The sequence below is a fragment of the Lepidochelys olivacea genome (genome assembly GCF_965140295.1).
Source record: "Lepidochelys olivacea isolate rLepOli2 genome assembly, chromosome: 9".
NCBI lineage: Eukaryota > Metazoa > Chordata > Testudines > Cheloniidae > Lepidochelys > Lepidochelys olivacea.
Window position 1 is genome coordinate 84,255,526 of NC_140419.1, and position 140,088 is coordinate 84,395,613.

Consider the following 140,088-nt stretch of genomic DNA (forward strand, 5'->3'; position numbering starts at 1 on the left):
GTATCAGGCTGGAGCGAATACTGGTTCTGCTTAATTTTTTAGCATTTTAAAAAGGAAATGTATATTGCATAAAAAGCTTGTAATGGAGTCCCAAGCAGGTGTGTGCATTTTATTGTACTTCATCTTTTCAGTGCAGTGTGTGTGGTTTCTAGGGCTATAAAGTGATTTAAAAAATGAATTGCCATTCATCCAACGATTAATTGCACTGTTAAACAATAATAGAATACCATTTATTTAAATATTTTTGGATGTTTTATACCTTTTCAAATATATTGATTTCAATTACAACAGAATACAAAGAATACAGTGCTCAATTTATATTTATTTTTGATTACAAGTATTTGCATTGTAAAGAAACCAAACAAAATAGTATTTTTCAATTCACCTAATACAAGTCCTGGAGTGCAATCTCTTTATCATGAAAGTTGAACTTACAAATGTAGAATTATGTACAAAAACAACTGCATTCAAAAACAAAACAATGTAAAATTTTAGAGCCTGCAAGTCCACTCAGGCCCACTTCAGCCAATCGCTCAGACAAACAGGTTTGGTGACAATTTGTAGGAGATAATGCTGCCCGCTTCTTGTTTACAACGTCACCTGAAAGTGAGAACAGGCGTTCGCATGGCACTGTTGTAGCTGGCACCGTGAATTATTTACATTTGAAATGTGCTAAAAATTCATGTGTCCCTTCATGCTTCAACCACCATACCAAGGGACATGTGTCCATGCTGATGACAGGTTCTGCTTTATAACAATCCAAAGCAGAGCGTACCGACGCATGTTCCTTTCCATCATCTGAGACAGATGCCACCAGCAGAAGGTTGATTTTCTTTTTCGGTGCTTTGGGTTCTGTAGTTTCCGTATCTGAGTGTCGATCTTTTAAGACTTCTGAAAGCATGCTCCACACCTTATCCCTCTCATATTTTGGACAGCACTTCAGATTCTTAAACCTTGGGTCGAGTGCTGTAGCTATTTTTAGAAATCTGACATTGGTAGCGTCTTTGCGTTTTGTCAAATCAGCTGTGACAGTGCTCTTAAAACGAACATGTGCTGGGTCATCATCCGAGACTGCTCGAACATGAAATATATGCAGAATGTGGGTAACACAGACCAGGGGACGTACAATTCTCCACCAAGGAGTTCAGTCCCAAATTTAATTAATGCCTTATTTTTTTAACGAGTATCATCAGCATGGAAGCATGTCATCTGGAATGGTGGCCGAAGAATGAAGGGGCATATGAATGTTTAGCATATCTGGCATATAAATTCCTTGCAACGCGGCTACAAAAGTGCCATGCGAATGCCTGTTCTCACTTTCAGGTGACATTGTAAACAAGATGTGGGCAGCATTATCTCCTACAAATTTTAACCAAACTTGTTTGTCTGAGCGATTGGCTGAAGTAGGACTGAGTGGACTTGTAGGTGCTCAAGTTTTACATTGTTTTATTTTTGAATGCATTTATTTTTTGTACATAATTCTACATTTGTAAGTTCCATACTCATGATAAAGAAATTGCACTACAGCATTTGTATTAAGTGAATTGAAAAATACTATTTCTTTTGTTTTTTACAGTGCAAATATTTGTAATATAAAAATAAATATAAAGTGAGCACTGTACACTTTGTATTCTGTGTTGTAATTGAAATCGATATATTTGAAAATGTAGAAAACATCCAAAAATATTTAATACATTTCAATTGGTATTCTATTGTTTAACCGTGCGATTAATCGCGATTAATTTACTTAATCATGATTAATTTTTTTGAGTTAATCACGTGAATTAACTGCGATTAATTGACAGCCCTAGTGGTTTCATGTGTGCAGAAAGCTATGATCCAAAGAAGCTATTCTAGATCCTATCCCCTGCCTCAGAATTGTCCACATGCAGCCTCATTTAACTCAAGATCAGTACAATGAGAGGCATTATGAGTCAATTGGCTGGTTGGGTTATATCTCTCTGTCTTTGCACTTTGTATTGGCCCATCACCATCATACCTGAGTGCCTTAGAGACAATGGACCATTTGGAATTATTGGTTTATTATCTATCAAGGCACTCAAGCATCACAGCATACCGTATTCTGTTCTTCTAGCCTTTATTTTTCTCATTCTATGCCTCATGTTTTAAATGAAAATATTTAATGCTTATATAATGATTCCTACCTTCAGAGCACTCTTTCAAACATTAATTAATTAATCCTCACAACAGCCATTTGATGTAGGTAAGACATTTATTAGCCCCATTTGATAGATGGGAAAACTGTGGCATAGAGACATTAAGGGCTGGATCAGGCTGGAGAAGAAGCAGGCAAGGAGAAGGCTCAAGAAGTTTCAACCTCCTCTTGCATCCTGTGCAGGGACCAACCAAACCCCGCCTGCGGATCACAGGTCCTGCTCTTTCCTACTGTCTCCATGAGCACTAGTTTCCTGAAAGGAGACAGTGTGAGAATGAAGCTGTGCCCTTATCTCCACCACTCCTCACCAGTGGTCTAGCTGAGCATATAATGGGGGAGGCTCACTGCAACCTTGCCAAGGGTTTGGCTGAATCAAACAGAGTCTGATTGCAACGTAGCTCAAACCCTTCCAAGGCACAAATCAGCACATGGGAAATTGTTTAAATCCACACACCAAACCGGTGGCAGAGTCAGGATTAGAACACAGGAATGCCAGGTGTCCACACCAAGGCTTAATCCAGAGTCATGGTGCCTCCGTGTAGAAAAGGACCAGGAACCAGATTCTGCAATGCCATTCATATGATTTGTTTGTTTCCATTCCGGGGGGAAATTAAAACTGGTCCCTGCAGTGTGCTATAGTTTTAAGAGGCAAAGGGAATGACAAATGACAGCCACATTCATATTAGGGAATAACCTTTTGTCATTGGGTACAGTAATGTAGTCTACAGAAGTTATAGCAAAGCAAACAAGCAAACCATTTAGGTCATTTGTTAAAGCACTGCCTCTTCCCTCTCTGGGCAGATGCCACTGGAAAAAAGTATTGACCAAAGCGACTTTATCTGTGTCCAGTTTGTTTTGTCTATAAAATTAGTTTTCATGTGACTGTGATACCAGTGGGATGTGCCAGATTGGCTGGAAATAGAAGCCAGTTATTATCTCCAGAACCGGCACCGTGCAGGCAGCTCTACCTTTATTTGGAGAGACCTCCTCTAGGGGGTGAGAAGATTGTTTTATTTCCAGGGTTGGGACATACTGAGACTGCAATGATCATGTTGGTTTTCTGGTGTAGACACCTGACAGAGATCACCAAGTCTTTCCTCAGAGCAGCCAGTGGATTGTAATGGCTCTTGGTTATTTTGGCCTCAAATGACAGAAATCTGACATGTTTGGCTGTTGTGAAGTTTCTGCTGCATTGGAATAAAAATAGTTTGGGATTTACCCAGAACCACATCTGTTGGGGTGATTTGGATCAAATGACTCCACTCTGTAACCTTCTGTAATTTAAGGGAATTTGGACTCATGATTCTGGATTAGGTCCGGATATTAATAAACCAGCGATGTTGGTTAGGATACAGGAAATATAGCTCACCATTCAAAATGCTAAACTTTTATTTAGTTTAAGGTTAATCAGATCAACTATCAGCAAAACCTCAGATCCCACTTGGACATATGCATCGATGACACAGAAACACTAGGGTGAGATTTCTAAAGATTGCTGTGGAAATATGTATTATAATTTTACGCACAGCTACCCATATTTTAGCTATTCCCTTAGATTACCTGTAAGAGCTGCCACATGGCTCAGACCAGTGGTTCATGTACTCCAGTACCCCATCTCTAAGAGTGGCCAGTGCCAGATGAGATGGTTTAGCAAAAGGTGCAAGAAACCCCACAGTGAACAGTTATGGAAAAGTTTACTTACAGAGATGTTCTTACTCCTGTTAGTTAGTGGTCAGTTTATGCTAGGTACTCAGCATGAGGGTTTATATCCTGTATGCACCTAAAAAATAGCTTAGTCGTGGATGTTCTGTAACACAGAAAAATGATATGGGGCAAAAAAAGATGCAGATCCATTGAGCACAATTCTCTTTTCACTTACACTGGTGTAAATCAGGATGAACTAGTGTAAAAACATCAGAGAAGAATCAGGCTCCTCTGCCTATTGTCAACTCTGCCTTTCTTTTCCTTACTTTCTTGACACAAAAGTCCAAACTGGTTGCACATTATAGGATTGCAGCCATTCCCCCCCCTGCAACTGAAACCCTATAAGACTGCTACATAACCCTAAGTGCATTTTTTTTTCCAAATTGGGGCTAGATGATTAGTGCTTTCCAGATGATTAGATCATATGAAGTCAATGGGAGCTTTGCCTAAAAATGCAGAAGGCAATGACTTCAAGATTTGTCCCATTAACTCCACCCCACCCCTGCTATTAATGTAACCAGAACTGGAATGAATCTGTTCTTTTTGTTTATAATACAGATTAAACTTTAAACTGAGAATGGATCATCAGGGTGAAAAACACTGAGGCAAAGTTACCATTTCAGGGGTGCACAAGGCACTAGGACCTAGGAGAAGTCTCATCCACCCTGGCAGGAATTTCTTGCTTGGAGCTCAGACAACAAAGGCAGAGTGAGACTGGTTTTCTTTCTCTCAGCATCTCCACCCTACGAGCTGAAAACCGGTGAGTAGCGCTTTAGAGTGATTTCCATGCAGAAAGTAACAGATGTCACATACAAAGGGAAAAGAGAAACCTCTTTCTTTTTGTACATTACAGCATCTGCAGTTTCCAAAAAACCTTAAAACCTCTGATTCATGTTTAAAGTTGCTTGCATATTTCATTGTTTTATGCATGACATTAAAATACATATCTCACAATCTGCACTGCTGAAAAAATATGTGCAACTCGCTGTTTATGTAAAAACTGCCTGCAAAACCCGCTACTGCTTTGCTACATGTTAGAGACAATAAGATCTTCCCTGGGTCATGGTGAAATTGTAAAATACTGAAAAAGGGACTGGCTCCCAAAAATCTGATGGGTGGGAGAATGATAGCAACAGTTTTTCCTAGGGTTTGTACCTGATTGCTGAGCCATTGGATTTTAATCCCATTCCTGTTTTGTATGAACACACTGTTACCATATGTGAGTTGCATATTAATAGTTTTGCCCAGAGTGACAGCTTTGCAAGGTTTCCCATTTTATAGGGTTGGGGTTTGTTCTTTTGGTACTAAGTTCAGTTTAAAGAGAACACAAAAATCACTGATCATTGGGTTTGATCTCCAATTCAGCGCAATCTCTGTATTTTGCCCATAAAACTGCCTCTCTCTTTCCCACTGTAATACATTACAGATCAGAACAATGAAAGGTGTGCTTGCCGTGGTGTGATGTGAATACTTTGACAGGGACAATTTCCACAATTAAATCACTTCCTTAAGGGTAGGGGGAATAAAACAACAAACAAAAAGACCCAATTTTTTTTCTTCCTATTACCAGAAACAAACCTAGGAAGAGTTCATGAATTGACAATTGTTTATCGAACTCTCATTTCAATGAAAAAATTTTCAGTCATTTCTTCTTGGAAATGTAGGATGGTGTCAGAAAGTGATTGATGGGCTGGGAGGGGGCAGCTGGGTGGGGGGAGTTTAGTATCTGGTTGCTAGCCTTTATTGAACAGACTGTCACAAAGAAACTGGCTACTCCCATGTAACCGTTCTTTCGTAAATACCAGTTTATTCTCATTTTAAACATTCAGATACTCTTGCTCCTTATGCAAATCTACAGATTGAAACCTACCTCATTGGGATCTGCTTGTTCTCTGCTGCCAGGGAAAGTCTCCCAAGGCTCGGGAGGTTTAATTAATTGCCAGCCTTTGTTGTTTGGGTGGGATTTTTGTTTTTTTGTTTGTAATTTTCATGCATCAGCCCAAAGTCTCAATTCACTACACTTCAAAACTGCACAGAACTTAAATGTGCTAAAACCAGGCTGCTATTTAAAAACACATTTCCCTCCCTGCAATGGGTGGATCATTTCCAAAAATGCCCCTACCTCCTCCAGCCCCAGAATTGATATGAAGCTAGATCAGGGTAGGACATGGGTCACTTTGAATATAAACTGCTTCTGTTCATTCAAAGAAAAGCCAAGGTCTAGTGGGTATGTAATTTCTGTCTGGATTTGGGGCTCGATCAGTCTAATATCTCATATGCATTCCTTCCTCCCCATTCCCCTCCACTCAGCTTCAGATCTTTAGGGTTCACCAAACTATGGAACTTGATTTTGGACACTTTGACGAAAGAGATAAGACGTCCAGAAACATGCGAGGCTCACGTATGAATGGATTGCCCAGCCCCACTCACAGTGCTCACTGTAGCTTCTACCGAACCAGGACCTTACAGGCACTGAGTAATGAGAAGAAAGCAAAGAAGGTGCGTTTCTATCGCAATGGGGACCGCTACTTCAAGGGGATTGTGTATGCCGTGTCCTCCGACCGCTTCCGAAGCTTTGATGCTTTGCTGGCTGACCTGACCCGTTCTCTGTCTGATAACATTAACCTGCCTCAGGGAGTTCGCTACATCTACACCATCGATGGGACCAGAAAGATTGGGAGCATGGATGAACTGGAAGAAGGTAATTAGCATGATATGCTGATGGCTTTATGGTGCAGTGAGGAGGGGTTTGGGGAGGGGAAATTAATCTGCACCATTCAGATGTGACTCTAAGGTCACATTTCTTTGGCATTCAATAGATGATACTGTCATGTCCGCTGTATTGTGTATCTATTGAATGCCTACCCAGAGCTTTGGGGAGGTGACTGTAGGCAGTTTTATTGCTCTAAAAAAATAAAATAAAAAATACAAATAAAAAGATGAGGCAATTGGATATAAAATTTGTGTGTGTCTGTCTGAAGGGAGTGTACCTGCCTGTCTGCTTGAGAGGTGTGGAGGACGGTGGGGGAGTCTCTGGAGGGATGATTCGGTAAATATGTACATAGGGATAGGCATGTCTGTAGGGGTGTGTCTGAGTGGGGGGAGCTGGGTCTGTAGGGGCATGTCTGTGCATTGGGGGGATGTGTGCCGTGTGTCTCTAGGGGCGAGCCTCTGCATTGAGGAGGATGTATGCAGTGTGTCTGTGCAGTGGCAAAATGTGAGCAGTGTGTCTGTGTGTTGGGGAGGCATGTCTGCGCAGTGTATGTAGGGGCGTGTGTGTGCAATGGGAAGGATGTACGCAGTGTCTGTAGGGGCGTGTCTGTGGGTTGGCAGTGTGTGTGCGCAGTATCTAGGGGCATGTCTGTAAATTAGGTGGGTGTGCGCACGTTGGGGCGGATGTGCGCAGTGTCTGTAGGAGCGTGTCTGCACAGTGGGGGGAGGATGTATGCGGTGTCTGTAGAGGCGTGTCTGCTCAGTGGGGGGATGTGTACAGTGTCTGTAAGGCGTGTGTGTGCAATGGGAGGGATGTGTGCAGTGTCTGTAGAGGTGTGTCTGCGCAGTGGGGGGATGTGTGCAGTGTCTGTAGGGGCGTGTCTGTGCAGTGGGGGGATGTGCGCAGTGTCTGTAAGGCGTGTGTGCGCAATGGGAGGGATGTGTGCAGTGTCTGTAGGAGCGTGTCTGCGCAGTGGGGGGATGTGCGCAGTGTTGGGGCATGTCTGCACAATGGGGGGATGTGTGCAGTGTCTGTAGGGGCGTGTCTGCGCAGTGGGGGGATGTGCGCAGTGACTGTAGGAGTGTGTCTACACACTGGGCGGATGTGCGCAGTGTCTGTAGAGGCGTGTGTGTGCAATGGGAGGGATGTGTGCAGTGTCTGTAGGGGCGTGTCTGCGCAGTGGGGGGATGTGTGCAGTGTCTGTAGGGGCGTGTCTGTGCAGTGGGGCGGATGTGCGCAGTGTCTGTAAGGCGTGTGTGTGCAATGGGAGGGATGTGTGCAGTGTCTGTAGGGGCGTGTCTGCACAGTGGGGGGATGTGCGCAGTGTTGGGGCATGTCTGCACGGGGGGGATCTGTGCAGTGTCTGTAGGGGCATGTCTGCACAGTGGGGAGATGTGCGCAGTGTCTGTAGGGGCATGTCTGCACAGTGGGGAGATGTGCGCAGTGTCTGTAGGGGCGTGTCTGCACAGTGGGGAGATGTGCGCAGTGTTGGTGCATGTCTGCACAGTGGGGAGATGTGCGCAGTGTCTGTAGGGGCGTGTCTGTGCAGTGGGGTGGATGTGCGCAGTGTCTGTAAGGCATGTGTGTGCAATGGGAGGGATGTGTGCAGTGTCTGTAGGGGCGTGTCTGCGCAGTGGAGGGATGTGTGCAGTGTTGGGGCATGTCTGCACAGTGGGGAGATGTGCGCAGTGTCTGTAGGGGCGTGTCTGTGCAGTGGGGTGGATGTGCGCAGTGTCTGTAAGGCATGTGTGTGCAATGGGAGGGATGTGTGCAGTGTCTGTAGGGGCGTGTCTGCGCAGTGGGGGGATGTGTACAGTGTCTGTAAGGCGTGTGTGTGCAATGGGAGGGATGTGTGCAGTGTCTGTAGGGGCGTGTCTGCGCAGTGGGGGGATGTGTGCAGTGTCTGTAGGAGCGTGTCTACGCACTGGGGGGATGTGTACAGTGTCTGTAAGGTGTGTGTGCACAGTGGGGGATGTGTGCAGTGTCTGTAGGGGCGTGTCTGCGCAGTGGGGGGATGTGCGCAGTGTCTGTAGGGGCGTGTCTGCGCAGTGGGGGGATGTGCGCAGTGTCTGTAAGGCATGTGTGTGCAATGGGAGGGATGTGCGCAGTGTCTGTAGGGGCGTGTCTGTGCAGTGGGGGGATGTGCGCAGTGTTGGGGCGTGTCTGCACAATGGGGGGATGTGCGCAGTGTCTGTAGGGGCGTGTCTGCGCAGTGGGGGGATGTGCGCAGTGTTGGGGCGTGTCTGCGCAGTGGGGGGATGTGCGCAGTGTTGGGGCGTGTCTGCGCAGTGGGGGATGTGTGCAGTGTCTGTAGGGGCATGTCTGCGCAGTGAGGGGATGTGCGCAGTGTCTGTAGGGGCGTGTCTGCGCAGTGGGGGATGTGTGCAGTGTCTGTAGGGGCGTGTCTGCGCAGTGGGGGGATGTGCGCAGTGACTGTAGGAGTGTGTCTACACACTGGGCGGATGTGCGCAGTGTCTGTAGGGGCATGTCTGCGCAGTGAGGGGATGTGCGCAGTGTCTGTAGGGGCGTGTCTGCGCAGTGAGGGGATGTGTGCAGTGTCTGTAGGAGCGTGTCTACGCACTGGGGGGATGTGCGCAGTGTCTGTAAGGCGTGTGTATGCAATGGGAGGGATGTGTGCAGTGTCTGTAGGGGCGTGTCTGCGCAGTGAGGGGATGTGCGCAGTGTCTGTAGGAGCGTGTCTACGCACTGGGGGGATGTGCGCAGTGTCTGTAAGGCGTGTGTGTGCAATGGGAGGGATGTGTGCAGTGTCTGTAGGGGCGTGTCTGCGCAGTGGGGGGGATGTGCACAGTGTTGGGGCATATCTGCACAGTGGGGGGATATGCGCAGTGTCTGTTAGGGTGTGTCTGCACAGTGGGGGGATGTGCGCAGTGTCTGTAGGGGCGTGTCTGCGCAGTGGGGGGATGTGCGCAGTGTCTGTAGGGGCTTGTCTGCGCAGTGAGGGGATGTGCGCAGTGTCTGTAGGAGCGTGTCTACGCACTGGGGGGATGTGTACAGTGTCTGTAAGGCGTGTGTGTGCAATGGGAGGGATGTGTGCAGTGTCTGTAGAGGTGTGTCTGCGCAGTGGGGGGATGTGTGCAGTGTCTGTAGGGGCGTGTCTGTGCAGTGGGGGGATGTGCGCAGTGTCTGTAAGGCGTGTGTGCGCAATGGGAGGGATGTGTGCAGTGTCTGTAGGAGCGTGTCTGCGCAGTGGGGGGATGTGCGCAGTGTTGGGGCATGTCTGCACAATGGGGGGATGTGTGCAGTGTCTGTAGGGGCGTGTCTGCGCAGTGGGGGGATGTGCGCAGTGACTGTAGGAGTGTGTCTACACACTGGGCGGATGTGCGCAGTGTCTGTAGAGGCGTGTGTGTGCAATGGGAGGGATGTGTGCAGTGTCTGTAGGGGCGTGTCTGCGCAGTGGGGGGATGTGTGCAGTGTCTGTAGGGGCGTGTCTGTGCAGTGGGGCGGATGTGCGCAGTGTCTGTAAGGCGTGTGTGTGCAATGGGAGGGATGTGTGCAGTGTCTGTAGGGGCGTGTCTGCACAGTGGGGGGATGTGCGCAGTGTTGGGGCATGTCTGCACGGGGGGGATCTGTGCAGTGTCTGTAGGGGCATGTCTGCACAGTGGGGAGATGTGCGCAGTGTCTGTAGGGGCATGTCTGCACAGTGGGGAGATGTGCGCAGTGTCTGTAGGGGCGTGTCTGCACAGTGGGGAGATGTGCGCAGTGTTGGTGCATGTCTGCACAGTGGGGAGATGTGCGCAGTGTCTGTAGGGGCGTGTCTGTGCAGTGGGGTGGATGTGCGCAGTGTCTGTAAGGCATGTGTGTGCAATGGGAGGGATGTGTGCAGTGTCTGTAGGGGCGTGTCTGCGCAGTGGAGGGATGTGTGCAGTGTTGGGGCATGTCTGCACAGTGGGGAGATGTGCGCAGTGTCTGTAGGGGCGTGTCTGTGCAGTGGGGTGGATGTGCGCAGTGTCTGTAAGGCATGTGTGTGCAATGGGAGGGATGTGTGCAGTGTCTGTAGGGGCGTGTCTGCGCAGTGGGGGGATGTGTACAGTGTCTGTAAGGCGTGTGTGTGCAATGGGAGGGATGTGTGCAGTGTCTGTAGGGGCGTGTCTGCGCAGTGGGGGGATGTGTGCAGTGTCTGTAGGAGCGTGTCTACGCACTGGGGGGATGTGTACAGTGTCTGTAAGGTGTGTGTGCACAGTGGGGGATGTGTGCAGTGTCTGTAGGGGCGTGTCTGCGCAGTGGGGGGATGTGCGCAGTGTCTGTAGGGGCGTGTCTGCGCAGTGGGGGGATGTGCGCAGTGTCTGTAAGGCATGTGTGTGCAATGGGAGGGATGTGCGCAGTGTCTGTAGGGGCGTGTCTGTGCAGTGGGGGGATGTGCGCAGTGTTGGGGCGTGTCTGCACAATGGGGGGATGTGCGCAGTGTCTGTAGGGGCGTGTCTGCGCAGTGGGGGGATGTGCGCAGTGTTGGGGCGTGTCTGCGCAGTGGGGGGATGTGCGCAGTGTTGGGGCGTGTCTGCGCAGTGGGGGATGTGTGCAGTGTCTGTAGGGGCATGTCTGCGCAGTGAGGGGATGTGCGCAGTGTCTGTAGGGGCGTGTCTGCGCAGTGGGGGATGTGTGCAGTGTCTGTAGGGGCGTGTCTGCGCAGTGGGGGGATGTGCGCAGTGACTGTAGGAGTGTGTCTACACACTGGGCGGATGTGCGCAGTGTCTGTAGGGGCATGTCTGCGCAGTGAGGGGATGTGCGCAGTGTCTGTAGGGGCGTGTCTGCGCAGTGAGGGGATGTGTGCAGTGTCTGTAGGAGCGTGTCTACGCACTGGGGGGATGTGCGCAGTGTCTGTAAGGCGTGTGTATGCAATGGGAGGGATGTGTGCAGTGTCTGTAGGGGCGTGTCTGCGCAGTGAGGGGATGTGCGCAGTGTCTGTAGGAGCGTGTCTACGCACTGGGGGGATGTGCGCAGTGTCTGTAAGGCGTGTGTGTGCAATGGGAGGGATGTGTGCAGTGTCTGTAGGGGCGTGTCTGCGCAGTGGGGGGGATGTGCACAGTGTTGGGGCATATCTGCACAGTGGGGGGATATGCGCAGTGTCTGTTAGGGTGTGTCTGCACAGTGGGGGGATGTGCGCAGTGTCTGTAGGGGCGTGTCTGCGCAGTGGGGGGATGTGCGCAGTGTCTGTAGGGGCTTGTCTGCGCAGTGAGGGGATGTGCGCAGTGTCTGTAGGAGCGTGTCTACGCACTGGGGGGATGTGTACAGTGTCTGTAAGGCGTGTGTGTGCAATGGGAGGGATGTGTGCAGTGTCTGTAGGAGCGTGTCTACGCACTGGAGGGATGTGTACAGTGTCTGTAAGGCGTGTGTGTGCAATGGGAGGGATGTGTGCAGTGTCTGTAGGGGCGTGTCTGCGCAGTGGGGGGGATGTGCACAGTGTTGGGGCATGTCTGCACAGTGGGGGGGTATGCGCAGTGTCTGTTAGGGTGTATCTGCACAGTGGGGGGATGTGTGCAGTGTCTATAGGGGCATGTCTCTGGGCTGAGGGGGATGTGCGCCGTATGTTTGCAGGGGTGTGTCTCTGCACTGAGGAGGATGTGCGCCATGTGTTTATAGGGGCGTGTCTGTGGATTGTGGGTTGTGTGGACAGTGTGTCTGTAGGGGTGTGTCTGTGGGTTGGGGTGTGTGTGGACATTTGTGTAGTGTGTGTATCTGTGCAAGAATGTGTCCATGGACACTAACGGCTATTTTAGTGGTCCATGGTAGGCCTTGGTGCCTGTTTGTGTGTCAGTTATCTATGGAATTGTTGGAATTGCAGACTATTCCAAACTGTTTCCAAAACTGAGATTCAGGATGAAACCTGGTCAACTCAGAACTTGGGCAGGTTGTTCAGTTTGCTCTCAGTACACCGGAGTTATTTTGGCCCCATGAGTTATCTCTGACCCAATGGCTGCCATCTTGAATGATGTCACACTCTGGAGACAAAGCCGCCTGGAGTCAAGACAGGAAATAATATCATTACATGGTCAGAGCTTTATTTCAGTCCCAGGAGCAATGCCATGGGGAGGGAGCGAGGGGTGTCTGCAGGTGACGTAGTTGTGTATAATGAATGAAGAGCACACCCGCAGTGATTCTTGTGCTCTCTTCTCAATTAGAAATTCAGACACTTGGTTCTTTCTTTTCTGGATTCACCGAGTTGAAGCTATTTTGATATTGTTAGGAAGCATGTCGGCTGGCATTTTCATTCAAACAGACCTTCTGGCTCATTTGATGAGACTATAGGAAAGTCACGAGGCCCCTTCCTTTTATTAGGAAACAACAGATTTTAATGAATAAGACACTGGCCTGCACATTAGGAAGAGGTTGGTTCTGTGCTGAGCTTTCCCTGTGATTCATTGTGGGACCTTTTGGAAGGCGCTACCCCCCACACCCTGCATCTGAATTTTATTTATTGTAACTCTCCCATTTTCAATAATAGCTACATAAAAAGGAAACTTCACATTTCCTGTTCCGTTGGTTTCTCTCTTACGTGTCCTGTTTCTGCAGTGGAGTAGAAGCAAATATCCCTGCCTTTTAATTTTTTTAAATCATTTTGTATGGTCTTCACTGTGCTGCAAGCAGGAATGTTACCCAGCTCCTGGAAAAGTGTTTGTTTAACTGATTAGGTTACAGCAGGGGGTGCTGACAGTTTGGCTTTGATGTGTCACACCAAAATGGCAATAAAAAAGATTTAGCTTCTGACGTGAATTTGAAAAACAAGTATTTATTTCAAATGTGGTTGGCAGAGTCGCACTACAGAACCTCAGCCAATGTACACATGTATCTGAACGGAATGAAAACAAAGAAATCCTCATTCCAATGAATAAAAATGTAAAGTTAATAGCCTAATGCCTTTACCAACTACTCCATGATAACCATGTTCCCATATCACTATGGATAGCTGCTTGCAGAGCACCAAACAGAAAGAGAAAGAGACCTTAATGGGTTATAATTTATATTACAGCAGCTGTAATTACCGTGTAGTTACATTGGAACAGGACTATAATTTTTCACATAATCATTGCAGTTCATAGATTCATAGATATTTAGGTCAGAAGGGACCATTATGATCATCTAGTCTGACCTCCTGCACAACGCAGGCCACAGAATTTCACCCACCACTCCTACAAAAAAAACCTCACACCTATATCTGTGCTATTGAAGTCCTCAAATCGTAGTTTAAAGGCTTCAAGGAGCAGAGAATCCTCCAGCAAGCAGTTAACTTCTTGCTTATAAGATTGCATGCTAGCACATGTAGGGAAAAAACCAAAATGTCAGTAAAGGGATAAAAATTATTCAATCATATAATTAACCTTTTATATTAATGGTAACTACATATATCAAAAAGAATAATTAGAGTGTAATGCAAGCATAATTACAGTCATTGTTTTATAAAGCATAACCTTCAATACTGCAACTAGAACCTGAAAAAGGTAGTTATAAAAGAGAGACTGATCTCCATAGACTTTGCTTTTGTCATAAATACTGAATAACTGAAATTAGTATTAAGTGTTACATTCTGCATTTTTGATGATAACATCTGTATCATGGAAGGCTGTTCTGTGAACAGGGGGTATCAGGGTATCGTAAATACATTCTTTCTAGGATGCAGGGTCACATTAAGCAATGCTGAACTAACCAGTCTGGCAGCAATCTTGGTCTTGTGCCACCTGATGAACAGAAAGAAGGTTGGACATATTAGCAGTAAGTGGAACTTGGAAGCAATTGTAGTGTTGAGTCTCACTAAATGTTTCTTCCAAGTAGAGCGGGAAAGTTATGACATTCCTGTTAAAATACCCCCCAATGATATTAGCAAGCGCATCACATTACTGGCTCATGTTCAGTTTGTGATTCACTATAACCCCCAGATCCATTTCTGCAGTACTACTGACTACCTATTTATTCTCCATTTTCTGTTTGTGCATTTGATTTTTCTTTCCTAAGTGTAGTACTTCACTTGTCTTTATTGAATTTCACCGTGTAGATTTCAGACCATTTCTCCAATTTTTCAGGGTCATTTTGAATTCTAATCCTGACCTCCATAGTGCTTGCAACCTTTCCCAGCTTGGTGTCATCTGCAAATTTTAACAAGCTTACTCTCCATTCCATTATCCAAGTCATTAATGAAAATGTTGAACAGTACTGGACCCAGGAAAGACCCCGGAGGACTCCCCTAGATACATCCTCCAAGTCTGAAAACAAACCATTGATAACTATTCTTTGAGTAAGGTCTTTCAACGAGTTATGCACCCATCTTATAGTAGTATCCTCTAAATCAGTGGTTCTCCATTGGGGGTTTGCAGAGGTCTTCCAGGGGGTACATCAACTCATTTAGATATTTGCCTAGTTTTACAGCAGGCTACAGAAAAAGCACTAGTGAAGTCAGTACAAACTAAAATCTCATACAATGACTTGTTTATACTGCTTTATATACTATACACTGAAATGTAAGTACAATATTTATAGTCAAATTGATTTATTTTATAATTATATGATAAAGGTGAGAAAGCAATTGTTCAGTAACAGTGTGCTGTGATACTTTTGTATTTTTATGTCTGATTTTGTAAGCAAGTAGTTTTTAAGTGAGGTGAAACTTGGGAGTACACAGGACAAATCAGATTCCTGAAAGGGTACAGTAGTCTGGAAAGGTTGAGAGTCACTGCTCTAAACCACATTTCCTTAAATTTGCTTATGAGAATTTAATGTAGGACTGTGTCAAAAACCTTACTAAAATAAAGATATATCACATCTACTACTTCCTCCCCTATCCAGTAGGCCAGTAACTCTGTCAAAGAAGGGAGTTAGGTTGGTCTGACATGATTTGTTCTTGACAAATTTGTGCTGGCTATTACTTATTAACATATTATCCCTTAGGTGCTTACATATTGATTGTTTAATAATTTGTTCCAGATGTTGAAGTTAGGCTGATTGGTTTATAATTTCCCGAGTCCCCCTTTTAAAGATAGGTACTATGTTTGCCCTTCTCCAGTCCTCTGGGACCTCACCTGTCCTCCCTGAGTTCTTGAAGATAATCACTAATAGTTCCAAAATTGCTTCAGTTAGTTCCTTAAGTACCATAAGGGTGAATTTCGTCAGGCCCTGCCAACTGTAATACATCTAAGTTATCTAAATATTCTTTAACCAGTACCTTCTCTATTATGGCTTGTTTTTCTTCCCCGTTTATTGTTAATATTAATTTTGTTAAGCATCTGTCATAATTAACCTTTATAATGTAGACAAGCAAAATAGGCATTAAACATATCAACCTTCTTGATATAATCAGTTATTAATAGGGCCCTACCAAATTCATGGCCATGAAAAATGCGTCACGGACCATGAAATCTGGTTTTTTATGTGATCTTACCCTATACACATTTCAAGGGGTAGTCAGGGTTTCTCATATTGGGAGTCCTGATCCAAAAGGGAGTTGCAGGGAGGTTGTAAGGTTATTTTAGGGGGCTTATGGCATTGCCACCCTTACTTCTGTGCTGCCTTCAGAGCTGGGCAGCTAGAGAGCAGTGGCTGTTGGCCGAGCGCCCAGCTCCGAAGGCAGCGCCCTGCCAGCAGCAGCGCAGAAGTAAGGGTGGCAATGCCATACCATGCCCGCCTTACTTCTGCGCTGCTGCCTTCAGAGTGGGGTGGCCAGAGAGCAGTGGCTGCCGACTGAGGACCCAGCTCTGCAGGCAGCAGCGCAGAAGTAAGGCTGGCAATACCGTACCATGTCATCCTTACTTCTGTGCTGCTGCGAGCAGCGGCGCTGCCTTCAGAGCTGGGCTCCCGGTCAGCAGCAGCTGCTCTCCAGCTGCCCAGCTCTGAAGGCAGTGCCGCCATCAGCAGCAGCGCAGAAGTAAGTAGTACCACCCCTCCTCCCCCGACAATAACCTTGCCCCTCCCCACAACTCCTTTTTGGGTCAGGACCCATATAATTACAACACCATAACATTTCAGATTTAAATAACTGAAATCATGAAATTTATGATTTTTAAAATCCTGTGACCGTGAAATTGACCAAAATGGACTATGAATTTGGTAGGGTCCTAGTTATTAGCTCTCCTTCCCCATGAAATAGTAGACCAACACTTTCCTTTGTCTTTCTCTTGCTCCTAATGTATTTATAGAGCCTCCTTTGACTCCAGATTTCTTACCATACCAAACCCAAGATCTTCAGCCTCACCTTGAAAGTCTGCCATAACGATTCCCCAAAATGGGCTCATTTTCTGCCTCTCCCCATGTTCTTCCTTGCCCTTAAACCTCCTTCTGTCTCCTTTCCCACTTGTAGCTTTGTGCCTCTTATCATGCTGCCTACTGGGCCTGGAGCGTTCTGCTGTGGTCTTCCAACTGCCCTCTCTTCTCCAAATTTCTCTTTAAAAATCACTTCCTCAAGCAATTCTCCCCATTTCTTTCCATCCATAATCCTCACACGCTCTTCTCCTCAACTGTTCCCCTATGTCTTGGCTTCATGTCTTCTATTTCTTGTTTCCATTCTAAACTCCTTAGTACAGGGAATATATCTTCATCTACATTTGTTAAGCACTGGGTAAAGTTATGGTGCTACTGAATATAAATTATAATTATTGTTAATTAATAAATAATCCACACTTTGGGATACACAAATATAACTGCAGGTTTCAGTCAGTGAGCCTTCATTTTGACTAGTGAGTGGAGCAATTGTTTTTCCTTCACAAGTATGTCAGTGTGGGTCAGCTTGTAGCTACTTTCTGTGTCTAGCCAGATAGTGGTGGGCTCAAGCCCACATGTGGGTTTGGTTTCATACCCATTGCTGAGACTCAAAGAAGCACTCAGTTTTCTGCACTGTTACAGGTGTTTCAGGTGACCTATTAAACTGAGGTCCCTTTCTGACCATCTTTAGTGGCTGTCCAGGTAGAAGATAAATGGCTCTTTTGTAAAAAGAATAGGGGATAACCCTGGTGGTCTGGCCAACATCCCGTCTTACATTAAAATAGAGTCTGGGGCATTTATCTATCTAAAGCTACTGCCTTTGCCTATATTTCATAGTACTACCAAGATTCAACTCTATGCTTTGTGCAGTGGGATACCTTGATTATGAAAGGTGTTAAATAACACTATTCTATAGTTCTTTCTGAAGAACTGTAGTTATTGTGCAAACAGCTCACATTGTCATCAGAAGTCCTGCTAGAATCTGATTGTCTCTAATATCTCTACAATATAGCTCACTTCCTTGGTCTGTTATGAGCATCCATTTTCTACTGGGCGCATTAAAGTGAGATGCTATTTTCTTGGCTCCCAAGCTCAGGCATTGATTAATCTTTTTTTTTAACCTTTGAAAGGAGGGGCTGAGTTTGGATAGAAGCTGAGTTAACCTCAGTGCAGTGGGGATTGTTTCATTCTGAAAAGGCTACTGCCACTTCTCCTGAGGTGGTCTAATCCCCGTTGTACTGATGCTGTATATTAAAGCAGTGCCTCAAGGCATCAACCACATTGGGCACCCCACTGTGGTAGGCACTGTACAAATACATAGGAAGAGACAGTTCCTGCCCATATTGTTTACAATCTATATAGATAATGAGTGGGAAAAAGGGAATATTCTGATCCCTTATTATACAGCTGGGGAACTGAGGTGTGGAGAGATTCAGAGACATGCCCAGGATAACCTAGGAAGTCTGTGGCAGAGCTGGGGACTGAACCCAGATCTCCTAATTTCCTATCCAGTGCCTTTGTTTTTTGCTGAGCCTTCCTTCCCTTGGAAAGTGGTCTGTCCTTGTCTGATTCATGGTTTGGGTTAGGCTGCATTGTTTGATGGTAGATAATTCACCTACCCTAGTACTTAGACCTAGGCTTCATGCTGCTTCTGGTCAGGAGCTGGTTTCATTTGCATAAAAGATCCCTGGGTGACTTTGGCTAGTGTTTGAATATGTGCACCAGCTGAAAACTTAGCGCAAGTTAAACATGATGAGAGCTGGGGAGATGGTAAATGCAGATTGTAGGTTGGCTAGGATTTGAGGAGAACAACTTTTAAGAGAAATTAAGTATGTGCCTGCCGCAAAACTTCCCTTCTCTTTTGGGCTTAGCACACTTAGCTGCCCCATCTTAGGTATATAACCTTTGAATGCCTATGTTCTAGCCGAATGCACTAGCACAAAGCTCCTAACATCCTGCTGCTGCCTGAACTAACATCCAAAGGGTTAATGCTAGTGGTCCATACCCCAGAACAACAATTTGAAATCAGGCAGGCACCAGCATAAACATTTTAAGAGTCTGAATGGGATTTCTGCTGGTCTGATCTGGTTTCATTACAGAGAAATTCTTGGGGTACATAGCTGATTTTAGGAAATATATGCAAACCATTTCAGGCCATAATATGCTGGGAAGATCCCCTACTAATGCCTGACCAGGATTTTGAAGTGATCGAAGGGGAGACTCCCTTCCAGAGAAAGTGTGTTATGTTTTACAAAGAGCCTAGCGCATGCTAGAACAGAGGGTGTGTTAGTAGGTGTGTTGAAATGCCCTGTGTGGTGTGTGTGCATTTTATTTAGTGCAGTAAACATTAATATTAAATTAATTGAAGGAGGTTTCTCTACCTTTGGAACTATTGTACGTGGCTGGTCTCCTGGAAAAAAACCACCCTTGTGTGGGTACTTACATTCTGATAACTAAAATTACTTCTGCATTTCAAAGGAATTGTTTTTCACTGTTGCTGACACAAAATGACTGAGTCCCATCCCAAAGTTGGCATGGTGAGTGCCCTCTGTGTATATAGGATGTAAACCACCTTGCAGTCTTGTGGTATGAAAGGCAGAGTGGGAACATATAATTTTTCTTTAATATAATTGCCTTATTTTACAAGCCAGATCAGTAAGCTCCTCTCACTCCTAAACTGCAGACTCTTGTGGGAGAATCTAGAAAAAAATTCACCGTAAAATTCCATTTTTTAAAGGTGCCTTTTGCAAGTAAATTCTAAGGCACTGGAGAAGTCTTCAGGACAACAGAAAATCCCACCTCGTACCTGAGATGGCACGAAACCCTGGTGGTAGAATCTGAGCAGCCAATCCAGCATAATACAGAGGCGCTCCAGCAAGGTGCTGAGTCTAATTCCCATTGAAGGCAGAAATCACCAAGAAATGTGAATGTCACCAAGAAAGGTGAATGCAACAAAATGGCTGCTCATCATATCTTAATGGATGTGAGCTCTAGATGCATTACTGAACATGCATTCAGTTCCTGAATGACAACAGACCCCATCCTGAAAACACATAGGCACATGCATATTCATAATGAATTCAATATGACTTAAACTTTAACACATGTGTGAGCCTTGGCAGGAGTGAGGCCAGGGGGCGGGAGGAAGCTCTCTGCTTTTTGTGTTTGACTGTCAGTACTGTTCTGCGCTCCTCTCCCTCATACCATTTGATAAACTGTGAGTTCCCTCCTCCAAACCACACCGTGGTTGTTGCTGTTATATTCCTTTATGTCTGGGGAAGTCCTATACCAGGGATTCTCAAACTTCATTGCACCGCAACCCCCCTTCTGACAGCAAAAATTACTGCACGATCCCTAGAGGGGGGACCAAAGCCTGAGCCCACCCAAGCCCCATAGCCCAGTGTGTGTGTGGCGGAGGGCAAAGCCCCACTGCCCTGTATGGGGAGGAGGGGGGCAAAACTGAAGCCCAAGAGCTTTAGCCCCAGGCAGAGTGCCTGTAACGTGAGCCCCGCCAACGTGGGGCTCAGGCTTCAGCTTTGGCCCCGGGCCCCAGTAAGTCTGAGCCAGCCCTGGGGACCCCATTAAAATGGGGTCATGACCCACTTTGGGGTCCCAACCCACAGTTTGAGAACCAGTGTCCTATACCTTGACCTCTCATTAGCTACTTAATAGACGTGTGGGTGGAGAAATATCTATTGCCCATGGAAGAAGACCTCATTTGGTCTCTCCTGGACAATGCTTTGGTTCTGGAGGTATTACCTCTTTGTGCTTGGAGGGTTCTTATGTTCCCTGAGATGTCTGCCCATTCCTTCTATGGCCCTGATACGCAAGTCATTTGTTCTTGTTTGTTGTTGTTCTGTACCAAATAATAAATCCACAGTAATAGAACTGTGTTTTAACAGTTTTGATAGATTGCTGCAAAAATGCCTCCAAGTGGCACATGACAAAAGAGAAGGAAGAGTTTTTAAAAAGGAATGACCCTTGTGAGGAACTTAATAATAATAATTGGCAACTCAGAGGCCATAAAATATGAGAGATTGGGACATACATAAAATGAATCCAGGATTTAAAATAACAAACAAAGAGATCCTCTTCCACATTGCGGTTAAATTTGTGGCTCCGGGAAGAGAGGGGATGATTTTTCATACAGACCTACTACTACACCTCAGTCATTCTCTGCAACACTTCTGCTTCTCTTCTGAATGTTGGTTTCTCCTGAGAGCAAGCTGCCAGTCAAAGAAAATTGCTGGCTGGCTTTGTGATGTGAACAAAAATATTCACTAGGGGCTAGGTAGAAAGTACAAAACTTACTGTGGTTTCTACATGCGACCCATCAGCATAATTTGAAAGGCTAGTGTGTGAAACTACTAGACTGTCTAGCCCTGCAACATCCCCGCATTAAGGCCTAGTAAAGGAATATTACCTTCACTCCACCAGAGTGTTATAAATATACTAGACAACTAGGTAGCATAGTGAGACATTTCAAATATTTCTCCTGGAGCAAATGTAACAGTTACATTCCAGCCAACACAACAATAAGCGCTGATATTTTTTTTTAATATGTGGAACTTATTCATGAAAAAATGTTCTCTTTAAGGTCCTGTGTATTTATAGAACACAGTGCAAGCATGTATTTTGCTTTTCTATATCCTCTTTTATTCCAGCACCCCGAAAGCATTATGTGAACATTAATGATTTAAGCCTAGTGTGGTAGATATTACTCTCCCCATTTCACAGATATGGAAACTGAGACATAAGATCAGTTAAGTGACTTGCTGAAGATCACATAGGAGCCCTGTGGCAGAAATAGAAATAGAACCCAGATCTTCTGATTTCCAGGCCTGTGATTATATACAAGACCTTCCTTCCTCGCTATAGAATGTAAATATTATATTTCAGGGATGGGCAACATTAAAATAGTAGAGGAACCCCAAAACCACTAAACCCTTTGGCAGGCCAGGGAGTGTGATGCATGTGGGAGGTCGGAGGAGTCAAGTCCTGTTCCCAGAGGGTGTGACTGGAGGTGGAAGGAGTTGGGTCCTGGCCCTGGGAGAGGTGCTGCAGGGGGAGAATCGGGTACTGTACCTGGGAGGGGTGATGCAGGGGTGGATTGAATGGGGAGAGTCAGGTCTGTAGGGTGATGTAACTTGTACACAGGTGGGGGCAGGGGTTGGAGAACCTGTCCTCCACTTACCCTGTAGTGATGGCTCAAGTACGGGTCTGGGTCTAGCTCCCTGCTCTAGCCCACTGGTTCTCATCCCAGTATCTTGTGATGCCCATGTTCAGACTGGTGATGCCCTGCCCCTTTCCTGGCCCTTGTGCTGCTGAATTTCCTGCTCTGAGCCAGGTTATGTCAGGCCAAATAAAATGATCTAGCAGTCTACCTGCAGCCCCTGAGCTGCCTGTTGCCCATCCCTGTTATATGTCTGTTGTTTGACCTCGTGATTATGAGCATTGGAAGGCTCAGGGTTCTAACAGGGGTTGTCTCTCACTGCGTAAGTCAGACAGCCCTTGCAGTGCTTAAGCCACAGAACCAGCTATGCAGCTAGATAAAGGCAGGACCCCCCTGAACACCAGCTGCTGCTGAGCTGAAACAGATAGATAAACTGCAGCTTATCATTTATTAATCAGAAAGACCTAGGATTAGGTGCTGCTGAAAGATGATCAATATCTCCAGTGGGAATTCTTCATAATAGCAAAGCATTGTGTGATGTCTTTATACTTCTGCTAGGTCCAATGGAAGAAATATAAGGAATTATGAAGCCTCAACTATAGATGAAATGTCTGTGATTGAGGGATCCTGGTGATGGCATAAATGCATTGCACACAGGTCCATGTGGTTTGAACACCATAATGGGATTGCAGCCGTAATGTAAATCCCTGGGGTACTTTATTTGATCAAATGCATAGTTAAAAAAAATCAAATAATCATCCCAAGTCTTGTGTCTTTCTTCCACTGTGTCTGACTCTATGCTGGGGTGTTTTGTCATTACTTCCCATCTCCTGTTCACTTACAATTCTGGTCTTCTCCTTCCTCCCAGCTTGACCTTTTGCATAGCATTATTATTATTTTATATTAAATACTGCATCATGAATGTGCACCGTACTTCACAGGCAATTTGAATACAAGGTCCCTGCTCCCATGGAGCTAAGTGTCTAAAAGAATTTTAAGCCATTTACGTCGAAAAGGAACAGAGTAAGATTTATATTATGTATCTTTTCTATCTCTTTCTTATTGTGCCATCACACACTGAGCAGGAATAAGAATGTAAACACTAAACACACATTTGTTCTAAGCCTATTAGAGTCTTCCATGTATTATAAAGCTATTAGTGTTCTTGCCATATGTTATATGAAGGAAGCTTCTCTGTGCCTGTAATGTAGGCAGAGAAGGACAAATATAAAGACACTGTGGACCTGATTCTTTGCTGTCTTCCACCTTGTGTAATCCTGGCTGCTGCATTCAGTTTGCACAGGTAAGGTGTAAAACGCTACCCCTGGTGAAAGTGAATGGAGAATTTTGATTTGGTAGCATCTGACATCCACTTTGCACAGGTGTAAACGTTGACACAAGGTTTCAAGCAATGGAGAATCAGGCCCCGTGTCTTTTCACAGAGAAAAGGTACCATGATGAATTGTTTGTGTACGTCCTGTGGCTGTAGCTCGTCACAGATAGTATGCAAGAAAACCCAACCCGTCCACTGACAGGGAGAACAGTTCCTTAAAGGATAGTCTATCTAGTCCAAACTAAATTCAAGTCAGAATGTTGTGATAGGTTTGAAATAGAAACACAGCAAAATTCCACCCAAAGCCTGCAAGATTATCCTAACAAAACCCCACAGATCCATAAGATCCTCTGGACTCCTGGGCAATCCACTGAATTTCTATGAAATTCATATCAAATGGAGAAAGACTTGTTACATTATCTTATCCCTTACTTTACCCACTGCAGAATTGTTTCTCGCAATGGATTCTCAAGTGCTTTCTACAGCCTCGTCTGAAACGACTCAGGTAACTGAACTTCCGCCACTCCCACAGTCTGTGCACCAGCAATAAATCCCACAAATCCCTAGGGTCCCGCAGATTTTCACCAAAACAAAATGTTACAAATCCCCCAGTGCTCAGGTACGCTGGAGATGAGCATGATGTAAAACCCAGGATAGGAAGGATTCCACTTATCTGATTGCAAATGGAAAGTTTGAAACTAATTTTGAAATGGTGATTTTTTTTGTGTTCAACATTATGTGGCTTAAACGCAAATGTAACCTTCTAACGTTTCACCTATGGCTACTAAGCGTGAGCTTGGATTTGTGTAGTACAGAAAATGTGTAATATTTAAGTGAGCTATAGCATTGAGTGTAGCACTTAAAAACAATTACTTCCAGGTCTTATTTCTTCTGTTGAATCAATGAAAGTACAATAAAACTTGTGTGCTATGCCTGCTAGTTTCATCAGCATAATGATCCTTGAATTTGGTTCCACTAAAGATTCTTCGGAACTAGATTGTCACCATTTTTCAGACATGATGCAAGACACAGCTTTTCGATCAATGTTGGTATCCTCTTGGTAATTGGGGCCAGATTCACACAGGTATTTAAGTGCCTACAGATGCAGATAGGCACCTAGTGGGATTCACAAAAGTGACTTCTTGTGGTTTTCAATGGGAGAAAGGTGCCCAAACCCCTTGGGCACCTAAGGGGATTCATAAAAGTGTCTATCAGCATCTTAAAGTGCCTAAATACCTTTGTGAATTTGGCCCTTGGTCACTGGATTGTAATCCACTAGTTTCTGTTTATTTTAAGGGGTAGTTTATTGGCCAATGTGTGTGTTTTGGGGAAACGCTATTTGCTTTTACTATGATACTGTAGTAACAAGCACCTAAGAAACGTAGGTAAGAATCAGAACTGGTTGGACAATTTTTGTGAAAATGACTTTTCAATGAAAAATGGAACCAAAATTTCATAAACTTTAATTGTGCAGTGTTCTCCCCATTTTCCAACCAGTGCTAATAACAACGTGTTGGTTCCCTATGTAATTACCTCTTTATTTATTATTTTCAAAAGGGGAAAGCTATGTCTGTTCATCTGACAACTTCTTCAAGAAGGTGGAGTATACCAAGAATGTCAATCCCAACTGGTCTGTCAATGTGAAGACATCGGCCAACCTGAAAGCACCTCAGTCTCTGGCCAGCAGCAACAGTGCCCAGGCAAGGGAGAACAAGGATTTTGTGCGTCCCAAGCTGGTGACCATCATCCGCAGTGGGGTGAAGCCCCGAAAGGCAGTTCGTGTGCTCCTGAACAAGAAGACTGCACATTCATTTGAGCAAGTTCTCACTGATATCACTGAAGCTATAAAACTGGAGACAGGCGTGGTCAAAAAGCTGTATACCCTGGACGGGAAACAGGTATGGGAGTTGCAAATTTCTTTTTCTTTTCCCTTTCCCCTCCTCCATTTCGCTCATATATTATAGCAATGCTGACTAAGTGAACAATTACTGAAACCTAAAATTAACCTGAGACAGTCATCACCATCTGTTCTTCTGGAAGTCAGACTTCTCATGCCAGTGGTTATGTTACTAAATTGTCACTGGTATTAATATCAGGCAAAGAATGCAGCCAACCGTCTGAATGAAACAGATGTACTACCCCACTGTCTGAGCACCAGAGAGCTGTGTATATTTTCCAAAAGTTTTCCAAAACATATAAATAATATGAGCAGTTTGTACTGTAGGTTTGTTTATTTGTTAGGTAACCATAGCAGCAGCTCTCAAGGACTCCCTAGAAGTGTTAGAGCAAATGTATTGTTTTACTATTTTGTTCTCAGATGAGCACTAGTCAGCATAAATTAATTGGTGAGTAACACACTCATCTGGCTAACTCTATACTAGTAGGAAAATGTATGGGACATGTGATACCTCCATGGGTAAAAGTATAAATAGTTAATATACAGTAGGGGCTCTGGGTCAGAATTTTGTGGGTCATTGTAATCAGAACAGTTTGACTTAGCTCTCCATGTCCTTATTACACTGGCACATTTTTTAAAGTACCCCTCACTTGTTGTGTTGTGGCTAACAGACCATTTAATAAGGTCTTTCTACTGCTGCTGCTATGGAATCCCCTAAAGGAATGTGTGCCTTACAGCTTGGGGTGCTGGGACAGATAGATACTTCATCTCGGAAAGCTCTTTGGTTAAAGTCACAGATGCCAGTGGCTCTTGGAGTTGGGGTGACCTTTTTATTTTTTCCTCTGTCTCTATTTTCTCACTTTTCTGAATGGGGCAGTAGCTCCGACTATACAGCCTACACTGGTACTGTATTGGGCACGGTTTTTATTGTGCGGATTGGTATTGGAGATTTAATATGACTAATTTCATTACCCATCTTCTGCAGAAGATGTTGGTTTACATACTGGCTCTTGAAACATAAGCAAGAAGGTAGATAATCTACTTGACCAATGTATACATTTTAATGAATGAAAAGGTCAATTTTTCAGGTAAAGAATGATATGTTTGTCCATAATGTATGTTAGCCCATATCTGTTCCTTGGGTTTAGAATGTAGAGTATCATACTGAATATCAGCCCAGATTAACTGTTTTGTCTCAATTTCGGTGTTCTCGCCTGTGTAATTCATTATTTATTATTGCTTCAAAATGAGAATTTTTCGTTGGTCGGTCAAAACTTTTCTTTAGATTTGGGTCAGCCAAGCATTCACCACTCATGAGACATGACGGTTTATACTTTGGTAATGTGCCCTTCGATCACCATGCCCGTAGACCCTACAATGTATTGTCAAATAAACAGGGACAGCTAGCGGTGTAGGTGAGAGGATAGAAGCGAGGGAAGGGGAGAGATGGGAGGAGTGGGGGAAGGAGAAAAAGTGCTATCTGACCCATTAACCACAATCCAGAAAGATACACTTTTGTGTGTGTGTGTAAAACACATCACTGTTGTGCATCTCTTCCTCATAGTCACTTGATAAATGAAGGGGGTTGAAATCTATGGGACCTGCAAACTCTTACTCATGGAGTATTCCTTACTTGCACAAGTAGTATACATTGACTTCAATACAGTCAGGTCTCTGGGTCAGAGTTTTAGGTTGAACACTGTAACTTACCTCAGTTGTCATAAGTAATGTGCTCACTCCCACCAGAAGCTTTGAAAGTGCTTCTGGCTGTTGTATTAGCCAAGTCCTGCTGCTCAGTGGAGCCCCCTACAGGAAATTTATGCTGTATAGTCTGCAGCGCTGAAGCCGCTGCTATACATTGGCTGTTAATGTGAGTAAGGGTTTGTAGGATTAGGCCTGATGTAATTTATCTTTCCCTAGCACATGCTAATGTCCTTGGCTATCAAAATATACACATGCTCTTGAATTCAGTACTAAAAAGTGGCCTTAAATTCTTAGTGCCAGAATCTGATAACTTTTCTCACAGTGAATGGTACCTTTATCCACCATTGACTTCAGTTGGACTACTGGTGGAGTAAAGTTCTACTCAATGTGACTAAAAGTATCACAATCTGGTCCTGAGAATATTTACTCAGTCCTTGCTCTGGAAAGCTCTCAGTGACTTCTGGGAGAGTTTGACTGACTGACTAAGGACTTAAGGATTTCTCTATATGTACTCTCCACCATTCCCCTGGAACACGTATTTTACTAGCTACCTGAGAAAAGATGAATCTCTCTCATACATACCAGTTCCACTGTATATGAAGGGATATGTGGTGATGTAGTTTTTTAAGAAATAAAAAGAAAAACTGAGATCATTTGCAATCTGACAATGATAATGTAATATCGAATAGCTGGTTGTTGCGTCATTTATTAATAGAGCTCTACACCAAGGACAAATGTGGCCCAGTATGTTTTGGTTTCATTTAAAGATTTCTTCAGTGTTTGTGTTTTAGTCTGTTAAACTGTATTTGAAGTTTCCCACCTAAATTTTTTCCCAGTGTTGCTAAAAAGAGCCAAAATTTTCTGCTGTGGGTGCAGTTGTTGGCTGGTATGATCCCCTGTCTCATAGTCCACCATCAATTCTGACCTTCCCTCAAGCTATCAGAAAGAAGTCTTTGAAGGCATAATTCTGACAAACCGTGGTTTATTTTCTGCAAAAAGAGATTCATGCAAAAACCCAAGCTGCTCAAAGCTGAAATGTTGACAAGACTCTTGACAGTCTCACTATTTAAATGCCATTACAGCAGTGTTACTTCCACTGTCGTGAAATGATATAATTTACAAAGGCAATGTACAAAGGGAAATCATCCTTATTGAGTCCATGTACTTCACTTAATGAGGTGAAATGATTATTTATTTTATGTATAGGCATTTCTATGACACTCGTCATCGGAGTGCTTTAGAAATGTAGGCATTAGTGGTGAAGGTACAGTGGCATACAAATAATTCCATTTCTACGCACTGCAAACCTACTACAGATGGGATGATAAACTGTAAATTTGGAGCAGAATGCTGTGTGTATGAATAAATATAATATCCATAGAGTTTAAGCCCAGAAGGGTTTAAGCCGACTAGGTCATCTAGTCTAACCTCCTGTATATAACAGGCCACCAGCCAGCATCCACACACTAAATCCAACAGGGGAAATGAGACCTACAGGAGACTACTATGTGCCACAGGCAGAGAGTAGGGGGGGACGGAGGACCACCAGTGCTTGAGAATATCAGTGGCACTAATTTTGTTTTTGTTAAAAAAATAAAATAGAGTTGTGTTGTTGCTCCTCGTATCTTGCATTTTCTATGGAGGAATATTTCAGTTTTTCTTGAAGCTGTTAAATAAACACCTTGTGTTTGTTAAGAAGCTTATTTCTTTTTTACTCAGTCTTGCACATATTTCTAATGCTCCATTCTAATGCTCCATTTAACTGTATTCATGCAGTGTCTCTGCTGGGAGCACATTACCACCTCTTGACAGTAACCCTGTAACTCCAAAAGAAAGGAACTTCAAAGAACCTACTGTACATGAGCCAACGCAGTGAGAATCAAAGCAATAGGAGTTTACCTCCTACACTCTCACAGCCATATAAAAAATGGTAAAGGACAAAGAAGATAGTGTGTTAGACCACTCTTAAAGGTAATGGGCCAAATTCAGCTCTGTTACGTGGGTGAAACAACTCCTGTTGAGTCTGTAACTGAGAGCAGAACTTGGTCTAATCCAAGGAGTATATTGCAAATTGGTTGCCCTAGCAAATTCTTATTCTTATTCTTTTCAGTGCAGTAGCATCCATAGTCCCTTATCAGGACTGGGTCCCAACAGAGGCCAGGCACTATTTTTATACACTGGAAGAGACAGTTCCTGCCATGAGCAGGTCATAATCTAATTTAGAAGAAAACAAAATAGGAACTGTAGATGGGGTTGTAATTTTAAACACCCCCGATTATCAGAATATTATCAGAATGCAGTACAATATGAACCCAATTTTGCAACCCTCACCCACACTGATTGTCCCATTTGTGCCTGCGTCTTTTTCCTCTCACTGCCACGCCTAACTTCTTACATACCTAAGCTTTTTGTTGTTGCTGGAGCAGAGGTTATTCTCTTCTCCAGTTGTTGGTCTAATAATGATAGCCCATGGCCTCCAGCCTCTACTTCCCACTAGACTAGATATGGGCTACAGATTATGTGTGTAGACCAACATATATTTTCTGAATCCTATATTCTCTTCATACATAAAAATGAACACCTTCTGTACATGCTAAGCCTCTCTATGGCATGTTCACTGCTGTACTCTAGTCCAGTTTTCTGTAGCTATGCTCTAGAAGATCCAGATCCACAAAGGGACTGAGGTGTTGCAATGCCTAACTTTTAGGTGCCTAGAAAATCATTAGAACCACAGTGCAATCCACAAAGCCAGAGTTAGGCTGAACAGGAGATACTGAGGGAGTCCCATGTCAGAATATCTCACATTTCCGTGGTTAAGAACTCTCTCCTGAGAGGTGGGAGATTCCTCTTCAGATCCTTTCTCTCTTTCAGGTAGAGGGGGGAATTGAACGTGGGTCTCCTACATCCCAGGTGAGTACTCTAACCATTGATCTAAAAGTTATAAAGGGGTATTGCCTGCAGATTTTGAATGAGACCTGATCTGGTAGGTGGCCTCTGGCCATGCCTACTGTATCAGGGCCCAAGAGTGAGACAGGTGGAGGAATGCCTATCTTCCCCCAGTCTGTGGACTGTTCTGGTGGGAGATAGGTGTCCAGACCCTTTGTGTGCATGTCCAGAGGCAGAAACATAGACTCCTAGGGAACTTTTACCCTGAACACTTAGGCACTGAGTGAGTTTAGATGCCTATAAGATCAGGTGTAGCTGAGTGACAAGGTTTCAGTGCCTAAGTACCTTTGTGGATCTGGGCCTAATTGTCTGTCACTATTAACTGTTTACTCTCTGTTAACAGAACAGCAAAGACTTCCACTGATGGTTAACTGAATGCTATAAATGATCTCCTGTTGAGAACTTGGTGGTGTTGAGGTCCCAGTCAAGATGGGGATCCAGTTGTGCTAGGCACTGTACAAACACAATGTAAAAGACAGTTCCTGCCTCAAAGAGCAGAAATAAATGCTATAATGCTGCTATGAGAGACAGTTTAATAGAGGTGTTTGGTAGCTGGATTTTCCTCCCATACCTCCTTGATTCTTCTGTAATAATAGAGTCATGACAGGATAATTGAATACTTTCCTAGCCATATAAAAATACAGTGGTCTGTTCTTTGGACTTGATTATTTCAAATATATAGGGCAAAGAGATATCTATGTACTATTCAATGACTTTTATCTATAGGAGATGCTCCCTAAGTGCTTCTGTCCCTTCCAAGTGTTAGCTGTCTCATCAAATCAAGTTATATACATATTCATATGTCAGGACATTTGTGGTCTTACTCACTTGAGAATTTTCAGCCTTGATAAAATCTTCCCCTCTAGCAATCTTTGCCGTGGCAAGAATTTAATTTGGCAGGTGATAGGTGAACTTCATCTTTCTGTTTGCAAAGCTGCTGCAAATATGTACAGGGCTGCCCTGTCTCTGGTGCCTGAAGAGGAGTCACCTTGCTTTAGATGACTTGCGCTGAATGACGACACTGGCTATTTAGGGGAAGAAACATTTTTGTCAGAGATGAGCAAGTTCATGAGAGATCATTTGTCAGGATTCCCAGATCACAGCCAAATATGCAGTTGAGAATCCAAACAAAACCAGTGTTGTTGCAATACCGGTGATGAGCACAGTTACAGCGGATCAGGCTGTGATAGTGAAAACAACAGATTTGGTCAATTTGGGCCCCACCACACTGACTTTAATTTGGCATGTGGAAATGGAAATCCGTCACAACAGTTTCGCCACCCAGCTGTCATTACAGGTAATGGGCCAAGTTCTACTCTCTCATGCCAGCATAGTCCTATAAGCTTCAGTAACAGGCCTGTACTGGTGTGACAGGGAGCAGACTTTGGATCAATATACACAAACCCATCCATTGGTCTATAATGAGCTCTTAAGAGGAAGGTGGAATAGTCCCATAATGTACCTAGCAATGTCTGCATTGCTATGAGATGGGAAGGGGGAAAAGAATTCCCTCTAGGACCTTGTAGGTAGTTAGCTTATGCCCAGAGGCATGAGGTTCACTTGCTTTGTAGCATTGCATTCGCTTGCTATCACACAGGTTGGCAGCGGTGGGTGCTGTCCGGGGTTCTCTGCTCGGTGACCCCGTCCGGTTCCCTTCGTCTGACCCTTTGATTGAGGGGAAGAGCGAGAGACCCCAGCCCCAGCCATTGCCGCTGTGGACACCATCATCACTGTCACCTAGGAGGGGTCCTATCACACGTGGGTGTACGTCCCCCCACCCCCAAACCGCCCACCCTGCAGCTGTGCCCATCTTGTCGGGCACTCTCAGGAGAGGAATAATCGGTGACACTGGGCATGGCACTAGGTAACTCGAGGGGGTGGAAGACCACGAGTATCGAGGAAGCCCCCCCGCTCTAGGCCACCAGGTAACTCACCAGGGTGGAAGACCATAAGTGTCGAGGAAGCCCCCTGCTCTGGGCCCAGGCTAGCCTGAACACTTCTCCATCCTGAAGGCTGCTGTGTTATACTTTGCAGTTTGCTTTTGTTTTGTTGCATAGTTTTGTTTTTTCCTTTTTGGTGATTCTTTGTAAGTGTTATGCAAATAAAATTCTTTTCTGCTTCAAAAAAAAAAAAGTCACACGGGTTGGCCCCTTAAAGGGGAGATTGGTCCAGCCCCATCGGTAACACAAATAGTTTACCTCCCCAGGTGGGAAGAATGAGTAAAGTCACATGACATACAGGTCACATGGCAATATAATGCCTTTTGGGAGGGTGGAGATAAGGCAGAAGGCTGTGGAGAGCCAGAGGCAACACTCTGGGTAGGATGCTCTGGGAATAGCTGATTGACAGAGACCAAGAGGGCTGCATGAGTTGCTCTACACAGAAATATGCTCCAGATAGAGGGCCTGGGGGTGGGAGCCTGTTAGGGAGCAGGAGCCAGTTAGGGAGATGAAATTGTGGAGAGCAAGGCTGCTAGAGGAAAGCCTCAGTAGGGACAGTACCAAGAATCCTGTACCAAGATATTGTGAGCCAGCTAAGAATGCTTGGTGGGAGTTCCTGTGTTTTCTTGGGCACTTTATTTATTACTATAAACCCAGACCCCCCAAGAAGGAATGTTACTTCACACAATGAAAGCTTATGTTGAAGTGATTGGGGTGCTCAAGAGGGGAAAACTGAGGCAGCAACTAGCCCAAAACCAGAGTGGGTAAGTGGTGCTGCTACACTTGTGTTGCTGAAAATGTCTACATTTAAGATGTCTGAGTCTAGTCTAAAACTTCTCTAGTCCTTTTAAGATTTCACAGGTTAAGAATACTTTGGAGAGAAGAGTCTTGTTTGCTTCATTTGGGGTTTTCTTGCATTCAGTTTCTTTGAGTTTCATTTGATGCCACTGAGACAACAGGAGTATCCGTTCCCTTTTTTTCTCTCTCTCCTCTTCATTTAATTCCTTCTCTGGTTTAAGTCTGAAAATTTGGTGGACCTGCCATGAGTATTTCATTCTGATGTAAAGAGAACAGAGTTTGGTTCCCAAGAACTAGCACAAACATAGCTCACACAAGTTAGTTTTTGCCCTGTATCACCTCGCCTATGGTGACCATTGTGTGCTAGGTTAGAATGGCTGCTTTTCTTGTCTGACGCGCTTCTTTTCCAGAATACTGTGGTTAAGGGCATTCTCGTGGGATTGTCAGTAAACAGAGAGAAATATTGGGCCTTTCACTTGCTTTAGCTCTAGATGGGCAAAACTCCATTGACTTTAGTGGAGTGACTTATGATATACACCAGCGTATGGAAATCAGGATGAGACACTTCCTTTCTGGCACTTGCCAAAGTTTCCATTTTACATGGCAAAATAATAATAGCCAAGCATCTCACTGGAAATAGCAGTTAGGCTGCATGGGATATAGAACTTCTGAATCCACTGGCATAAGTGTCATCCTAGATTCAAGTGCTGGGTTATTTAGGGAGTTCTCAGTCTAAGCTGGAAGATTCATATGGTGACCAGACACTAAAACAGACTTAACCAAGTCTTAACTCAAGTATCGACTTAAGGTTTTAAGTAAATAAGCTACAGGGGATACGCTAACTTCCTGTACATGTAACCCTAAATGTATGTGGTGAAATATTCATAGACCTGTTATCTAGAGCTATTACCTAGAACTGTCATTGAGCCACTGCGTCAGTCTGTGACCAGCGTTCCTATTTATTTCTATTTACATAGATTAGAGGATCATAGAAGTTGGGGAGGAAAAGACCTATTAGAACATGGATTTCTTTTCCCCTAAGTGAGGCTGTACCAGCTATTATTTCTGGAAAAAAGCTTAGCTCAAGGCACACTTATCACTGATTTACAAATATACATTCAAATCCTCTAGGACCAATGTTCATGTTAAAACCCTCCCACTGCCAAAACTGCAAGTTCATTGCTTGCTCCCACTGGACCCAAAAGGTAAAAATATATGAAACCTCTGTCACATTTACTCTGGCAAGTCAATTGAAGTGAAACAACTCCTTTCTTGTAGGGTTTCTTTAGTTTACAGAAACAAAGGTATTCAGGTCAAAGTTAGAGTTCTGGACATTTGCCCACTTAAAACCTAAATAAACAAGTCCCCATCTCTCCAGTTTCAATTACTTGCCAACCACAGTGCTTCCAGCACTTCTGTGGAAATGCCATCAGATGAGATTCCCACTGATGTCAGTGGGCTTTGGATCAGGCCCGTGGGAGGGATAACTAATGGATAACTAGTATCCTTCCCCCTTTCCTCCTAAGACCTACTGTCCTGTAACAAGTGGCTTATTTTTTGATGGAGCAGGGTTTTGAGGTGTTGGGGTTTGAATTAATAATATCCTTGACGCTTGTGTACTGGTTTCCGCTAGTTCTGGATGGTCTCTGCTTTACTTTATCATCCTTTTTCATGGTTCGTGGAATTGAAAGGAATCTTTAAAAAGTGACATTGGTGCTTGTGAAAGGCTGCTGTACGGACAGCCTTGATGTCTTAATTCCTTTGTTCAAACAGCAGGAATGGCCTGGATAGCAGCAGCCGTACAAGTCTTCTCCTCCCTACTCCCCACCAACCACACACCCAGACACATACACCCCTGGGCCTTGAAAGGGCTGAAAGAATATTTCCCTCTTCATGGCCAGTTTAGTCTTTGGCCTCTCAATTTGGAATGTCAATAAGGACACCAGCGTTATTAGTGTCTGATATAGGTATGTGTGTAGGTTCTTGTGTGATCTCTGCGCAGCTCCAAAAATTATAAGGTGAACACAAGAAGATATAGGGTGAAGTCCTGGGCCCATTGAAGTCCAACAGGAGTTTTTCCATTGACTCAACAGATACAGGATTTAACCAACAGTTCTCTTGTCCCTTCCTTTCAGTCAGCAGGGGTGTGGCTTTTTTATGACTGGTTATTGCCACAAGGCTGGTAAAAGATGTTAGAAGGTGAATTTTGTTCTCAAGGTGGAAATCTCAGAGTCCTCATCTCTTCCACCAGTGAATTCCAGATTCTCAGTGCCAGATGCTGAGGTGGATACTTGCCTAGCAGGATCTGGATAGAGACCTGCTTCTTATTTCACAGGCTTCTGGCCCTCCTTAGGTCATCAGATGATAGAGACCAACAGCCCATCACCTGCTTGGATCAAGTCTGACCTAGAAGTGAAAGGATTGCCATTACCAACTTCTGGGCTGCCCACCCCTTACAGGTATTTAAAAAAAATAAATGGTGACCAGCACCTTTATTTTGGAGGTTGTCTTTTCCGGTGACATCTTTCTCTTTCAACTGAATGCCAGTAGGAAGGGAGAGAATTGTCTGGATATCAGGAGGGAATTATTCATTGTGGTGCCAGAGGGTTTAACGAGGAATAAATAGGCTGAAAAAAACAAGCAAAGGAAAATGTATATGGAATATCAGGAGACAAGATAGGTTGCTGGCCAAGAAAGACGTTAGGACTTTTCCATTTCTTATTGGTATTACGATGTGATACAAAGGAGTTTGGTTCCCCTTCAGTGCTTAAGCATAAATTGGTATTGTATATTGTATATTTGTATATTGACAGGGTAATAGATCAGAAAGTCTTTCTTGTGCTTTCATTTGAACATGTTTCTAATGTTTCTAACACTTCTGGAACCTGATCTGGGTACTTGGTCAATGTCTCTTGTTTCCTGTCTCATTCTACATCTCCTCTTTCTTTCCTGATCTCTGCTGCTTAATTCCCTTCTCTATTACTGGTCTTGCACCCAAAAGTTTTAAGTTATTCATGCCGTAATGACTTTACAATATTATTTTCTTCCATTTTTTATCATATATTTCATACTCTGTGCTCTGCTGTTGGAATTCCTTGAAGGGATTTGTGTACTGGAATATAACTTAATGACAGACTTGCAAGAAGTTCCACAACATAGTCTTGTTAGATGACAGAGCATCCTTTCTTTACTCTTTTGCAGCTGACACCTCTCATGGAAGTTGATCAGTGTATTAGCTGATTCTGCACTAATTATTTTCTCTGTGAAATGTGCACCCTGATGTAGCCATACGTTTCATAGACTAATTTCTTTTCTTGCCTTTTTCACAAAGGACACAGAATTAGAGGGAGGTGCTGTTCAACTGCTCAAACCGAAGTCTTGGTATAGCTTCTTTGATTATGATGCTGGTGTCATTCAAAGGTGTTTCCTGTCTGTATGTATGAATTAGTCATAACTAATGATAACTTTGATCATTTCCAGGGCTAACCGATTCCATCTTACAATCTAGGGTCCATCGGGGTGATAAGATTTATTGGCATAGAAATGAGTGCAATGAAAACACATCTAAAAGAGCATTGGAAAGAGAGAGGTTCAGTCAGATCTGTCTAGATCTTCAATATTGTTGGAGCTGCTGCAGCTTGAGCTCAAAAGTTCCTGTCAGTCAAGCAGCTTGCGGCAAATTGATTGACAAGGAGAACTGGAGTTCTAGGGCTGATCCTGGAGATTTACTGAACAGGCAAACAGAAGTAGGGATAATGACCAGAGCATGCATTAGTCAAGGAAAAGAGACACACCCCATCCCCCATGAGCCTGCAGCCAAATCTGTCTTGAACTGCTGGGCATATGGGCCTTATGTAACGTCATGCCTGATGCTAAGGGTCCTAAGATCATGTCAGTTTTCCTATTTAAAACCCTCTGAAACACAGGGGTGATGCCAATGTCCTTATTTGTTCATTCTGGAAACATATTTGTTTCTTACTGAGATAGATGCAAATCTCATTGTCACTGAATTGTATCTATCTTTGTCATTTTAAAAAAAATATAAAATTGCAGAAAAAATACCTTGAAATATACATCCATTTTTTCTAACTTAGAAAATACTTCTATTTAAGGACATTTTGGAAGCGATTGGTCTAAATTGTGACCTAGTTGCTACTGATTTATTTGAAAGGGGAAAATTAATTTAAAGTGAACAAAAATTGGATTTTGAAAAACAGGTGAATGTGCATACACTGTTATCAAAACCTTCAGAAGCATTATTTTAGCAGTGTGACTGAGTGCTTGTTTGCAGCAGCCGGATTGGCATGAGAGGTCAGAGCCTTTCCAATCCTCCAGGTCTGTGATCCATTGTCTGAAGGACAATGAACACAATAAACTGTACTGGGTCCACAGAAATAATTATGCAGCCAGTCTGCTTGCAGGGCACCAGGGGAGAGCAGGATTTGAGTATCCTTCATTGCTCTCCTCTGCCCCACCATCTGCTGTGTGCTGCTTATATGACATTTAATCTGTAGGCTGGGGACTGCAGCTCTGCTTCCACTTTTGCCTATCTGCAGAAGTGATGAGCTTTAAAGTCCAGGGTTTCATGTGAGGTACCTAGCCTGGCTGACCATTTCTGGTGGGAAAGTTGATGGTGGCAAGGGATGTTCTCCTTATTAGGATTGGTTGTGTAGGAAAGAGCAACTGGTTAGAAAGAGATTATGATTTTTTCTTTTTTTTCTTTTTTGGAGGAGAGTAAATGATCAGTGTTGGCCTAACTATGCTCCCCATTGATTTTAAGGGAGATTTACCTTTGGCTTTGGTAGTAGTGCTGCTAAACTAATGCTGCAAAACTAATGTTTTGGAAAATCCTACCCTTAGTTTTTACCTACCCATTCTTCTTGAAAGGAACATAGGTCACCATTGTTAATGTATGTCTTCTCTTAACAAGGGTGTGATTCTCAGCTATCTCTTTGCAGTATCGGAGTTCTATTCATTTTTTACAGCTACAGCATCACATACTTGAAGCCTGGAGATAAAATTACACCCTTTTCCTTCTTCCAGAACATCTAGTATGTGTAGGAGACCATGAGGTACATTAACAACTGAGATTGCACCCCAGTTTAGTTGCTGTTTTTCAACTCTTCAAGAATCTTAAATGTAGGAGATAAAATAGCGCAGGGACAAACATATATTCCAAACTAGGAAAGCTGAAGGCTTGTTTGAAATCTTCAGCCTGAGCAGCCTGCCTTCATATAGGTGAGCTCTCCAAAAGGCAATAAGATGTTTGAAATAAATAAACTTCTCTCCACTGAATTTACACATATCGGGAACCTTATCAACTGCTGGCAGACTGCAGGATTACATGTAAATTAAGTGTATCAAAGACTTGAATTTTATAGCCAAAATTAGGAACCAGGAATATTATTCTTGCATACTTGAAAGCTCTTCATCGTGGATTAGAAACGAGAGCCTACATCTTTTAATACTGGCTGAAAGTGGAGACATCTCTTCTGCTGCTACTGAATTTTAATACCGTGTATTACTTTCAGAATGAATAGCACTGCGGATTTTCTACTTTTTTGACAACTGCAGTGATTGGGGTTTACAACTGACATGTATATTTCAGGCTCAAAATGCAAACCATAGGGATGACTGATGATGTAACTACCTCAGTGAAGATTTAGAAAAATGTTATTTTTAACTCAGAAGTGATTGAAATCTTCTAAAGCTTGGCACATTTTGCTATTTAAACTGGAAAAGCAGTTTTTTAAAAAGGCTTTCCCTCCTTTCCTTGAACTTGTATCTGCCTGATGTTACTTATATGCTTCACATTGGATATGACTTGGTAGCTAATCATATATAATCACCTATACATGGCACTTCTTCTCCAGAATGCTCTTCTTTCTGGAAAGCAGATGCTGAGAAAAATCTAACCAGTTTCTGATGTTAAAGATCTGGGCTCCTTCCAGTAGCCAGTGTGAAGTGTTTAATCTGACCCAAAAGGAGCAATGAAAACTGAGTTGCAGTAGAACAAAGTGAAATTATACTAAGGATCTGCTAATGTTAATACTGAAGATATACAGCATCTTTTATCTTCTGAACTAAGCAATAATAGACATCTGACCCCAGAATCTCCTTGATTTTTCAAAAAACCGAAAAGAGGAAAAGTTGCTATAGCAAAGGTTGTATATTTGATATAAGGGAGACGGTTTATTCCAGAGATCAGAGCAGCAGACAGGGACTTAAGACTCCTGGGATCAATTCCAAAGTCAGCCTGTGATTCACTGTGTGACCTTGAGTAAGGGCAATTAAATCAAAAATTTCAAACTTAGGTGCCTAACTTTAGGCACTTAACTCTATATCTAAGCACCTACATAAGCTGAAATCAGCCTGATTATTTATGTCTAATTTTATGCACCCACATTGGAAAATTTGGTTTTTAGCTTTCCATTGCTTCAATTCAGCCGTTGGTAATGTGGATATAATGTTTACCTATAGTGCTGGAATGCGAGACTGTATGAGACGTAACTATTCATGTTTGTTTGCACCATTCCTCAATGGATTTTAAAGCAGAATATTAGATCTCAGAAAGCTTCATAACATCATCTATTTACCTTTTTCTCTTCCCCTTCAAAAGTCACCTATGGAACAGCTGATTTGAATAACCACATGAATGTTTTGGAGATGGACCCTCACTGGGATCCACTGATGGTAATCTCTTCTTGTATCCTGTACGGTATTTAGGCCATAAGACAAAGCTGAGATTGATTCAGTTCCCACCTTATCCTCTTCACATGTGCCTCCTTTCCATAAGTCATGCGTTCACTTTTTTTGTAGCCTGGCAGCTGCAAAGGGTGGTTGCTAGGTGACAGCCTCCACAGCACAAAGAGCTCTCAGCTGGGGAGGTCAGGTCTGTCAGTTCCAAACAGCTGTGCAGAATTATTATTTGTCTTTCTCTTGTTTCTGCTAATCACAGGGAGCCAAATCAAAGTCAGCTTTTAATAGAAATGAGAACGCCAGCAGATACTATTTATGGCTTCTGACACATCACCTCCCTCTTCCTAAGCCTTGGAAGTGATTGTGTGGGTCAGCCGTGGCATGTTTGGCTAGGTAGAGAGCTGTAGGGATAAAATGAAAAGGGTCGACTTCTATTTCTGTTTCTTATCTGTTCTCTGGTCAGGTTTTCTAACCATTTCATCATTTTTGTTGCTCTCCTAAGGATTCTCTCCAGTTTGTCCACATCTCTCTCAAAGTGTGGCACCCAAAACTGGACACAGTACTCCCACTGAGGCCTTACCAGGGCCCAGTGGAGTGAAACAATTACCATCCATTTCTCACATATGACACTCCTGTTAATACACCCCAGAATATTAGCCTTTTTCACAACTGCATCATTCAATTTGTAATTTGCTATAATCCCTGGATCCTTTTCTACAGTACTACTGCCCAGCCAGTTATTCCCCATTTGGTGTTTGTGCATTTGACTTTTTTCCTTCCCAAGTGTAGTACTTTGCATTTGTCTTTATTGAATTTCACCTTGTTGGTTTCAGACCAATTCTCTAATTTATCAAGGTCATTTTGAATTCTAATCCTGTCCTCCAAAAGTGCTCCCCCAGTTTGGTGTCTTCAGCAAATTTTATCAGAATACTCTCCACTCCATTATCCAAATCATTAATGAAAATTCATAAAGAATGGACTTTTTTTTTCTTCCTACAAGAAAACCTTTATGATGTCAAGTTAGCAAAACTTCAGGGCTTTATTTCCATGACATATATTGGAGCTAGATTCTCCTTTCTGATTGGCAGATCATTTCTTTCTCAGCTGTATAGGCGCTTATCCCACATTCCTCACCATTGTCCCTGGTCTGCTTTTTCCAGGCTATTTTATGCTCTCAGTACATGCACGGATTTCTTATGTTACTCCCAAATCTAATGTTAACTTTTTTCTTTCAATAACTACATCTTCATGCAGAGAAACTAATGATAAGGATAATTCTGTAGTTTATGATTCAGGAATATACTGATCCCCGAAGGGATCTGAGCAGCATTGCACAGAGATCTATGTGAGTTATTTGGCAGAGAAGGACTTTCCTCTTTTTCTGAAACAACAGATTTTAGCCACTTGCAGAGGCAGAATATTGGCCTGGATGGACCAATGAACTGATCCTCTGTGGCAAATCCTATGTAAATATAACAGCCTAATCTCCTCACCCTAATTGGAATTTCATGCTTAAATTCTTTGCACAACTTGGGGGAAGGAGGGAGAAGAAACTGCTAATAGAGAATTTTAGACAGTTTGACAAGTGTATCCCATATTGAAAAAAATCACTGTATATAAACTCTCAGTGATTCTGTAACTCTGGCCTTCTGGTTGTATGGAGGATTGAAAGATGTCACTCCTAGTAGGGTGAGGCAATTACACACTGCAGCGTCAATGGATTTGCCATACCAGATGGGACCATTAGTTCATCAAGCCCCTCTTTTGCCTCTGGCACTGGCCATTCCCTGTTACTTCAGTGGTAGACACGTCTTCAATAATGCAATTGAACTGTGCAATGCTATATACAAGAGAGAGAAGAAATTCATTCCTGACCCCTGTAGCAACTTACATTATACCCTGAAGCTTGACATTTGCTAACTCCTATTTTAGCTAAGCATGTACAGCTTTTATATATGCAAAAAAGTCAATCAAATGGTGCCGCAGTCCCATTCTAAATAAAAATGGGAACTTTACATTATTCTGTAAACTCAGAAGAAGATAGCAATCCACTTTCTTGAAATGTTACACATACTGGAGTTGGCTAGCCCCTTGAACTCATCATCTTCCACTCATTTATTCTTTAATATCCCAACTCTGGGTGGTATTTAAATGTAGAATTTTCAGGGCCTCGTCCAAAACCTCCTGAAGCCAACAGAAAGCCTTGTATTGACTTCAATGGGCTTTGGATCAGGCCCATGTAGGGTGATCATCACACTCTGATTGCACAAAATTGGACTTTTGCTATTTGAAAAGTGTACATAGCATCTCACTCTGATGTCCCATTCTGTTCCAGTGGGATCAGGGCAGAAGGTTGCACCCAACAAAAGAAGCCAAGACCATAATAAATGGTTGTAACTGGTTAAGACCTGAATCACTAATGATGATGAGCTATAGACCCCTGAGAATAAGAGCATGCAGTAGGATTGTGGCAGGGTTTTGCATAATTGAAGGGTGCTATGCCATCATGTATAGTGTGTGCTCTTCAAACCTTAAGGGCCATATTTTCACAGCCCAGGCCCTTGCTCGTGGGGACAGTTGTAGGGATAAATCTTAGTAATTATATATCTAATTGCTAAGATTTGCATGCACAATCCATTTGCAGATGTCTTTTCTCTTGCAGTAGGAAACTGTGCCCACAAACAGGGATGTTGGCCCTTAGCTTGGCTGCAGACTTACCTCTAAATCTGAACGCAGCGTGTGCGCTGCTTTACTAGCAGCTGTGGTTAGCTGGCTGTTTGGAAGGAATATTAAATGCATGTGCCTCACTGTTTCCATTGCCAGAGCTCTTCCAAACCAGCCTTTTGTTTCAGTTTATTTCTCACCACAGAAACTCTTTATTCCATGCCCCCATTTCTTGTTTTCGTTCCAAGACTTCTTGGCTGCTCTTTGCTCACTCTGTCGCTGCTAGACACTTCAGCTAGGTGTTACTTCTCAGCAGTGTGCATACAAGGCTCTTTAACAAAGTTAGACTTCTATATATTTTTTCTCCAGAGTTCATTCTACATGTGCCATCCTTTGAACATTTGGATCCAAAATTCCAGTGCATTGAGTCAAATCCTGCTACTATACAAAAGAGTCTGCATAAACAGAGCCTTGATTTCCCTCCCACCCCAAGCCAGCTCAGTGGGGGAACTATTTAGACTCTCAAAGCATTAAACTTGTGTTGTTTTAAAACCAGATTTGATCATAGACCTAGATTGTTTAAACATTTGTGGCTTTTCATTCGGAATAATCCCAGCATCCCACTGTGGCCGGCAGAGCGAGGACTGGAAAAGCTCCCTTTTGGCAAACTGTAATTTAAGAATCAGTGGCGACTGATTTAGTGAGAGATGGAGTTTTGCAGAGGATTATTGCTTGGTTGTGGAAATGCACATTGTCCCCAGGAGCTGCTTTTAATTTTATTAATCTCACGCTGTGGGGAGAGAGACAAGTTCCTTATGTCCAGCCAATCAGAAAATGGTTCTGTCCCAGAAGAGCTGTTCATGGTCCTGAATGTGGTTAATTTATTACATCAAGGAACCTCTGAGAAATTTGTAGAGAGGGAAACAAACAAAGAAAATGACCAACTTGATTAGCTGATGCTTTATTTATGCATTCCCTTGTATGGCTAGTCTAATGATTTTGATAATTGTATCCTGTCACTTATTGAGACTGACTAATAAAATTATGATTTTATGTTCCAGTGCATTGCAGCGGCACTCCTGGGAAAGGCAGTAGCGGTGCTCATGGTGAATGAGATCATCTTTTTTTCCCATTCTGACATTTATTTTTACTATCGGTTACTCACTTTAAAAAGGAAAATGTTCAATTCTAAAAATGATGAAGAAAATATCACAGGAAAACTCGAACTGAAAGCTCTGAGATCCCCAGCTCCTGCTTCACACAACATTTGCAGTGGAATGTGTCAGGAACACTAGGCAACCAGGAGCTTCAACCGCTCACTTCAAGCTGCTTTGCAGACCAGCGTTCTGGGGTTAGGTGTGTGGGGGGGGTGTCACAGGGTCATTCACTACTCTGGCACCTCCTGCTGGGCATTTCAGGAATTAGCTCAGTCCCAGCAGGTGTGCCCATGCAGGGTGGTGACTCTCCCGTCCTCACCTCCTCCTGCAGACCCATTATGGCTCCTTTCTCTCGGCATCTGCTTCGTGGCACAGCCCTCTGGCCCTGTCACCATCCAGTTCCCCACCCCACACACACTTCCGGGGGACTCCTCCAACAAGAGTCCACCAGCCACTCCTTGCAGCCGCTTGGCAGTCCACAGCCAGGCCGCTCCTTCAGCGGGCCAGGGGCCTAGGCCTGCCCACTACTCCAGGCCCCGGCCCAGTGACCCTGCAAACAGCAGCTTCCTGCTGCCTCTTCCTTCCAGCTCCCTGTCTCTATTCCCTGGGCCACTTCCCCGCAGCCTGAGTTCCTTCTGCTCCTGCCTCTGGTTCCAGCTCCTTTGCCCTCTTCCCAGGGCCTCAAGCCTGTAAGTCCTGGCAGCCTCTGGCCTTTTTCTTCCCCCATCCATGCTTCCCTCCTCCCAGCATTTATAGCCCCTGGCTAATTAGGCTGGCAGCTGTTTCTAGTTGCCAGGCAGGTACAGGTCTATTCAGCCAGGCCCAATCTATTCCCCTTAATTGGGGCTGGCATGGCAGGGGGCTGATTAAGCACTCCTGGCCCAGCACCCTGTCACAGGGGGACATGAGGAGCAATATTCATCTCACCCCATCCCTCCAGGCTCTGAACTTTTCACTTCTTCATGCTCTTCTAGTTTATTGTGCACTGTCTTTCTGTACATGCCCTCATGTTAAACCAGTACTTGCTGATATAGTTAATGATTTATAAGTTACGTCTGTTGCCTCAGCTCCAGGGTGTCATACCAGAATTAAAAAGACATCTACAACAATTAAAATATCCCTGTACATGGCTGCTGTGCAGAGGCCCTGGCCAGATAGAGCAGTCTTGCATTGCTCTCTGAATCTCTCCAAACCAAAGCCCTGACAAGCCACCAGAGGTCTGGGACCTCTACTTGGAACATTTCCGCTCCCATACTCATAGTGGCTGCTCTGTTCAAGAGGCCAGTTTCCTCATTGCACGATAGCAGAAGCTTCTGTGTGGAGTGCATTGCAATGATCTAGCCTGGAGGTTACAAAGATGTGGACTGCTGTGGGGAAGCTCACAGCAGAGAGGAATGAATGGCTATGGTCATGTATAACATACAAAGGCCCCTTGCCCATCCAAGGATCGGATCCAATGGAGCCATTTACACCTGCCCCAAATGTCTGTGAGAGGTAAACGTAAGGGCAAGTTGCAGATACTGTCTCACTGGATTCATCAGTGTTGTGTGTGTGAACGTTAGAGACGCTTGCAGCATCTTCCCATTTCTGCTGGCTAGTCTAGTCCCACTGCCCACTCTGAAAGAAATGCAGAAAACAAACAAGTAGCATGAACAATTAAAATAATGTCGTTTTAATTCTTTCCCTGGGAATAGTCCAAGGGATTATCTGTAACAGAAGGGAGGAACTGTGAGGGAAATGTGGCCTAGCTCCACTGAAGTCAACGTTCAGCCACAGTCCTTGTTGTGGGGGTTTGAGGGATTGTGTGTAGCTGACAGCAGCTCCCAGAGGCATTGTGTCTCCAGGAGGCAGTGCCTCCAGAATCATCAGGGCAGCATATACTGAGTCAGCTACTTCTACACCATTTAACAGGGTACCGCAGGTACTTCCACCTGTGCCAGCCAGCTAGTGTGGATGGGCATGGGAGGTCCTGGCCTTGTCCTCATGCCACCCTGCCTCCTCTACCAATGCTCTCTGCAGCACCCGCTGCTCGGCTAGGTTCCTTTGGCCTTCACACACCAGGAATGCTGTGACCGGGATTGTACATGGCCCTGATTGGGCCCTCTCCTGTTCTATTCTGGTTCTTATAATATACCTATCACAATAGTCACTGAGCAGCTTCCAGAAATGCATCAAGTGGCATGACAAGCATCTGTCAGGTGTAGTTCTGTGCTACTCCCTTTTTCTCCCTCAGAGGAAAATTATGAGAGAATTTCTTTTGTGCCCCCTGAAGAGCTAGTTTTAGTCCAACTCATGTTAGACTACATGCTTAGCTAGTGTAAAATTACCATACATTGGATTTACATCAGCTGGGGATCTGGCCCAAAGTTTTAACTCCGTTTTCCTCCTGTTAGCCCTATAGTTAGGTGAAGAAGCTTCTTGTGCGTCAGCAAGAGAATTGCTTCCTAAGTGTCAGTTACAGGGCCAGTCAGTTACACCTATGCAATTCCTTTGAAGCCAGTGGGGTTGCTGAAGTGACACAGAGGACAGGATTAGAAGAAAATAAATTCCACAGGTGTAACTTAGCCTTCAGAAACTTTATTAGTGTAGCTGGTATGGGAGCCAAAAAGAACCGAGCTTGACCCTCAGATCCCAGGCTAAGTTTTCAGGACTCCCATTTAGAAAAATAACATATTTTTGTCAGTGGAGCATGTTTGATGTGGAATCATAGAGACACAATGAGCTAGAAAGTCCATAATGCCATTTTTGCAGAGGCAATTTTCAGCCTAAGGGCCAGACCCTCAACTGCTGTAAGTCTGGGTAGAGCCACACAGAAGCCTGTGCGGCTTCCCTGATTAAAACCAAATGATCTTGTCCTAAACATGTTCTTTTAACTACCATAGCACTGTTCTTATCCTCCCCCCTTCAGACCCATTGCCCCCCACCCCCGGCTCTACTACTTGTCTACATTGCCCAAGTACTTACTGTTAAAAATGTATTTAGAAACATTGTTTTGAGGGCTTTTAGCATGATACCGATAACAGCATTATTCTGTTTGTCTCAACAATTATCCATTCTCCTTGTTAGGCTAAATCAGGTATTTTATCCACTTAGGCACCTGATTACTGCCTTGTAGAACAGTGCTGCTATTCTTTTACTGCCAAATAACACGACCCAGCATTTGAGGGGGCTCAGAGTAAGAGGCCATCATGTGTTTGTCCATCTCAAAGCTGCAAAGGAAAAGAAATATGAAAGGGGACATAAATCTAACCTGATGGTCCCAAACATCTGTGCAGAATAAGGTCTAAGTAACTGTATCCTTGTATAGCACTTTCCTTAACAGAACGGTGGCTTAGTTCTAGACAAGCTGAGGGCTTGAACCATTCAGCATCTCTGTTGATATGTTAATCACACGTTGCCTTCAAAAGCCTGCCAGAGCAACATTGATGATGTAACCAAGCTACCAGCAAATCCTTTGTTTAGGCAATTGCTTCAGCACAGTGGAAAAGTAGAGCTGCTCGGGCTGGGGGCAGATGAGCTGAATTTGTTACAGAAAGGAGAGGAGCTCCTGCAAATAGCTTCTCCCTGTGTTTGCTTTACAAGGGACCTGAGTTCCCAGTTATCTTGTCTTCATTCTCTGTTTGTGCCATTCACATGTATCTGAGGTGGATTGTTGTTATCTGTTCAAATTGCTGCACATCTGGGGGGGAAGGGGAAGGGGGATTCAGATGTGCACAGAGAGCAGGTAGGTGGAGAGGGTGCAATAGTGGCTTAAAATGTGCTTTTATGCTATCCTGAGCCTCTCTGCAGGGCCAGTCGTCTTGTTCTGAGTTAGAGCAACATGGGGGCTGTTCTAGCTCACCCCAGCTGCAAATGGCCTCAAGTGGGTGAAAGCAGAGCCAAGGTATGGTGTGGCACAGATACATCCCAGTCACTCCCCCTTCACCCCGCTACATCAGCAAGAAGGCGGGGGTGGGGCTTAAAAGATCTTACTTTGTCTCTGTGCGTGTGTCTACACTGCAGTTAGACACCCGCAGCTGGCCCATGCCAGCTGACTCGGGCTCAGACAGCTCAGACGGCTCAGACTAAGGGCTGTTTAATTGCGGTGTAGACATTCGGGGTCAGGCTGGAGCCCAGGCTCTGGGACCTGTGCAAGCTGGGAGGGTCAAACAGGTAAATCTCAAAAGGTTCAACTGCTTATTTCAGCGAAACACCCAAATCCTACCAACTTATCGGAACCTCTTCCATCTTCAGAGTTGGGCTGCAACTTTTACCAGGGTAGCACTGAACCTGCTATCGCTGTATGCTGCTTGCTTCTGATAAGCCAAGGGCAACAGTGTCCTGACCATCGTTTTTCAGCACTCCCCCTTCTGGAGGGAACCATGTGGTGCACAAAGTGCATAAAAGCAACAGAGAAAAAATTTATCTGAACCTTCTGGATCCATTTTTAGAAAGGATCCATTGAGGTTTGGTTTGAGGTTTGGGTTGGTTTTTATGTTGCTCGAATTGGTTTGCTCATTTCTACTGCAGACCAGGATGGCTGTCTGTAGTGTGATCTGAAATGATGGTTTTGTGATATACTATGCACCAACTTGCTAGGATAAAACCAGAGCACTTAATCCACTATACCATGTAGCCACACTGGAGAGTGTTTATTCACTGAATATTGAAAGTAAGCTCTTTGGGGCAGGGGACTGTCTTTTTATGCATAGGTGCAGTGCCTACTATAATGGGAATAGGGCAATAGGTGCTATCACAGTGTAAATAATAGTAAAAATGTGTTTTGCACTTTAGTGGTTCATAAAAACACCCCAGGAGGCTAAACAGTGTAGTAGCAAGTAGTAGCAGTGATCTAGATTCTGTTCTTTTTTACACTAGTATTTATACAAAATATCTCCATTGACATAATACACTGGAAGAACTAAGAGTAGAATTTGGCCCATTGACCTCTGCAGCACTGTTCAAATGTGTAAGTCAATAAAAATTTGATCCATGGGGCAGGTAGTATATTGACTCCTCTGCCTTGGGGCAGCTAGTATATTGACTCCTCTACTCTCTTTTCCCTTGGAATAACAAAGAAGAGAGAAATTTAAGTATTCAGGTTACCATTGCCATGGGCCTGGGATAATTTATGCTGGTTCATTGATTTGTTTTCACTTGTAAGCAGAGAAGTGATGGATTTTTGTAAACTGCAAACAAGCCTGATTTTTAGCAAGTGAGTGCATTTGCCTGTAGTAACAGGATAAAAGGAAAGCAATGGACAAGGGGCCATGCCATTTTCTTGAGGACTGCAGGGGGGATTTTTAGTGCATCTGAAAGGCAGCAATGCAGAGAGAAAATCTTTGTAATTAAACTAGCACGTGCAAACTTGTGTCAAGATAACATTGATGTTAAATTGGGCTCAAATGCAATAATCACAGTTGCAAAGTGGATGGATTTAAGCTCAAAGTTAGGGACTGTTATTTTGATCAATCTGGAGTCCTTCCCATGACTGTTCTGACAAGGTACAGAAGCAATTAACGAGCAGCCTAATGTGAAGACGCTTTGCTGGCGGAGGAGAGCAGAGCCTGTGCCTGTGGAATTTGTTGTGGGAGGTAGATAAAACCTTGGGAAAACAGAAAAGTACTCAGAATCCAAAATTCATTGCAAACTGAAAAATGGGTCCATTCGAAGGAAGGCTTTGCTAAGTCATATAAGCAGTTTTCAAGTAATTTGTCAAGTCCTTCCCTAAATGAGAGCATATTTGTATTCTTCATTATCTATTAAACGAAATTCATAGCAGAAGCGCTGAAATGTGCTTCATTGCTACACTGTGTGCGCTTAGATTCCATTCAAAAGAAACTTCATAGGCAAAGCATGTATTCTAACTAGGGATGTCAATTAATCACAGTTAACTCAAGCAACTAACACAAAACAAATTAACTAGATTTTAAAAAATAGGCTCAATTAATCACAGTTTTAATTGCACCGTTAAACCATAATAGAATACCAATTTAAATGTATTATAAATATTTAGGATGTTTTTCTACATTTTCAAATATATTGATTTCAATTACAACACAAAATACAAAGTGTACAGTGCTCACTTTATATTACTTTTATTACAAATATTTGCACTGTAAAAAAGATAAACGGAAGAAATAGTATTTTTCAATTTACCTCATACAAGTACTGTAGCGCAATCTCTTTATCGTGAAAGTACAAATTACAAATGTAGAATTCTTTTTTCACATAACTGCTTTCAAAAACAAAACAATGTAAAACTTTAGCACCTACAAGTCCACTCAGTCCTACTTCTTGTTCAGCCAATTGCTAAGATAAATAAATTTGTTTACATATATAGGAGATAATGCTGCCTGCTTCTTATTTACGATGTCACCTGAAAGTGAGAAGAGGCATTTGCATGGTACTGTTATAGCCGGCTTTGCAAGGTAGTTACGTGCCAGATATGCTAAACATTTGTATGCCTCTTCATGCTTTGACCACCATTTCGGAGGACATGCTTCCATGCTGAATTTAAATTGGTAATCTATGATTGTTTAACCATGCAATTTAAAACTGCAATTAATTACGATTATTTTTTTTAATAATTTGACAGCCCTAATTCTAACTTCACATGCCAGGTCTGGGCTTTGAGGAAGGGGATGGTAAATTAATCTTATATTATCTCCAGAGGCTCACTCTCAGAAAACCAGTCAGAAGGTGTGAACAGCTGAAATAGCTGTTTGTCTCACCACCAGGCTTACAGGAGAATTCATCACTGGAGGGAAGAAATGATGAAAATAGATAGAGAAAAAATGATATGGAACAATACAGTGGGATCACTAGCATGATGTGTGGGGAAGGTCCTGTTCCCTGCATGTTTTTCATTTTCTCTGCCACTGACAATTGCAGATGTGAAACTGTACGGAATGGGATGAATAAAATCACATTTTCATAGAAAAGGGAAGAAAACTACCTAAATTGGAGCCAATATTGCACAGAGAACCACATGGCATTCTTCTCTATACCTAGCAAACATCATCTTTCTGTTTTTTTGCACAGTGAAGTTATTATTGTACGAGGCCTTTTTCAGGAAACTACCTTTCGAGGCTGACAGTTTTGCTTGTTTAATAGGACTGCTCTGGTGTCATTGGGAATCCACATACTTACTCAATCCTTTACAGCCTGGATCTGGCATGGTGAATACCCTGGTCTTGCTGGCAGATGATCTCCTCCTAGCAGTGGACAATGGCCAGAGATGCATGCTGAATCTTTAAGCTTTGCCATCAGCCTTTGATACTCTTGACTAACTATGAGGTTGTGTTAACTCACCTGTATGGACTCGGATGGATGGTATCACTTTTGAGTAGTTCCATCCATTCAAAGGGTGGTTTGGGGCTACCATTCTCATTCTTTCCTGGTGGATTTGTCCCATGGGCCCTTCTCAAGGATTACTTTTGTCAGTCCTCCTTTTCAGTGGATGCATAAGCCTGTGGTGGTGGGGTAGGGAGGTGATTTGTGCTGCACTATTATCATTAAGGTGGTTACATGCTGCTCTGTGCCTCATTTTAATTAAACTTAGTTGCACTTAGGACGGAAGAATCCCATGCACTGCTACAGACTCGGGACCAAATGGCTCGGCAGCAGTTCTGCAGAAAAGGACCTAGGGGTTACAGTGGACGAGAAGCTGGATATGAGTCAACAGTGTGCCCTTGTTGCCAAGAAGGCCAATGGCATTTTGGGATGCATATGTAGGGGCATTGCCAGCAGATCGAGGGACGTGCTATTCAACATTGGTGAGGCCTCATCTGGAGTACTGTGTCCAGTTTTGGGCCCCAGACTATAAGAAGGATGTGGAAAAATTGGAAAGAGTCCAGCGGAGGGCAACAAAAATGATTAGGGGACTGGAATACATGACTTATAAGGAGAGGCTGAGGGAACTGGGATTGTTTAGTCTGCGGAAGAGAAGAATGAGGGGGGATTTGATAGCTGCTTTCAACTACCTGAAAGGGGGTTCCAAAGAAGATGGATCTAGACTGTTCTCAGTGGTAAGCTGATGACAGAACAAGGAGTAATGGTCTCAAGTTGCAGTGGGGAAGGTTTAGGTTGGATATTAGGAAAAACTTTTTCACTAGGAGGGTGGTGAAACACTGGAATGCGTTACCTAGGGAGGTGGTGGAATCTCCTTCCTTAGAAGTTTTTAAGATCAGGCTTGACAAAGCCCTGGCTGGGATGATTTAGTTGGGGATTGGTCCTGCTTTGAGGAGGGGGTTGGACTAGATGACCTCCTGAGGTCCCTTCCAACCCTGATATTCTATGATTCTATGATTCTATTCTGTGATTCTATGGTGGACTAAATAAAATGATGGGTCTAAATTAGCTATTACCACTCAAGAAAGAGATCTTGGAGTCATTGTGGATAGTTCTCTGAAAACATCCACTCAATGTGCAGCAGCAGTCCAAAAAGCAAACAGAATGTTGGGAATCATTAAGAAAGGGATAGATAATAAGACAGAAAATATCATATTGCCTCTATATAAATCCATGATACGCCCACATCTTGAATACTGCATGCAGATGTGGTTGCCTCATCTCCAAAAAGCTATATTGGAATTGGAAAAGGTTCAGAAAAGGGCAACAAAAATGATTATGGGTATGGAACAGCTTCCATATGAGGAGAGATTAATAAGACTGGAACTTTTCAGCTTGGAAAAGAGAAGACTAAGGGCGGATATGATAGTGATCTATAAAATCATGACTGGTGTGGCAAAAGTAAATAAGGAAGTATTATTTACTCCTTCTCGTAACACAAGAACTAGGGCTCCCAAATGAAATTAATAGGCAGCAGGATTAAAACAAACAACACTGTGTGTTGTGTTTTTCACACAACACACAGTCAACCTGTAGAATTCCTTGCCAGAGGATTTGGTGAAGGCCAAGACTATAACAGGGTTCAAAAAAGAACTAGATAAATTCATGGAGGATAGGTCCATAAATGGCTATTAGCCAGGATGGGCAGGGATGGTATCCCTAGCCTCTGTTTGCCAGAAGCTGGGAATGGGCAACAGGGGATGGATCATTTGATGATTACCTGTTACCTCTGGGGCACCTGGCACTGGCCACTGTTGGAAGGCAGGATATTGGGCTAGATGGATCTTTGGTGTGACTCAGTATGGCCATTCTTATTACTATATTTGCTTTCTCATCACCTAGCTAAGAATGAGACTTGGATAGAGAGAGCTGACTAAAGCCCACCCAAACAAGAAAGCAGTGCTGTAGTAAGATGGCGGAAAGATATTCAGATGATGGTGGTTGGTTGCTGACCTAAGCGCTGAAGGATTTTGCACCAACCTTTTCTCCAGAGGTTACAATATGTGATGTGGAATCCCAGGTGGCTTGTATGGTTGCCTGCTTCTGTTGGAGCTGGACCTCACTACACTGATCTGTCCCTTGTAAGCTCTGAATTGGGTCAGGCATTGTGGGATGAAGGGAACATACTATATCAGTTATTTGACTTCATTTTTGCTTCTGGGTGCGATTCAGGATGTTGACTTTGTTCTGCAAAGCTCCATATGATTTGGGCTCTGGCTTTCTAAAAGGCCTTCTTTCACCCCATGTGGTACCCTAGCAACTGAAGTCAGCCAGGGCTTTTGAACTAATGGTCTCAATACCTCATAATTTGGCATTCTACATGGATGACCCTCAAATCGAACCTGCCTCCCTCACTGGCCCATCAATGACTGAATCTGTTGACCTCTCAGGCATTGTGCAAAGCATCTCTTTTCTTCTGTGTTTGCCTGGAGAGGGTTGGGTGAGGAAAGGTAAGTTTTGCCCCTGAGAAGCAGCAAATTTGTATGCCTTTTTAATTCAGTTGTGCCTAAGGGTGCATTGTGTAAAGCAATAAATAAATAAATAACATGACAATTATGTACTTATATTTCTCTTGCTAGGAAAAGAGGCTACAAACCCATATATTACATTTAACAGAAAAAGAGATGTTTCATTTGATAAATAACTGCAGCCGCATAAGTAAAGTATAATTTAAAAAATGGTTTTGGCACTTTCCCAGAGCTTTTCCAGCTCTTTAAATCATAACATGAGTCATTATAACCACCAGTGACTTCTCTAGAAGCTCATAGCAGCTTAAATAGCTGCTTTAAACTCTGGTCTCTGAAGATTTCATGGTAGAACCATCCTGTGGTCAGATTCATCCCTTATACTTTTAATCCTTGTATCATACTTTCTTCCAAGATGTGAAATGGTCTCAAAGAATTTGGGTATATACGTATTTTTTTTAAAAAAAACTCTGTTAATATTAATCTGGACTGTGCACAAAGGTTACAACCCAATTATTATTCTATGCCTACATATTTTTCCTGCTGAACAATCAGAGCTTTGGGGCCAGTCCCCTAGAGCTGGTTAGATAATGATTGGGAATAATATTAATTGCAAAAGTTGATGTGTTTTTCATTAAATAATTACTCACAAAGGGTGCAATTCACCCCTATGCAGCAGCCCACACAAGGACTAGACTCCACTTAAGTTTGATTTAGGAGCTCAAAATAAGACTTATGTGGAACTTGTACTGGTCCTCAGCAGGAGGGTGAGTTTTCTATTATTTGCCCAACTGTAGTCACAATACAGGAAAGCTTTCCTTAAATGGGTGAATAAATCTATTGCAGTCAGTGGGGAGACTCATGTGAGTAAGGGTTGCAGGATCAGGTCTATTCTAAGTAAAGTGCATAGGATTTGGCTCTAGATGTTCTCTGTATTAAACCTGAATGGTATAAGGGGTTTGGAATTTCTGGAGTGGAAGTCAGGAAGACAGGGGGTCTGGAATCAGTGTGGTTGCAATTAAGAACACATGGGCTGTGAGCCCCAAAATGAGAGATCAAATCCAGAGGCAGTACAGAACCACAGTAGGTCTCTGGCAGGGGTGACTCCTGCCTGGGATACTAGGCTGGATTTCACAATTCCAGAGAATACTTTTGAAAAATATTGTCACTTATCACGCATCATTGCAAAAGTGAAATGCAGCTGGGATCAGTACAAAAAGCATAATAAAATATGTATTTGTATAATGAAATATATATTGGAATGAATGCTACCACTGTAAGTGTGACCCTCAACAGAAACAAAACTGGCAGACTACAACTTGGTTTAAAGGAGAGAGAGACCCTTGCTGTCATCTAACGTGTGTTGGGATAAAACACTTCCTTGCATAGCACGAAACACTCTTACTGGATGTTTCAGGCTATGCTTATGAGGCGTATGTAGGGCCCTCTGACGCCTCTCCCACTGTGAAGAGGAGGGCTTTTTTATTCCCTCTGCAGATTCAGCAGCCACTGCAGGTCTCTCTTGGCTGCATTCTGCTTAAGTCAGCAGATATCTCATTGTCCGTGAATTTCTTGTCAGAAAACTGACAGATGAACAGACCAGGAACTGATGCTGCCTCAGCGGAACGAACAAAGTGCTGAACCAGCCTTAGAGCCACAGAGGTGTTCAGTGGGGTGAGTGGGGGCAGACACGGGCAAGGTATTGTGAGCACACATATCCTGGCACTCAGTGATTAGAAACATTTTATGTGATCACCTTTTAGAGCAGGGGACATTGGCAGGGGAACCCTTTCTTTGGCTCTATAGTCCCTACCAATATAAAAAAAATAATGATGTCCCTTCTAGAACCAACCAGTCATCCCCTGGATTTGAGAAGCCCTGGTCTTAGAGACACTGGCCCAAATTCTGACCTGATTTACGTCCCATCCAGTCCCACTGGAGCTGCATAGGAATTAATCAAGGCAATATTTAGGGCTTAATCCTGCAAGGTGCTGAGCAATTCTGGAGCATGCCAAGCACCGCAATCCTCACGAGTGGCTAGATGTGCTGTGTCACAGGATGCTGACACTGCAGAGGTTTCAAGGGCAATGAGCCATAGGACTTCAATCAGAGTTTGGTGATTACTCAGCACCATGCAGTTCTGAGCCCTTATACGGGAGTGAAATGCATACAGCAGAGCAAAACGAGTCCCAGTTGGGAGTGAAACCTTGTATGATTATACAGTCATGTTTCTCAATAGGCTTTCAGGGGTCTGGCCATAAAACTGTCATAGCTATTACTATTAAATCTGATTTCTGCTAACCAGTAGGGACAGTTCTTCAGACAGGAAAAAAATCACTAATCAGCTATCTGGCTTTGGTCACTCATTCTTTTTGATTGCTAACAGGTAGAGTTTGCATGTCAAGATCCTCTGAATGATAACAGAGCTGTCTATCAAAAGAAACTTTTGAAATTAATCTGTAAATTTGGCTTTAAAATATGCAATGCACTCCCATGTATAACTTAAGTGGGAAATGAGGAAGGACATTGGCAAATTCAGTACAAAGATGGAGGGTCCCTTTTTTGCTTTGGTTGAAATCAATGGCAAAATTCCCATTGCTTTTGGTGGGAGCAGGAGTGGGGCCAAAAAGATATTTGCATTTGTGAGGGCAGAGGAGGCTTTTCTGAGAACAGTCTGAGCAAATGGCTCTTTTAAGTGATTCGAGAAGAAAGATCCAGTCTCTAATTCTTCAGCACAGAGGCTTACTGCACTGAAAACCTTTTGCAGCATCAGCATCCTCTGACACTGAATAGCCAGCCAATAATTACAGTCATATTTGCCACAGCAAAGTACAAATCTGATTTGTGATGATGTGTAAATGTCAGAACACTATCTGCACAGTAGCCAAGAGCTGGATACATTGTAATTAAAAGCACTTAATTTCAGTTCATCTTAATTAAGAATATAATATTTGCCTCCTCCTTACCCCCCCCCCCGGCCCTCAAATTTCTTCAATGTGATTGTCACAGTTGTAAATAACTACTTCTATTAATCAGCCTTTCTTTGGGGATAAACTGACTGAAGAGATTATCAGTTACATTAGTCATGGCAAAGGAAGACTGTCCATGTATGTAGATGTGTATATAAGGAATTAGGCTGGACTAAACACCCTTTCCTCTGAGACTGCTGCAGAATGGCACTCCAGCCCCTTGTGATGCCAGATAAGCTCTTGTTCAGAGATAGCAGGGTTCTAAGCCTCTGAATTCATGTTTTATGAGGACATGGGCATATAGAACTGTAACGCAAGGTACTATCAACAAAGCAGGTCAGATATAATTTGAGCTGTGCAGAGGAGGTGTCTTACACTGGGGTGACCTGCTGACTTGATCCTTGTCACTGTTTAGTAACATGAGAGCATCTGGGAAAAGCATCCATTTGTAGTTTCTAATCTGGATCCCAACAAACATGCATATTGACTTCCCTGAACTGTTGGGGAAACCAAACATTGCAGGAGCTTGGAGCTATGAGCTAGTGCTGACATTCCTTTGGTGGAGACATGCCAAAATTTCTCACTGTTCCAGTGACATCTGCCAATAAATCACTGTAATCTTCTTTCTTTCAGATAGCTCCATCTGTGAAGGGGTTTTAGGGCCTGATCCAAAGCATGTTGAAGTCTATGGGCAGTCTTTCCGTTGCCTTCAGTGGGCTTTGGATCATGCCCTTACAGAAGGAAACCAGGAATGTAACACATAGGATGCTGATGAGGGCAATTTTGACCTAAATTTAAAATGGTTGTCAGTAGCTATTGGAGGACAGCTATTGGAAAGGAATCCTTTTGTTTTCTTCATTGCCATCAGGAAATAAAGCCCTGAATGCTTGCAAGAAATTAGACATCCTTCCAGGAATGGGTAAAAATTAAGCTTAGAAATGGACATGTATGCTTTAAATGTCTGTCCTAGCACCAAGGCTGAAAAATAGAAGAGGCTCTAAAACCATTGTATATGTTCTTCCTGAATAATCTGCACTGTTACTGCTAATTGGCATACATCTTATTCATAATAGCCACAGCAGAGATTTTCACTGAATCCATTGCTAATCCAATAAACTGTTGAGTCTGATAAAGTGGGTTGCTCTGGGCATTGCTAATTTTATTTTCATGCTCCCTGTTTGCTACCATTCATTAACCCTAAAATATCAGGGTGGTCTGCCTCGCATAAACAATGGAAGAGCAATACTACATTGCAACTGTAATAAGATATATATTGTATTTGGATTGTATATTTCTTGTTTGTTCAGTGCCTAAAACAAAAGAGACAGGTTCTAAATGCTACCTCAATACAAATGCATAATATATTAATAATATATTTTATTAAGCTATTTGGATTATTTATTTGTTACGCAGACTTTTAAAGCATCAGCCACCACAGTATTTTGCATTAGTCCTATTCCTTACTTGCACCCATCTATTTATTTTATTTATTAATTTTACAGTATTTAGTGTCATGGTGTCTAACCATTGTTTTGCATACAGTTATATCAGCTACCCAAGATGGATAGCATAAAATTTAGGCCCAATCCTGCAAAAATGTATCCCTGGGTTGTCATGCTTACTATTGTAAGTAGTGCCACTGAATTCAGCAAGAACCAAATTCTGACATTAGTGTGGACTATGGCAAATGTGTTGGAGAAGCTAATGGTTGAGTGAGCATGTACTCCCCCTTCTCCCAGAGTGGTTCCTCCAGGTCAGAATGAGGGGGCACATTGTTGGGGCAGTGTGGGGAGGCTTACAATACTGTTGCTTCAAGTTTATAGGACTAGAGGTGTGCTTGGGCATGTTAAAGACAACTATGAAGACAAAGGTCCTGTCCCAAAGAGTGTACTTTCCGGATCCCCATACTTATATCCGGAATAGAATAGAACAGAATATCTGTTCTGGGAAGGGCTTGAAAATGTACTTGACACCTGCTAACCTATGGTCTAATTCTGCTAACAAAGATGAAAAACATCAGTGTTATCATGAGTCTTCTGCCCACTTCTGAAATAGCATTTAATGACATCATCACATGGCATTCCTTAAATAATGCAATATCATACCTCTCAGGAACTACTTCAAAAAGGGGCAGTGAGAGGAGGTAAGGTACTCCATTACCTGTGGAGTTGAATCTGCATGCATTGGGAGAACGCTGCACCCCATAAAGGAGCAGTTGTGCTTCCTCCATACACCAAGCAGTTGAGAGGGAAAATGCTTCTAATGCTCTCTTTGGCATGTTGTGGCTCCTGACAGGCACAGTCCAGCCCTCAGCAAAAGCCCTGTGCAAAATATCCTGCACATGCATACACTGTGATATTCAATGGTCAGAACTTAGTCAAATCAGAACCAAATTTGACTGGAATGCTCCAAAGCACTTCTCCTAAAAGAGGATTGTTTCCCTGCCAATTTTGTAATTAGGCCTAATGGTATGGCTGGTGAGCTGTTCAGAAATAGAAGTTCCAAGAACTTTTCTTCCAGGGGAAAAGCATATGGGCCAAATCTCTGCTGGTGTAAACTGGGGCAGCAGAGGATTTGGCCCTATATTTTGTCATTCTCCTCATACTACAAAATGGCTTGCTAACTGCTGCTCAGACTTTGAAAAACAATCTTTAAACAGAGACCAAACCTGGAAAATATCAGGAGGCGGGTGACCCTGGGAAAAAGTGATGAGCAATTGAAAACAGGGGATTAGAATGGAAAAGCTCACCCAGCCTTAATGCATATGGGTGACTTTTCTCTCCTGCTACGATGAAGAATTAAGTGAACCTTGCAAACACATCTAAGGGGAAAAGGTATATTGAAGTTTGGTCTTACCAAATTTGGCAGTATCCTTTTCTTTTTTCTTGTGCTTGGTGAACTCCTTGTAACTTCTTTTAGTTAAGTCTTAGTATGTCTACACTGCAATAAAAAACCTGTGACAATGAGATTCAGAGCCTGGGTCAGTTGACTCATGCTTGTGGGGCTTGGGCCAAGGGGATAAAAAAATAGCAGTATAGCTGTTTTGGCTTGGGCTGGAGCCCATGAGGGGAGAGGGTCTCAGAGCCTAGGGTCCAGTCCATGCCCAAATGTCTACACTTCAATTATATAGCTTAGCAAGCCCAAGTCAGCTGATCCGAGCCAGCCATGGCCACACTGTGGGTCCTTTATTGCAGTGTATACTTGTATCTTAAAGGTACAAGAAAAGCTTAGGAATGATTACAAACGCAAATCTGACTGTGCTTACTAATGCTGCTCTCTGTTCTAACTGTAAGCTGATATAATGATCATTGTTTGAGTGCTTCCACAGCTTCTGTATGTGCCACGTGTACGTAATAATGTAACACAACAGGTGACAATGGCTTATCTAGAAAATCAGATCTGATCACACTAAAGCTCTTTCAAGAGAGAAAGCTAAAGAAAAATGCTGCTGTAAGTATTTTTTCAAGCTTCTCTGCAAAAGTATTTTCAAATGATAAGTTAGGAGTTTGAATAAAAATTAATACTGCTCTAGGTATTAAAGTATGAATAAAATGTTACAGAGAAAACTACCGCTAATTAGCTGAAGTTAATTTTCTTCTTCAAACCTGCCAGTGGTTATTCTTCTCTTTATCCAAGAAAGATTCCTTGGAACAAACACAAACAAAACAGAGTGAAATGGATATTCTGTGGAGGAAAGTGGCAAAATATATAGCTAGACTACAAAGGGAAACCGGTGGTGCATTTTTATTTTTTTTTAATATTACTGCCGCATGTTTGAGTCCAGGGCAACACAGCAAAAGCAAAATGCTTGTTAAATCATTCTAGTGTGCTAATATTGTAGTGGATTTGATGTTCCAAGTATTGATGTTCCAAGTATTGACTACACCAATTGTCAGGACTTGGTGTTTTACGGATGGTGGTTTGTTTCTTTTCTCTGGTTACAGATGGTTTCAGCCTCATGGTGCAAATAAAAAGGCAGACAGCTTACTACAGAAAAATTGAAGTGAAATACCATTGCATTCCCTATGGAAATGTATATTTCTAGTTGAAAAATATTTTTTACAAGATGACACAGAAGACAATAGAAATTTATCTTACAAACTCTGACTTTCAGTGAGTTCAATGAAATGTCTGTATTCCAATAGCCTACTTATTCCTAACAGGCCTGATTTTCAGAGGTGGATCTGTAGCTCCTGTGGAAGTCAATGGGAGCAGCGGACACACTGCGCCTCTGAAAAAGCAGGCCCATAATGTCTACTCTGGGTGTTCATTAGTATGCAGGAGCAAATTTTAAGTGTGCTACTTTTCTGTCAGGGTATAAAAAAGTTTTCCACGGGTCAAACTGATATTGCTGGACGACCCGTCAAAAATGATCAGAGTTGAAAGGGAGAAGAAGCAAATGGAAACTAGAAGGCATTTGATAAATAAATAAATAAATAAATAAAATTAAATGATGCGAAAGTGCTGTTGGTATATTTAATTGGGATGTAAAGTCAAGTCAAAGGAATGAGATCGGGGATAAACTTAAGTGGAGTTGCACCAAAGGTGCTTTTACGCTTGCTGAGAACCTGGCCCTTTGTTTCATTTGTTTTCATCCTTGGTTCTTCAGAAGCTTCTTGCTGTTTTTTGTGTGTGTGCTTATGTGTGAGCTCTGTGTCTATAATAAATAGGCAGCAAGCCTAGCTTTCTTCCTGGCTTCTGTAATACAAGAAAACCACAAAATGGACCCATGTCTTTAACTGGTATTAAATGAGTCAGATGCTTAAATGGAGGGGTTTGTGAACGCAGTGTTGTTGTAGCCATGTTGGGCCCCAGATATTAGAGAGATAAGGTGTGGGAAGTAATGTGATTTTTGGAATGTAGTTATAGGACTAGATTCTGATCTCAGCTACCCTGATATCAATTCAGAGTGACTCCACTGAAGTCAGTGGCTGTACCCTGGATTTACACGGGTGTAACTGTAATCAGAATCTGGCTCCCAATCCATAAGGAACAAAAAGCACTTTCTGTCAATGCAAGAAAGAGCGGCAAAAAGTCTATATCTGCCCCTGGAAGAACAGCAGCAAGGTGCAATAGTGGGCTCATTAATGTCTCACACTTAGCTTGCTGTTCAGAATAAGCAGCCCAGTGCTACCCTGGCGTGTGTTACCAGCAATGAGAGTGAGTCCTGTGTGGGCAAATGCTAAGCTCATGTTCTTCACACCAGCAGAGAGGGTACGTTCATCATGAAAATGACACATTCCGTCTAGAGGTTGGGGGTGGGGGTGGGATCGGAGAGAGACTGAGAGTGAATGATGTGCAGAGAGCTAATGAATCCATGCTGTAAATGAGGGGACGAAAAATATTCAGATGCTTTATTTAAACAACACCACCAACAATAATTCTGGAAAGAGAGAAGCGACTAGCTCAGAAATGGCGCACACAAAGGGAAATGTTAATTATAGCCATCCAAAGCAGGCAGACAATATGAGCTCACATAATAACCTCTACACCTGTCTAATGAGTATAGTGCTATGAAAGTCGGAGATTGTAAAGGAAATCAGTAAAATTCCCATTGATCACAGTGACTAATTATGATTATATTCATTGAATAACTTAAAGGCAGACTCTTGAGAGAACTTTCAATTGTCAGAATAGTCTAAAAATCACAGCTAGGAATAGTGATTTCAGGTAATGATTCGTTCATGTTTCAACAAGAAAGAGAAATGAAACATATCGTCTATTTTTAATTCATAATTTTGGAAATTCTTCCACTCCCTCTTCCGCAGTCCATCATGTAATATTTTGTGACCTGAAGAGACATGAGAGGAAAGATGGAATAATAAAAAGCAGCATATTTTGCAGACACTCTCATGCCATTGTCTTGTGCTGAAACTGCAGTCCGTAGAGTGTGTCTTTTTTTGTATTTTAACAATGGTGCTGTTCAGAGTGTACTGTCTCTTTAATACTATATCTGATTCCATTTTCTCTTGTTACTTACTTGGGGTAAAGGAAACACTGCAACAACAACCTTTTGCCTTCAGGAATCCCCTGGGTAATTTTACTGAATGTGGGATCATCTCCAAACGAAATTTCTCTGTTACACAGCGGCAAGTGAACGTGATAGGATTATAAAACAGGACTATTTTTCACCGTAGAAATGCTTGAACTCACTCCAGACAATTATGCAGTCTGCCATTTTATACATCATCTATTTCAGTCGTACTGCATCAATTATTCCATTAACATTACTGCATACTAAGCTACAATGTATCACTGGTCCTGTAGACACAGAGGGGATGGGGCATATTTCAGAATAAAAAAAGACATTTACATTTGAGAAACTTCAGGACACTTATATGCATGGCTTGGCTGCATGTCTGTGCAAAGTATTTCGGTCTCCTAGCCTGATTAACGTTGTTAATTTCTGTCCTATTGTAGTTTTTGCACATGACACAATGATGAATTCTCCCTTACTCTGTTAGCTGTCAGCTGAACTTAAAAGTTCCAGTTTAATTAGAAATATTTTAACAGCTTTTTGTGAAGATTAACAGAAATTAGGTGGGAAAAAAAGGCTTTCAAGAGTAAGGACATATGAATTTTAGGGTGGCCACCCATCCCGAATTGGGCTGGACAGTCCAGAAATGCGGAGTTTAAGTCCCAGTCCCAGGCTGAATGACTCTAGGATACCATTTGTCCTGGATTCCCTGTAGCACCATTCCAGACCTGCCTGAGGCTCAGGGGCGGCACCAGCCTCTTCCCAGTGGGAGTGGGGAGGCAGAGGTGGGCCTTAGCCCCCACTTGCCACAAGGCCCCGCCCCTGCTCCTCCTCTTCTCCCCAAAGCTCCGCCCCCTGGAAGCCACAGCCAGCATGGTAAGAGCCACCCAAGGAGCCCTGGCCTCTGTGAGGAGCCCTGGATACTCCACCTGCCCTGGGCAGCACACACTGGGGGGCTCATACCTTGGGCCGGTTCTGGCTTCTGGCCTGTCCAGGAGGCACGGTCTCAGGGAGAAGGAGGAACTAGGGGCGGGGGCTTGGGGAAGAAGAGGCACATGGGTGGGGCCACAGAGGGGGCGGTGCTCTTGCATGTGTCCTGCTTTTGCCTTTTGAGAAGTTGGTCACCCTAATGAATTTGCTATAAATTCAGGCAAGCTCACCAAACACAAAAATCATGCTCAGAACTGTATTTAAGGAAGAAATTTAAATTCACTTAAAGAATGGCTAGATGGCAATTAGAAAAGGAGTACTTGTGGCACTTAGAGACTAACCAATTTATTTGAGCATAAGCTTTCGTGAGCTACAGCTCACTTCATGGCAATTGTTGTTCTCTCCTACATTTAACGAAGCTTCTGGTACGATTTGATTTTTAAAAGAGTCTGTTTTAGCTCATCTCCCAAATTAAGAGTGTCATACGGATTGGTGTGAAAACTGAAATTTAAACCTTCAAAATGTCTTTCCGAACCCTTTCAGTGTATTTTAGCAAGAGAATTACAGCACTTCTGCTTAGAAATATAATCATAATTAGATACTGAACAAGCTGCCTATTTTATACTCTTTAAGGATTAGGCTGACATCAGACCATAGGCTGTGAGTGAAGTTAAATTGGGTTTGGGAAACACAAGGGTGTTTGATTGAGATTATTTTTTTTAAAGCAGTTTGATTTAGGATTGTATCCTTTCCCCCTAATGTCTATTGAAGCTAAAATATTATCAGTTTCTCAAGTTCCCCTTTGGTAAGAAGGCATTTTAGATTTTCTAAGTGTTGAACAGAATGAACAAGGAAAGACAGACAACATGGATGCTTCTGTTAATTGATTCTTGTAATGGTGCCTATAGCAGACACCACATTAGAAATTCCTAGGTAGTTAGAGAGTTAGATCCCCAGTTCAGGAAATCTGCAAACAACCCTGTTCAGGACATCACTCAAATACGTGCATAAATCCAAATGAAGTCAATAGACTTGTCTAGACTAGGCAGGGAAAGGTGCTTCATTCAATCAGGATATAGAGTGCATCTTCACTAGGGAAAATAGGGGTGTGTTCTTACTATGTGTTAGCTAACAAGTGGTACTAACACAGACAGTTGGTCATTTTCTCAGTGGAGACGCAATTAGGTCTAATCCTGCTGCCTTTGAAGTCAGTCGCAAAACTCTCATTGTTTTCAACAGAAGCAGGATTGGGCTTTCGATGTGAAACATGCTCCTGATACAACAATAATAATAATAATCATCATCACAGTGCCACGTCTGACATTGGTTTTTCCTCAGCACGTATTCTGGAAGAAAGTTATTGATGTCAGCAGGACTCACCACAGTGTGGTATTTAAAGAGAGACTGTCACACTGAGCAAAACATTTCCATATATCTACAGAAACCAACATCCATTCGCATTAAACAGTTTTCCTTGGCACTTTGGTTGATTATCCAAGATGTAAAAATTGCTGCAGGGCTACCTGCTCCTCACACCCTCCCTTCTTTTCTTCTTACCCCACCTTGCAGAGAAGTCGTAGGGCCAAATCCTGCTCCTGTTTACACCTGTGTGGACCCCTCCCCCCTCTTCATTTTGAGGTGTGACTGAAGGCAGCATTTGGCCTGTAATGGGCGATGTGGTGGTGTTTCCATGGTTACACACTACAGAGCTGCGGAGAAAAATGGGCTTGTTTGAACAGGAATAGATCCACTGAAATCAGTGACAAAATCACTGTCTTTTATCAAAGGTGTCTCATTGTGAAAGCAACTTAATGGCGACAGTCACTGATGGGGGTTGAGTAGAAATATGCCCGGACTAAAATACCCAACCTACGCGGTTAGGTACAAGTACAACTGAAATGCTCCTAGGTAGTGGATTAACCCATTTGTACCCAAAAACATTCAGGTGGGGTGTTCAGTACCTGGAGGAAAGAACCATGATATAATTATGTACCTGGAGTCAGTCTTTTCTTGTAAGGAGACAGTGCTATCGGATGAATTAGACTGCGACTGGGAGCCAGGAACTCCTGTGTGGCCTTGAGCAAGTAATTTAGAGGAAGACTATTCACCCAGTTCTGTCCACACAGTATAGAGGGGAGGAGCAGCTTCCAGAGGACTGTTGACTGGCTGGAAGTGAGCAGGCAGGGGCAGGAAATGTGCAGAACCTTGGCCTATACCAGTCTCAGTGCTGCAGCATGGAAGGGGGAGTAATTTGGACCAGGTAAAGGGCGGGCACAGGTTGCTTCTCTCCTGCAGCAAGTAGGAAACAAGGATCAGATGGTGAGTCTGAGTTATAACTTGGTCCATGGTCTGCTCTTTGGCAAATGAAACTATGTGCTGCCTCTTACACTGTGCTAATGATAAACCCACAGTCTAGCCCTTAACCTCTCTGTGCCTCAGTTTCCTCATCAGTAAAACAGGGATAATGTTCCCTGACCGTATCTCACCGAGTGTGGTCAGGATTTGTTGGCTGGTGTTCATTCGGCACAAGGAGGATCTGGAGTGCTATGTAATACTATCTATGTTCTTCTTTTAACAAGAAGATTAATTATTTACCCAAATTGTCCATCATCAATCAGCACCTTTGCCATAGCATGAAAGAGAAACAAACACACAGCTGTACAAAAGTCTTATTTTTCCCCCCTGAAGCATGCACAATGGGATCAGCTACAGCAGTGGATTTTATGGACTCTTTGCTGGAAATCACATTACATGGAAATATTAGCCCCACAAAGTTTTCATCCCCAGCTTGGGCAGAGAGGAGATTCATTGTGTCCTTGTTTTCATCGCCATAATTTCAAGCTGTGTCACTTGCTTTGGGCCACATACTTATGCTATGTCAGAAGCCTCTGGTGTTCTTTTATATTTCATAACAACTTGTTCCCTTACAAGTGCGGGGAGGGGAGACAACCAGGAAGAGCACTTGAAAAGGCTCCAGGATTCAGAAATGCTACACATAGTGTGCTAATTTTTGCTGGAAACTCCTCTTTCTCGCTGCTATGGCATGTGTTCTGCCCACTTCAGATTTCTGGTTTCATGGGCTCTGTCACTGGAGCAGAGGTTTCTTTATAGGTAAAGCCCTGCGAGTCTGTGGATGCCCGCTTTGTACCCACAGACTATGTTGGCAGATCGTGGATAAGATGCAATCAAAATTTTGTATCAATGCAGGGCTCTATTTATATGCTCTCCTACCCCCTGGGCTGACACTTGAGTGATAGAGGATGAATATAGACCTGCATATCTTTTCTGAATGATATAGTCTTTTAAACACGAAAACTAGCTTTTTCTATATGTCCTAAACTCCTCCAACGTTCCGAACTGTCTTACCCATAGGCCACATGTATATGGTATTGAGAGAGCAAACTAACCATTCTGACAGTGGATAATTGGGATTTCTTATGTTCTGGAGGCACCAAAAGTTCACCAGACACATTGAATTGAACTTCATGTAGCTATTGAGGAGCTTGGCTAATTGCCAGGTTTCAGTCTATTTTATTTAAAATTGATACAATGCCAGGACTTAAATACTAAAGGCTTCATTCTGCAGCCCTTTTATAGAGTAACACTTGTTCATGCAGATAGTCTCACTGACTTCAACAGGTGTACCTGTGTGAGTAGTAGCTATTGAGTGTGAGTAAATGTTGCAGAATTGATCCCAAGAAATAATTTGTGGCCAGTTTTTGATGTTCGTACTCCAACTGAGCCACCCGCTTAGTCCATAAATAATCCGACTGCCTTTAATGGAACTTCTCGTGAAATACACTACTGTTCAGCATGAGCAAGGGTGTCAGAATATGGTCCTTTAAAAACCATAGAATATTATTTTATTTCATTCTCATGATGTGTTTTTATCACCGATAAAACAACCCCCAAAGATGTATGATTGTATTTGCATATTTCTAAAACAATCTAAAAATTCCATTGGTTAATACAGACTCCCATAACATATCAGAACCACGCTAAACCATGCTGACTGAAAGTGAGAATCATAATATAAACTGCTAGAACTGCCAGATACTTTCCAGTTAAAATGAACCAGCCAAGAAGTAAGGAAAGAACCTAAAGACTAAATCGTGCCCCAAAAGAAGACTATTTTTGTTACCCCCCAAAATCTAGGCATAAATGAAAACTCACACCCTGTAAATTTGAGAGAGGCTGAGATTTTCACTTCCTAATGTAAAAAACCCCAAACTCCTACTTCAGGCTGTTTTGGGGGGAAAAGATTGCAGTCCCTGAAATCAGAATGCAGGGACTACTTCCTCCCTATTTCCCCTAGTGTACACACTGTCCCAAATGGGGTAGGGAGAAGGCAGGACCACAATCCTGTCATATTGTTATACCAATAAAATAAAAACCAGCAGGATCTTATTAAAGGGAAAAAGGCAAAATACCACATTTATTGTGAATACAGAAAGAATCATAGTAAGCAGTTAGTTATAGCTATAACATTCCATTCAATCTCATATTTATTCCCACATTCATTCATACAAACACACACACACAGGTTCTGCAAGGTTGTTATCATAGTTACCAGCCTTAGAGTTGCTCATGCAAGCCACTGGCCAAGTGGCCTGGACATGAGGAGGGAGCAGGGCCTTGTCAGAAGCTCATCTGATGCTCCTGGAAGTTGGTTTGCAGAATCAGACCCCAAAGTTCTCACTTTCTAGAGTCCATTTTTATAGGAATTTCTTCCTATGGCAGTCTATGGGAATTGCTTCATCATGCTGTTGCTGAATCAATCAGCAGATAGCACATTCCTGACTGCTCCGTGCTGCTAGATGTTATCTTGGTCTTTGGTTCTCCCATTCTTGAGGCTGTTGGGTGGATTCCAGTCTGCCCTCCGGGGGTCCTCTGGTTGTTTCCATTTGACTACTTCTTCAGCCGGTGGACACTGGATTCTTAGGCTGGCACCTCCCTGATCATTCAGTTATTATCCACACCAAGCATCCATCCACATACATCCTCTATCTTTATTTTAATCACAATTGTTGATACAACAAATGGGCGGGGAGTCTCTGGGTGCTGTTTCTGTTGTTACAGAGTATTGCTTTGAAGAACAGATTCTGTCTTAGAATGTACTAACACAATTAGCAGCTTGCAAGTTTCACACATGGGGGAGAGAAACAGTACCAAAAACCAAGAGACCTCTTAATTTAAATTCCAGGGTATTGCTAATTATGGGGAATCAAACTCATTTGTGATTTTAATACAGAACTTCTTTAATATGGTCCAACAATATGGGTATTCAGGGCAGGCCTGGCACAGAAGAGAGGCAAGGGTGTAGCGGCAGGGATGTTCCTCCTGTGTGATGGGCAGTCTGGGGAAGACATCCCCAGAAATAGGGTAACTGCACATAGCCCCTTAGCATAGGGTGTGCATAAATAACAGACATGAGCCTGTACAAACACGAATAGCTGATTACAGGTGTGCATCAGCTTCTGCACGCACATAGTTTATAATTTACAGGCACACTTCTAGTTTTAAGGTCACAATTAAATGTAAGAGCTCTGAAGGGATTGTACTTCCTTATAACCCCTCGACTCCTACATTTTAATTGGGTGTTTAAAGATGCTGTTACTAAATTTCAAGTATTATTTAGTTTAACTTAAAGATAAAATATTAATTCTGGTTCCATTAAAGTCAGTGGGAGTTTTGCCATTGACTTCTGTGAAGTCAGGAGTTCCCCCACATGGTCCTAGCCTTCTCTCGTTGACTTCAGTGCAAGCAGGATCTGGCCCAAAGATTTAATTTCACCTATTTTCTAAAAACGTATTTGTATTTTCATTTAGAATTTTCCATATGAGAAAAAGATTATTCCGTTTTTCCATTGCCTCAACTTTGTGTGCATTGTTTTCCCTAATGGCAAATGAGTAAGTCTGGTTTTGTAAATGTACATGTGGAATCTACTGAGGGTGTGCATGTGTATTTAAATTTAAAATGATTAAACCTAAACATCTCTGCTATTTAAGTGTAGGAAACAAAAATCTAATAAAATGTAAATCACTTTGTAATGTCTATTTTAGGTTTGTGTTCATATCTGTGGACTGTTTCAAAAATTATATTAACTGCTTACACATTCCATTGTCAACTTCTTCATTTTCCATTACATCATCATAACCCCTTAAATCTTCTAAAAGCTCTCTGTTTCTGAACAGGCACGCAGTGGTTTTGGGGAAAAGAGTAAGTGACACATTTTAAATCAGTTAGGTACTTACGGTATTTTCTGATATTCACTCTGGCATCTGACTTTGTTAGGTCTCACTGTGGGTCTGGCATAACAAAAGAACAAGTCTTCGTGTTTATTGTTTCTGTACCATGTGCCTGGCTTTATTGATTGTGCACACATAGTTGATTTAATTGTAGAGGGGAGCTGCCTTTGTAATTAAGACTTTGGTTTCTCACTTCTGAAATAAACACACTCCTATCAAACATAAAAGATGCTATTACACAAATAAGGCCCTTAAGTCCTTGTTATACTTTTATCAAGCTTAGTTACATTGAGCCCCCACACAGGCACTAGTCCATTCTCTTTATCTACGTGCCCTAATACCGAACTGACCAAGTGGTGAGAGAAGAGCTAAGTTTGCAATCCTCTGAAATAAGCATTACTCTTCAGCTAAGCTAACAATTTTGAGATGCTGAATTTCTTAACACTAATTAAAGCAGCTAGAGATCCTAGTTCTGTTCTCAGTAGTACAATTTCACTTGTGTGGATTCATCCATAATTCTCTATTGCCTTAAGAGAAGTTCCATTGAAAGACAAAAAGGGAAATTCTCCTCCTCTTCTGGCCATAAAGGACCTCAAATGATGAAAGACATTTTCCAAGTGGAAGACGGGTGACAGTCGGAGGAAAGTAGATGGATAGCTCAGCATAAGATCTCTCTTGAAGTCCAGTTTCTCAGAAACCTCACAACTCCAGAGATATGGGGACTGCTGAACCTTCCTAAATACCAAGATCCCCTTCCTTTTAAAGTATTCAACAGGAAAGAGCTGAATGCGGATAAGTAAGACCCTGTAATTGAGGACCATTAGGAATAAAATTGGAAAAGGAAGAAGAAACCCATTACAGGATCTTATGCTTAGACGTGTGTAGACTCAACTAGTTAGTTAAGAGATACTGCCTAATACCTCTTCTGATAACAAGGATGCCAAGATGACAGTTCTGTGCTATTATTCTACTACGTTCATTAACTCAAATCAGGAAGAGATTGAAGCTTGGAGGCTGCTACGCATAAATCCTAGACTTAAAGGTGGTGTTATGAATAATTGTGTGTTAGAAGGACTGACCATTCACAGTATGTCAAGAACACTCTTGGCTCCACTGGTGAAGAATAAATACCTCTGACAAAATAATATCTCCAGAATGAGAAGAAGATAGAGTTCAGTTAATCCTCCTCTGGGATATATTCCTTTTCAAAGAGGTGTTAGATCTAGCCACATTCCTGGAAGACAGTATGGGGCAATTCAATGACTAGAGGACTCTAAATAAAGTGCCAGCCATGAGATCACTAGCGATTTATCACCTGCTACGCAGCAAATTGTAAAAAGTGGATTTAAGAGAGAGAAGTTGCCATTGCTGTTGATGTTTGTAATAGTTTCAGAATGACAGTGAGGTCACCCAATTAGTCATGCAGATAATTTATATGACTCTGCAGAATGCTAAAGGAAACAGGAGGTGCTGGTTAATCACAGACCATTTTAAAGCACAGCCGGGTATTGCATTGGTAAATGACTCAGACCATTGTTAAAGCCAGGGAGAATATAAAGGCTTGTAATATCTATGTTCCTTTTATTTATTTCAATTGCTATTGAATTATAGTTTTAAAGTACAAACAGCCAGCTCCTGGAAGACAGTAAAACATACCCCTTATACAGGTATAGCTTGTATTCTCTCCTGTTTTACCTCCCTCTGATGTTGTCATTAGGGACATTTGCATGTAATTCAGATGTTTACTGCTCCTTCCCCAAGTGAATTCACAAAACTCTGTTTATTACATCACAAGCAATCCCACAGCAGCTAAGTGTGAGGTCATGAAGCCAGCTGCAGAAAAAACACCTGCCATCCCTAGCATTCAATGGTATTTTAGGGCAACCTGCCACTGGTACACATCCTGACAGGTACTGATCACCTGCAACTCCTGTACTGAAATCAATATGAATTGAAGACACTCAGCCTCTGTTTAGGGGTCAGATCATCCCCTTCCACAATAAAACTTGCTGGAGCAGACTCTAGTGGAGGATCTCTCTTCAATAGTCGCCTCACGGACATCCCACCCACATCATCCCAGCAGGGAGAGGGTTGCCTCCCTGCAGAACAGGCACTTGGGCTCCCCACCCCGACCCCAAAACTGACAGATCTCCTTGCAGATCTCTTCAAGCCTTCCAAACACTGACCCCTCCCTTGGCTCTCTGACAGCTCTCTATTGGAGCTGAACTACCAGGGATTCCCCTGGCTATAGTTGCCTCTGAAAGTCCCAGGCTGTTGTCTCTTTTCCAAGGAACTTACAAGGATCCAGGGGGGTACAATGTCATGCTTCCACCCCACCCTTCTTCCACCCTATCTGCCTAGTCTCCACCTTTTCCTCCATTGCAGCCCTTGGACCCTAGAGAGTGCTCTCTGTGGAGTCTGGAATAGGTAGAGGGTAGTGCTGCAGAAGCAGCTGCGGCTGTGTGTTCACTACTAAGAAATGGGGTGAGATAACTAAAATGTATTAACTGGCTCACTGTAAAATCCAGTGGAGACAAGGCTGTATAGTTTCGACTGTGAAGTAGCTAGGCAAAGTCAGCTGCAGGTGGCGGAAGATATAATATTGACCTTGCCTAGCTACACGGGGGATGGTCGTACAGTAGTAGTGGTGGGAAGATGCACCCTGTGCAAAGTCACCTTTTTCCCAGTGTCAGTAATAACTGCACCTGTATTCCCCTCTCTGTGTTCCACTCCAGAAGTGCCTAGTCAGGTCTCAGGACTCCAGCTGTCACTTGGCTTTGGGCAGGGACCCTGGTCTCTCCCTTCTGACCAGGGGATATTAAGGCAACACAGTTCCTTGCCTTACACTGTGATATCCCCAGCAAGCCTGTCTGCCTGTGCCTGGTTATTGCTTTCTCTCTGAGTGCTATGAACAATGTGTTGCTCGCAGTTACAAGTTTAGTCTTACGGTAAAAGTAATACAGAAAAAACATAATAAAAACAATAAACGATTTAAACACACAGTAAACAGACCAGGAGTCACCCATCAGTCTTATGGCCCTAGTAGGCCAAAGTCCTTTCAACCCTTCCACAAGCGTTGAGCTTCTGTCTGTGTGCTGGATCAGAAGGAAGGGACTCAGTCAGTTTAAACAAACGGTGCCTAAACATTTCCTGTCACGCCCCCTCCCCCACCAGTAATGGAATCTGTCCAGACCCCCCCATCCATTATGGCCCAGCCAAGGCTTCCTCAGCAGAGAGCTAGGGGCAGAACTGGGAGTGGGGGAGGAGCTGGGGCCAGAGGTGGAGATGGCCTGAGGGCAGAGCTAGGCTGAGGGTTGGCAGGGGGCAGAGCAGGGCTGGAGCTGGGCAGGGGGTGTAGCGGGGCTAGGCGGTGCTCCTTCCCTACTGTGCACTCCCCTAGGGGGCGTGCCCCACGGTTTGGGGATCACTGGTTTAAACACAGACTTTTTATGCCAAAAGCCTTTCTTTGTGTGTTGGTCTCTGGAAAACCCGCTTTGAAGCAGTATATGCAGGCTTCCTACGGGGTGGAACTCTCTGTGGAGGTGTTTACAACCTAAGTGATTCACCTTCATCACTCCCCATTGTTTCTGGTTCCTGGAGGAGCTGTGGTAACCCTCTACCACAGAGTTGCATACAATCTCTGACCCACTATGATACATAAACTGAATGTAATATAGTCCCCAAAGATATTACGTTGGATTGCAGTATTTCTCACACCCTCCATGCACAGAACTAAAGGGGAGTGATCTGGGACCTGATTTGATCCAATAACTGTTGCTGAGCGTTTTCCCTGAGGAAGGAGAGCAAGACTGAGTCTCCACTGAATGCATCCGATGAAGTGAGCTGTAGCTCACGAAAGCTTATGCTCAAATAAATTGGTTAGTCTCTAAGGTGCCACAAGTCCTCCTTTTCTTTTTGCGGATACAGACTAACACGGCTGCTACTCTGAAACCTGTCAATAAAATATGAATCTTATAAACAAAGAACATTGTCATGCAAAGATCCCTATCAGCAGTTGTGCAAGTACAGTGGTACAGTTCGGTATGCCGTACCAGTAAGATATTTATAGCCAGTCCTCTGTACCGGAAAGACACAGGAGGAGCAGAACAAGGGGCCTCTGGACAGCCCCACGCTGGCAGGTCCTCCGGACAGCTGTACGGTCCCCCAACCCCAACCCCGTCCTCCGGTGGGGCTGGCTGCTGTACCAGAACCCAGGCAGGACTCAGGAGACGCAGCTGCGTGGAAGGGATGGGGGGCAGTACAGCCGTGCCGGAGGAGCTGCCAGCGTGGGGCTGCGCGGCAGCCCCATATTCTGCTCCTTTCGCCGCTGTGGTTCCGGAGAGCCCCGTGGTTCAGAAGTCTCCGGCACAGCGGGAGGAGGACAGAGACCCTCCCCCCACAAAGTAACATGAGATGGATGTGGACCATGGGGAGGGGATGGGGGCAGGGCAGGGAGGAGTCACCTGGGGGGGTCACCTGGAGAAGTCAGGTGCCCCCACCTTTGTGTCCCTCCCATGAGTGCAGCATACTGGTAAGAAATGAATTCTACTTGCACCGCAACCTATCAGTAAGGAGCTAGGAAGACATAGTTGATACAGAGGCGCAGACAGCACAGGGTTTTCTAAATGCAATTCTTTTTTGGGGTGGAGGAATGAATATATCATTACTGACTCTTCAAAAGGACATGCTGCCAACAACAAATTGTTCCAAATTTTAGATTAGGTAAAATCAAGTATTTTTTTAAAAAGCCCACACACAAACTGGACCAATAAAAATGTTTCTATGAAATCCAGTAGAAATAATTACTTTGTAATGAATAAACATTTGCAGGCAGGGTTTGCAACCCAAACACTACAGAACTAAGACCTGGAGAGTGAAACTGATTATAAACAAAACTGGTCAAATTGACATCATTCGCTTTTATTATCTAAGCTGGGAGAAACACAAATGTTTCTTTGCAGTATGATTTCTTTTAAAGTCAATTGTGTCCTTTTAATCTAGAATTTTGATGGAAGCATTATATGTATTGCTTTCCTTTAAAAACACACACACATGAAAGCAAGTTATGTTTCTATCTGTTGCAGAATTCATTTTTACCTGCTGCACAGAAAACCATTGAAATGTAATGTTACCAATCAAATCTTACTGGCCTCATGGCTTTTGATAGCATTGTCACTATTTCATTATAATGGTATTATCAATATCAACCTTTTTCAGCTAGCAGCTTGGTCCTGGCACTAGCAAGCTGTTAACAGTTTTCTGCATCATGCCTTAATAAATTCATAGCTAGCAGCATAATGCAGCATTTAGAACAATTAATGATTTTCAAGATATCTGTTGGGATAAATTTTTGTTGGCGTTTACTTTCTCCTGGGATTTCCATGATGTTCTGGACTAATTATCAAATATAATCAGAACAACTGATTAAAGTAAACCTAAGTGGAAAGCAAACTTAATAAATGATTCACACTGATTGGCATACTAGGGACCTGAAATATTTATTAGTTTCACCAAGAAACTGAGATAAACAGGACATTTTAAGAAAGGCGAAAATAAGATCCATAATGTGACTTTATAATTAAATGCAAAAAATAAAAATAGCATTAATGCAATTTAAAGGATCTCTTATGTGAGTAAGGAACAACCCTGCCTTGAGGGCGGAGTAGATCTGCATTACCCATCACGAGCTTCAGGAGGAATTCAGAAAAGCAGAATTCATCCTGGAATTGCCATGAGTCCAGCATACACTATTATTTCCCTGGCCAGGTCTTCTGGTTTCATGTCCTTAGAAATAGATGTCTTTTGTATCTGTGTGAGGTTGTAAGATCAAGCACTCAAACGTCAGCAAATTTCAAAAGTTAAGGTTACTGAAAACAATTTTAACGTGGCCACATTGCACATCTGCTATGTTTTAGGATATACATTAATAACAAAGTTACTAGCTTAAGAGTTATAATCTTTAATACGTGAAAGAGAAATAGGAAATACTACATAGTATAATGGAATATGTGCAACTTGCCTGAATTGGCATTGCATAGGAGTTAACTTTTAGAATCTCCTAACCTTATGAAACCTGGATCTTGCAATCTTAACATGGCATTATGATAGATATTTGTACAGTTAATTTCCTTTGGGTTTTTAAGGAAAAAATTAAAATAGGGGAAAAGGGAGTAAAAGTAAATGTAGAGATAAATGGCTTGTGCATTTAGAAGCTCAACCAGTGGATCATCTCAATTCTTTGTGCCATACTGCCTGATCTTTCACTCTCCTCCCCCTCTACCTAATTACTGTTATAGGAATTAAAATGCACTGCAAGCTGACTCTTGGTGATGAGTTGCAGGGGGAAAACAGGTCTCCATCTTGCTCTGAGAATAATCAAAGTTTCTGATTTTGTGCATGATGTTAATATTAAATCGTGCATCGGGTTGAATATCAGTCTATTGCTTCTGAGGGTTTTTTTATTATTTTTGTGAGGAATTCTATAGCAAAAGTGTTTGGCTTGCAGGATAACATGAGGAGAGTAAAACCAAGTTTTAACTTTCCCTGATCTCATTTGGAAGGCTTTGACAGCAGTGCTTATAAATTGTTAGAATGAACCAGTATACTTTCAACTATCTCCACTGTGCACCTATTTTTAAGTGTGTTCCTCAGACCTAAGTACATTTTGTATTGCACATACTCAATACTAAATATTCAGACAGTGATATCTGTATTAAATCAAACCCAGTTATTTTCCAGCCAAGCAAAGATTCTAGGCCGTAATGAGGGCTATGTTATACCAAGTCTCAAGTTTCAAACTCCATCCTTTTTTGCTGAAAACTGGTCTAAAAATAATGTAGTTACCATTTTCAACCCGGCTTTAATCAAACATGGGAGAAAGTGTTTGCTGAAAATTTGCCAAGCAAATTCTGCTTTAGATCAAAACCCACGATAGAAGATATCAGCCCTAAAGTTTAGTGTTTTGGAAGCTGTGTGTGTGAAAACAGAAGCTTGTACTAGCAACTGCTTTGCAACCATAACTACAGCAGACTCCTGCTGTAATTAGATATGATAACCAGTATGCAATGCTGAATCTTATCAGAATAGCTGAACGCCCTTTTTACATTTGATTTTTTAGAGCTTGAAATTAACTTTTTCAGCCTAGTTAAAATAGATCAGTGGGCATAGGGATGAACTATTCCAGGAAGTTGATCTCCAGTCTGCCCAACACATTTTGTGGACCCTTCAAATTTACATGCAATCTATAAAGGCTGCATCATCAATGACACAGACATGCCAAAACAGGAGCCATCAGCTGCCAATGTGCAGCATTCTGTATAAAATCACAGCAGACATTAGAGCTGGCCGGAAAATTCTGATGACAAATGGAAATTGAATTTTTTGAAAAGATTTGAAATGTTTTCCCGTTTCTAGCAGATGTATTTTCACGCTGCTGAGCTCACACTAACTCAGAGCAGATGCTGATGCCTACCCCAGTATGACTTTTTGAGGGATGTTCTAATTTAATTCTTTCCTTGCCTGCACACTACTTACTCAAGGATGGCTCAAGTTTAGATGACTTTCAGAACATTTGGCTAACAAAGCTCCAATGTGAGGAAAAGGCAGAGAGAGAGAGAGAGAGAGAGAGAAAGAGAAAGAGCTAGAGCTGCCTTCATGACTCTCAAAGGGGCCCTAATCCCTTTATAAACAAGTTCATCCCTTTATAACAATAATAATATTACTTTGCACTTCATCCAAGTTCTCAAGGCATCTTGCAATGGTGAAAGAGTATCATCATCCAATTTTTGCCTCAGAAGGGCACCTGTCAACACGCCACAAGGCCAGGTGAAAAGAATGGCAGGATGTTGATGACCGGTCTGCGTCCATAAGATTCTCTCCCAAGTGATCTCATGTACACATTTTCCACTAGTGGTTGCACAATGATGGCTTCAATTAAGTGCACTTACCAAGAAATAACACAATAGCATGAGCACACTTTACTGTGTAATTACCCCTGATTCCAGAGGAGTCTCCATGAACATAGTGATTTCGCTGTTACTGTGTAATCACATCCCGTATTTCACTGTAACTATGCAATTAAGCTGTCACAACTCTAGCGGCAGATGCAAGAGCAAAAGAAAGCGTCCATCTTTTCCTTTTATAAAGAGCACTATTGCTTGTGGTTCATATTGCAGCAGCACCTACGGGCCTCAATCCCATAGAAGCTCCACTGTGTTAGGTGCCACACGACACACAGGAAGATACTATCCCTGTCTGGAGGATGTTACAATCTAATTTGAAACAAGACACAATTTCCATATGTAACCAACACTAGAAGGGAAGTGCGTGAGGGAAGATGAGGCAAATGGTGATAAGATCACCTGGTTACAGGCTACCTCTGTGTACAACATGATGGTTCTGTAGAAAGGGCAAAGTTACCAGCCTGCAAAGTAATGAGGACTTCTAGCTGTATTCACCTCATGTGGAGATATGATAGGCTAACTCGGAAAGATTGTACCTCGGAAAGATTTCTCATAGCCCAGTTGAAATGAACAGGGCCATCAGCGTCTATGGGAGATTTATGGAGATTGTTGGACTAGGGTTCTGGTCACGGGACTGCGCATCGCGAAGTCACGGGTGGGTCGGGAGAAGGGCACTCAGGTTTAACAAGATGGCACCCACTGACTTTTTTCACTCAAGATGGAAACTGGAGATACCTTTGTGTGCCAACATTGTATTCAAAGGCAGATTGTGGCTGGCCTGTGTGTTGGTGCCCATCGAGTGAGGAGCGGGGTGTAATGCCCCCCTCCCCAGTGCAGGGGCCAGCTGCATTTGCATTCCCTCTGTTCTGCTACGCATAGGTACTACTCCCTCTGATAGTGCCACTAGGGCACAAGCCACCCAAAGGGCTTGTGAAATCAAAGCCATGCTCACAGAGCTGGCCAACCATAGAGGAGAGCATGTGCTGCATCTCTTAAAAGGAGGTACTGTAGGCATTCTCCTCCCATGGAAGAGCTCCAGGCATCATCATGCCTCAGTAGACAAAATGTCTCCCTTGCTCCCATCATGGCTTCACCCTCCTGCTATTGAGGGCTCTGGCTAAAAGGCATAATGTGGTCATAAGTAGCCATTGCTCTGAGTTACACTTGATGTGCACACCAAGATTGGAGGTGATCTTACCAAAAAAAAAAAAATCTCCCTCAAACAGCAGGGAAGAAAACAATATATGGTAGTTTCATCCTTTCATATTTTATTTTCCCATGGCCAGGCAAGGAGGTAAAAGACTGGGAAACCAACCTGATTCACCTTTATGTCCCTGTAGAGCACAATCCATTCTGGAACCAGAGAAGCCACCATGACATATGTCCCAGAACCTAACAGTGGTGTCTGTGACATCTTGTCTGGAAGTCCCCAAAGGCTGTGCACTGCATTTTTTCTCCATTGCCTCCAGCAAGTGTTTTAATGACACGTTTTATTTTAACAATTTTGTGGCCAGCCAGCAAAGTACCTTGGGTTAATGTACAGATTGTTAATACCACCTCAGTCATCAGCAGAATAGTGGTGGGAATCAGTTACCTGCCTATCAAAAACACTTTAATTAAAGACCATCTTCCACTGTGACTGTTCTTCACACTTCACCCCTCACAGGATGCTCTCCCAGCAAGTGAGCAGAACAGCTAGTGTGTTGCTTGCCATGGGTTCTTTTATTTCCTAACTCCCAGATGCCTGTTTCCCTGATTGTATTTGTGGTCCAAAGGAGATGCATTACTTCCACACCTCCCTGGCTCCGTAGGGCCACAAAAGCGAGATGGGAGTCTGGAGCACAATTTGTTGTCAGATGTTTATTTCCACCCATTTAGGATGGCAAAATAGAGAGGTGAGATATTCAGGCCATTATAAACATGACTGTTTCTGCTCTCCATCTCAGTCTTTCCTCTCTGTGTCCCATCATCCTTGGTATCTACAGCCTGGGAACACAATTTACCTTAGGTTGGGAGGAAGTGATTACCTTCTGCTGTGGAATGGACCCTCCATCACTGAACTGTGGGCAGGGGGCCCTGCAGAGTGGTCACCCCCATTTGAAATTCCCTTCTATTATCTTCTTTAATCCACTGCCCATCACATGCTTACCACGTGCTGACTCTTTCCGTCCTGTCCCGTTGCTATCCCTCTCCTTGTTGGCCGTATGGTGACCAGACAGCAAGTGTGAAAAATCAGGATGGGGGTGGGCGGGTAATAGGAGCCTATATAAGAAAAAGACCCAAAAATCAGGTCTGTCCCTATAAAATTGAGACATCTGGTCACCCTAGTTGGCTGGGGTTCTATGGGAGAATTACCCCAGAAGATGCGATAGAGATGTGATATTGTCTTAGTATCACCACATTCAGGGCGGTCAAGCAGGGGAGGGCATAAGGAGGCACAATGTTTCCCAGAGGCACCACCTGTCCTGGGGCAAATTCCCAGCTCCAGGCCAGATTGTGCTGGGCTCTTATGGCAGAGCAGGGTAGGAACTTTCCCCATACTTGTGTGCCCTACAAAAGGGCCAGGCAGAATTCCAGCCTCTATGGTTTGGGGTGGGGCCATTGGTTTGCTCTCCTCTCATGTGTACATTCTGCACGCGGGAGGGGAGAAGGGTGGGATAAGCCGCACCTCACAAAGAGGTGTAGTAGGGTAGACACTGTCTCTGTGTGGAGCTGTGGGGGCACTTGAGTGAATGCTTCCTCATGGTTCCTCTGAGATGGCACTCCTCCATCCTGCCCCTTGTTATGGCCAGACCTCAATGGCACAGTTAAGCCATCAGTATTTGCACTCATTTTCAAACCTCATAGTCCCGATTTCATTCTCACAGGGTCCCAGTCTGTGATCCTTGCTCTGCAAAGTAGTCCCTTTGATTTTGTGGGCTCTGCCTGAGAGGTATGGTCCTAATCAACACAAGTAAGGGGATCAATAACCTGTAAGGGCCACACCTGCTTCTTATTTGAGAGGGAGCCCAAGAACATTTGTATCATTATGATGAGTAATATAGCTTGTCCACTCCTGCATAGATTGGAAAGGTCACACGTCATTGCATTTTGCAAAGTGATTGGGTTTTTTTTTCTTTTTTTTTAATGATAGTTTTATGATTGATTTGCCTGGAGTACACAGTGTGTTGGGCAACAGGCTTCCCAAATTAGTGCTGGGGGGAAAACATAGAGAGGAGAGGCCAGCAGTATGCTCATGTGTCAATTAAAGCTGAGCCACATCAGAGTTAAGAGTTAAAAATAACATGAATGACTTTGTTCTCTCTGTAGGTGACCTGTCTCCACGATTTCTTTGGGGATGACGATGTGTTTATTGCCTGTGGTCCGGAAAAATTCCGCTATGCACAGGATGACTTTTCTCTGGATGAAAACGGTAATATCTCATGCACTGATCTCTATTCTGTCTACTTGGGGTTTTTCTTCCTCCACCCCACCCCACCCCAGTTTGATTGAAGTTGCTTGTATTTTATTGCTTTTTTTTTAAGCACAAGTAATTTAGCATCCTTTGGGCTTATTGGACAGTCAGTGAATATTGTAATCTGATGGATATTGACTGATTTGCCACAAGGCAGAATAGGTGGATTCATTAAAGGCACTAAAATTTTCTACTAATTGAAAAGCAACATAATCTGTTAGCAAATGTCCTCCTAGTTATATGCATATGGTTGATTGTAGTATCAGTTACTCCATCCCCAAGTAATAAAAACAGACTCACAAAATGATCACCACTCTTGTGCTTGAAAGATGTATATGTGTGTGTATGAAATGGGAGCTAAGGCAGTTATGAACTAAGGTTCCTCCACTATCTACTGTGGTTGATTATAAAAAGTAGTAAGAGTTGAAAAGGGGTGAAAATTTTAGAGCATGCTATCCCTTTTGGGGATGATCTGTCATCACGGTTTGTCTCCAGTCCAACTGCAACACCACATTTATAGTCCTGTAGGTATCAATGATAAACTAAGATATGAAATCTATGATATCAAGGAACATACACATCTTAATTGTAGGATTTACCCAAGCGGTCATAGGTGCTTGCAGTTATCCAGTGATTGCACACCTGTCAGGCCAAAGTCTCTGCTGCTGTCAATTAGTGCAACTCCACTGACTTCCGTGGAGTTTTGTCCATTTATATGGGCAGAAAATTTGATCGTTAGACTTCAGCTTGATGCTTCCCAAGACGCCTGAGGTATTTAGGTATCCTTAGGTGTGAGCTATTATATGCTACAAATGCAACAAAGCATTAGCGTCCAAACAGTGCTTCGCATTCAATATCAGCGTGAGAGTCAAGTGAGGTCTGCTCTTCTTGAAATTCGGGAGTTTTATGACACCTCCTGGAGTCTGTCTTTATTTGAATCTAGTATTTTTGACTTGCATAACTTAGATTAAACAATGTGGTGGTCTCTGTGTTTCAGAGAGAGTTTCCAACATTCTGCTGAAGCTTTGCACACAGAGAATGAAGCCCTTGTTGAGCCGAAGAGGCTGTCTACAACCAGAGCTTCGCTTATATTTTAACACCACACAGTTCACGCAGCTCTGAGGGATCTCCATGCTGTAAAACTGCTTGCATGAAATCCTAGCAGAACAACTTGAAAGGGGGCCGAGCTTTTCCAGTTTGGATGTCTGTTAACAAAAATAAGCCTGGCCTGATTTTCAGAGGCACTGAGCTGCAAGTGCTCAGGAACTCCCAAAAGCAGACAGCGTCCCCTTCGCCCGCACCATCTTCCCATTCTCCACCAGCATCCCTCTCTGTTATATCTCACACAACACAGGGATCCAGGATATCTTCCATTACAATCTCTTTTGTCACGGGCATGTCTGCCTCCCCAGCTGGAAGATGTGCACTCAGATTGCTGGCCATTAGGTCCTGTCTGATGAGACGTCAAGAGACAAGATGAGAAGTAGTACAAGCAAGATGTATGTCATCTTTTCCCTCCAAAATGCCCATCAAAAGTTCATCCTTCAAATTCCTGCTGCTGAGACCCGGCACTCTTCCAGAATTGCCGTGTCTCTTGTGAACCCACTGATCTTGGCAGCAGCGTCTTAGGCTGAAAGAGCTAGTCTTATAGCAAGCTAATTAAAAACTCGGTGAAATCCTAACTCTATTGAAGACAATGGGAGTTTTGCCATTGACTTCAGTGGGGTCAGGATTTCACCCTCTCTCCGTGTGTGGATCTGTCCAGATACACAGACACACAATGGCTGCCTTTAAAATGTCAGTATTTTCCAATGGTTATCACACAGGGGCATATGAGATCCCCCACTATTTCCATGATCAATTATAGGGAAATACTGTTGTCTTTTAATGGCAACTGCTTCCATCCCTTCCTTTGTTTATGCATATGAAATGGGGTCTATATCAACTCAGCTATAACTATGGAGACACGATCAGTGCTTCTTTAATACCATCTATAAGATACCATATTCTTTTAAAAACATTCCGCCTCCCTACATCAGATTCAGTTTTTGAATATCATGCATCTTGTGTCATTAAGCAACAGAGTGACCGGGTTCAGTGCTCATTCTAATTAGCCGCGTATGGTATCCCTGGAGCACAATGCCAAGTACTGGCATAATTTCCTCTTTTTATCATATTGCATGACCCAAAAGCAAACTTTCCAGCAAACTGTCTGGAAGAAAGAAAATGAGGCTGGCTGCCTCATTTCAAGCGGGGGCGGTGGGGGCTGGAGGGAATTAGGGCAATTACATTTTCATAGATATTCTGATGTAGAAATAAACAAATAACATACATTTGGGTCAGACACCTTGTTTTCGGTTGACCAATCATTCATCTGCTGCATGCTGCCTTACTTCATTTCCATTAGGGAATCCAGTCAAGGGGATTTTAAATCCTAACTAATGCTGGCCGAGCTGAGCTTTGCCCATGAAACACGGGCTGTATGTGGGTGATTTAACTTGGAGAACCACCATAATGTCCATTTGTAAGGGTATCCGTGCAGAAGATCTAGGTCTAAGGACACAGGGCTGAACTAATCAGCATTTAACAAAGGGGAAATCCTCTTCTTCTTATCCTCCCCCTATCTGGATGAAATTAATAACTTTAAGAAGTGGAGAAGTACTCTTCCAGGTATCTCTCAGTTCAAGTAACCGCTGAGTTCAAGATTTGGAATGCTTGAAATCCTAGTTCCCATTAAGCTTTGTAGCATTTCTATGCCTCTTTGGAGCCTTCGTAAATGGTGTTTACATTTTTCTCTCTACCCAGTGCATTTATTTTTTAAGAAAACACAGTCGGACTGTAATTTACTTGTGAGTGTAAGAGCATGGGCAGAGTGCCCAGGAGACAGGACTTCATTTTTGTACATCTGCATATGGTGCAGCTCCCAAAAGACTGCGGCTTGGAGAAGTCACAGAAGAGGGTTTGTTCAGTCTGAGTGAAATTCTCTCTGGTGCAGATGGTCTATGCACCACTTAAAGTCTTTAATGCAGGGCCATAAGTGAGGCTTAAGTGGTTGAGTGAGGCTTGTGCTGGTTTTCTGCACCTGAGTAAATTTCACTCATTGTCCATAGCTGTTACACATGGTCTGGTTAGTGTGGACTGCATTTTGTCACCTGTTACCCTGGCCTCAGCTGGCCAGGAGACATATTAATTGTTCTTTATTCTGACTTTTCCCACGGTGCACTCTGACCATTGTCAATATGCTACAGAGATTAATTAGTCAATGGACTCAATTCATCACCTAGGGTGGGCCAGTGGAAACCAGCACAGCCGAGGCTGCAGAGCCATTGCTGTGGTAAGTTTGCCTGGAGTAAGAGCATAGAGGTGCAAACCACTTGCAACCCCACTCTGCCAGGGGAACCAAACTGAGCTAGGCAGGCACAGAATCAGCACCTCTGACAAGTGAGCGCTGCTGGATTTTAATGCTGCCCTCCCTCAGGGTGAATCTCCTCTCTGATGCAGCCCCCCTGATAGCCGCGTGGGAATGCCAGCTGCCTCCTGCGCTCAGAGGTGTTCAATCTTCCCCAGTGTTTGTAAAGCAAATTGAAAATATGAAGTGCTGTGCTGTCTTGTATTTCTTTCATTAGATTGTGCAATACATACCCTGTGCCCTCGGTGCTTTCCACGGGGTAAAAGGCCCCTAGCAATTAAGGTCAATAAGAGAACTAAATACGCTTGTCATTTATTTTATTAGAGTGCCGTGTAATGAAAGGGAATCCTCCAACCACTCCAGGCAGCAAGTCGTCCCCAACCCCTCAGAAGAGCTCAGCAAAGAGTCCAGCCCCCATGCGCCGGAGCAAGTCTCCAGCCGATTCAGGTAACCATCAAGATGGTGAGTGATTGTTTTCCAGTGGATGAATATTGACTCCATCCACACAAGGAAACAAATGCCATGTATCTTTCGATACAGTGACCTCCGGCATTTCCTGTTATTTTTATTTATATGCATTGTGATAATGTCTAAAGATTCCAATTACGATCAGGGCCCTGTTATGCTAGCCCCTGTACAAACACAGAGTAAGGTACAGCTCCTGTTCCAACAGCTTACCGTCTTGAATAAACAAGACAATGAAGGTGAGAGAAAGGGAATATTATTTATCCCCATTCTACAGATAAGGAACTGAGGCATAGAGAGATCCAATTTTGTCAGATTAGGTGTTTCTTTTCTCTTAGATGTACTTTAATTTAAAATAACCTCCTGTGCAATGTGAGTGTTAATAATTATGTAGTCTGAAAACATGCCTGTTTAATCTCTATTTAAGAAAACTAAGAACCTTGCCCATTGCAGAAGCTGGCCATAGACTCATTAAAATAATACAGAGGAACCTGTAAATACAGGTGCTGGAAGTAACTAAAATGGAAATCTTCATTTGCTACAGTAGCTTTTCATATTTCAGTAGTGTGGGATCTGCCTCTCTCCCTCCAGGATAGAAACTGGCAGGTTGTCTAGCAGCTGTTCATGTAGCATGCCTGTGATAGGTGTATATGTGCCTGATGCAATTTGAAGCCAAGCCTAAACATTACATCTCTGATAATGGATACTTGGTAGAATCATATTATAGGAACAGTGGGCCTAGGGTGTTAATATTAACCATCAGAATACTTCCTCCAGGAGATGCAGGGAATGGCTTCTAATTAAAGTGGCAGACCCCCCTCAGAAGCAGGTCCCAAGGTGCCTGCCCAGTCTAAATAGGGTTACCCAAAATGCCAACGGAGCACACAAAATCTTTTTACCCTCATAGAACACATGACCAGAATCATCATTTGTTCTCCCAGCCCCTTTATGCCTTGTAATTCAACGTGTGTGACTGGCCAAAAGAAAGCTAACCACTGCATTGCATTGGAAATATCTTAGGCTTTTTGGAAATAAAGCTTTTAATAATTAGTTTTTAATGATATTTTCCACAAGAAGCAGTTCATTAATTTTATTACAATGCTCTTAAAATACAGAAGAATACTAAGTTAAATTAATAGTGTCAAAATTGTATGGTTTAAAAATTGTTCTGTCTCTAAAAGGTATTTTATTCCTTATTTATATTCCTTTCCTTCATGATTCTAGCCATGTGCTTTTCTTAAAACCCATGCCCTTGCTACAATCCCAAACGCATACTATATTTGCGTAAGTGTATTGACAGCATGATCCAAAGCCTATCGTCAATGGACGAACTCTGACTTCACTGAGCTTTGGATCAGGCCCCGAATGCATTATGGGATATTACTTAAGCCTTCCTCTAAAGGATCAGGTATTAATCTCTTCCAGAAACAGAACTGTAGACTATATAGATAAACAGTCCAACATGATGTAGCACCTTCTATTGCTGATATCCTACTTGCTGAGCAACTCAGTATGAACAAAGTGGTGACTCATGGCTTTGCTGGTGGGTCACACAGGGAACATGCAAGAGTTTGTCTGCATTATATAAATCAGTAAGTAGGACATTTAGAACTGCTTATCATTTCTGGATATGGTAGTAAATGGTCTGGAGGTAAGACCAACAATGAAAGACAACTTTCAAGTAGATCCCTCTAATCCATCTTGACAGTGACCCTTTAACACTTTCATGGGTGTTCTCAATATGGAAAGAAATGGTTGCCTGTTCTGTTTCATAAGAAAAAAAAATCAGTTGCACCTTTTGGTGCTGTTACTGTAATCAGCAGATCCTTTGTTGTTTTGTCAGGATGGAGAGAAGAAGGAACAACCTTTTGCCTTCCTGTTCCATTGAGTTTGCTCTGGGTTTACAGTACTGATTAGGTCAGACTTTACATACACACTACATGAGAGAGAACACACTATTTCATAAACGATCAATAGGCTCAGCTGGATCTTGGTGGTACCAAATTACTAGAGACAAGTAAGATGAGCAAGAAAGTGATGCCGAATAAGGTCCTTATTAATAGAATATTTTGACCCATTTTCATACAGTTCTCAGATATTTTATCTGAGTAAAATGCAGAATGAATCTTTGCTTCATAGATTCATAGATACTAAGGTCAGAAGGGACCATTATGATCATCTAGTCTGACCTCCTGCACAACGCAGGCCACAGAATCTCACCCACCCACTCTTGCGAAAAACCTCTCACCTATGTCTGAGCAATTGAAGTCCTCAAATCGTGGTTTAAAGACTTCAAGGAGCAGAGAATCCTCCAGCTAGTGACCCGTGCCCCAGGCTACAGAGGAAGGCGAAAAACCTCCAGGGCCTCTTTCAATATGCCCTGGAGGAAAATTCCTTCCTGACCCAAAAAATGGTGATCAGCTAAACCCTGAGCATATGGGCAAGATTCACCAGCCAGATACTACAGAAAATTCTTTCCTGGGTAACTCAGATCCCACCCCATCTAACATCCCATCACAGGCCATTAGGCCTATTTACCATGAATATTTAATTACCAAAACCATGTTATCCCATCATACCATCGCCTCCATAAACTTATCAAGTTTAATCTTAAAGCCAGATAGATCTTTTGCCCCCACTGCTTCCCTTGGAAGGCTATTCCAAAACTTCACTCCTCTGATGGTTAGAAACCTTCATCTAATTTCAAGTCTAAACTTCCCAGTGACCAGTTTATATCCATTTGTACTTGTGTCCATATTGGTACTGGGCTTAAATAATTCCTCTCCCTCTCTGGTATTTATCCCTCTGATATATTTATAGAGAGCAATCATATCTCCCCTCAACCTTCTTTTAGTTAGGCTAAACAAGCCAAGCTCCTTGAGTCTCCTTTCATAAGACAAGTTTTCCATTCCTCCGATCATCCTAGTAGCCCTTCTCTGTACCTGTTCCAGTTTGAATTCGAGTAAGTTAATTTTTCTGCAGTTCATTAGACCTCCTATCCCTACTTGTAAAAGTTGTTTCCTTTCTCATTCTTTCCATTATTCACTTATTGGAAGTTGGAATTTCCCAGTGTCTATTCTATTCTGTTCTATTATATATAAGTTCTTATACCCATGCTCATCATCATAGTATCTAAGCACCAATATGATGCCCTCTGACATAGATATAGACCTTAATGCCCCCTGAGCCCTAGTCATTACATTGATATTATGGTGATGAGCATGGTAGAGGAACCTGTATAGAATAGAACATATTTCCTTGGGTTTATCATCTTTATTATGCAATTTCTCTGCAAGACCAGATGGGCAAACTACACTTTATTCATCATCAACAAAAATCAGAATGTACACAGCAGTGGATTTGCCTCTGGCCATCATTCAAGAGTGTTTACCTGAGCCCACACCCTCATACATACAGACAATGTAAATCTTAAGGCAAATTCTGCCTCCAGGACTGTGGCTCATTTGTCAGCAAGGAAACTAATGCTGTTTGCAGATATTGGACAAAAGGAATAGGTTGCTTATACAGTACTGGTAGAGAGAACTGCCTCAGCACAGCCTTCTTGTGCTGATGGTCCTGATGATGCAGCTTTGATAGCCTGAAAATGAAAACACTTGCCCTACTCTTGGGTCCTAGAAACACTTTTGATCTGTATGTGTTGACATATATAAAATATTTCCTACATTAAGGATTTGGAACCATTTGCTACACATGAAGCAGTGGTGGTACACTGGATAATTCATAGGTATGGGCGCCTGGAGACCTCGGTTCTATTCCTGTCTGTGCCAGTGACTTAGTTTGTGACCTTTGGCACATCACTTAACCTTTCCCCTTCTTTTGGGGATAGCGATACTTACGATCCTTGCACAGTGCTCTGTAATGCACAGATGAAAAACTGGTGGAAAGATTCACAGAAAAAGCTTTGAAATGGTTTTTATCTCTATATAACTGGAGAGCAGTCTAGACAAAAAAACTAAACTGGTCTCACAATCTCAGAAAAGTCCCAGCGCTGGAATGACTGTGTATGGCATCCTTCATGTTCAAAGTCATCTTCTCTGTCTGTTCCCGGGCCCACCATTTTTGTGCCTTCCTGCTGGGGTAGCTGGTTGATTTGGCCTGCAATCTCTAGCTCTCCCTCATTACCTTCCCCCAAACTCAAGGAGGGTCAACCAAGCTGAAGTTAAGTCCTTATTTGTCATTGACCTGAGACAACCCTGCAGTCTGTCCCATATTCACTATGGTCATGTATCCATTGATATGCAGTACATTGTCAGATTATGCAGGTGAATTGGGACCTACAGCATTCCTGGAGCACCACTGAACGCTGGGTGCATATTTGCTATTTCAGCTCCAGTCACTGAGGTTAGAACTGCTTGTGGATTGCTGCATGTTAATAGCTAAGAAAATATAAAAAGGCAGGTATGTAAGGCTGCCTCTGAGTAACCTAATTATAGCCACTGTCCGCTTGATATGACTGGGAATGTACAAATTATTCTGCTCTGCTTTGGGAGTTTTTATTATGGCAACCCTGGGAGAGTCTCACACAACTATGTACACAATCAGATCTCATGCCCCAAACCCCCAAATTAACAATGATAAAAAAAATCCTTCCATTGTCATTAAAAACAAGCATCAGGCCAAAGGGGCCTGTGCATGGAAGGGCCACAACACTGATCGTGGCAGTTTGCTGGTCTAGCTGGTCTTAGAAGTAGAACAGGAATTGCTAGCACGTTGTTGCTTTCTGCCGGAGGAAGTTTCTCTTCAGTCTCTTCTCTTCAGGAATGTCTTCTTCAGTCTAGACACATCCTGGATGCACTGTGAAAGACTCAGTTCCCTCCAAAATGAGGGCTCTATCTAGAGGCATCCAAATCTCACCTCCTCAAGGTACCCTCCAAAAATGAGTTAGCTAATCTGTAGGAAGAGGTCAAACTATTTTCTTGGCACACTCCTGCTCTGCCTTTATTTACCAGACGCATTCAATCTTGTTTTCCCATTAACTGTAAACAAAAGCTACCTGAGCTGTCTTGGTTCCTGGCCACTTCTTATTCATTGTAATGAGACTGTCTATTCGCATCAATGTTTTCAGCCGTTTGTAATATCTCTGAGATGTTCAATCTTTTACTTGTGTCGTCACTGATGCCAGGAACTAGAACTAACATTCATTACAATAAGGAATCGCCTCAAAATATTCAGTAGGTAACCAGCCATATTCCTTGTGAACCAAGCATTTCCTTTCCTTCTCCAGAAGACAAATATTGGATTGTCACAGAGGCACAGGGTTTCTGAGAAACAATAATCACATTCTACTGATGAGAGCAAGCTTTCTATCTCCTGGGGTGTCCCTTCTTTCCTCTCACTGATAGAGTTGTGGCAGGCCTGTACATTTAGCTTCTCAGTGCTGCCTATGTTATTTCTCTTTTGATACAGTGGCTATTCCCAACACTGAGTGGAGTGTTGCCATATGATGGGTCATTTCCTGAGTCTCAGATTGAACTTCCTTGTTGCTTTGACACTGATGGTTTCTCACATATTATCATGGCAATGTGAACTAATCCATTGAATGTCTCAAATTGTTAGCAGTTCAGAATGTACTTCCATAGAATCTTTTTGCTTGTCCTTGTTTCCTGGGAGCCCGATGGCGGCCCAACTTTTCACCACCATCATCCAACAGCCTCCCAGATTGCTGTCCCTAGGCATAGAGGGAGAGCAAGATTCATGGAGATGATAAGAGCAAGTAGGTCTGGGGTGGAGTCAAGTCTCTGTACCTTTGCTCCCAAAGCACCAACCAGTAGAACTAAACTGGTGCAGGGAGAGTTTCAGGGACTTGTAAATTGCACCTGAAAAGAGTCTGTAGCAGGTTACTTTCCCCCTGGAGTAAGGGGGAGCAGGAAGGGAATTATAATTCGGGACTTTACCTAAAGGTTCAGTCTAGCCCTCCTGTCACGGTTCCTCCCCCACTCTGAACTCTAGGGTACAGATGTGGGGACCTGCATGAAAAACCTCCTAAGCTTATCTTTACCAGCTTAGGTCAAAACTTCCCCAAGGTACAAAATATTACACCTTGGACTGGCCGCTACCACCACCAAACTAATATTGGTTACTGGGGAAGAGCTGTTTGGACACGTCCTTCCCCCCAAAATACTTCCCAAAACCTTGCACCCCACTTCCTGGACAAGGTTTGGTAAAAAGCCTCACCAATTTGCTTAGGTGACTACAGATCCAGACCCTTGGATCTTAAGAACAATGAACAATCCTCCCAACACTTGCACCCCCCTTTCCTGGGAAATGTTGGATAAAAAGCCTCACCAATTTGCATAGGTGACCACAGACCCAAACCCTTGGATCTGAGAACAATGAAAAAGCATTCAGTGTTTTACAAGAAGACTTTTAATAAAAAATAGAAGTAAATAGAAATAAAGAAATCCCCCCTGTAAAATCAGGATGGTAGATATCTTACAGGGTAATTAGATTCAAAACATAGAGAACCCCTCTAGGCAAAACCTTAAGTTACAAAAAAGATACACAGACAGAAATAGTTATTCTATTCAGCACAATTCTTTTCTCAGCCATTTAAAGAAATCATAATCTAACACATACCTAGCTAGATTACTTACTAAAAGTTCTAAGACTCCATTCCTGTTCTGTCCCCGGCCAAGACGACTACAGACAGACACAGACCCTTTGTTTCTCTCCCTCCTCCCAGCTTTTGAAAGTATCTTGTCTCCTCATTGGTCATTTTGGTCAGGTGCCAGCGAGGTTACCTTTAGCTTCTTAACCCTTTACAGGTGAGAGGAGCTTTCCCCTGGCCAGGAGGGATTTCAAAGGGGTTTACCCTTCCCTTTATATTTATGACAATTACTTTCCCCCTGGAGTAAGGGGGAGCAGGAAGGGAATTATAATTCGGGACTTTACCTAAAGGTTCAGTCTAGCCTTCCATAATTCAAAAATTCAGAAAGGCAGATTCTATCCATCTCACTCATCATGAGCAGTACCCTACTGCCAAGAGAAGGCCCATTGATTTCAATAGGACTATTCTCATAGTAAGATATTATCCAGGGTAAGGACAGCACAATCTGACCCAAAGGTAAGTTTCCTTAGAATTTCTCTTTCCTTTCCCTGTGCTATCTAGGTTGTAAGATATAAGTGGAATTAACAGATCTGGAACTCCAAATGCAGGGATCACAGGTGGCTAAACACCCAGGGCCTGATTGTGATCTCACGTACATCACTATAAACTAGTGGATCCCATTGTGCCTTATGAAATTCTTAGAGCGGTCTAAAGGGTCCATAAAAGGGGGATTAAACTGCCCCGGCAAAATAGAACCTGACAGACAGCTGTCATAGGAACTATATGCTGTTCTTGCTCCTGTCCCCTTGTTCAGGGAGCATGTTGAACGAAGGGTGGGTAAGAGGGGGCATGGCCCTAGAGCATTGCTTTCTAGTTATTACGTTCTGGCATAACAGCCCACACAAGGCTGTTACAGGCTGGTGCAATTTAGAGCAGCCCCCAAGGTAGTTCTACATTATGCCATTGGTCAGGCAGGCCCTGGCTATGGCAGGACTGGGGAGGCACAGAGGTGGCAGGAAAAGGAGAACGTGCAAGGTGGGCCAAATGATTTAAGTCAATGTAAAGCCAGCATAAGTAAGATCAAAATTGGGACAACAGATCTTTAACACCTGGAATAATTTAAAAACAAACAAAAATACAGAGATAAATCTTAGATAATGAGGTCAGGCGGAAAATGTTGTTTTTGTCATTTATCATTTGCATTTAATTATTTTGAAAAATGTATTTACTCTATCAGTAACATTTACTAAACTCCCAGAAATTCCTCCCCTACACCATCGGCATTAAACCCATACGATAACGCAGTTTTAGCAAGATATTTTAGGATCAGAACTACAGTGTATATGAAGCAAGAAGCCAAAAGCAAAAGAAAGACCAAGGACAGGGTAGGCCCTTTACTCAATGAACAATAGTAGACAACGTGGAAATGACAGAAGTATTTAATGACTTCTTTGTTTCAGTTTTCACCAAGTAGGTTGGCGGTGATTGGACATCTAACGTAGTGAATGCCAGTGAAAATGAGGTAGAATCATAGGCTAAAATAGGGTAAGAACAAGTTAAAAATTACTTAGACAAGTTAGATGTCTTCAAGTCACCATGGCCTGATGAAATGCATCCTAGCGTACTCAAGGAGCTGACTGAGGAGAAATCTGAGCCATTAGCGATTATCTTTGAAAAGTCATGGAAGACGGGAGAGATTCCAGAGGACTGGAAAAAGGCAAATATAGTGCCAATCTATAAAAAGGGAAATAAGGATTTAACTTCTGTACCTGGAAAGATAATGGACCAAATAATTAAGCAATCAATTTGCAAACATCTAGAAGATTTTAAGATGATAAGTAACAGTCAACATGGATTTGTCAAGAACAAATGGTGCCAAACCAACCTGATGGCTTTCTTTGACAGGGTAACAAGCCTTGTGGATGGGGGGGAATCAGTAGACATGCTATATCTTGACTTTAGCCAAGCTTTTGGTACTGTCTCGCACAACCTTCTCATAAACAAACTAGGGAAATGCAACCTGGAGGGAGCTACAATCAGGTGGGTGCAAAACTGATTAGAAAACCATTCCCAGAGAGTAGTTATCAGTGATTTACAGTCATGCTGGAAGGGCATAACTAGTGGGGTCCCTCAGGGATTGGTTCTGGGTCCTGTTCTGTTCAATATCTTCATCAATGATTTAGATGGCATAGAGAGTACACTTATAAAGTTTGTAAATGATACCAAGCTGGGAAGGCTTGCAAGTGCTTTGGAGGATAGGATGAAAATTCAAAATGATCTGGACAAACTGGAGAAATGGTCTGCAGTAAATAGGATGGAAGTCAATAAGGAAAAATGCAAAGTACTGCACTTGGGAAGGAACAATCAGTTGCACACATGAAAAATGGGAAATGACTGCCTAGGAAGGAGGACTGCGGAAAGGGATCTGGGGGTCATAGTGGAGCACAAGCTAAATATGAGTCAACAGTATAACACTGTTGGAAAAAAAGCGAACATCATTCTGGGATGTATTAGTAGGAGTGTTGGATGCAAGACACGAGAAGCAATTCTTCCACTCTACTCCATGCGGATTAGGCCTCAACTGGAGTATTGTGTCCAATTCTGGGCACCACATTTCAGAAAAGATGTGGGAAAACTGGAGAAAGTCCAGAGAAGAGCAACAAAAATGATTAAAGGTCTAGAAAACATGACCTATGAGGGAAGATTGAAAAAATTGGGTTTGTTTAGTCTGGAAAAGAGAAGACTGAGAGGGAACATGATAACTGATTTCAAGGACATAAAAGGTTGTTACAAGGAGGAGGGAGAAAAATTGTTCTTCTTAACCACTGAGGATAGGACAAGAAGCAATGGGCTTAAATTGCAGCAAGGGAGGTTTAGGTTGGACATTAGGAAAAACTTCCTAACTGTCAGGGTGGTTAAGTACTGCAGTAACTTGCCTAGGGAGGTTGTGGAATCTCCATCACCGGAGATTTTTAAGAGGAGGTTAGACAAACAGCTGTAAGGGATGGTCCAGATAATACTTAATCCTGCCATGAGTGCAGGGGACTGGACTAGATGATCTCCCGAAGTTCCTTCCAGTCCTATGATTCTATAAAATCAATGTTTTATTTTCAGGCTTGAAGAAATAATTCTTTCATGCCTTTTCAATCTTCTGGAGTTTTTGCCTTCGGTAGAATTCATATGTGTCAGATCAGGGTTCAGTTGTACAAATATTTGTTCTGTGACAGGGGAGTCTATGATTTTTCCAGCAAGAAATGATTAACATCAGCATGCCCTCAGTGACTCCCATGGGAGATCAGCAACGCATTGAGTTTAAATTTAAATATGACCTTTTCTAGCTACAGTATCTAGTGGCCTAAGATTGACTTTGGCTCAGGGAACCAATGATCAGATCAGTGAGGGACTGTTTCTGGACTTTAATTTCTTGCTTCTCTAATGGGATAGAGAGACAATTGCATTTCCACAAGGCAGCAACAATTAGCAGAACAGATAAAGAACATCAATCTGGCCTCACTGCAGACCTGACTCCCAAGGGTTTTAAATGAATGTGTTAAAAAGGCAGCAGATGTCTTTGGGATCATGCACAATATTGCTCAAACCAGCCTGCTATCTATTTCGACTTCCACTTAAACTCCAGCTAGCCATCAATCTACACTATATAGAGATATTAAATGCTAAAAGCTACGTTAAAAGAACATTAAGATTGTAAAGTCAAGCACTCAGAAGTCAGGAAATCTCTGATTTAAGGTTGCCCATGCAATGTTAATTCAGCCCCCTTTTGTGCATGTGTTATGATAATCTTTAATTACAGGATCACATACAAATTTTTCCATAGGACCCTGCCTCATTCAGTGTGAAAAATTGACAGTGGTCACTGAAAAGTAGCTATTTACTATTTTATTTTATCTGTATTGTTCAATGTTTTGTCCCAGGCCTTACTACTGCATACTGTACAAACCCTGCCCTGAATTCAGAATTATTAATTTCCTCATTGTCTTTTCTGTGGCACTCATCACTATAGTATCTGAGTGCTTCACAAATAATGAGTATTATCCCATTTTACAGATGGGGAAGTGAGGCACAAAGAGATTAATATCAGATTGATCATTAATTTTGGGCTTCTCCATTTGAAATGCCTCGGGCCAGATTTTTCAGAGTACTTAGCGTTATACAGCACTTTATGTTCAAAGCACAGCTCCCATTGACTTCACTTGCAGCTGTAAGTGCTCAGCACTTCTGCAAATCAGACCCCAAGGCCTCAAATCAGGCACCCAGAAAATGAGGAACACACAATTAGTGACCACTTGAGGAAAATTTGGTTTAAGTGATTCCCCCAGCTTCATACAGGAAATCAGTGACAGAGAAGATAGAATCCAGTTCAGCAGGGTAGCATTCAACTGCCTTAACAAGGAGACTGTCCTTTCTCTCCCTGCAGTCCCTGCCTCATTCACTGTCCACCTTCCATCTTCTGCAACAAATGGGGCAGGTGTCTTACAGACAATAGCCTCTTTCACTGCACAGCCCTTATTCATCCCTAGAGCACAGTCCATCCTGTGCACTGAATGAAAAAAGAATATGTAATCACATAGTTAAAGGCTGCATCATAACGAATACTTGCAAGGAGGCTGAATTAAGATTGCACAGGCATATCTACTATTTTACATATAAACAATAAAGGCTTAATTTGCATTCAACCATGCATTAATTCTGACAGTTGATTATAAAGTCTGGTTTTCCAGGAGCTATGCATATAGGTGCTGGGTGGTGCCGGTAGCCTGTGATAGACAGGTCATACTAGATGATCTCTTAAACTCTAAACTCTATGACTCTATACAGGGCCAGATGCCCAGCTAACATAAATCATCATAGCTGTATTGACTTCAAAAGAGCTATACCAGTTTGACCAGTTAGGACAGTGGTGGGCAACCTGCAGCCCATAGGCTGCACACGGCCCGTCAGGCTAATCCGCTGGCGGGCCGTGAGACAGTTTGTTTACATGGACCGTCCGCAGGCAGGGCCACCCGCAGCTCCCAGGGACCACAGTTCGCCGTTCCCAGCCAATGGGAGCTGTGGCAAGTGGCGCGGGCCGCAGAGATGTGCTGGCCGCCACTTCCCGCAGCTCCCATTGGCTGGGAACGGCAAACCACAGCCACTGGGAGCTGCAGGCAGCCGTGCCTGTAGATGGTCAATGTCAACAAACTGTCTCGCGGCCCATCAGCTGATTACCCTGACGGGCTGCGTGTGGCCCGCGGGCTGCAGGTTGCCCACCATTGAGTTAGGATCTGGCTCTAACACCTCACTATTTGGTTCCATTTGAGTTCAGAATACATTTTTTAAAGTATGATAATGAATGGGATTTTTACTACAAAGCAGAGAGAAAATCAGATCTATTTCCCAACTGTTTCTGCTACTGATAAACAGTACATGAATACCCCTATTGTGATACATCAATCTCATCAGATTGCTGACTAAATGTCCTTTTTTCACCAGTGCTCATCAAATATTAATAGCATTGCTATAGCACTTATGTCTTATTGTATTAGGGAATTTCTCTCCTCCCTTGCAGCAATTACATATTTTTGCTGCCCATTGATGCCTGAACATTAGCAATTCTACTAGTTCTCTGTTTACAAGGGGGAAAATGTTGATGCTGCAAAGAAATTTCATTTTCTTTCTTTGTGTGTGTTTCCTGTAAGGAGAGGTTGCGTTCTGTCTCAAGGTCAAAGATAACAGTACAAAAAGAGACAATTTAGAAGTTAGAGTTGGATTTCCAGATAACACTGAGTATGTTAGAGCTATTTTACCCACCGGCTTATATAAAAGAAAAGCCAAGGTCCCCTCTAAACAAACCTGTCGGAGATCTAAAATCTATTTGTCTGAATTGTCTTCAGTTTATATTTTATGTTGTATAGTTAATAAACTCAACTTGTATGCATCTGCTCTAAGTGCTAATCTGCTCAGCTTTCAAGGGTGAGGTAGAGTGAATGACCACGGCCAGTAGGCAATCTATCCTATTTTCCAATACAGATGACCAAAGTTTGTTTTTACTGCAGAATGGTTTGAAGTGAATTGTAAGGTCACTCCATTCTCTGCACACCAGTATTTTGACCATATTTTAATAGAAATCTCATTCCCAAATGCTACAAATTTGTAATGAAAAGAGAGGCTATTAATGGTGACCTGACCTCTCTACCTATCACCCCCCATAGTATCATTGAATACAGAGATGAAATGATACTGACAAATGTACATTACAAAAATAAAGGGCCAAAGTCAGAAGTGAGTCAGATAAATCTACACTGATGTGACATATACTTTCTTTGGTCCCCACAGAATGAGAGTTGCACCAGTTTAGACACTCTTGAACTCACATCCACATGTCAACATGTAACTTGCATTATCTCTAAATTTGATCCAAAGATATTAGCTAAAATTGGTATTAAAAAGCATCGTAGATGAAGTATAGATAGAGAAGATACCTGAAGCCATCTTAGAAATGAAAGCAACTGCCCAGAAGTTAGTGGGAGGTAAGGAGTGTCTCAGGGACTCAGAATAGGATTGCTTCATTGGAGAATAAATTACTCTAGCAGCTGACCAGAAATTCCAATGAATTTACAATTCTAGATCTCAAAACTGGGGTCAGGGGGTGGGGAAGTCATTGCGACTTTGCAGGAATGGAGCAGCAATGGGACTTCAAAGGCAGAATGTCAAGAAAGTTAGGAACCACAGAAGTAAAGAATTAGGCTGAAATGGGCCTAGGTGCACAAGTGGTGTGAGAGGAGGAAAAGGAGCCCTCCTCAAGCTTGCACCAACTCCAATCATTAAAGCAGCTCGTCAAAGCCTTTCACTGCTACATGCATATTGGATTGTTCCTGGCGCCTAATTTAATGCAGCCTAAATTTAATCAGCTCCACCTTTCACTCAATAGGGGAGGGATCTTTTCCAGTCTTTAGCTTTAATGGTGAACATGGGGAAGTAAATATCCCTATAAGGCTGTCTGTTGCAGATAGGTTCTCAGGATTTTATTTTTATTTTTAAAACACTATGATTATAAAGTGGTAATTGGGAAGGAAAAACATTCAGCAAATATTTTAATGGCAAAACATTCATTCTTCACACAGCAGTTACACAAAACACCTCATTACACTAATAATGTGAAATGAATGGAGGGAAACTATTGACAGAGGATGCTAATGAAAGTTGTGGTGGAAACACAGACCACTGTGGAGACAGCACCGGGATTGTTCCTCATATGGAAATATGAAGACGAGGCGCCAAATTCTGGCTGGCAATCGGAGAGAGGCATAATGGATTCTCAAACATGTGCCTATGGGTCAATCCTGCAAGGTGCTGAGCACACTGGCCCTAATCCAGCAAAACACATAAACACACAGGGACTTATCCTACACTACTGAAATCAATGCAAGCTTTGCCATCGACTTCAGTGAGTGCAGGATCAAGCCGATACTTAACTTTACATAGGTGCACATTCCCGCTGAAGTCAACGGCAGAACTTACATGCTTAAAGTTAAGTATATGCTCCAGTGTTTTGCTAGATGGGAGCCATAGGCTTCAAAGTAGTACTAATCAGAATGAGATCAGCCCTGCATATGGGTCTGGTAGTCTATTCCTACTGGGGCAAATCTTAAAGACTTCACTCAGTTTTCAGTCAGTCCTTATTCAGGTTCAGGAGGAGTAGGCTAGGAAGTGGTAAAAACCTGATGCCAGAACTCTGCATTCTGTCCAGGAGCAGAAATAACCATGAGGGTGACAGGTTATGTGAGTAAACATCATGAAATGATGACTGCCTAGGAAGGAGTACTGTAGAAAAGGATTGGGAGTGGGGGCTTACAGCGGATCTCAAACTAAATATGAGTCAACAGTGTAATGTTGTTTGGCGGGGTGGGGGGGAGGCAATCGTTCTGGGATGTATCCAAAGGAGAGTTGTAAGCAAGACACACGAAGTAATTCCTCCGTTCTATTCAGCACTGATGAAGCCTCTGCTGGAATACTATGTCCAGTTCTTGGCACTACACTGCGGGAAAGATGTGGACAAATTGGAGAAAGTCCAGAGAAAAGCAATAAAAATTACTAAAGGGTCTAGAAAACATGACATATAAGGAAAGATTGAAAAAATGGGGCTGTTTAGTCTGGAGAAGAGAAGATGGAGGGTGGGTGGGGACATGATAGCCTTCAAATATATAAAAGGTTGTTATAAAGAGGAGGGTGATAAATTGTTCTCCTTAATCATTGAGGACAGGACAAGAAGTAAAGGGCTCAAATTGCAGCAAAAGAGATTTAGGTTAGACATTAGGAAAAACTTCTCAACAGTAAGGGTAGTTAAGCACTGGAACAAATTACCTAGGGAGGTTGTGGAAACAGATTAGACAAATACCCTGTCAGGGATGGTCTAGATAATACTTAGTCCTGCCTCAGTGGAGGGGACTGGATTAGATGACCTATTGAGGACTCTTCCAGTCCTACATTTCTATGATTGTGAGGTCACTGCTTGTATATACGTATATATATTTAGGCCACGACCCCTATTTAGGCTGGCCCACCTATGCAACACTAACTTGTTATATAAAGTTAGTATTGCATAGGTGAGGCTCAGGCTATCTGTCCCTGCTCAGGCAAAACTCTAGATGACTTCATAGATGTAAGTACCACAGATATGGGGCCTAATTCTCATTTCTGCTAAGGCCCCTTCACATGGCTCTGAAGGTATAAAGAAGCCTTAAACTGGGTATAAATGTCATTTTCTCCCGCTTTAGGGTACTTCTATGCTACTTATCTAAACATTATTTTTCACTCCATTTTCTGATCTTTTAAATTTGATACACTACACACCCTGCCTGCCACTGTTCACAGTATTATGCCTTATAAATTTTATAGGCCTGATTTTCAGACAATTTAGGCGCTCGAATTTATGCTCAATTACATGCCTCATTTGCACATGGAGTTGCCGTGATTTCATGCACTAATCCCAAATACCTAATTTTTGCCATCCTGGCATGCATCTGCTCAGCGCAAATTAGGTACATACATTTGCACACTCAAATAAGAAGACAACGAGTCCTATCTTTGTACTTGTCTTTCCTTCTATGTAAAACTTCAAATTAATAAAAAAAAATTGTTTGTTTTCTTGGCAGAGGAACATTCTGTTTAATGTATGTATATGGAATGTTAGCAATGTTTAATGCCATTAAAGAAAGCAACAATCAAAACATTTGATTTTTTAGTTTTGGGGATTGTACTGGAGGAATAAGCATCATGGCTTGTTTTTTGATATGTCATTTTATGTAGACTTGAATGGGAAATCTTTATTTTAATGCTTATTTAAGTAACGCCTCCAGCCTACTCCTGCTTGGATTACTCAGAATTGAAGGACCCAGAAAGATAATATACTTAGACGTGGCCAGCTTGACTCTGAATTCCCTTCCACCAAAACCAATGGAGTTGCGCCATTAAAAGCCCTGTGAACAAGAACAGAATCAGGGTCTGTCTCTCTGGAATTGAAGCACAGCAGATAGAATCTAGCAAAAACATTACCAAATTCACATGAAGGAAACATGTCCTTATGAAATATTTACTGTGACACTTCATAATATTCAAAGTTATGCACTACTTTAAAGAACATTGGTGGCAGTAAGATTTTCGCTTTCCCTCATTTCATTTTTGTTCATGGTGTTTTGTTTGTTTTTTGCTGTAATTTGGTGTTTACTTTTATTTATTTATTTACCCTATACAGCCATAATAGCTGTCTTTGGCATAGACCGCAGCCGTTTCACTTTGATTAAAATCCAGTTGCTAATAGGCTGTATGAAGATAGCACAGACCAACCCTCTAACACTTTGTTCAGAGGTTAGGTTTAAATGAAGTTTACTTTTTTTAATGATTTATAAAAGTTGGGAAGATTTTTCTTTTCTTTAGTGGTTACGAAAACCCAGAAGGCCAGGTTATAGCTTCGACACACAGGCCTGTGTTGGGTGCAGAGTGAAGCTACCTTGCAGGGGAGCTACAGGAAATGTACTCTCACTACACCACCTTCAGGAGGGTACAGTATTCACTCCTCCATGCACTTGCCCGCTCCCCAGTCCTGAGCATTGGGCAAATGGATATAGCTATGTCTGTGCCCACATGGTGGCTGGCACTTCAAGGGTCCTTAGCACTGAGTGCAGCCCGTGGGCTCAAGAGACTAAGTTTTATATACATTTTAAGCTAATGTATGAGCTCATTGGATAATATTTAAAGTTAGCAATCTAGGCCATTATAGACTTTGATTTTCATTGATAACTCAAAGTAGTGCATAGTTTAAATGGTATTAAACTGCTTGAAAGTCTGGAAATCTTACAGTGGGTTTTTATAGTCGATTACTACATTGAATCAGTTTGGTAAACGTGGGATACTATTTATAAAGTAAAATATTGCCTCTCAGCTATGGCAATGCCCTGTATTTAGAACTGCTGAAACATTCAATCCGGTGAATAATTATTTTGTTCTTTTGATTTTTTTTTCCCCTGCCTGAATTATAGATGAAATAAACTGAAGCCTTGAGATGTTATCGGTCTGAATGTTTTCCATGTCCTGAAGTAGAGAAATAATCTGCTTCTTGCTTTTCTTTGTGAATCCATTGCTGACTTCTCTCTTGTTTTATGACAGCAAATGGAACATCAAGCAGTCAGCTGTCTACACCCAAATCCAAGCAGTCTCCAATCTCCACACCTACCAGTCCAGGGAGCCTCCGTAAGCACAAGGTATTACGTTTCTTATACCTTACTAAAACTGTTCCTAGCAACATATACCTAGACATAGAGACAAAATGGCTAAAACGAAGCCACGTTCTTTGGGTGGCATAACTTCATGGGTTACACCGTCAGAGAATCTGGCCCATTACCTAGAATCTTTTTGTTTTCAAAGACTAAAAATCCACTGTGAATACCTGTAAATGCACTTTGTAGGCTAATAAGACAGTATGTCAGCAGCACTGACTTTGGGGAGCTTTGTACTGAATGTAACACAAGTGTGGGCTTTTTCAGATGGTTATTTCCTCTGCAGCTGTTTTGAGCATTGGCCTTAGAAACGGCTTGTGCCTGTTTCCACATACAGTCAGTTTGGTACGTTCCCCTGAACAACAGGAACAGGACCAACAAATCAAGGATGGGTATATCCCCCTGAACCTCTGCTGCAAGGAATAAATGAACAGAAGGAAATGCAAGGCCCACAACTTTGGCTCTCACTGTCCATCAGACTAAAGGCCAGATTTTCAAAGCTATTTAGGCACCTAGTGGGAAGGTTAGGTGCTTTGTAAGCCCCACTAGATGCCCAGCTGCATCCTTGGATGCCTAAAAGGTTTTGAAACTCTGTCCCTAACGCACTGGCCTGAGGTCACACAAGAAATCCATGGGGGGAGCAGAGCCCAGGTCTTTCAGGGGTAGCTCCCTATCCAGCAGACCAGCCTCTTTCACTCTGCTGCATGCTGCAAAAAAAGAGAACTCTGATAGATGGGAGCAAAACCAAGGCAGCCAGTTCTCTGAGACTCCAGGAAACGGTCCCAGGCACTTGGGAAGGATGTCATGGTTGACTGCGCGCTGAGTGAAGAAGAGCTTCCTTTTATTTGTTTTAAACCTACTACCCATTAATTTCATTTGGTGGCCCTTAGTTCTTATATTATGGGAAGAAGTAAATAACTTTTCCTTATTCACTTTCTCCACACTACTCATGATTTTATATACCTCTATCATATCCCCCCTAGTCTCCTCTTTTCCAAGCTGAAAAGTCCTAGCCTCTTTAATCTCTCCTCATATGGGACCTGTTCCAAACCCCTAATCATTTTAGTTGCCCTTTTCTGAACCTTTTCTAATGCCAGTATATCTTTTTTCAGATGAGGGAACCACATCTGTATGCAGTATTCAAGATGTGGGCGTACCATGGATTTGTATAAGGGCAATAAGATATTCTCCGTCTTATTCTCTATCCCTTTTTTAATGATTCCTAACATCCCGTTTGCTTTTTTGACGGCCGCTGCACACTGCATGGACGTCTTCAGAGAACTATCCACGATAACTCCAAGACTCCCTCATGCAGTAAACTGCATGGAACTCCATTTATAATCCCCAGACAGATGAAGGGGCTGAAACGACCTTTCTGTGACTTGAACCGATGGCTCTGGGGGGAGTAGTGGTATGATGGGCCATAGATCACTGATCCATGCCCTCTATTTTAGAAACAGAGAGAATGACCCCTGATATAGATCCCCACTGTGTATCAGAGAGGATAATTGTGCCCTTAAATTGTATCACTTTGAAATAGTTTCTGGCGTAGTGATGTGGACATTCTTCATATACAGTCATCACCGAGTAAACCTTTCTCTCTTGGAAAGCCTAAAGTGCTGGCAACTCTACACAATGAAAGAAATGTGCATGTCTAAGTAGTGAACCTAATATTGCCTTATAAGGAAATTTAAAAAATAATAACTTTAGGTCATGCTCTATTTTACAGGCTACGAATTACTGTGTAATTACATTCTGTGATAATTCCTTTCTGGTGCAATGACTGCTTTTCCCGGTAACATCCTCTCATTTACCACGTCATCAGAAGGGCAGCAGGGAGTTTTATTACATATCTGTGAACTTGTGCTGCTATCATCTATGACCACAGGTGGCTCTTTTGTTAAAGGGTCCCTCAGCACTCACCGTAACTGGTTCTGCTGCTCAGCCACTCTTTTGACTTCATCCAGTTTGTCTTTCCCATTGGCTTCTTCTGATCTCTTTTCTGGGCTATGCTACCCCACAAGCTTGGGTATCCTCTCTCCAAGGTATCCTCACTCAATATAAAACACATGCTCATTGTTAATTTCAGGGGTGAAATCCTAGACCCATTGAAGTCAATGGGAGTTTTGCCATTGACTTCAATAGGATCAGGATTTCATGCTAGATCTTCCTTTGAAATAAACAGTCCTCTTCATGACCTGACTCTTCCGCTCTCCAGTTGCAGGTGGTTTTCTTCATCTCTCTGATAGTCTCCAACTCTCAGAGAGCCCTACAAAAGAATTAGGCAGTTACTTGGTTAAATCGCTGCTGTGCGTTTTCTGAAATCAGAGGAATGTAAGGATTTTCCTACAAACTTTTTTATAGCAAACAGGTGCGTCTCTTAGTAAAGAACAACAATGATCGACATTCCTCATGCCTCCTTACTTCCTCATGGCTGAGGGCTAGTCTTACGCTTCAGTATGTAACAAGATCAACATGGTCGAGGTAGTCACTAGTAATGGATATAAGATTTTAATAGACCTTTGATGGCCTGGAGGGGTTAAGCCGGTGGAAATAAAGCACTTTGAGCTGAAGTTTGGATGTATTCGGGAGCACATTTCTTGAACAGATTTTGATTTTCAGGTCGGTGTGGTCCCGTCGCTAAAGGCTGTGAGCTAACCAATACAACAATGTCCTTTTTTTTTAAAGTACAGACCCCACTCTACTTTTGGCACTCAAATGTAATTGAATAAACAAATGCCCCTGGCAGTCTGAGTCTCCATTATAGGGGGCTGAATTAAAACAAAGCCTTGGAATAATCATTAAGGCAATGAGATCTGAAAATCAACTTAGTTAGGATTTGACTAAGCCAATGAAAAGACTCCCATTGCTCAGTATGGGCCAGACTTGTGCAATCCTTACTCACTTTGAGTGGTGCATTATTCTTTGAGCAGTTCCTATCTGAGGATTAGGGTGGTTGACTGAGGATCAAGGTGAGTCATGGGATCAGAATCTGGCCTGTAGTAATTATGGGTCTGAATAAAAGTCCAGTGAAATCAATGGAAAGTCTCCTGTTAACTTCAGTTGCTTTGATGAACCACACAGCATGTAGGACCTGAAGGCCTGGCCCCTGTTTTGGGACAGTGGAGTCGTACCACCCAAGCAGGACTTCCCAGAGATCCCTACACACCTTAGGCATACATAATATCCAGTGAAGCTGGGGAAGCATGAGCTGGAGACTAGCTTCTGAAAATCTTGGCACTTTGCATATTTCAATCAGATCCTTAATGTTATTTTAACGTACATTGTTATGATGAAATTAACATGTTCAGAATGGACTTCTAGGGCATGATCCCAACCCCAGTGAAGTCAGTGAAAAGACTCCCACTGATATCAGTGGGCTTTGGATTAGGTCCTTAATTCCAAATTTTTATCCAGGCTGAGTCTGGTCTTTGAATTTGCGTACTCACTTTTTCACATGCAACTGACTGTGGCTGCCAAAGTGTGTGTGAATCAATTTAGTGCATGCAAAAGGGCATTTCCCTGTACATATAGGTGTTAGTACACACAAAACAAGTGCACAGTCTCTTCTGTTGGGACAGTCAGATGTGTGTGCAAAGTGCAAGGCATAGGCTTCAAAAGTAGCTCTTAGCAATTCCTATAGAATGCCTGATCTTTAATAGTGCTTTTGAGTACTTCCTCAGTCACATAATCCCTGTAGAAAAATCCTCTTGTTGGTGAAAGTAGCAGGGGTTAAGTAACAATCAGTCACTTGTTTCATGGGGGCAGCTCCTGGCCCACAGCCTGCACACACCAGTTGTTCATGTATTTTTCAAGTCTTTAAGACTTCCTTTTATACCTCAGTAATCAAGGATATGAAAATACTTTTCAAATAATGTAGGGGTTGGGGTTCCCCCCCGGCTTATAACTAAAATTATAAACTCATCTTGTTTAATGGTTTATTTATGTTTGTTGCCTGGTTGGCTCTGGACCATTTTAGTGAATTTCCATCTAAAATCTACAATTCACTGTGATTACTGAGGGCAGAGCTGATCAACAACAGGCTTCTCCACAGAATTAACCATGAATACCAACTGACCATGAATGTAACCTTTTAGTTTACTAGAACTTTCATGTGTCATTGTTTTGTTTCCAGGAGCTATTCTAGCACTTGATAAAGAAAAATAGCTTTATCTTTCCCCTTTATCTGTTCTCTTACAAAATTCCCCCATCCAACCATTGTTTTGAGGCTTGAGGTGTGTATAGAACCCCCCTGTCCCAAACAAATTCTTTGTGCTTTTTCTGTTTTGATAATAGCCCCTCCCAGTGCATAACACAGTATTCAGTAAGGAACAAGCAGAGTTTAGCCTTCTTTAATGATAGTTTGCATACATGGATCCATAGGAGACCTTTTAAGAGGTGGGACCAGATCGAAGCCTAAAATAGGAACTTTGGAGTTCAGAGCCAGAGCCAGAGCCAACTGTGGTAGCCTGGACTCATTTTTAAAGCCATCTAATTATTAATGTATAATTATGATGGGCTTGAAATAAAGAACATGTGTTAGAGCATATAATATCCCTCTCAGCTCTCTAGAGAAGTTGCATAGGGGCAGCTGTCAAATAAAGGTAAGACTCTTTATTCTGGACCTAAGTGCAAGCTGACCTGTATGGCAAAAGATTCTGTTGATTCATGCAAAATCTAGCACAGATTGACACTGAGTGAGAAGGGGCTAAAAGGTTCTTCTCAAATTACCACTGCCTTTTGTGACTGAGATCTTCCTGCTCCACCATGCATGTAAACTGCCATGGTTTCAGTCCTGAACTCCTTAGACAATAGGTTTGTCCATTTGGAGTCCCATGAAGAAGACTTCAGCTTTGTGCACAGGAAGTGGTACTCCACTGAATTGAATCATGGAGCTGTCTCCTTACTATAAGATGAAGTTGGAAACTGATTGTGGGAGTTAACACTTTCTTCTTTCTTCTTACAGGACTTGTACCTGCCTCTGTCCTTGGATGACTCTGATTCCCTTGGAGATTCCATGTAAAGGAACACAATGCTAATTGTCTGTAGTACAAGCTATGTTTAAGATACAGTACAGTACTTCTGCCAAAAGAAGCAGATAGGTGACTGGTACTTTCAAATCAAAGGACACAAAGTTATATGTCATTTTTTTTCTATGATTTATCCTCCGTGCCACAAATTGACACCTATCAACTATTAGGGATAGAGTGATACCATCCTTCTGAGTAATTTTATAGGGATGCAAAATGGGCATTGCCAGCAATCTGACACCAATGATCTCATGCATTTCCCCTTTACTTCAATTTTTTTCTTCTGCTCTAACTTCTTGAGTTTCCTATTGACTGCAGAAAAGTTGACAGTTCCCACTAGAAGTACATAACTAAATCTTTCACTGATCAATTCTAAAGCTAAAAGAAAACAAATACTAATCTCCACCTTTTCAAAATGCTGATGAATGCTAGCAGCTCTTTGAAAGCAGATCTGCTTCTAATTTTGCATCCCTGGCTTTAGCACCTGCATGCTGTCTATCACCAATTTCTGTTGCTGAACGGTGGGCAGAGAGATGGCTTGTTGCTCTGGTAAAAGATGCTTAAGATGCCAGCAGAATGTGAAACAAAGGCGTTTGGACAAGATTCAGAAATGCTGCGTAAGACGCTAAGTAAAGTTTTTATAGCACAGTGATTACATTATAAATTTCTGTATTGGGTCATTTTCTAATAAATAAGCAAGATATATATACATGTCAGCTGAGTGGTGAACCAGATTTCTCCTGTAGCCCAAAGATAATGCTGGCTGATATCAAGTTATTATACCTGCCATATGGTATCTCTCTATCTCTGCTTATAATTATTGCCTTGTAAACAGCCAACACTGAAAACACTGTGAGAATTTGTTTTCAGGTCTGACACCTTTAGGTCGCTTTTTGTAGCAAGAAACCAATACACTTTTTATAAAAAAAAAACAAAAAATCTTGTATCTGTGTTTTGGGAGTAAGTATTCAAGCTCCTTTTTTATAAAAGCTGGTAATTTTCTTTTGTTTAAAAAACACATTCAGAAAAATTTACAAAAAAAAGCCAATTGCAAAACAGTAATAACTGTGTTTAGAAATCATGTGTCATCACTGCCAAACAGAAGAGAAGTCAATTCAAAATAATGAATGTTTTGACAGTTTTTTTGTAATGTTTAAACTTGCATTTTTGGTTTATACAATTCAATATCCCTAACTATGGCCAGATGCTCTTACTTATATTACAAATGGAACTTTGTGCTATTCAAAGACAGTATTTTAAGAAACTCATATTGGGGGGGAAATAAACTGGTATGGAATTTAGAGAAAACTTTCACTTTTATTAATTACTAATGACTCTTGCAGGATGCAAAGTTCATGTATTTACAAAATGCTGGTGGTTTTTACTATGCTTAGGCTTTACTGGCATAGGTTAGTTCTTTCAGTGACTCTGACGACTACAAAACTTTACCTGGGTACAGTACATGCAAACAAACCTTTTGTTGTTGTTGTTTTTGCTTTTACTTTTACTTTGTTTCAGCAGATATGCAGATTATTTTATGTCCTTGCAATCCCTTGTCATTAGAATGAATTATGAAGTTGTGATATTGGATGCTACACGAATGCTTGGCAATAGGATGACATCATTTTGTTCCTTCATTTGTGCCGGGATGCCATTCCATATTTTTTGTTTTTTCCATTGCTACCATTAACACTCTGTATTGGCTGCATCTTTTAGGTTCATATGATGATGTGTATAATGCAAGGTGTTTAGAGAAAAAAAAGAGCTGCGTGTGAGATGATCCAAAACAAACATTGGAGTTACCCAGCGATTTGAGTTATTTTGCACCAAATTTGCACCTACAGTCTTGAGCTCACAATTATTTGCACCCACAATTTTTTGTGAGAAATCATTTGTTCCCACGAAAAACTTAATTTTAATGTGTAAGCCTCTGACCACTTTGGGGTTAAGTGCCCATTTGACCTCTTGTATTAAGGTATTTGACTTCAATTCAGATGGATGAAGGTTCATGTTCCTTCCTGGTTAAAGCGCCTTGTTGGGGAAGGACAGTTTTGTGAACGAAGCACAGGAGTGTTGTCAGACGATCTTAGTTCAGCTCTTGGCTCTGCCAGATTTGGTGTATGAACTGGAGCAGGTCTCTTAGTTTCTTGGTGCCTCAATATATTTATCTGTAAAATGAAGATAATAACTGCTCTATTTGACAGCGACTTGTGAGGCCAGATGTCCATTAATGTTTGTAAAGTGCTTTCAGACCCACTGACGGAAGGTGCAAACTGCGAGGTTTTACTATTTGTGGAAACAAACCTAGTTATTTTAGGGGCTGATGGTTGGGTGTATGATCGTGTGGATGCTATTTTAGAGACCATTCTTGAAAATATGGCTCTTTAAGTATAAGGGCATAATAGAACAAATTATTTATGCCAACAATACTACTGACTACAGCCTGTGTTACACTGAGAAGTCAAATTTACCTTTGGCACAATAGAAACTGACTTCCTCTTATCTTCTCTGTTGGAAATCTTGAAGATCCCCACCACCAGTTTTTTCCCAGGGCCTTTGTAAAGGCTCTGCACTGAATGGTAGCTATCATCCTACCTGTTAAAGATGACTGAGCAGTTCTCCAGCCACAATGATGCTTCTTAATGAGACAGAGGAGTGGTCACTTGAGTGACACAAGATGCTCCCACCCCATCCATGGTCTGAGTGTCTTGCCACTCATCTCCCAATCCTTGTCAGTCTAGGAGGCAAGAGATTAGCACCAAAAAATAAATCTGGGACTTCCTTATAGCAGTTCAGAAGATTTATCAATAGCTCCGTGGGGAATCCAAGTCTCATATCCATAAGCAGATATGAGTCATATTACTGACAGCAGTACAGTACAGTGCTTAAAGATGCATTGGAAAACTCAGTTTCTTTTCTCCAGGATCTGTCAAAATCAGTTTGCATGAGACAAAGCAGGAACCCAAAAACTGAATGGAACTTTGGGCAACCCACTATATGGGTAGCTAAAGCAGAAGTAGATAGTTCTCCATCTGCCACGAACAGTGCTTAGATAATAATTTTTTTTAAAACCAACAAAAAAAACCCTGCTAGTCTGCCAGTGAAACTTGCTAAAGAACTGTTACAGGCATTCTTCGTGAATTGCACTTAAAGTGACATGTCTTAAGAACTTGATCCTGCAAATATGCACTCATGGGAGGAGTTTTGCATGCTCAAGGACTACTCACATGAGGAAGGGTTCTGCAGGACTGAGCCTGATGATCATTTTTGAGCACACACTGCCTCAGAAAGGGAATTTACAGAGGCCTAATAGAAGAAAGCATTTTCTTCAGAGGGAAAATAATAGCCATTCAGCTGAGCAAAAGCCACATGTAAAACAGGGTAAGAGATCAGACTCCCAGGTTTAAAATGCATTTTTTCCAGGTAGAGATCAGTGAGCATTTCAGAGGTAACACATAGGTAGACTGTATGAATGCTGATATTGCATGAGAACTTGTACAGAAATGCATGTGGAATAGCATCCATACGGTGCTAGGCTTCTTCCAGGATCCCTGGAATATAAAAAGAAAAGAATCAGAGACAGCATACTATAGTAATTTCAGTATATGGATGGCCCTGATTCAGGAAAGCATGTATGCATGTGCTTATTTATAAGCATGTGCTTAAATCCCATTTACTTCAGTGGGACTTAAGCACATGCTTAATGCTGTTCTGAATTGCGATGAATTATGAATTACTTGTAGCATACTACTGCAGCAATTCCAGTCAAATTGAGTTACTTGGATCAGACCATAGTAATGCCATGATAAACATCCGAGTTCACTGCTAATTTTGTTCTTCTTTTACAAACACACAAAACTCCTCAGGATATAAGGATTTGCCATATTCTATTATAAAAGCGCTGTCTGATTTCCCATCTGAGGCTGTTTTAAGTGTTATCTGAGACTGAGTCACTATGACCTCATTGTTTAAAAACTATACATGAAGGAATGGTAAGCATTGTGTATTACATCGCTCTATCTGTAATTTACACTGTGCCTGGTCTATTGCAGTGTCTATATATATTAAGCAGTATGTATGCATATTTAAAGGCATATCCACATTAAGGAGGAATTAGAGCAATGTCAGTGGCAGTTTTGTTTGTAGAAGATCAGGCCCACAGAGTATTGCATCAAATTATAGATCCTTCTGAAACTTTTTGTTAATATCGGAATCCTAAAGTGTATGGACCAGCCCCTCTGCTCGTGTGAATTGTGGAGCTACACCAGCTGTACCGCCAGAGCAGCTAATCTAATCTCCAATTTACGTACATGAAGTCCCTAAGGTAGACTTTAAAGATTTCAGTGATTTGGTTTTAATTTGGCACATTGTTTGTGATGGGATGTCAAACTTCCTTCTGTCCTAAAAGTGTCTGCGTTCCTAACATCTGTAAATTAAGCATGGCCTTTTCCAGAGGTAGGAGCTCTAACTGTGTTACCCCCGGTGAGATCAGAAAAATTAGTTTCGCTCAGCTGCCACATCACTCTTTCACTGTGATCTGTCTGTCTCTCACAAACACACACCGGCTGTTTCAGTCTTACAATTTTTGAATGGGAAAAGGGGAGAGGGAAACATAAAGATATTGGTGCACAACCAAGCAATGTTACAAATAAGTTATTTTTAATATGGAAAAAGTGGTGTAAAAAGTATGTTCTCCTTTAATATTATAAAATATAGGACCTTTTACATGATGCTTTGGTGGCTGCTCCTTGTTGCCTTTGACCTTAGAAATGACATCCTGCTACATCACATGGTAGCTCCTGACATTGCTTTTTTTGGGCCTTACAATATCCTTGCTTACGTGCAACTCCATTGACAGACATCAGTGGAAGTCAGGTTCTCTATTCAAGGGTACAATATGACGCTTAAAGTTCCGTCTTTCTTCTGTTAAGTCAATAAGAGTTTTGACATTTACTTCAGTGGGGGCATGATAGGGTCCTTATATCTATCCTTCACCCACTGAAGTCAATGGAAGTGATGCCATTAACTTGAATAGGAGCAGGATCCACCCTTACAGAAAATAAATAAGGAAATAAAAAATTGGTAAGTGAAATACATGGAAATATAGTATAGCCACAGAGTAATCTGAAACTGCACATGGTGTAGTCTCCCCGTGTATTAACTATCAAATGTAGGTAAGAGGGAACAAACTAGTTTGTTTCTTTTAATGGTGATTTTACACGTTTTGAAAGTGATGAATATTAAAGTTATTTTTCTGGTTGCAGATCCAATATTAAAGCTGACTGGAAGCTGCTTTTCAAGCTCCATGATGTCATCTGTATTTGGGAGCTAGATGGCTCAAAGTGTTTGCAAATGAGACACAGAACTTTTCACCACTAGGTATACGTTAAGATTTAAGACAATACAAAGAGCCAGGTGCGTTTGCAGTGGGGCACATGATTTATTAGTGCTAACCTAGAAATGATACAGCTAGCACTAAGTCTGTGTGTAGTGAGACCAACTTGATTAACTCATTAAGTGCCTTCCAGCACATCTCTTTGTATTTCAGAAACACTTGCTAATATTGAAAAGCCCAATAAGGTGTAAGTGTGAACTGGCAGCCAAGGTATGCTACCTGAATCTGGAGTCTGCTGAGATGATTATTCTGCTTTGTATTTATTCAGCTGGGTCTGGGGTAGCACATTGTGAAAATGATGGTATAGTTTATCACAGATTCATTCTGTCTGGTGGCACTGATGCACTCTCACAGCATGTCCATGGATTTGGGGAGGCCTTCTCAGTGGTGGCTCAGGAATGAGATGAAGCTGAATCCTGTTTCTCTGAAGGCAGCCTGCTGGGCGTGTATTAGGTAGGATTGGAGGGTTCTTGCTGCTCCAGTCATGGATCCTGTTGTTGGGTCTTCTTGCTCCCCACCGCAAGAAGACCCAACTTTTCTTCTGGCCTTGGCTCTGGTATATCTTGTAGCATGTGTCTTCAGTTGTAAAGCTGGGTGTGGGATTCCTATAACTCTGCCTTTTTCTCTGAACACTTTAAGATCTGGCCATTCAGAATTTGATTGATGGCTCTGGTAAAGAAATCTTCATCTTCTGATCCATCAGGAGTTGTGCTGGCAAAACGCCATATGCTAATGGTGTAGCTGTATGTGCTAAGAGACCCTAATGTGGTTCTTGAGCCTTTTTTCCTTAGAGCTTTTCTTGTAACAACTGCTCTTTCAGAGTCCCCATTTGGGGCAGGAAATGAGGACCGTTCGTTGTTTGGTTAAGGTCACAGGGCCTGGTTCTTATTTAAAGTAAGACCACTTTACACTGTTCTGGTAGTGAGGAAGAGCCTCAGAGTGACAGTAGATTATGCTTGTACCCATTGTGAAGCCCTTTTGCACTGCCAGCATGGTGTAAGGTGACCTTAAGGTAAGTGAGACTCAAGCCCATATTCTTAGCCTAGTGGATAGAGCACTGGACTGGAATTCAGCAGATCTGGGTTCTATTCCCAGCTTTTCCATGGGCCTGCTGGGTGACCTGAGGCAAGTCACTTCTCCTCTTGAGCCTCAGTTTCTGCATGATGAAAAGGGCTGTTGAAGAACTAGGGATTATTTTTATTTATTATGTAATGAAGTCCGCAAACTGCACTGGAGTGAACCCACAGTCCATGATCCTTGGCAAAAGTTTCAAGAACTCATTATCACATGAACATAGTTTTTAATCTGTTAACCCCGTGTGTGGATGAGTTTGCTGGCAGATTAGCCTCTGTCACATATTGTGAATGGGAAGCTACCGCTACTCTAGTGGTGGTGTTTTTTAAGTTACGTAGGTCGGTGTTTATCGGCTGCCTTTGTCTTTCTCTCAGCTCTCTGCTCTAATCGACACTGTGCTTCTTTTGCACAAATTACAAAGCTTTCCACCAAGTCCATTTTGACTGTCCTGAACACCGGACTGTTTGATGTGCTCTTGCGCTGCTCTTTATTACGTCTTTTTGATCTTAACGGATCTTTCCAAGCCTTTCCTCTCTTTGATCTTCTGGTCTGATGAGCCTCTGTCCTTTTAACAGCAGACCATCAACTATATTGATGCTTCATTTATATTGCCAGTATTGTAGGAGCTGTTCAGGGATTGCTCCTTTCCTTAGCCCACCTGTCTCTGCCTATCTGCTTAAGTATTGGCAAGTCCTAGGACCTTTGTTGTGCTTGCTCAGTTTGGACTGGGTAGCTGGGAAGCTTTGACGCATCTGGTCTATATACAGCTTGAGTTCTGTGAAACATTCTTCTTTCATCACTGGGCTATGTGGGGAAGCTTTGGAGAGAGCATCTGCCCACACAAGGCTTATCCTGGGAATGTGCTTTACTGTGTAGCTGAAGAGAAGTCAGTGCAGGTGGAATCTCAGTATTTAGGAGGGTGGCTCATGCTGGGTCTTCAACCACAGCAAGGAGCTCAAGACAGGAGATTGTCATAAGCAAGGGAGACTGAATAACAGACAAAGAAAGATAAAGGAATAATGACACTAGACCGGGGGTGGCCAACCTGTGGCTCTGAAGCCACATGCGGCTCTTCAGAAGCTAATATGTGGCTCCTTGTGTAGGCACCGACTCCGGGGCTGGAGCTCCAGGCGCCAACCTTCCAATGTGCCGGGGGGTGCTCACTGCTCGACCCCTGGCTCTGCCACAGACCCTGCCCCACTCCACCCTTTCTTGCTCCCTCCCCTGAGTCTGCCGTGCCCTTACTCCTTGCACCTCCCCCCCAGAGCCTCCTGCACGCCACAAAACAGCTGATCGGGAGGTGCAGGGAGGGAGGGGGAGGCGCTGATTGGCGGGGCTGCTGGTGGGTGGGAGGTGCTGGGAGCAGGGGTTGGGGAAAGCTGATGGGGAGCTGCTGACGTGTTACTGTGGCTCTTTGGCAATGTACATTGGTAAATTCTGGCTCCTTCTCAGGCTCAGGTTGGCCATCCCTGCACTAGACTACGCTTTCCCGCTCATGAACGGTGACTTGTGTGGACCCAATTCTGGCAAGGGAGAATGGGGTGGAAATTGTCCACATCACTTCTGGCTCTATCGAAACTCTTGGAGAGTCCAGTAAATCCAGCAGAAACCCCAGAACATCATTTCATGGTGTCACGTAGGGCAATGGCCCAAACCCACAGCCAGGTCCCAAACTCCTGCTTCTGGGCTGTGTGGGGCTGCTGCTTCTGGCCAGAAGATAATCACATGCTAACCAATGTTTGCAATGTGCATGTGTGCCTGTTTGGGGCCCATTTGTGCTACTAACCAAAATTTGGGCCCTGCATTTGTAAACAAGGAGCAAGCTTCATCTCTGTAACTCTGGTGATTTCAAGAGCCTTACGCCAAGCAGACAGTGGGCTGGTTGTTGAAGTGTTACTGGTTTGGGAGCCGTTTATTGCTAATCTCTTCCTGGGAAAGGCTTGTCTTTCATCTTTTCTCTTAACATCTTTAGCAGTGCTTACCCATTCCTGCTCCCACTCCCTTGCACAGTGAACAGGAACTCAAAATTCTGCAGCCAGTTTTAAAACTACCCCAGGTTTGACAGTTTGCAGTGGAACAGTTGCGGCAGGATTCCTAAAGGGAATTAACACTTTGTAGCAATTAGAGTCTGACAACTGAAAAAGAAAGTTGGCAGCATTAGAGAAAGATGCAGTGATGGTCAATGTCCTGGGAAACAAAGAAAGGAGACTCATTTCCGAGGGGGCCAGCAGGGAGTATTTGTTAGGAAGTGTTTACTGAGCAGTGGGATATGAGTGGGAACTTCATCATAATACCAAATCAAATGGAAAGGAATGCATGAGACAGAGTGGTGGAAATGTCAGTCTTTGACACATGCAGAAATATAAATAAAGAGGGTGGAGAAACCAAGAATAATAAACAGAAGGGAAAGCCTTGGGTAGCCGAGGATGTACAGCTTGGCTCTGGGCTGAAAGCCAGCAGGGGGTCCATGGCTGTGAGTTGTTAGACCAATGCCTAAACTGGATTGCAGCCTACCCGTGGTGACAATTAGTGTCCTGCTCCCCATCACAGAAATAAGGTCATACTTGGCTGTGGGCAGAAGAACTTGATTTGAAATTCCTTTCCTCCCCCATCCCTCTTTTCCGCTGCCACATGAAAGTCTGCAACATCCTTGAAAGAGGGGGGAAACTGCAACCCTTTGTCGAGTGACAGCCAAGCCTGTGGTTTTGTTTTATTTTTATTTTTATCCCTCTGCATTGGACTAGAAATAGAAATGCAGCAGCACTGCCTGGTTCCCGAAAGGACAGGCTGAGTGCTTTGTAGAAGGAAATTGCAAGAGATGCAAAAAAGGGTAATGAGGGCATGTCAGATCCTTCCCCATGGAACCCAGCAAACTATGGCAAAACAGAGGCAGGGCAGGCCGCTCTAGTCAAGAAAGAGCCACCGCATCCTCCTGAGGGAAGAGAATCTAGTTTTATTATCTTGTAAAGCTGCGCAGAACAGAACTGCTGAGGTCTTTGACCTGCTGTTGGTCTTGTTCACTGAGTCACAGGCCAAACATGCAAACAGTTCAGCTCACCTGCACTGACCCCTTTCACCAGGAAATGTGAATTAATATAGAGTCAGATTCTGCAATGCTTATTCACACTGAGCAGTGCCTTACTCCATAAAGAGTCTCATTAATTTCGATAGGGCCGCTACAGGAGCAAGGCAGTCCTCTGTGAGCTTGGGATGGTATAATCTTGCCCCTGGCTTCCTGCGTTCAATCTGTCCCAGGAACGTCAGTATTGATGCTAATTTTCCTGCAGTGATTTATCTGGGGAGGGGTTGTCTTATGTGGTAGCAAATTGTTTTATCAGTTACAATTTCATTATTTTAGGGCCAGTTTCTCTTTCCCTTTCTCTTGCGTAGAGGCACTTTACTCCCTTAGTAATCCCATTGGCTCCAATGGCACCACTTGTGGAGTCAGGTGCTAGTCTAGCTGTCCCAAGGCATCCCAGTTGGGCCCCTATAAAGTGGGAGTTCCCTTTTGTGAAGCTTCTGGTGGGATTGCTGTCTCGTTGTTGAGTTTCCAGCTGTTGCCTCTTTGTTGTGTTGGGAAGAAAGGGGCAGAGCCTTTCAGTCACACAGGTGTCCATATTGGCCAGGCCTGTTTGTAGTTTCTTGGCTTAAAAAAGAAGAAGAAATGTAAACAAAAGTGAGTTTCAAAATGTGTTGTGTACCAGATATTCTTTGGCGTACTGATATCACTTTTAAATGTCTATCTTCCTCAGCATTCATCACTGCCGTATCAAAACACCTGGAGTTACCGCTACTGCACCTAATACATTCAGGAGAAAGCACAGCTAGAAGGAACGATCTGCACATAGGACCAAATTTGCGGCTGGTGTAACTCAGTTAACTTCAGTAGAGTTACAACATTAGTGAATTTAACCCTCACATCCAGGTCCAGTTACTTACTCAGGTAAAACTCCCCTGGATTTCAGTGGGAGGGTTGTTGGTTTTTTTAAACAAAGATTGCAGGATTTTGTGGAGGAGATTCTACAGTAAGGACACAGTATAACACTTGACTGTATGAAACCCAACAGAGTAGATTCTCTGCTGGCACAAAGGGATAAAAACTCCATTAAAGTAAATGGAGCTGAGTCCATTTATGCCAGCAGAGATGTTGGTCTTATGATTCAAAGACTGGTTGCTGTAAACAATCCCTGTTGTGAATATTTAATTGCGGGGTCAATTTCCAGGATTATTGTAGCAGAATTCATGTTGGAAATTCCAGATAGACAATAGTCTCTCTCCCTGTATGGATCTGTAATACCTGTATCTTACATGTTCTTTGCTGGTTTTATTGTGGCTAGTGATGAGGCAGCTGAAATGGTTCCATTCGGTTAAGCATCCATCTGAACGTGAGGCTAGGAATCTCAGAAAATCAGGCCCCCTCATGAGTTTTCGGGTTCTAAAGAAAGCTGAATCTGGTCCACCATTGACAGGAGTTCAGGGCCCACAGGGTTTGCAGGATGGGAAATCGCCTGTCTCTGAGTTTCTATTCCCAGTCCTAGCTGCAGCCAAGAAGAATGGAGGTTTATGGGTTTGTTGGTTTGTTTTTTAAAAAAAGAAAAGGTGCTTTCTTTTTACCAGATGTTTTTGAACATAAGAGAGTTCAGGTTTGTTTCATTTTAAGTTGTGGGGTAAACTCGAGGCTGGTTCTGATTTTATCCAAATTGGTTGGTCCATCTCTATTTGCAGCCAATCATTCCTTTAGCTGTATGCAGTCAAAGGTTATTGTCTTCCTTCAAAGAGTTGTTTAAACATTTCAGATATCCCAGAGCTGGATCCCCGACCAGGTAGCAAGACTCAGTCTGGGTAGTGCTCAGTCTGCAAGAAGGCTGTGTCCCTTTGGGATTTGCCATGATGATGATAAGAGCAGGGTGGTTCATTTGGCACGTGAAGTCGTAACTGGATACGCTGGCAGCAATAGGTAGAGAGGGACCTGAAGCTGGTCCTGAAAATCCTTATGTTTCAGGGACGTCCATATCCAGAGCCAGACTAAAGAGATGACTCCTATCTCTATCATAGGCCAAACTGAAATCTTCCATCCGGGTACCTCTGAACATTGAGGAAGTCCAGATTCAGATCAAAATTTCAAGTCTGAGGCCAAGTTCTAGGCCTACATAGGTTCCCTCTGAAAAATTTACAGCCATGTCTTGTTTGTAAAATTCCACCGTAGCTGCTTTCCTGCCTCTGTCACTAACTGTAGGACAGCAGTCATGATGGGTCAATATTCCACTTGATACTGCAGGTGGCAGTCTAAATATCGCGGGATTTCAGCCTCCATCACATGTTATGCGCCCAGTAATGTCTCTGGGGTACTTGCAAAGCAGTACATCTTTAACAGGTTCTTTTTCTTTTCTTTGCTATGGAAACTCCTTCAGATTTAGTGTAAAGTCTAATAATGTGTCCGTTTGAAAAGAAGAATGTCTAGAGAAGTAATTGCACTGGTAATCAATTGGTGTCTATAGATAACATGAAGCAGAAGTACTGAATGTAAGAACAAGAAAGCCGATGAGTAATTACAGTACATGCCGGATTCTGACGTGTAAATTGTTGTTAGTTCTCTTGTCATTTAAACTACATGTGATCCAAGCAAATTTCTCACTGTGGCACTGCTGGTACAGATGCCTCTTCGGAAGAGGAAACCTGTCTAGTTGAATCTCCTTCTATTCTGTGAAATAATGATATAATTTGGAAGTCAAAGACATGCTTTTCACTTCTTGGTGCCCCACATCTTATAACACTGTATAGCCGAGAAGCACAAGAAAAGAGTACCAGCTGGATGTCTTTGTTATTACTAGCATTTGCCTATTTTCTTAGTCACAAGCTACAATAAGCCAATCTCATCAAGTAAACTCCAGGGTCTTCATGCCACTGGTCTCTGAAGAACGGGTCTTGCCTTCATTCTTTACCCTGAACTTTGCAGTGCTTCGGCAGGCTGCAATGCTGTTGAGAAGTAAATTGTGCTACAGGAAGTGTGCAGCTGAATTGGAACCTGATCGTTGATTACTGTCTTACGTCATTTATTGGTTTTGTATCATTTCATCATTAATAACAAAGCTGCAATATAATATAACCAAGAGGCCATAATGTATTTTCTGTTGCCATTCAGTTGTGGGGGGGTGGAGAAGGGAAAGAAGGGGCTGAGTTTAAAGTTTAGCTGGCATGCTTTAAACTCTCTGTACATAACCTTTGAGGACAAGACGGTTGTAGGGGTTGAGCTGTATTTTGCTAGACTGGTAAACTTCTTTTTGTTTTGTTTAAATAGTGATGTATTTAACTAATGACATGTTGTACAAAGCATTGTTAATTTAATGGATTTTTTTATTTTCCTGTAACAGATCCATATAACATTTCATTTTGGCAAGAACTTTTCATAAGCCAGCACCAGTATTGCACGCAGCATTAAGTTGACTTGTCATGCTTTTTTTTTGGGGGGGGGGGGGGGGGAGGAAAGGGATTTTTTTTTCTTCAGACAAATAGCATTACCCATTGTTAACTTACTGCTTGGGGCTATATCCTGAATTTCCTTTTAAAATGAAATTTAATTTAAAGTTGCCTGTGAGGGATATGAACAAGCAAGAGGCTATGCCAAAATGTCTCAATTGTATCATCTTGTAATATATTGCAGCTTTATGCCAATGATTCCTTGCTTATCTGTACACGGTACATGCATGTTTTGAACTAATTCTACATTCTCCATTTGTGGTGAGTTACTTAGCATTTTTACCACCTTTTGTGCCATTCAACTTGTACAGAAAACATTTTTATTGATGTTTTAAAGGGTAAAAAAAGAAAAAGAAAAAAAACTTCTGCTCCATAGCTTTAGGTAGAACTCGATTACTTAGCTAACAGATGTAAATTCGTGGTCGTAGTATTAGAAGTGCTAGGTTGCTAGTGAACAAGCTTTTGAGAGTAAATGCATGGTATTGTACATCTCATTTCTTAATTAACTCTTCCTTTACCTCTGAAAAGAAGGTTCTCTCTTTCTGTCTTTCTCTCTGTCTCTCACTCTCTCATGGTTGTAAGTTACAGATTTGGGCATAAGTAAAATAATATACAACAAAGTTTGAGAAGCAGTTGTCAGCAGGTTCTCCTGAGAATGTGTTACGTATCAAAGAACAATGCCTTTGGCACTCTGAATAGACACTGGACTTTAAAGAAAAACAGATAAAGATCAGTCACATATTGTCTTTGATTGAACTGTACAATTAGTTAAATATTCACAAGATCACATCATTAGTAAAAGATGTGATCTTATTTACCCATTTCAACAGAGGCGTTCGGCATGTGATGTATTTGCAAATTATTATGCCCCATACGTGTCTGTTTTTAATGGATGTAGTCCCATAGGTCTGGATTTGCAGAGTTTGATTTTACTGAATATTCAGTGGAAGGTCGGGGGATGAAATTGTGTTAGGGGTTCTGAAAACACCTCCTCCTCTTCCACATGCCCAGACTCTGATTTCAATTTACAGGGTTTCTTTGGTAGTTGTGCCTCCATTTGCAACAGAGGACATACAACATTAAAAGTTTGGAAAATATGGGGCCACTTACAAAGATGGGGTTTGTAAGAAACAAAGGAAACAGACATGAACAACCCCCCCAAAAAATCCTATCCATCCTAGATCTGTGTGTCTATCCCTCATGCCTCTTCTCTCTTAGCAGTATTTCCTTTTGTTAGAAGACTTAACGTTCTAGCCCAAATTTCCATTTTTGTGAGGTGTTGTGAACTGTTTTTACTACTTGTAATAATCATCCCAGATCTGATAACACTTGTAATGCAATGCCATGCAGCAGAGAACCTGTCCACTTTATAGCTTTGCTCTCAATATTTGTTACTCATTCTTTTCTCATCTAAATGTACATTTGCAAGATGTGTGTAATGTCACTTTCAAAAATAAAATTTGGTTTCAATATTTAGGCTGATAAAACCTGTTGCTTCTTTTTTATTCGGCCTGATAAATATGTTGAAAACAGGTCTGAGTAGTTTTAGCTGTTCCCAGTCTTGCCCAAATTCATCCCAGTTGTATTTGCATGAAAGGAAAATGAGATGGGAAAGGGATCTTGACAGTCGTGAAATCATAAAAAGATCCATATACGCGTGATGGAAAAAGTGACGTGCAGATAGTAGTCTGGAAAGGACCTATCATTGGGACTGTGGGGCCAGCTCTTTATTTGTGCTGCACTAAAGGTAGGGATTAGTTCTGCACTGATTAACAACTCAAATAACCCCACTGAAGTCAAAGGGTTGCACCAGGCTCAAAACTGTACTAAACTTGACTCCTGGATTGAAATCTCGCCTGGGCAGCTGCCAGCATAAGGCCTGTGCACCACCTAAGTCTCACTTTAGCCCTGTATTGAGGGGTTTAGTGGGAGGTGAGTGGTTTCTAGGGTTTGTGGTAGCTCTCTGCATGGGGCTGACTTTCACCTGCAGCAAATAAGGTCCAAGTTCTTCTCTCACAACTACATTAGTGGGACCACAGTGAAGTCAACGACACTCTTAACTGTAAGCCCTTAGAAATGTTAATAGGGTATAATCCTTCTCATTCAGTTATACAGTGCAAGCTATTTTCCTGTTTATTTTCTGGTCAGATCTGCAAAATTAAAGCTGAATGCATTGACTCTGCCTGGCCTTTATCATTGGATGCTGAAACTTGAATTTTCCTCTATGAAGAGCTCAAATTCTTTTCAATATGCTTAGAAGGAGGCCTTTATCCTTTTCCCTGTAATTGCCTTACCATAAACCAGAGAGAGCCAACAAACTCAACCCTCTCCATCCAGGTCCCATTAGCAAGCAATGCAGGAGCTATCCACACATTTCATCACTTGGCTGATTATTGGCATCCATTAGCCATTAACAGGCTGTGCTTGGACAAACTAAAAACAGAGCATACAGTACATTATTGTTTTCAATGAAAGACCCAGTTAAAAATCTGTGATTCCCATAATGAAACCAGGAGAAGAAAAGCCCTAGTAGAGCAGCATGCATTTGAACGTGCGTAAACTGAAGGCAGTGCAGACACAAACAAAAAAGTAGAACAAATTCTTTAGAAATTTTTCTGCATTTATCTTCATTGTAACCCCAAAGCGAACACAGCACGCCTGTGACTGGAGAGGTTTTAATGGGCCACTTCACCTTGAATGGTCCCTTGAAAACTACTTATACTAAACAGTCTGTTCCACCTTGTATTTAACAGCAACACTGAGTTAGTTTCCCAGATCTGAAGAAGAGCTCCAGGTAAGCTTGAAAGCTTCTCTCACCAGCAGAAGTTTTGTTCAATGAAAGATATTACCTCACCAACCTTGTTTCTCTATGGAAACTAAGGGCCTTCTTCGGGAACAAGAAGGTTTTAAACCCTGTCCCCTCCATGTATATGTGTGGCTAAATCAGCTGCTCTAGACAGTGTAAACTTTACATCAAGTTGCGGCACAGCAAGCCAGGCAATGAATCTGCCACACACCGGCTTGCTGAGCAGTAACATCCCATGTGGAGCCAGCTACGGTTTGGTGAAAGTCCCAGAGAGCAGGCTGACATACTATGCTTTAAAGTAATAGTAGCTCACCCTGCACACCATGACTTTCACTGTGCTGTAGTAGGGTCCACATGGGACGTTACTGCTCAGAGATGTGCTGCAGATTAACACCGCAGCTTGCAGTAACGTGGAGACAAGCTCACAGAGGAGATCTGGTAATGATATTAGGACAATGTGGGATTTGGCTAACAAGGACCATTGCTGGAAAACAATGGGCCTGATTTTGCTCACACACCTGTAAACTCTGCTGACAAAAATGAAATTACTCTTGATTTAGATCAGCGTAGATGAGCCTCCAAAGTTCAGTATTCTCACTATCTCTGCATTGATCTAGACACAATTCACTTTCAGTTTCCCTCCTTCATCATAGCAGTGAAAATACATGGATTAACTTTTGGACGCGTTAAACCCATTTTCTGTTTCTGTTGTATGGACTGAAACAAAACGTCTGGTCTGTTTGGAAAGCACTTGGTTGGTCTCTTGACCTAATCTCCACTTGATGCTCAGCCCTTGCTTGCTGTGCAAATCTGCTTCTAATCAAATGAAACATACTTTTTCCTGTCAGGCTTGTCAGCTGCAAATAATCCAAGGATTCTGCAGTTCTTGGCTTTGAATCCCAGCCCAAAATGTGGCAGAGAGCTATGTAGGGTATTAGAACATTTATCTTCTGCTGCTCTGTGAAATGTGGAAGACAGTTGCAAAGTAAGCTATGAATTGCTCTGTAATAAAGTGATCTTTATCTTGCTTTTTCCCTAAATAAGACACTTCTAGCAGAGAGAGGGTCTGCAAATCTAGAATTACTTGTACAGCATCTAAAGTCCCTCCTAAAATCTTACTTCCACTGCTTGCCGCCCACCACGAGCCATCTGCATCTCCTCCCATGCCAGCTCCATAAACATATAGAATTGCACATTAGCAAATCCTGTGCACTTTTGAAAATCTAGGCCCATAGTATAATATAAAACCAAAGTCACAGTAAATAAACACTCCACTGAAATAAGTAAATACAACAGCAAGAACCCTGGAACCAACAAAAACTATTTAGGATCTAATCCTGCAGCCATTGAAGTCAATGGCAAAAACTCCCATTCACTTAAAAGTTGTAGAATCAATGGCCTTACCCTGCAACTGTAATTGTGTGAGAAATACTTACATACATGTCCGGTGCCACTGAACTGAAGTCGGGACTCTTTGTATGAGCAAGGATTGCAAGATGAAGCTCCAAAGTGAGAATGTAAACTGTTTGGGGGCAGGTATCATGTCTTATACAGTATGTTTTTTAATCACTAGGCACACCTATGGCACTGTAACAATAGGAATAATTCACTGTGATCTGTATTTCCTATTCTGTCTGTGGCAAGATCTAAACCACTGATACTGTAAAGATTCCCATTAATTGCACTTTTCCCAACAGTTCCTTTTGAAATTCCTCACTGCTTTAAGATGTCCCACACTGTCATGAATACTACCTTGTTTGTCAAAAAATGGCAAGTACAGGAAGGACGCACAAGTTTGTTGCCTTTTCCTTTTGGTTCGTAGTGCAAGAAGTGTATCCAGCACAGCTTCCTGCCTAAGGGGCCAACCTGGCAGGGTTCTGAGAGTGCTCAATGCCCATTGATTTCAAAGGGCGCTAAGCATTTTCCAAAAGATCTGCAGCTCTGTATTAATCAATAATACAGCAAGAAGCTATGGCTTATTCCATATATAATCAGATCTAGTTGCCTCACCGTCCCAATCAATGGGACAATTTGGAAGCATAACGCCTTCAGGAAGGCACCTTTCTCTGTGTGTGAAAGTCATCCCAGTGCAGATGGCCAGCACGAAGAGAATTTAGATCTGTATGATTTTTCCTGCCAGCCAGGACTAAACAGCAAGTTCAACTCCAACCATTCTAGTCAGTTTCTGATGGTGGTTTATCTACCATTGTCAGGAATGTTGCATTCAGTTAGGCCACATGCAAGAAGTGAGGCTGCAATAAATGAGATAGATATTAAATGATGCTAAATGAATTACTACTATCCTTGTTATGGAATCCTGTTTATTTTAAGCAGAGATATTCCCACAGTTGTTACACCCCAGCAAATGTTGGGAACCCAACACCTGCTTTGGACAGATTTAAATTTTTTCTTCTAACAACTGTGTTCTGAGTGTGTCATCTTCTAATTTAAGTGTTTTGAGTGCACTGTTAATATCAGCAGGAGAAATGGGGAAGTACCATTCAGCTGGTAAAACAACATGTATTCATCTAGTCACCCTGAGAGTGATGGCTAGGAACTGTTCACAGAATACAGCCAAGGAGAAGTATGTCATTTTTGTAGGTCCCTGCAACCTGTCAGTTTAGTAATAGAAGCTGCCATTCATATAGCACTTTAGGTTTGGGCAAGAAGCTTTATTACTTTAAAGGTTCGTGCAGACTGAAGTTCAAACAGAGTGAGATTCTAGATCACTGGGGATGAAGTTCATCAGCTATATTAGAATATCAGTCTTATGCCCAATGTAATAAATTGCCATTTCAAGGCAGAGTGATCACTTTCTCAGTGCACTTGTATATCCTGTGTCATAAAATCTCAAGAAGTAATAAGAGTTTCCACCAGAAGTCATTAAAGTTGGGCAGTTGCTTGGTGGTCTCCATAAAACACATCAGGGGGAGTTGTCCAGTTTCTAGATGTTCAAAGGTATTTTAGTGCTGAAGGATGAAGATAGGCACCTAGTGGGATTTTCAAAAGCACCGAAGCAGGTTAGTTGCCTGCATCCAGGCACTGAACCTGCTTAGATGCTTTTGAAAATTCAACTAGATGCTTATCTGCATCTTTAGGAACCTACATACTTATCAAAATCTGGCCCTAGGTGACTGAGTCTTAGCAGAGAGACTATTGAGTAAATGGTCATAGATACTGAAATACTCTCACCCATAAGCATAGGTGCTGGAATTAGGAGTGCTGGGGGTGCTACCGCACCCCCTGGTCTGAAGTGGTTTCCATCATATACAGGGTTACAGTTTGGTTCAATGGCTCTCGGCACCCCCACTGTACAAATTGTTCCAGCACCCCTGCCCCGAGGCTAGGTTATCCCTGTAACTCAGGTTTCAAGCAATATTGGTAGAGCAGAATAGGGACATTTGCTTTGATAATCCTCATTAAACACCAGTACTGTGGGGAAAGAAAAGAGGACTTCATTTTCCAACTAAACATCTTAATTTTTCATGACCTCTAGTTTCATGGTAAAATGAATTAATACAGCTATGAGTGTGTGTTAGGATAGTATAGTAGCATGATTTTAACATCCAGAAAACTTCCTCCTGAATACCGCACCATATACAACCGAATCTGTTATCAGCCTGCAAGTTATAGACATGGTTGTTCCATTGACTGGAAGCTTCATATTGTAACAATATTATCTTTAGCCTACTTGGAAAAAAATTGGAAACAAAGCAGGGAGATTTTCTAGCACCTTATGAACTGAACATTTGTTAGGAAGCTGCAAAAGTCAGGGACATATTTATTCCTTTGTGCTACTCAAAGGATAGTCCAAGTGCAGAGGAATGAATCAGTGGTCCTGATCCTTGGAGAACAATGCTCATGGACAAGTTTAGATTTAAACTCTATCTGCTGTGGAACAAGTGAAGGAAACCATGAAAGAGAAGATGCTGCGCTATTGTCAACTGCTCATATTTTAACAGAGAAGTCCTAATTGTCATTCAGAGGAAATCGACGTCTAGAAAATGGCTGTTGAGAGAAACGTAGCAGTTCAGGGTATGTCTACACTGGCAAGTTTCTGCACCACAAGTTATACCACTTTTATTAAAACGCTGGAATTAAACTGCTGTTGCGTGTCCACACTGTGCTTCTTGTGACTCTGGAGCGCATCCACATTAGCAGCTCTGGCAATGGCGAAGACAGCAGTGCCCTGTGGTAGCTATCCCACTGTGCGCCTGGCCACAGGGTGCTTTGGGAAGGGTTTGCAATGCCTCATGGGGCAGGCACAGCCTCACATGATACAAGTTTCCCAATCCCATTGTTCCAGGGACTTCCTACTACATTGCCAGCCGCTTTTCAACTGAAGTGGGCAGGGGAGAGTGAGTATGTGTGTGTGTGTATGGACGGGGGGAGAGAGACAGTGTGTTTTGGGGGACAGAGAGGGTGTCAGCATGCTGTCTTGTAAGTTCAGACAGTGGCAGGAAGCAACCAGTCCTGAGGCAGGGGGAAGGGGAAACCCCAACATTAGCCCCTGCCTCCCTCCCTGGGCTCTCTGCACAGCAGTCTCTCTCTCTCTCTCTCTCTCACACACACACACACACACCTGCCTCTGTGTTCAACAGCACGAGCATTTCACATTAATGGTTTGCTTTGGAGCAGATCAGCACAGCACGCAAGGGCTGCCAGAAAGGGTGCTTTGAAAGGGGAGGGGCGCATGTCTCCAGGGCAGCTGAGTTCTAAACAGTGAGCAGAGGGGTCACTTGAGGCATTATGGGACAGCTCCAAAGACCAATTACTGCGCAGAAAGCAATTGAGTGTCTACCCTGGCAATAGAGCGCTGGAGCCTCTGTGCAAATAGCCTTACGACTCTCGTCAAGGTGGGTTTTCTGCAGTGCTGCAGCTGAGGAGTTTCTGAGCACGAAGTGGCGTGGCAGCATGCTCACACGTCTGCAGTTTGATCACAAAAAGCTGCCTTACTGCGCAGAAACTTGCCAATGTAGACACGCCTTCATTTTGAAATCGAATTAGCCCACACACCAGTATATTGTAACGTAGGTGTAGCAGCAGGTTAAGATAGACTACGTGGTATGAGGCTAAGCCCTGGCAGTTGTGCAGTTTAATGGGCTGTTAACTGGGTGAGGGCGTGAATATAAATGGCAAATAACGAGGCTTCTGCTGGGGTTTTGTTCATGAAGGAACAGTGCAGCTGAAGAGCTCAGTGACTGAAACTTGCTATACTATGCAATGCTAATCCCTTTCAAAAACTGCTGCTCTCCTGAGGCCAAAACAGCTGTGAGCAACAGGACTGAAACTTACAGTAAGTGCAAAGCGTAAGCTCAGCATGTGAGCATTCACATAGTTTACCCCTTCACCTACTGCTGTCCTGGCTCCTGAGGATTTATAGTGTGCTGTGGATAGGCGGTTTATATTGTACCTCTCTGTTCAGAAAACCAAGGAGATAACTGGTCCCAAATGGAAAAGTCTTGCTCCTGGGGGGGGGGGGGCGGCGTAATAGGAGTGAGTGAGCCCTGCGTAGGTTTGTAGTGTATATGTTCATGGCACTTTGATGAAATAGTGTTCTGCTTCCATCCTGATGAGAACTAACGAATGTTAAGGGCCTGCCCTTTGCAAACAGGTTTAATCACAGTTAGCTGACACATTGGTGAATACACTACACTGACTATGGTCACTAGCGTGTCATCTCACTAGCTTGTGTGCAATCACGTTTAAGTACAAAGAAAGGCTGTCCTGTATTCAAGCCTTACAGCTCCCAGAGGAAGCATTCAACTTTTCGGTCTTCCGAATGCCTAACAATGGGAAACGGCCTACTCTTCTTAGGGGTGAATTAGGTGTGGGGTGAGCTGAGGCAGTTCTTCCAGCAGCTGCATGGACTGCACATCTTTTAATGGCACAGTTCAACATAAACGTAACAAAAAATGGAACAGAAAATACAACCCTCTAAGCACAGGCAAAAGAGTGATCTCACTGCATCGCAGGAATGCCTCTAAAAAGAGAGCAAATAAGGTACAGTGTCTCCCGGGTGGTGTGTGTATGTTTATTTTGATTTATTCAGTTACAACATATAAACCTCCTCTTCTGCTTTAGGTGCCCTTGACATAGATTTAGAAACAGAAATATCCCTAGATACCAAAATAAAGCTATTCTGCTGCTCATCATGGGCCAAAGAAGTAGATCGTACCTGACTGGTAAAAATAGCAGCTAATTATATTGTTTAGCAGTAAGAAGGAGAACACTTAGTGTGCTAACCTATGACTCAGGTAACATGGGATTAATCCCCTGCTCTACCACAGGCTTTCTCTGTGGCCAAGTCACTTGAAACTAATGCAAGTGAGGCACCTAATATCTTTGAGGAGCTGGGCCTCTGGGCCTCAGTTCCCCACCTGTAAAATGGAGACAATAGTACTTCCCTGCATCACAAGGGTATTGTGAGGATAAATACATTAAAGAGAGTGAGGCACTCAGATATTAGGGTAATAGCAGATATAAGTATCTTAGAGACTAACATCGTACTAGACATTCTCAAAGCACTGTACAACTATTAACTAACAAATCCTTCCAACACCCGTGTGCGTAAGAATTATCCCCATTTTGCGGATGGGGAAACTAAAATGCATTGCAATTAAGCATTTTTCCGAAGGCCAGGCAGTCAGTGCCGGACTCAGGCGATCCTGTATGCAGTATAGGTCTAAGAGCTGTCTTCGCAGCACAGGATTCAGAAAAGAGCATGCGTTCCTCAGTCAAGCATGCGTACTACCAAAAAGAGGAGCTGGCCACAGGCTCATATCAGTCAGTACTTGCTCCCAGGGATTTTTTTTTAGACTTAAATAGCACCGCACAGGACAGGATCTTGTCCTATATACGTACATGTTAACTCACAACATTAGTTAAAAGATTGTATTTAAATACTGGCATATGCCATGATACTCTCATTGCTACAGGTTAAAAGAAAAAGACTACTACCATGCCCTTCTAAACCTCCGGTGTCCTCCATAACAATAAATAGTCAAAGCAGGATAGTAAATTGCAAAGACAAGCCAGAGCTGGGCCCATTTCAGATGATAAGGCTCAGAGTCTTCTTGTAAGGCTACTTCAGTCTATAGCAGGGGTTGGCAACCTATGGCACGCACGCCAAAGACGGCACGCGAGTCTATTTTTAATGGCACGCTGCTGCCTGCCGGGTCCCAGCCACCGGCCCGCTCAGCCCGCTGCCAAACCCAGGCCGGGACCCCGGCAGGTAGCAGTGTGCCATTAAAAATCCTGCCCGCCCGGCCTGCTGTCCTCCGCTCTCCCCACCCCACCCCACCCCCCGCCCGGGGAAGGCTGAAGAAGCTTGGTCCTGCCGGCTGCTGCTGCAGGGCAGGCAAGGTCCGCCCTCCCCTGCCTCTTCGGTTCCTGCCCCTCTTCCTCTCCCTCCCTGCCACCCATCAGCTGATGGCCCTTGCGAGGGAGGGGGAGAAGCGGAGCCGCAGTCGCTCACTGCTCCGGGGAGGAGGCGGAGAAGAGGTGGGGACGGGGCCTTGGGGAAGGCGGGTGGAATCAGGGCATATCCCCTCCAGCCCCCTGCTATGAGCTGCTCTGGGTAGGGGGCTGGGAGCATCCCCATGACCCTAGCCCACACCCCCAGCCCTCTGCCCTGACCCCTACAGCCCCCCACACACAGCCTCCCAGCCCCCTGCACCCCCCCAAGCCCCAGCCCCCTGCCCTGATCCCTGCACCCCCACACACACCCCAGCCCCCTGCCCTGACCCCTGCACCCCCTCACACACACCCAGCCCTCTTCCCTGACCCCTACTACCCCCCCCACACACCCCAGCTCCCTGCCCTGATCCCTGCACCCCCCACACACCCCTGCCCTCTGCCCTGACCCTTGCACACGCCAGCCTCCTGCCCTGACCCCTGCACCCCCCCACGACCCCAGCCCTGACTCCAGCACCCCCCACACATGCCCCCAGCCCTCTACCCTGCCTCCTGCAACCTCCTCACACCCTCCCAGCCCCCCACACCCCATGCCCTGACTCTTGCACCCCCCACATTCCCACCCCCACCCTGAGCACCAAACTGGAGCTCCTGCACCCCCCTCTCCCACATTCCCACCTGCACCCCTCACATCAAATGGGAGCTGCCCAGGTAAGCACTCCACACCCAAACCTCCTGCCCCAACCCTGAGCCCCCTCCCTCATTCTAGCTCCTGGCCAAACCCTACACTCCAACCCCCAGCCTGCTCCTTCACCCCCAGCCCTGTGCTCAGTGCACTCCCACCCTCATCTCAGTGCAGGAAGAGAAAGGGCTAGGAACAGGGAGAAGGTAGGTACCTACCCACTCTATGTGGGCAGGGCTGGGATCCCAGACCAGCAGCGGGCTGAGCTGGGCTGGCAGCCAGGACCCTGGCTGGCAGGAGCCGGCGGACGGAACCCCAAACCGGCAGCGGGTTGAGTGGCAGCGGGCTGAGCTGCTCAGCGCACTACTGGTCTGGGGTCCTGGCCGCTGGCCCCGCTGAGCCCGCTGCCGGTCTGGGGTTCTGGCTACCGGCCCCTGGCCAGCCAGGGTCCCGGCCGCAGGCCCCGCTCAGCTCGCTGCCAGCCTACGTTAACGGAATCTCAGACCAGCAGTGGGCTGAGCGGGCTGGCGGCGTAAGATCAGCATTTTAATTTAATTTTAAATGAAGCTCCTTAAACATTTTGAAAACCTTGTTACATACGACAATAGTTTAGTTATATAATATATAGACTTGTAGAGAGAGACCTTCTAAAATGTTAAAATGCATTACTGGCACGCGAAACCTTAAATAAAAGTGTATAAATGAAGACTCGGCACATCACTTCTGAAAGGTTGCCAACCCCTGGTCTATAGTTTTGCTCCATTTTAAATTCAGTGTCACTACACTGTAAGCAGCTTTCCCATAATAATAAATGGTTCCCAAGAGCTCTGTACTGAAGGCTAACATATATATAAATGTGCCTAATAAATAGCAGATATCTTCCATAATCAGCAGCATACGTGGATCTTCTAAAAGAAAGAGCCATGTGTTTAATGGCTTGGAGGCAGCCCACCCAATGGATGATATGTGCTTCACTAACATATTTGCTCATCTGTTTAACAAAAGCCCTTATATGGCGAAAATATCCAAGGTGAAACCATCAATGCCTCAAAACCAGATGTGAACTGTTGCTGCCACCAAAGCAAGTATCATAACAACTAGGAAAAGTCAGACACGATGCCTGGGCCTTTTATTCCTCTCACATATGAGCCTAAGCCAGGCTGTGATTGTCTTTGCTTCCTGAATTGCACTGTGTAAGGGTGAGATATTTTGCTGGATCATTATGGAAGACGTTTCATACCTTCCAAAGTCCCGAAGTGAGGCAATGCCACTTGAAGCTCCTGTTTTCCTGACATTAAACTTATTTAGAAGCAGCTCAGTTTTAGTGGCCTCCAGCTGCTCAGGTTAAGGAGGACCCAGGTCAGTTGAGAGCCTGCGATGGGAACGGCTTTACCTGAGTTCCACTGTGAAACAAAAGTGCCCCAGGCTGTTCTTTTAATATTCAATGTTTACACAACATTAAGCATACAAATGGTAGTTCAGAGGGTAAAAAACCCTAGTGTCTCCTTTAAGCTTCATGTGAGTGTCTTCATGTGTGTGTTTTTCAGCATGATTGACACATGGCAAATAATAGCATTTGCTGCTATTCTTAGGTGTCTTTTAGGAAATATTAACCTCAGCATTGTACGCACTGTCTTGGGCACTTACGGTATTATCTGAGCTCCTCACATTCTTTACTGTAGCGCAGTGGGGGTCAGGTCCATGACTAGGGTGCCTAAGCCAGGGGGTTTTCAGGACAAATTTTTTGGTGGCCTCAGAGTGCAGCCACCAACGCTTGCTGGTGGCCACTCTCACACTTTTTCCTAAAATACTTAATTAGCTTTAGGAAAATCAAATACATAGGTACATAGACACTTCCAAATCACTGTAATTTATTTATTGCTCGCGAGTGTCTGCTGTGAAAAGTGATATTAACAAACATACAAGTATCACTTTTCACAGTACATTTACTCAGCCTTGGCGAGCCTGGGGACAAATTAAGCCCTAGATGGAGGGTTGGGGGAGGCAGTGGGGGCCAGGGGAGATGGAGCTGGGGGAGGCAGTGGGGGGATGGAGCCTGAAGCCCTGCGGCCAGAGCCCGAAGCCCCGCAGCCGGAGGACAGGGTCCAGGGACGGAGCCTGAAGCCATGTGGCCAGAGTCTGGGGCCTGCCACTGCGCAGCCGGAACCCAGGGCTGGAGTCCAAAGCCCTGGGGCTCGAGCTTGCTGCCCCGCCGCCCCACCATCCCTGGGAAGGTGGGGAACTCACTGGCTGCCTGCTCCTACAGCGCTGTGCCCCAGGTGACTCCAGAGGGGGCAGGACCCAACCCCTTCTGCTGGCCCCAGCAAGCAACACCAGGGCAGTGCATCCAGGACCTACAGGGGTCTCTACTTTGCCTCCCCTCCCGCCATATCACATCCCAGGAGGCTGTAGCCACAAGAAAAGCCCCTGGTGGCTGCATTTGAGAAACGCTGGCCTAGGCACTAAGTAATATTAATAATTATCATGAGGAATATGTAGCAACATCCAGAGCCCGTACTACAGCAGCTGCCAAGGCGAGCCTAACCAGCGTGACCAGCCTATTAGACTGCACCATTCCGTTATCCTTTCCTCTGCCAAATTGGGTCAGAAATTCATGTCAGGGTGCGGAGTCTGCAAAGCTTAGCATTTTGTGCAAGCGCCTGGCTAACTTGCATGAGAAATCCACACATTGCGCAGCCCTGGATTAACTAGGAGGAAGGCTGAGACAGTGGGTCAGGAGCAGGCTAAGATTAAACAACACTGCCATCTAGTGAGCCGGTGACAGTCTCTTTTCGCCTCATAATTATGTGGGCCATGTTCTACTTTCCTTTGGGCTTCAATATTCTGCTCTCGCCTGGTAGGCATGAGGTAAAATCTGCCATGCGGACCCAAAAGGGGAATTTTGACTTTCAAAAGAATCAGAGTTCTTATTTTTAAAAATGTAAAATTCAGGAGATCTTTATCATGAATATACTAGATCGGGTGGCACAATAGACCCTTTCGTTGCATAAGGGGGTCCCTTGCCAGCACAGTACTGGTGGAGCAGCTATACACAAGCTTCTCTCACAGCCCGCAGTAGAGGGGGCGTTTGGGGTGGGGAATGGCCACCCTAGGTGTGGGAAGGCAGTGGGCTCTGCCTATTCTCAGTTGCCCTTGGCTTCTGGAGACTCTGGGCAGCCCAAGCAAAAGAGCAGCCTTAGGGATGCTCTAACTTTGGCAAGGCTGCTACAAATTTACATAGAGGGCCAGACAGGCCCCCTGGACAACAGGAGGATATGGGAGTGCAAAGCTGAATGAAAGCTCCCTTTGCTGTCCCTCTCCGAGATTTCAGGCCAATCATGTAGTTTTCAATCAATAATTGATATGCTAATTATGGCCAGTCCCAGGTTTTGTGTAGTATCATGCTACCACAGGGGAGATGGGTTCTGAAGGGACCCCTGGCCTCTCATTACTTGGGCAAGCAGTGCCTGTGAATACAGTGGAGGTGATGACTTCAGCCTTGTGAGGAGTAAGAGGAAGTGAGCATGCAACTTGGACTAGATGACCTCCTGAGGTCCCTTCCAACCCTGATATTCTATGATCACAATGTATATATGCTGAACTTCCAGTGCTTTTTTGTACTTCAGAGTTTGGCCGTGGACTGGTATTGTTGAAAAGGAGGCTGACGGAGTAGAGGAAAGAGCAGTGGTGACTGTAGCCCTCCTCGGCTCCAGATGAACTTTTAAATTATGGTCATTTTGCAAAGTAACACTGCCCCCTGCTCTAGCTGCTGGCCTGTCCAGTGAGGTGTGGGTGCTTTCCCTGGAGCTGTGGCTGCTTTGGAAGCCCCATTCCTCTCCCTCTTTTCTGCCTCCTTCCCAGATCCCAGACCAGCCCGCCCTCAAAAATCCTCACCCTCATCCCTACCTGTCTCCCCAGCTGCCATACTCTCCTCTTTCACCTGTAGGGTCCTCCAGTAGGCTGTTCACAGCCACTGCCTGAATTCCATTCCTGACACCCACTGTAAGGTTTGGGGACTGGATGTACTGCTTTGGCCTACTCCTGCTCCCATTAAATCCCTTTGATTTCAATGGAAACAGGACCAGGCCCTTTACGTCTATTTCACAGTGTTTAGAATTCTTTCCAGGGAATGTGTTTAAACAATGTCTTCAAGATAAATGGTGCCCTCAGATACAGTTATCCAGGGACCACCCAAAAACCTCCCTGCAGACAATGCCCACTGAAATCACTGGGAGTTGAACATGTGAATCCAGCGGTAGAATTTAACCCTTTGAATTTTGAAATCTTTGCATGCATTGCCTTCTCCCTATTCAGTCCTACAATATGTAGTGATTTCACCCCCTAAAGCGCTGACAAAATTAAAAGAGAGATTAAAACCAGGTTTCAGTGGAGAAGGGTTCAGATTCCCGTCTCTGAAAAACCCACCCTGCAGCTTGGGTTCTGGATCTAATAAAAAGCAGGAAGGGGACTATTTTCAAGGTCCAGGTCAGATGTGGCCAAAATCTCTCAAGAACAGAATGCAAGAGACTGGTGCCCTTAAGCCCAAGCCCTAATCTTGATTCAGCCTCAAACCCAAACTTTGCATAATGACAGGTTTCAGAGTCTCAGCTGTGTTAGTCTGTATCCGTAAAAAGAAAAGGAGTACTTTTCTTTAAACCCAAACTGTGAACCTAAGGCTAAATCTTACGTGAATCTTGACTGGGATCCAAATGCTGCCTCTTGGGTCTTTCTCCATACAAAACAGCTTAAATGAGAAAAACTAAAATAAACATGCAGCCTTTAGGAGAATCCCTGCTGGAAACAACCTCATGTTTTATTAACTTATTTGTATGGGGCAATTTGTTAATAATTGATGAATGGTGTGTTGGCGGAAAGTGAGAAACTGACAGCATTAGGCATTTGTTTGCAAAGTGCCATAGAATGCTGTTGGGACCTGGTAAATAAATTAATGGAGAAAAATCTCATCACCTCACTCACCCTACTAGCTCTGCTGAAGTCAGTGGTATGAGGTATTTATATCAAGCAATCAGGAATGGGACCAGAGGTAAAGAAGTAGAGTTGGGGCATCTATTCTGAAATAAACAAGCTCCTGCAAGGCTTAGCGGTCTGCCTGGTGACAGAATAGCTTCCATGAAAAACAATCCTGACTTTTATTCTGGGTGGGGAGAGAAAAACAACTCCTCATTCTGTGGACTAGGGATGCTCGCACGTGCCAAATCAATATTACACTGCAGCAGTGTACTTGGGGCCTGATCCAAGTTAAATGGAAAAACTCCCATTGGCTTGAACGGCCTTTGGGCCTGACCCTATCACATTATGACTTTGCATATATATGTCATGTATTAACACTTCCAAAAGGCGGCGGTCATGTCAGAACCAGACATTAAACAAATTTATACATACACGCTGCTAGGTCTGTTCCCCTCCACAGGGATGAGTCTTATTATGGGATTTCTTCCAGGCTCAGGCTCTGAGCCCCAGGACTCTGATATAAGTTTGTAGTGGGCTTGGTCCCTGCTGAACTCGAATGGGCAGTGTCATTTCTCATCACTACATTTAATAATTCATGTTAGCCCAGGCCTAATGTAGGCACCAATTCAGGAAAGCATTGCTATTCAGGACAGCATTTAAGCCCATGATTAAATCCACATGAAGTCAATGACTAAAGCAAATGTTTAAAGTGAAATATTTGCTTAAATGCTCTTCTGAATAGGGCTGGACTTAATTAGAGTCTTAAGTGTTTTCATGCATCAGGCCATAGTATGAGGGGAAGTTTCAAAAAGAGCTCGACATTGGCCTCAGTCTGCTCTCACAGTGTGTGCAGTCAGGCCAATGCTGAGAGGTTTTGGAAATCACATCCTATATATACATTTTTTAACTTAGTACACCGTCACTTAAGGTGATACATTACACTAATAGACCTGTTTGGCTCTCTCTCGAAGGATAATAAGGCATGGAATAACTTGTTTCTGAGACCAAAATTGCATGTACTCTGGTTTATAAGCAGCTTTGTAAAAGATCATGCTATCATCGACTACATTTAAAGTACAGTCATTTGTACATGGTAATAGCATGTTAAACAAAACGTACACTTAAAGAAAATGGAAAACACAAATGTTAGCTCGGAATATTCCTTTCATTTAAAAGTGCTGTCCTGTAGTTAAGGATCTAATCCTCCTGAACGCTCCAATCAATGAAGTTACTTTCTTGACTAGGCTCTAAACATTGAAGTGCATATACTGTCATCAGCCAGGAGATTCTCCTAACTAACTTCCCTGCTCAGTGAGAGGGAATAGACCCTTGCAACCAACAGACAATGTACCTATAGGAAGGCAGTCTGCAAAAATCTAAACTAAACACCACATGTTCAAGTGTTTGTGGTTAGTAGAGTCAAACAAGAAATGACCCAACATAATCTTCCAAAATGTTCGGGGGATAAGAGTACTGATCTATTCAGAGATTTTTTTTCTCAATCCTGTCTCATGTCAGATTGAAGCTGTTTAGTTTGGAAGCCGAAGGCTTTGCCCTGTTAGGCGCTATTCTATCTAGTACAATAGCATTATATGACTTTGAGACATATACCTAGAAATGATTCCAGTGGCTCTGCTCTAGGACCAGGGCTGTGCTCTATGATACTATATAATCCCTTGTCGGACAATCCAATTGATCTTGTTGCCTGCGTTTTTCCATTGGTGAAAGACAATTTTGCTGTCTGACCTCGCAGATTGATTCCACCAGTTTTCTGTCATGTTATAGATGTAGGGCCACATGGATGCCTGTAGGTATAGTACTCCAGTTTCCTACAGCAAGGAAATCAGAACCCTTGGGAGATCTACAGTTTTAATTTCACTTCTTGATGGCTGTCACTCCTAGAAAATGGTGTCGGAATGTTCCTTATCATATCAGCAACAACAAGGCTCGAGGCTGCTAGAAATGACCTCACAGGATGGCCTAGACAGCACTTTTGCAACACTGCAGCTCCACATCCTGGGGATGCTCTCTCCAGACCACTGGGGTAACACATTGTTCTGTGTAGTGGTAGTTTGAATCCTTTGTTTTTTGTCCCTCCCCCCCAGTATTTGTTTTGGCACTGTTCTGAAGGAAGAGTGAAGTGGTCTCCATGCCCTTGATCATTACAGAAGCAGTCAAGTTCTCGTCTCTTTCAAAGAGAGAGATGTGCTTCTTTCAAGAGCACCAGTGAATGTCTTTTCCCAAAGCAATGTCAAAGCACAGGTGAGAGTTAAAGCACATGCAGCTCATGGGTTACCCCTTAATATAAAATACCAATATGAAAAAATTCTCCACCACAAATTCACCAGGTGAAATTTAGCACAGGATAGGTGTGCTATAATATATCACAGCCCTCCACCAGATCATCTTGTCGCTGTCTGCGTACACCACTTTACATAACAGACATAATGTGAAGGAGCCGCGCAGGCACAATGGAGTTCAAATAGTAAATGGTTACTGAATATATACAACACACTAGCCCTAGCTGCATATATTATATTACTCCTGGGGGAATTCTGCGCAATGCAGAATTTTGCAGAAATTAACGTTGTGCGCGCAGAATTTCCTTTTCCCCCAACAGAAATGGGCTGCAGTGCTGCTAGCCACCATTAGGGGCCACTGTACTCTGCAGAGCCCAGCTTGCACATAGAAGACCCTGCTGGGGGGAGGGAGAGGGAGCTAGAGGGTTCCTGGCAGCTGCAGTTTCCAGCATGCCCTGAGGGAAGGAGTGGGTGGCATGCAGGAAACTCTGTGCAAGCCTGGAAATGAGCATAAGGCTGTTTCTCCCTCTGGATCCCTGGGTGCTGTAGAGGGAGGGGGATGGGTGTCTGGGCAAGGGGGGGGCCCCACAGCTGGGCTCTGGGGGGGAGGATGCAGGTGTCTGGGCAAGGGGGGGGCCTGCAGCTGGGCTCTGTGGGGGACAGGATGTGGGTATCTGGGCTGCGGGGGCACATTTGGACTCTGGAGAGAAGGGGGTTCAGATGTATTGGCTGGGGGGGGCCCTGCATGTGGGCTCTGGGGGGGAGGGGTTGTGGGTATCTGACCCCCCCCAGCTGGGATCTGGGGTGGGGGAAGAGGGCAACGAAACAGGAACTGGGTTGTTATAGGGGTTTCTTTAACTCTCTACTCCCGGGGGAATTTTTGTGTGGGTTTGTATCATTACAGACATACTTGCTGACAGATATTTTGAAATAAATTACCAAAATAATTGAAATTGGCATGATTATGTAGTGTTATTTTGACAAATAAAATTTGCAGAATTAAAAAATATTGTGCGCAGAATTTTTAATTTTTTGGTGCTGAATTTTTAACTTTTTGACGCAGAATGCCCCCAGGAGTAATATATACTCACTGCTCCTCTGGTGGGGTTCTAGTGGGTTCTAATATGTAGAACTCTCTAAGTCCCACTAGTGGGCTCATAAACTATTTAGAGGGCTACCACTCTATTCCTATAAACTACATCCACCATTTATAAATGCTTTACATAGTGTGGCTACAACATGCAAATTAGGGTATTTCAGAGGTACTGACAGAATATGGTAACCCTGCCATGAATCCTATCCAGTTGTTACTAGCACACTCATTTCCAGGTATAACATTACAGAAAGAGCCTAGAAATTGCTGACCAGGCTTTTGAATCAACTGAAGAAGACAGGAGAATCCACCCACCCAAAGAATCTAACCCAAATTTTAGAATGGACTAAGAGCATGCTAGAATAGGACTCTCTTAATGTGTATTTTCTCATATAGCCCCTGATTTAGCTGAATATTTAATCACATGCTTAACTATAAGTGTTTTGCTGCATCAGCGCTGTAGTATAAATATGTTCAACACAGATGTAATATGGTGTCTCAATTCATTAATTTAAGAAACTCTGAGTAACTTGGCCTTACATTTAGGGATGTTGTTTTTCTAGCTTTTTATCTGGAAGTCACTTGAAGACCTTGTACAAACTGTCTCTTCTTTCATTTTTTAAAGTAAAATATAGTACTGATCAAATAAAACTCTATTTAATTGGCTCTCTGTTTAATCAAAGGTGGCTACTGTAAGAAGACATCTATTTAAGCTGTGAACATTATCACTGCTCAGGTGACGTTCCCAAGTTCACCCAGCCAGTCAGTGGCAGAGCCAAGATTAGGAGGTCAAGAGTTCCTGACTCTGAGTCCTACACAGACCACTAGGCAAATCTGCCTCCCAATGGCCCTGATTCTGGGCCACATTCTAGCCCCTTTATGCTGCTCCTGTGGACACCCCAATGCTGATGAATTCCCCAGATGCTTTAGGACCAAAGAAGAGACACTATGCCACACCCAATTTAGGCATATGCCAAGAGCATATGAGGGGTTGTAGCCAGAACAGAGTGCTCTGGTTACTCAGGGCAACCTGGTGGCCCCTAGCTGGCCACCATAACTTAGAGCAGCCTCTGGCATTTGGGCAGCCCCCCAAAATTCAGAAGGCACAGAGGTGGCAAAAAGCCACCTTTGCCTCTCATCTGGGTTTTGCCTGCTATGTTCTGCTGCTCAGGAGATGCAGCAAAAACTGA

The 140,088-nt window shown here is 43.1% G+C and overlaps 1 protein-coding gene across 4 annotated transcripts; it reads left to right on the forward strand.

Moving 5' to 3' along the window:
• Positions 1 to 4,446: 4,446 nt before the first annotated feature.
• DCX (doublecortin) lies at positions 4,447 to 121,104 on the forward strand. Of its 4 annotated transcripts, none has more exons than XM_084639390.1 (7): positions 4,447 to 4,640; positions 6,191 to 6,581; positions 24,857 to 25,197; positions 80,296 to 80,398; positions 84,174 to 84,311; positions 101,545 to 101,642; positions 106,621 to 121,104. In XM_084639390.1, exons 2-7 carry the CDS (start codon positions 6,218 to 6,220, stop codon positions 106,675 to 106,677), a joined length of 1,101 nt encoding a protein of 366 aa, XP_084495516.1. In that variant the 5' UTR covers positions 4,447 to 4,640; positions 6,191 to 6,217; the 3' UTR covers positions 106,678 to 121,104. The 4 variants fall into 4 exon arrangements, with proteins under 4 accessions (XP_084495516.1, XP_084495517.1, XP_084495518.1 ...); XM_084639391.1 differs by having other exon boundaries at positions 4,451 to 4,640; positions 101,545 to 101,639; XM_084639392.1 differs by having other exon boundaries at positions 4,451 to 4,640; positions 84,174 to 84,296.
• Positions 121,105 to 140,088: the final 18,984 nt, after the last annotated feature.

Excerpts from the sequence above, each read along its gene's own strand:
- DCX (XM_084639390.1), top strand. The coding sequence starts at position 6,218 with ATGGAACTTGATTTTGGACACTTTGACGAAAGAGATAAGACGTCCAGA. Across the intron at positions 80,399-84,173 it reads CTTTTCTCTGGATGAAAACG|AGTGCCGTGTAATGAAAGGG; the intron begins GTAATATCTCAT and ends TTATTTTATTAG. Across the intron at positions 101,643-106,620 it reads GCCTCCGTAAGCACAAGGTA|GACTTGTACCTGCCTCTGTC; the intron begins TTACGTTTCTTA and ends TTCTTCTTACAG.